The following is a 144,179-nucleotide window of genomic DNA, read 5'->3' on the forward strand; positions in this document are numbered from 1 at the left end:
TAAAATATAGTAGCCCTCTTTCTTGGTCGCAACAAAAACATTGACGTCACCGCACGTTAACGTGACGTCATTGTAGCGTAAGAGTGTTTTAACAGAAAAGCATATTAGAATTGGAAATGTAGCCCTGCAAGATTCACCAAAATTGCATTAGGAATCATCAGCAGCTATGGCCTTAGTACTTATGTTTACTGAATAGGGTATTTGTATGCAATTTTAATGGCAGTTTAGGGTCCAAGCTTAGTACATATACAGCTTTCTTAGAAACTGATGTACGGTATGCTTTTTGGTCACATGGATCGAGGTCAAGGTTTATGCTACAAAAAAATGGAAATAATTTTCTACTCCATAACTTCAGTAAGGAGTAAGGTATTGTGATCAAACTTGGAATTTAGGAAGCTTGCAAGGAGGCCATGGTTTTAGATGTATTTTTGTTGCTTGGATCAAGGTCAGGATCATTGTTACTAAAAACAGAAAAATGGTGTTCTCTTTAGTAACTTCATAAAATTTAGGAATGAAGTAAGCAGACCAAACCTTGTAAATAGCTAGTTTAAGCATTCTTCGCCATCTACTGATCAGGGAGTATTTTAATTATGTCACCCCCCCCCCCCCACCTCCACTGGGGGAGATATATTGTTTTTGCCCTGTCCATCTGTCAGGCAGTCCATCCTTCAGTTACACTTCATTTCCAGTCAATAACTGGAGAACCATTTGACCTAGAACCTTCACTTGATATTGTGGTAGGGCTAATGGAGTAGACGACACCTATTGTTTTTGGGGTCAATCCATCAAAGGTCAAGGTCACTGGGGCCTGAAGACCCCTATTGATTTTGGGGTCCCTCTGTTAAAGGTCAAAGTCACAGGGGCCAATCCATCAAAGGTCAAGCTCACAGGGGCCTGAACATGTAGAGTAGATGACCCCTATTGATTTTGGGGTCCCTCTATTAAAGGTCAAAGTCGCAGGGGCCAGAACACGGAAAACCATTTCCGATCAGTAACTTGAGAACCATTTGACCCTGAACCTTCAAATTTAATAGGGTGATAGGACTTGCAGAGGAGATGACCTCTATTGTTTTTGGGGTCACTCCATCAAAGGTCAAGGTCACAGGGGCCATCTGCCTGTCACACTTCATTTTCGATCAATAACTGGAGAACCATTAGACCTAGAACCTTCAAACTTAGTTGGTTGACAGGGCTTTTCATTATTTTTGGGGTTACTCTATCAAAGGTCAAGGTCACTGGGGCCTGAACATGGAAAGCCATTTCTGATCAGTTACTTGTGAACCACTTGACCCAGAATGTTGAAACTTCATAGGATGGTTGGAAATGTAAAGTAGATGACCCATATTGATTTTTGGGTAACTTGATCAAAGTTCAAGGTTACAGGGGCCAGAAATTGGAAAACCTTTTCTGATCCATAACTTTAGAACCACTAAAACTTCTTGGGAAGATTGGACATGCCAGGTAGATGATCCCTATTGCAGCCAACCATCAGTGTCTCTTGGACTTTTGCTCCCGTCCCCTATTGACATCTTGCCTATTACTACCATGCATTGGGGGAGACATGCGCTTTTCTACAAAAGCATCTTCTAGGTATAAAGGTCAATGTGATATTGACCTTTGCTGCACCAACCCGAAGTCAATATGGGTCATCTACTAACAAGGACAAATGCCTTATAATGTTTGATAGCTGTAAACCAAATCTCTTATGACTGATGCGAAACCTTTACCTACTGAACTCCAAGTCAATAGTCCACCAAATAAACATAGGTAATCACCTTATGAAGTTCAACAACTGAAGGCCAAAGCATTCTCCTGTTAAACCATTCTCAGTCTAGAGGTCACTGGGATATTTGACCTACGGACCTCAAAGTGGTAAGATAGTCATCATGGAAATTTGGTGGCCGTAACGGTAAGAAGCAGTTGTCAACAGTTATTGTTTGGAAACAGTTTTCAGTCTAAATGACACTGTGACCTCAACTTTTGATTTTGTAACCCATAACAAAAAGGGGGTCATCAAGGCCCTAGCAACCTTCAGATATTGATCAGAAATTACTTTAGGTCTGCATGTTGATGTGACCTAGAATTTTGACCAACAGACCCCCAAAACAATGACCACGGGCAAATCTCACATAAATGCTTGACATCCGTAGGTCGGGGATGCACCAGTTTTTCATAGGTATGTTTTCAGTCCCAAGGTCACTGACTTTGACCTTTGACCTACTAACCTGAAACAACAGGGTTTACCTTTAGAATTCACGCAACCTTCCTGAAGGTTGGCAGGTTGGTGGCAAAAGTATTCTACAGTTTATAATATCTGTCACAGATCAAATCAGACAGACCTGCATGCAAAAAAATGTACCTGTACAAAAAATCTGCACCTCTCGAGGTGTTAAGGGAGACAATTCTTGCTTGTGATGTCTCCAAGATTTAAAAAACAAGAGGACCATGATGGTCCTGAATCGCTCACCTGTTCCCACATGACCCAGTTTTGAGTATGACGTCGTTTTTTCTATTATTTGACTTTATTATTATGGATCTTCATGAAAATTGGTCAGAATGTTCATCTTGATGATATCTAGGTCAAGTTCGAAACTGGGTCACGTGCGGTCAAAAACTAGGTCAGTAGGTCTAAAAATAGAAAAACCTTGTGACCTCTCTAGAGGCCATATATTTTATAAGATCTTCATGAAAGTTGGTCAGAACGTTCACCTTGATGATATCTAGGTCAAGTTTGAAACTGGATCACGTGCCTTCAAAAACTAGGTCAGTAGGTCTAAAAATAGAGAAACCTTGTGACCTCTCTAGAGGCCATATTTTTCAATGGATCTTCATGAAAAATGGTCAGAATTTTTATCTTGATAATATCTAGGTAAAGTTCAAAACTGGGTCACATGAGCTCAAAAACTAGGTCACTATGTCAAATAATAGAAAAACCTTGTGACCTCTCTAAAGGCCATATTTTTCATGGGATCTGTGTGAAAGTTGAACATTCTGATCAATTTTCATGAAGATCCATTCAAGGGTATGGCCTCTAGAGAGGTCACAAGGTTTTTCTATTTTTAGACCTACTGACCTAGTTTTTGACGGCACTTGACCCAGTTTCGAACTTGACCTAGATATCATCAAGATAAACATTCAGACCAACTTTCATACAGATCCCATGAAAAATATGGCCTTTAGAGAGGTCACAAGGTTTTTCTATTATTTGACCTACTGACCTAGTTTTTGAAGGCACATGACCCAGTTTCGAACTTGACCTAGATATCATCAAGATGAACATTCAGACCAACTTTCATACAGATCCCATGAAAAATATGGCCTTTAGAGAGGTCACAAGGTTTTTCTATTATTTGACCTACTGACCTAGTTTTTGAAGGCACGTGATCCAGTTTCGATCTTGACCTAGATATCATCAAGGTGAACGTTCTGACCAATTTTCATGAAGATCTTGTGAAATATATGGCCTCTAGAGAGGTCACAAGGTTTTTCTATTTTTAGACCTACTGACCTAGTTTTTGATGGCACGTGACCCAGTTTCGAACTTGACCTAGATATCATCAAGGTGAACGTTCTGACCAATTTTCATGAAGATCTTGTGAAATATATGGCCTCTAGAGAGGTCACAAGGTTTTTCTATTTTTAGACCTACTGACCTAGTTTTTGATGGCACGTGACCCAGTTTCGAACTTGACCTAGATATCATCAAGATGAACATTCTGACCAACTTTCATAAAGATCCCATGAAAAATGTGACCTCTAGAGTGGTCACAAGCAAAAGTTTACGGACGCACTGACGCACGGACGACGGACACCGCGCGATCACAAAAGCTCACCTTGTCACTTTGTGACAGGTGAGCTAAAAATGTTAGTTTCTCTAGATGTTTTAGACGAGTGGATCCAATTAGATGGTCTGGATGAGTGGATCCAATCAGTAATTCAAGGGCCATAAATCAAAAGTGCCTGGGCGGATTTGGCAAGTTATCGAACTTGGGTAAGGTCTTATGGCCAAACACATTTTGTTCAAGTTTGGTTAAGATCGGATGAGAAATGTTCGACTTAAGAGAGCGGACAAGAGTAAACAGACGGATTTTTCGGTAATTCAAGGGCCGTAACTCTAAAATGCCTGGACCGATTCAGCTAGTTATCGAACTTGGCCGAGGTCTCATGGGCAAACACATTTTGTTCAAGTTTGGTGAAGATCGGATGAGAAATGTTTGATAAGAGTGCGGACAAGAGTAAAAAGGCCGATTTTTCAATAATTCAAGGGCCGTAACTCCAAAATGCCTGGACCAATTTGGTTAGTTATCGAACTTGGCCGAGGTCTCATGGTCAAACACATTTTGTTTAAGTTTGGTGAAGATCGGATGAGAAATGTTTGATTAAGAGTGCGGACATGAGTAAAAAGGCCAATTTTTCGATAATTCAAGGGCCGTAACTCCAAAATGCCTGGACCGATTTGGCTAGTTATCGAACTTGGCCGAGGTCTCATGGTCAAACACATTTTGTTCAAGTTTGGTGAAGATTGGATGAGAAATATTCGAATTAGAGTGCGGACAAGAGTAAAAAGACCGATTTTTGGTAATTCAAGGGCCATAACTCCAAGATGCCTGGACCGATTTGGCTAGTTATAGAACTATCAAACATATTTTGTTCAAGTTTGGTGAAAATCGGATGAGAAATGTTCGACTTAGAGTACGGACAAGCTTTGTGACAGACACACAGACAGACTCACACACACACACACAGACTGGAGTAAATCAATATGTCTCCCACACCACTGTGTGGTGGGAGACATAATTAAGCACTTAAGTAGTTGACTTCAGATCTCTGTTTGTTGGTCAATAACAGGGTTGTATTTTGCAGCCGACTTGCAGAAGGTTAGCAGTTCTACCAAGGAACATGCCCACACTTAAATATAATTCCATGAGAACCTTCTATGTACATCATTACTGCTGGGCTGGAAAATCATAGTATGAGCTCTGCTTTTCTGGCAAAATCAAAACAGACAAAAATGTCTATCTGGCTCTTTCATTCTTATATGAATTCCTCAGGTTCTAGTCTGCCTGCCTTTAAATGTATTTATCTAAAAGTATCCAAGCAAAAGATCACACAGATTTCAAGCTGTTCCTGGCATTTTCTTGTGAAAAAAAAAACACACACTTGCCAACTGTGCTAGAAACAATGCCCAGTGGTCCTTTGGAGCTGTCTTGTCATTAAAATCCAGAAAACATGACCACCTTAGCTGTGTCAGTCTGGCTTACAACCAGACAATTAACATAACCAAATATAACAAGAAAGTTACCAACATTTTTCACAAAACATATTGCATGCCAATACAACATATTCTAAGTAATAGGGCAACATACTAACAATGTACATATTAAGTCATAACTATATATCATATAATTCATGAATTTGAAAATGTCTGGAAATCTATAATTGGTGAATGCTTCCAAATGCTAATATCTGTATTTTAAAGATTTAATGCAATTCTATTTTTAAATTGGTAAGGAAAAATAAACAAGAGTGCCAGAATGTCACAATATACTCCTGTCATAGCAAATTTCTTTACACTAGCACCTGTATTTGCATAATATGGATTTTTTTGGCCAATTATAAAAAAAAGTTATAAGTTATTTAAAGTGACAACAAAGGGCAGTTAATCCTAAAAAAAAATCTGTATACAGTAAAACCTGCTTTAGCGGTCACCTCTATTAAGCAGCCAACCTGTCTTAAACAGCCAGTGTCTCATTTCCCAAAATGGTCATTCATTCTATAAATGACCTGCATAGAGCAGCCACCTGCAGTAAGCAGCCACTTTTTCCCACTCCTTTGGCTGGCTGCTTAAGACAGGTTGTATAAGTCAACACAAAACTCCTTACCAGGTAGAGATAGGTTATTCTTGCATACCAGACGGGCATTTCCGGTATTTTTACCTTTGCTGGAAAAATCCATCTTACACCCCAGGGTGTAAGATGACTCTCGTGCTGTCAATGACGTATTAAGAACTACATATATGTAGAAGATTTATGTAGTAATTTATAACGGAATAAAATCAAATACCTTGACAGGTCCTCAGTTGTTCCTCGATTCAAAAAACGTTATTTTATCAAAAAATCACAACGTTACGCTGCATAGGATAAAACAAAACTGGACCTAAGCTTTGTCATTTGTATTTGAAACGTCATGACGTCTTTCCTGTTTCGGACATTGGTTTCCCGCCCTTTGTTCAAATACGTGGCTATTAGAAATAGTTCTAAAAAGTAAGTCGTATGATTGATTTTATTTTTACAATAATTTCTTGAATATGGTATGCAAGAAAAAGATTTGATCACTGGCTGTAGGTGCAGACGGGAATATCTGGCTCTCGGAAAAACTGTTTACGTGGTAACTCGGCAGAGCCTCGTTACCGCCTAAACAGTGACTCTCAAGCAAGATATTCCCATCTACACCTACAACTAGTGAAAGAATCTTATAAAATACACCTAAAAATTGGATGTAAAATGCATGTTGTACCACAGAAAAGTGGTCTTGATTTTACCCAAAGGCCAGAAATAAAAAAGTTACAATATAAGCTATTTATAGTAAAACAAAGGGAAGTAATTCTAAAAACAAGGGTGACTCGTGGTGGTGCATATTTGTGCCAAGTTACATCAAAATCCCTCCATGCATGAAAAAGAAATGCTCCAGACAGTCATTCTTGAATTTGACCTTTGACCTCTGTGATTCTTAGACCTAGGGACCTGGTTCTTGCACATGACAAATCAACTCATTATAGGGAACATTTGTGCCAAGTAATTTTAAAATCCCTTGATGAATGGCAGAGTTATTGACCGGACACGAAATATACCATCTTAACCTTTAACCTCTAAGTGTGACCTTGACCTTAGAGCAAGGGGTCTGAGTCTTGCACATGACACATCCTCTCATTATGGGAAACATTTGTGCCAAGTAATTTCAAAATCCCTTGATGAATGGCAGAGTTATGGACCGGACACGAAGTGTGACGGACGTACGGAAGGAAGGACGCAGCCAATTTTTATATCCCCCTTTTTTTCTTCGAAAAAGGCGGGGGACAATTATCATATCATGTAACAAGACATGTATGTTTTACACATTTTTATTTTGTACATTTTTAGGCATTTTTAATATAGGCAACATGGTAAACAGATAAAAATGTAAGTATAAAAGTCTATAAAGTGTACTTTAAAAGTTAAAACACATTATATCAATAACGTAAAGCAGCAGGAAACAACAAACCACTAATAAATCATATCCAAGTATAAATGAGCCGTGCCATGAGAAAACCAACATAGTGGGTATGCGACCAGCATGGATCCAGACCAGCCTGCGCATCCGCGCAGTCTGGTCAGGATCCATGCTGTTCGCTAACAGTTTCTCCAATTCCAATAGGCTTTAAAAGCGAACAGCATGGAGCCTGACCAGACTGCGCGGATGCGCAGGCTGGTCTGGATCCATGCTGGTCGCATACCCACTATGTTGGTTTTCTCATGGCACGGCTCAAATATTTCCCATAAGTAATCTATGTACAAGTGTTTTCAAATGTTTTGTGTTTGTGTATTCAAATAAAAATATGGCATCACTTTGACAAAATAGACCATATGAAATCATGATTAATTTGGAACCCCCCCAAAAAAAGGTGTAATTACTAAGAACCCTTCTGTTTAAAGTTCAGTTGAAATTCCCTATATAATATTCCAAGAGATCGAGCGTTTTACTCGAGATAACCGAAATTTGATGTAAAATGACATTTTGCGCATATTTTTGGGACGAGACTTGAAAATGTCTTCAATATAGCCGAAATTTTGAGATAAGCGAGTTTGAGATATCGAGTTTCAACTGTACTTGTTCTGGGCAGAAACTTTTCTGAAACTTATGGAAAATGTTCAAGTGTTAAAGTACACTTTAATTTAGAGAAATGGTCAGTGAAAAGCAATGAAAAGGAAATACAGAAAAGATTTCAGGTAATGTGGGAAAGTATTTAGGAAATACATGTATAGGAAAGTTTTTTGAAAATTTTGCAAAATGTTTAGACAGTATACAAAGGTGATACATTTACTTGCCAATAACATACAAAAAAAATATGACATTGTCTCAGTTGTGTAAAAAAATCAATTTTACAAGTTTAAAGGTACGCACCTCAAGATTTAATATCTTGACCATGAAAACATATGAAAAGACCAATGGAGGATCAAGAATCCTAGAAATGTATTTAAAAAGTATGATATAGAGTAAAGCTGAATTCCTGATATTTTATATTAATATTTTACTGCGTCACTAACACGGTAGATAGATTTTCTACATATTTTAAACACAACACAGGTAGTTATCAAATAAATACTGATATAACTCGATGAATCACCTTCATTGTACTTTTTATTTACAATAACTAAGAAAAGTTTGCACAATTTTTTTAGAAAAAAGACCTCGGGCAACAGCTTTCACTATTGACATGTAAGCCACTCAATAAGTGTATACTAACTGGTCAAGTTATTTATTATCTACTGTAGCAACCCCAAAATTTTTGGGGAAAGGTCTTTTAACTGCAAAACACTGTGAAAAATACCTGGACCTCACTAACTGAATTTATAAGTCTAGTTCATATGCAAATTAGTTTTGGTTTGTTTTCGATGTCAGGAAGAGAACAAGAGCAACTAAACCTAAATGAAAAACATAAACATTTTTCATCAGTGTTACATATCATATTGATAAATACCCGATACATTTACTACATAAAGTTCACATACACTATCATATCATTCCATTTGGTATGGTTACCTGGCATGGGTAAACTCTCGACTCTCGGTTTTTCCACTTTTGGTTTGGACGCAATGAAAATAGCAAAGCAATCCCATATCGAGTTTAGTCAATATTTTACAGGTTTTTGGCTGGGTTTTCGAAGAAAAATCTTGCTTGTAGATTAGGGCTGTCCGGGCGGATGGATGGAATAACGAGTCTTGTGTTAACCTTTTTGTTCATTCATTTTTCTCAACATCTACTTATCCAAACTTCAAGAAACTTGGTCAGAATTATCCAATATTACCCTAGTTGGCCCAAAGTGAGAATGGGGTCACTGGGTCAAAGGTCAAGGTCATAGGGACCTGAACATTGAAAATGGTTTCCGCTCAATATCTGGATAAGTATTTCACCTAGGATCTTGAAACTTCATAGCTATGTTGGTCTTGATGTGTACATGACCCCTACTGATTTCTGGGTCACTGGGTCAAAGGTCAAGGTCATAATGAGTCATGTTAACCTTTTTGTTCATTCATTTTTCTCAACATCTACTTATCCAAACTTCAAGAAACTTGGTCAGAATGATTCCCTATTACCTTAGTTGGTCCAAAGTGAGAATGGGGTCACTGGGTCAAAGGTCAAGGTCACAGGGACCTGAACATTGAAAATGGTTTCCGCTCAATATCTGGACAAGTATTTCACCTAGGACCTTGAAACTTCAAAGGTATGTTGGTCTTGATGTGTACATGACCCCTATTAATTTCGGGGTCACTGGGTCACAGATCAAGGTCATCTGCTCAATATTTGGACAAGTATTTCACCTAGGACCTTGAAACTTCATACGTATGTTGGTCTTGATGTGTACATGTCCCATTTTGATTTCGAGGTCAAAGGTCAAGCTCACAGGGATATAAACACTGAAAATGGTGTTTTTCTTACTGTGATTTTTTTACACCAATTTATTTCTTTAATTTCATTTTCTACCGATCCATTTCTTCCCTTTTTCCTTCAATAGGGAGTGCTTATTAATTTGGGTGTTATTTATTGTATGCCTTTATTTATTTTAAAAAAATTTTTTTTTGGGGGGGGGTTTAACGTCGCACCGACACAATTTTAGGTCATATGGCGACTTTCCAGCTTTTATGGTGGAGGAAGACCCCAGGTGCCCCTCCGGGCATTATTTCATCATGAGCGGGCACCTGAGTAGAACCACCGACCTTCCGTAAGCCAACTGGATGGCTTCCTCACATGAAGAATTCAACGCCTCGAGTGAGGCGCGAACCCACATCGGTGAGGGGCAAGTGATTTGAAGTCAGCGACCTTAACCACTCGGCCACGGAGGCCCCTTTATTAGAACTTTAACTCATTATCACCTAATTCGGAAAACCCGGCCAAAACGCCGTCAGGCGTTAGCTGCTTGTTATTAAAATAAAATGCTTCAACAATATTTCAAGCAAGTGCTTGTATCATAAATTATATGATGGATTGTCACTTTTAAGATAATTATTTCAACAATGTAGTGTTGCTTTACACTTTGCTAGATATATTAAGTAGATGTGTATGCAAAGTGCTATCTCTATCACATGTTTATATCATCTTTGTAATAACTGTTCATATTCTGAGATACCAAATTTGGGAATAATATAGGGCCGCCTTTGCCGAGTGGTTATGGTTACTGACTTTGAATCACTTGCCATTCACCAATGTGGGTTCAAGCCTCACTCTGGACCTTGAATTCTTCATGTGAGGAAGCCATCCAACTGGTTTACGGAAGGTTGGTGGTTGTACCCAGGTGCCCATCCGTGACGAAATAATGCATGGAGGGGCACCCAGGGTCTTCCTACACCACCAAAGCATGACCTGTAATTGTGTCGGTGCAACTTTTAAACTAACAGAAAAAATAAAAAAAATTGGGAATAATACATCTTTAAGTGAAAAGTAACAATACTGTAAACCAGGAATATAGAGGTCATGGATGGTCCAATCTTGTGTAAGTTACATTGGAAAAACAGAAATCAACACACCTGATGTACGATAGCATACCAAATTAATTATAGCATGCATCAATGTTGGGCGGTTAAAACCGCCCCCGGTTTTAACCAGTGGTTTTAACCGGTTAAAACCGCCCCGGTCAATACTCCCTGAAGTGGTCAATACCGGTCAATACTGGTCGATTGGTCAATAGTGGTCAATTAGTAAATACTGACTGTTAAGATATTTTGCAGACTTTATGAACAATTTAAATAATGACTGTTAAGAGCATTTGGAGTTTGATGAAGGTATTTGCATGCATTATATCTAGTTCAAGCAACCAAATTAATACTCCCAAATTAGTCAGAAGTGGTCAGTTTGTCAGCACTGGTTGATACTGGTCATTAGTCTGCTAACTTAACTGAACTTCATTTGTAGAAAGTATTTCATCAACTGTCTGATTCACATGTGATAAATCTAATTATTTTTACTGGTATTTAATTCAATGAAAAATTGCTGCCTACAACTGGACCCTTTCATTGAAGTGGTTTAATTGTGTTTTGATAGCAAGTGTCATATTGCCTAATTGACACCTGGTCTTACAATATACAACAGATTATATGTTGCAGGCCTATCTATCTAGTCACTAATTAGCTGTCATGATCAATAATCCCACTGTATTAATGAACATAGTAACTTTATCTGAAAAAAATCATTTATGCAATCAAAGTATTCAAATGACTAGTATTGACCAATATATGTATTGATCAGGGATACTGTGTAGGACCAAAATTTGAATTGACCAGTACTATCCATTTCAATGAGTGTAATTTATAAATAGTAATATTTTTTTTAATTAATTCAAAATAAAGGCTATACTTTAAGGTGATAAAAGCATTTAACAAACTAGTATTGACCACTGAGCAGTCTAAGTATATTGTCCAGAACTGAGCCTGACCAGGACACATTGCCAAGGACCAAAACTGAATCGACCAGTATTGACCACTAATCCACTATACTTTTTAACAAACAAAATTTTATATTATTCAGACTGCTTTATAATTTTTACATTACTGTTACAGCTTGTTCTAATCTGTGAATGTGCATTATGTAAAAGTGTTGAATAAACCAGTATTGACCACCCAAGAGTGACCAAAGTATTGAATCGACCAGTATTGACCGGTATTGACCAGTATTGACCGGTTTTAACCAGTATTGACCGCCGGCCCGGTCAATACTCATATTGACCGGCTTTTTGCCAACATTGGCATGCATTAATAAAAAATAATCATGATTGTTACTATTTTTAGAAATGAGCATTTAAACACTGATTATAATACCTTATTCCTATTAACCAGATCTTAAAATATACAAGACTATACACATAACAAAAGTAAATGACATGGGTAAGATCTGACAATGGACTGACATTAGACATGTATATAAACATTACAGTAATATAGAATCTTACATAGGTGTCTAATAATATTCACCAAATTTAATGAATTGAATGTGGAAAGACACACATGTAAAATTCTTTTTATCACATGGGCTTATTTCCAACCAACAATGTCAAATATGTGATAAATGTATAAATAAGATTGGTAATTTATGATGTTATACAAGTATATAAACATGACATATGTATAATAAGCATATCTGTAAATGACCTGTGATTAAAAACAACTTCTTTTAATGATAAAAACATGAATGACGACCTTGAGCATTGTACAAGGTATCGGAAAGTTATCAAAAACAAAAATGCCACAATAAGGAATAGCACATCAAATTAAAATCTAATTAATATCACTATCAGCAAAATACTGTATAAGTAGATAAGTAGATATTTTCGCGGGTCAAGTTCACAAACTGCCGATTCCAGACGTTTCACGAGTGGAAGTATTTGCGTATCACTAAAAACTGAAGTGCCAAAACCAAACTTGTTTATCTTGACTATGGTGACGTGTCTTCGTGAAAGTAGAAATTTAGGTTGGCTGATATTTTCACCAATTCTTGAATTTATGAATATTTTTACTTCGCGAACTTATCCATTTATACAGTAGTAATTATGTTTATTCCAGAACATGTCACTTCTAAGTACACTCACATAAGAACACAATACAATTTCAGTTTTAAGTTGGCATGATTGGTAGGAAAACAAGAGATGTCACTATAAAGTGACGAGTGTCCATTAGGTGGTCTTGCCTGTGACCTTGACCAAACCTATCTTTCTGTCTGTAGAACATCTTAAGATGCAACATTAATTTCACATCAAAGGATATACTTAAAAGATTTTAATACCCGTACACATGAACCAAGTTTTGTGTTTTTTTTTCTTTTTGTCAAAGACTTACACTCAACTAAATTTTGCAATATCACAATAATCTGGACTACTGGCAAGAAACAGTCAACAGTAATAAACCATTCAAGGCCTTAAATATGTTCTAAAACTTTTGCCATTTTTGCCTAAGATCTGTTTAATTTGGCACTAATGGAGAATGAGTGTGGGTTTAGATCACATGCAATAGATTTATAAAACTATAATTTGCATTTTTCTCAAGTAAATTTTGAGCAGAAAAGAAAGTTTAAAAAATATCTTATGTTGTTATTATGTAATTCCTGATCACAAATAGGATATAAAACACATGAAAATGAAGAATTAAATTTAACTGTCATGGGTTTTGTAACAGAACTTCGTGAAAATGATACTGTATAAAACTGACTACACTTCACATTTGTTTCTTTCTTCTGTCATCTGTCTAGCCGAGATAATAAAAATCAAGCCCAATAGGTCATGTACACATTTCAGCTAAAGCTGTACCTGAATTATTTCTAACAAACTCCATTCACTTCACACAGTTTAAATGTTTTAAAACTGTTTAATACATTACCACTCCTGTGGCTCACATAAAGAGGGCTGAACAAAAACTGGTCACTACTCACTTCATTTAAAGAAGCTTTGATAAAAAGAGGTAAAAATATTGCCATTTATCCTCTACTAATTTTTGGAAGCAGTTCACTGTACCCAACAATTCCACACTCAATTTTCACAGTCACATTTGATCGTACCTTACACAAAAAGGCATGTTTAATTGCAAAAATTCAGAATTTCCGTTCTCTGATCTTTTATTGTTCTGATGCAGGCAGTGAATGCACTGATGATATTGTCAGTTGTCTTTGCATCGGAGGTTTAGGTTTGATGCCTCGGGACTTCATGTACGACAAAAACTGGTCGGGTATCTCCTCAAGTACTTCCTTTGCCAGTCTGGCCTGAACAGCTGCTGGGTTTTCTCCTTGTCTACCCTGGAACTCCTTGTATGGGACAAACTGTAAAACGAATAATAATAAAATGTACTGTGCTATATGATCTTTTCATATTTTGTATGGAATAATTCAGAGAGTTAGGTCATATGGCAATTTTTCTGGTGCAAGAAGATCCAAATATCACTCTTGGCATTACTTTGTATCAGCAGTCACCTGTGTAGAACCACTGACCAACCTCAAATTAATTACATAGCTTCTTCAACTTGAAAATGCAGTAGTGAGGGACAAGTTATTTGAGTTGTCTATACAAATCACTGGGATACACAATCCTCACTGTTTAGTAATTGCTATGGCTTTTGTATTCGCTTATATTTGTGAATAACGCCACTCATGAATTCTAAATATTAATGAATATATAGCTGCATCATGTCGTAAAACACAAACACTTGTGTGTTGCAAATTCTTAAAACCATTAATGAGGCTGCTAACCATGAGAACACTAAGTAAAGCCTACAGCATCACATCTTACAGCAGACCCAGGTTTTATTTTGGGTTAACTGGATAAACCAAGTTGAGCCATCTAGTGTAACACATGTGCAGAACCACCTTAAAATGGGTATGACTGTACTTACCTGAACAATATCTCTCTCAGCGTATCTACCTCTAGATGATAGCCTTACATCATCACCATCTAACACTTCCATTGCTGAAATCATATTAGAAGATTAAATAGAACATCTAAAGTAGCTACCAATACAATACAATATTCATAGTTTCGACTGTTTACATCCAATAAATGGAAACATTTTTATTACATGTTACTGCTCTAATTCTGTTACTCAGCTAAAAGCCTCGTTAGCCTATTAGTAGAGTGTCTGCTTCAAGTGCGGGAGGTCATGGGTTCGATCTCTGGCCGCGTCATACCAAAGACGTAAACAAGAGCACCGCCTTGCTGGTGCTGACGTTCATCTGATTTTTTTGTATTATAATAGAAATATTGTCCTACCCATGATTTTATAAGTCCAAAAAGGCGCCATATAACCTATATTGTGTTGGTGCGCCGTAAAACCCAAATAAAATAAAAATAAGTCCAAAAAGGGCCATAATTCTTGCAAAAAGCAGGATGGAGTTATGTTGCTTGATGTACAGCAACAGCTTATGATGGTGAACAAGTGTTGCAAGTTTTAAAGCAATAGCTTTGATAGTTTATGAGAAAAGCTGACCTAAACACAAAACTTAACCAAGAAATCTGATTTTCTAAGTCCAAAAGGGGCCATACTTCTTGCAAAAAGCATGATGGAGTTATGTTTCTTGCTGTACAGGGTCAGCTTATGATGGTGAACAAGTGTTGCAAGTTTCAAAGCAATAGCTTTGGCAGTTTAGGAGAAAAGTTTACCTAAACATAAAACTTAACCAAGAAATCTGATATTTTATAAGTCCAAAAGGGGCCATAATTCTTGCAAAAAGCAGAATGGAGTTATATTTCTTGCTGTACAGGGTCAGCTAATGATGGTGAACAAGTGTTGCAAACATAAAACTTAACCAGGCAACGCCAACTCCGACGCCAATCAAGTGATGACAATAACTCTTCATTTTTTCCCCCAAAAATCAGATGAGCTAAAAATGGTACTAGTAGCTTTCTTGCTTGGCGCTCAGCATTAAGAGGGTAGTGCTAGGACTGGTCAGCCCGGTGTCAGTATAATTTGACTGGGTGGGGTATCATGTCAAGTGTCTATGGTGTGATATTCCAGTGAGGCAGCACTATAAAGTTGGGCATTGTGCTCACTGCTACAAATAGACACTGTCATTTATATGACTGAAAAATTGTTGAAAAAGACGTTAAACCTGAACAAACAAACACATACTCAGCCAAAATACTATAAAACATTTTTAAAAAGAAAGGTGCATCAGTAAGCATGGAAAACCTTTTTTTACCTTCAAAATCAGCATCCCCCACTCCAATGATGATAATTGATACTGGCAGTGATGCTGCCTGAAAAACAGAAGACAATATTTATCAATTAAACTCTTGCATACAAAAAACTGGATTATCAAAAACCAAATCTTTTATACCAATCATTATAATATACATGCATAATTTCTGTTCCTATTAAAAATGAAACTGTTCAGAAGACCAACACATTTTACCCATGTCAAGTCCACATTTCTGTCTTCGGTTTCAAGTCACATCAAAACAGCTCAGATAATCTGGCAACTTTCCACCTGCTTAACTGAGGAAGAAGACCCAAGATGCCCCTCAGATATTCTTTTTGGCACAGGCAGATTTATCAGTGGAACCACTGAACTTATGCAGCAGGATATCTTCCTAGAGCGGATTTTGCATCCAAAGCAGAAAGAGGCAAGATATTCATATTTAACCACCTTGATCACTCTATGACAGAGGCCCTCGGCCAAGTCCCCAGATACGGAAGCATGGATATTGTTTAATACACATGATGTTGTCTTATACTGTTTAAGCCCTTCTTGACCTTGATCAAGAGGTAATGTGGTGTCTATAAATTGAATAAAAAATGTAAAACACACACCAACATTGCTGCAAAAATGCACTAAACATGATATAGATTAAAACATACTTACATTTACAATTGCTTCACAAGTTTGGGGCATATCTGTTATAATACCATCTGTAATTATCAGCAGAATAAAATATTCATCTCCATTCTTCTTTGCTTCAGCAAATCTGGGAAAAAAAATTAAACCAAAATCAAAAACTGAACCCATTTGGGAAACAATCTAATATTCAATACAATTTCATGGGTCTGGATTTACGACATTAAATATTCTTTATACATAAAAACAGAAACACGTATGTCCCTCGTGATAGCCTCTTGGAGGCAAGATGGTATGAATTCTAAATGCTGTGACCTTGGCCTTTGAGCAAATGTCACCAAAAACAAGACAGCTCATATACTGAGTACAGGCAGCCAATCTATGAAGTTTGACATTTGTACGCCAAAGCGTTCTTTGAATATTGAGTGGAAACTGATTTCAGTCTAGAGATGACTTTGACCTTTACCTTTGACCTAGTGAACCCCGAAACATTTGGGAGTCAAATACTGACTACAGGCATTCATCCTAGAAAGTTTGATGATTGTAGGCCAAAAATAACCTTAGTTATTGAGCAGAAACTCTTTTTAGTCATAAGGACACTGGCCTTGACCATTGGCCTAATAGCCCCCAACACAACACAGTTACTTACTAAAGTCAAGCATTCTCCAGCTACTGATTGGATTTTTTTTATCATATCAATGACCTTTGACCTACTGGCCTTCAAACAAACAGGGGTAATGTACTGACCACAGGCATGCACCCTATGAAAACTGACTAATGTAAGCCTAAGTGTTCTCTAGTTATTAAACAGAAACAAAATGAGCCTCGCCATGGGAAAACCAACATAGTGGCTTTGCGACCAGCATGGATCCAGACCAGCCTGCGCATCCGCGCAGTCTGGTCAGGATTCATGCTGTTCGCTTATAAGCCTACTGCAATTAGAGAAACCTTTAGTGAACAGCATGGTTCGCTTATAAGCCTACTGCAATTAGAGAAACCTTTAGTGAACAGCATGGATCCTGATCAGACTGCGTGGATGCGCAGGCTGGTCTGGATCCATGCTGGTCACAAAAGCCACTATGTTGGTTTTCTCATGGCACGGCTCAAATGGTCTACTGCAGGGTTGGCGACTACCCGCTCAGGGTGGGTAAACCCGCCCGGGAAAACCCGGGTTTTCCAATACTCCTAAAAATGAATGAAATGGGCAATACTGGGCAATAAGAAGTTTTTCTAATTTTTTTTAACAAAAACAATTGAGTTTCTATGTTATAAAATGTGAACTAATTCTTACATTAAGTTTTACTACTTTGAAAAATTGGTGAAGTGATTACTAAGGTAGCTGACAGAACAGCTTCATTCACAAAATTATGGCTTACTTACACAACAAAATATTTTTTATGGGAATGTAAACACCTTTCAACATTATAGTTAGATCTCTCTAGGTCCCAACTAGATTTTGCTTAACATAGGAATAGTCTACCAGTCTAGTTCTTCTTTATAAAGAAGCATTCTGTAACTGAACGCAAGTTTTGCAGTTTTTTCGATCGCAAGTCTGTTTCTGAGTTTCTTCTGAATAATATCAAAATTTGAAACACCCTTTCAGTTGACTAACACAGTGCAAATAGCTATAAAAATAAATTTATAGTTCTTTGTACAGTGTAACATTTCAAGCTATGACCTTTCAGACTCCAAATTTTGGCACTAACCAAAGTGCCACAGTCTTTACATTCTGCAATCTTTTTAATCATTCACAGTTAAATTAAAACAATTCCACATGGGGTCCTTAGGTTTTATGGTTATATGATAGAAATGACAATGTGATCCAAACTGATTTTCATGAGTAAAATGGCCAGATTTAAGTTGTTCACACTCTAACTTTAATCCCCTAATCTTGCTCAATAATTGCTCAATCATCATCATAATAATGTCTGTTCAACAGATTTTTATAGATATTATAGCACTAGGCATGCAGGTGTCACTGCTATCACTAGATTGGTTGTTAGTCAACTAAAGGGTTAAACTATGTATTGAAGTTTGAATTGAAATATTATATTGCCCAGAGTTGACCACTATTGCCCAGTAAAACCCTGGTTTTCCCAGTATTACCCGCTGGGCTGGGCAATATGCTTAAAACCTGGGTTTTTGCCAACCCTAGTCTACTGATCCACTGACAGAGCAAAACAAAATACCACCAGTTGTTCAGAGGGGCATATCAAAAGCTGTCAGATGAGACAACACACGCAACTATTTTGATGCTAAATAGTAAAACTCGGCACATCTGAGGAAACTTAGAGTTATCACAGGGGCTATTAATACCCTCCCCCTACAAGTAAAAAGGGGACATAATTCCCAAAATACTGGTAAAAGATAATAGCTCTTGTGTCATATGAAAAGGGTGATAAGGAACAACAACTTAAAAGTTTAAAAGTAAATCTGTCATGTAATAACAGAGATAAAGTGAAAAGTGCATCAAAACTTTAACCAAGCTGTGGACACAGACACAGATGCTGACAAAAAGTCATTGAGTAGAATAGCTCTCCATATATTTCATACAGTCAAGCAAAAATTGTAATGTCTATTGCTATATATTAAAGTTCTGGGGTAAATATCAAATTTTCAAAACCCTGAAAAAAAACAACATTTTCTGAGAAGACTTTAGAAAAAACTAAGTAAGCTTACCTTGCAACATGGTTAATACAAGGTGCAAAGTTTGTAGGCCCATACAGCTGTACTGACTGTATAGCTTTGTGATAGGACTCAACAACACCTTCAATACCCTCACAGTATGGGTTCTGGGGGTTGCCATTCTGAAAAAATATACATAATTATAAAAAAATCCAGATCTTTACCATTTACTTCTCACATTATTTACAAAAATAAATCTATTAGTATAATTTATTAGTAAGCTCATGAAATATTGTGCTTCTTATCTTTGACTACTTGTAGAAAGTCCTACAACAGTTAAACAAGGCTTTTTGTTGAGCTGAAAGTCATGTAGACACGAAATAGGTCAGTCTTTTAATGATGGACGACTAGCTCAGGCATGAGCCAGCACCTTGACAGAACCAACAACCTTCTTCCAAGGTCCATTTTTAACACTGTTTAAAAGAAATTTAATATGAAGGTGGCCATCCTGGCTGAGTTATTAATGTATCTGACTCCTAATCACTTGCCCCAGGCCTCATCTCCGTGGGTTCAAACCCTGCTGGGGTTGTCATGTAAAGTCATCCAGCTGGCTTGCAAGACCTTGTTAGTTCTATATCAGTATCTGCCCGTGCCCTGAAAAAAATGCTCAGAGAGGTTCCTACGACCTTCCTCCATCATAAATGCTGAAAGGTCCCCAACATAACCTGTTCTGTGCCAGCATGACATGTAAAACCAAACTTACATGTACATTAAACCTTACCCTGCTAAATTTCTATAACGAGCTTGTCCATCTTTCAATCTGGACAGTAACATTAACTGTTAAAAGGGGTGCTTACCAAAAAGAAGACTTAATGGCAAACAGTGCAGATCATGATCAGACTGCAATTATCTTTGTCCGCACTGTTCGCAAAGCCAGAACCACTTGCCGCCAGCAGACTAAGGGTTAAAGAACGTTATACTCACCAAGGCAAATTCATGTGACACAACACCATTAGGAGGTAGTCTAGCACCAAAACCCAGAGCTGGAAACAGCTGATCTCTGTAGTAAAACATGAAAACATCAATTAAATTTCACATAAAGACTGACTTCTGTCTCAAGCCATTTCAAGCTATTCTAATTTTCTTGTAAGGATGTACTTTTACTGACAAAAACAAATTTTCACTTATATAACATTTTTTATCTACCATGTTGTGAGAAAATGGGTGCTGGACAAACAAAATGCCTCCCATAATTTTAACAGAATAATCAAAATTTAGCAAAGAATTTATAAACAAGAGGGCCATGAAGGCCCTGTATCGCTCACCTGACCTAAAGATCATCAAGATCAACATTCTGACCAAGTTTCATTAAGATATGGTCATAAATGTAGCCTGTAGAGTGTTTACTAGCTTTTCCTTTGATCTGACCCAGTGGCCTAGTTTTTGACCCCAAATTACCCAGATTCAAATTTGACCTAAAGATCATCAAGATTAACATTCTAATTAGGTTTCATGAAGATAGAGTCATAAATGTGGCCTCTAGAGTGTTAACAAGCTTTTCCTTTGATTTGACCTAGTGCCCTAGTTTCTGACCCCACCTGACCTAGATCTGAACTTGACTTATAGATCATCAAGATTAACATTCTGACCAAGTTTCATTAAGATATGGTCATAAATGTGGCCACTACAGTGTTAACAAACTTTTCCTTTGATTTGACCTGGTGACCTAGTTTTTGACCTCAGATGACCCAATATCGTCCTCGTCCAAGATTTTATTGAGGGTAACATTCTAACCAAGTTTCATTAAGATTGGGCAAAATTGTGACCTCTAGAGTGTTAACAAGCTTTTCCTCTGATTTGACCTGGTGACCTAGTTTTTGAAACCAGATGACCTAATATCGAATTCGTCCAAGATTTTATTGAGGGTAACATTCTGACCAAGTTTCATTAAGATTGGGTCAAAATTGTGGCCTCTAGAGTGTTAACAGTCAAATTGTTGACGACGGACACACGGATGGACGACGGACACGGGGCGATCACAAAAGCTCACCTCGAGCACTTCGTGCTCAGGTGAGCTAAAAACAATTTCATTTTCTGGGTTTTGTCAGCTTTTTCAAAAATTAGTTGGCAGGGTTTTATACAAGAGCGGTTATGTCCTACACTCTAAAAATAACACATGAGCCTTTCAAAGTTAAATAAAATCTACTCATTTTTTTCATTTACAGTAAATCTGTCCCTTTGTACACGTTTTTGAAACAGGTTTTTTACTAACAGTCCCATGACTGTTTGGTTAACTTTAGTGCCTTCTCTATATTCCAAACCAGTATTAATCTGTTCTCCACAAGTAAATGTTGATAACTTCTTCAAGTGAATCAGAGGACATATGACCTCTTGAATATGTCTTTCATGAGATTCAGACACAAAACTTCTCAATTAGAAATATTATAGAAATCCTATTTATTTAACCAGGTTGGCCTTTAGAGTTTGCTCTAAGGTCAAGGTCATGATTCTCTGTGATGATCTCAATAAAGACAATATATCAATCATTCTCTGATATCTGTAGGATATTTGTCACTGGCTGTAAAACAATTTTTATTAAGTAATCTGATCATAAAATATAACTGCAATACTGCTAAAAATTATGTTAGTATACCACACCAATAAACAATACTCAGCCAGAACAAGGCTCCAAGGTTATAAATCTGAATTTTAAGATCCGTCTATGAATGCTGACTTGCCATTGGTCAATTTCTAACATCTGCTTAAAAACAACCAATCAGATATAAGTGTTTTGGGACTGGTCTACAAACTCAGTTTTGTAAGCTTGAGGCCTGGAATTGAGCCTGCACTGACATGGTAATAGCATTTGATACAAGCAATCTGACCTCTCCATCAACAAACCCAAACAAATTTTGTTACAGGTAACTGGTATAAAAAGAACTTACGAGTCATAATCCTTAATAATTTCGCCTACTGCCCTCAAGGCTGTAGCATATGGACTTGGTCTATATGGACTGATGTAATGTAACGATGATGGAGATTTGGGGTCGCCATTCGATGCTGTGAAATCAATTGCAATTGTACAGTTCAACTGTGTTCTGAAAGAAGAAAATAATAAGGTTAAGACTTTATTCCTTGAAAAAATGTTTGAAGCCGAAAGTTCAGAAGTGCACTCGAAAGTTCAGAAGTGCTATGACCTTTTTTCGGGATGTTTTCTCTTTATACACATAGATCAAAATGTAGAGCTAGAAATCCTGGTATTCACAAGGGGCAGAATATAAGATTCTTCCACTGGTTGTAGATGTAGATTGGAATATTTGGCTCTGCTGAGTTACCACGTAATCAGTTACCTGAGAGCCGGATATTCTGATCTGCACCTACAGCCAGTGAGAGAATAATTTTCTTGCATGCTATATTCAACAAATAACAGTAAAATAGATTCAAATAATTGACTTCTATATTTTTCTTTTATTTTTGCACTTTTTTTCTTGCAGTATAAATAAAACACAGGTATTTTACGTCCATAAACAGGAAGTACGTCACATCTAATTTTCTTTTATCATCTGCAGCAAAACACTGAAAATCACATAATGAAAATATTTCCTAATAACTTAAATAACTATAATTCATCATTCCTCTTACACCAACTGCCCAGGAGGAAAACAAAAACATCGCATACTTACCCTCCTCTAACATAGTCGAGGAATGTGTAAACTTTCTCAATCCTAACATTCATTAATTCAACAGTTCCAGAGTTAGTGTACTTTGCTCCTTTCTTCTTCTTTTTCTTCATACTTATACACTGAAATATATGCCACAAAGAATATATACAATCAAATATTACATCTCGGAATTTTTCACACTGAAATATATATATATATATATGTCACAGAGTACTTATATACTGAAATATATGTCATAGAATACTTTACACTAAAAATTACGTCATAGGAAATATATTTTCAAGAAAAAAAAAACAATTACAGACTCTTAACGATCAATACACATGTTATGGGCTAAATAGAAAATTTTCTGACATTCAATCTGTCCAGTATGTTCATTCTACTGCACCAAAATGGTTCCCTGGCTGAACCTCTCTCATATTTTGCTGACATTTTCAGTCTGTTTATATCACCCATTAATTCAGCCAATCAATGGCATTTTCAACCAACCTTCATACAATGTCTTGATGAATCAAAGTCATTTGTGATTAAGTGTGACCATATACACTTCAAAATAGACACTGATCTATGGGTGGTGTTTTCACTTATCTAGATAAATTTCCAAATATCAAATGTATATATACATTAACTTGGCAAGTTCATGTATTGGACAAGTCCATGTATTGGAAGTCACTGATTGGCTGAAAACACTTTCAATAGTAATTATGAGTGTGATGCTCACCAAATAAACAAAAGAAATAAATCAGAGGTCCATCATGGGGACTTTGTCAAGTCTCTGATGCACGAAAATGTGTATGTTAAGATCAAATATGTTTCCACAATTTTAAAGTTTGAATCAACTGCGAAAAAAAAAATGAAAAAGATCCGGAAAAAGATAGGATTTTGTGTGCATAATGATTGAGACTTGAAACAGTGGTGTAAGAAATTGATGCTTTCACAACTTAAGTATTGCATACAGAAAATTCTTCCTTAATTTGAAATACTGACATATACCATATCAATAGCTTCCTTTAAGTTAGTTTAATCCAGTTTGAAAATTTTTCCCCATATATACTGTGATTTTTTCACTAACTTTCAGCCACATAAAATTTGCTGCTTTTAACAAAACAAATACTATTTGGGATTACCAATTTTACGAGGAATTAATGGAAATTTTACTTGTTCAATTATGTGGACTCAACAATCATTAAATCCAGAAAATTAGTCACACCACCATCTCCCACACCAACAAATTTTAATGATTTCACAAAACACAAAAATCTTTTATATGCTGAAAAACTATTACCTCATAAACATTTGTATTACAAGGTCCTCTGGTCAATTCTCTCAAGGTGGTAGTAAAATCTCCAATAAAATCATGCCTGGAAAGATACAAGGAAGAATGTCCATATTATATTATACCAGATTTATATAGCACCCTTTTCATGATAAATACTTTCAAAGGCACTGTACATAGCACAAAGGCACCCACTCATGCTCTACTAGAACAGATACAGAGCAATCTGACCAGAGGGATAGAGCAAGAGAAAGTCCCCAGACCAGAAAGAGAAAGAGAAATCCTTTAGATACAGGCCTGTCTGGCTAACTTTGCCTACCTTTTTGTGAATAGACAGTCTGGTTCTTTAACATGCCCGCTGTATAGCACTGATACAAGTGAAGCAGTCTTTCCTGGGAAGAACCAGTACTGGCCTCTTACTTAGGTGGGAGACACTCAAGGAGTATCTCAGAAATTTCTAGTGCCTGGATCAGGATGTCTAAGTATTATAAACTCTATCTGTACAGTGACTTCTACAAACTTAAATGCTGAATTTACTCTGCAAAGATAACTGAAAATAACGTGAATTCGCTATGGTTTTATTTTTGCTAATATTTGTGAATAATGCCACTCCCTAATTCAAAATGTAAGTGAATTTTAATCTACATCATGTCCAAAAACACAAACATCCGCATTTTACAGATTCTCAACACAACATGAGGCTGCAAACCATGAAATCACTAAATATAGTTGATGCTAAAATTATGAAATTTATAAAAATATTTACTGCAAAATCATAAAAATGTTTTGGCTGTTGAAGTCCATGAAATTAAATCTGAAGGATCAAAGAAAATTCCTATTCATTTTATCTTTGAAAGTTTGAAATCCACATATTTAAGCCCCCTTTGAAATTGCCATTCCAGTCCTATTATAAACTAAACAAGCAAATTCGATGAATTGGAATCCCCTGCCGAAAGGGTCAGAGTTGAGGAACGGCAAAAAAATATATCCAGCAAAAAGTTAAGAATGTTACCAAGAAGCAAAAATTTCATTAGTCAAAATCAAATTAAAAGAAAATGAATGGTTTGTTTGGGTGAGGGGTGGGGGTGGGGTGAGGATACAACAGTTTACATGTTGATTATAAATATTGATAGAAAACGAAAAATGAAAAAAAAAAAAAAAAAAAATGGGGGTGGGGGGGGGGGGGGGGGGGGGGGGAGGGTGACCAAGGTAAGGTGGTGACCAGGTGTAGGTACACAACATCACATGTTTATAATAAATGTTCATGGAAAAGAATGGAAGAAGTTTAATGAAATTCTTCCAATTGGTTGGTTTGTTATGTACAGATCTGTGGATTTTTAAACAATTAAAGGGCAATAACTATACAGAAAATTGACCAATCGAAAAAAAACTTGAAGGGCATCGTCGCAGTATCTTGGTTCATGTCTACTTCAAGTCTGATGAAATTCTACCTGCTAGTTACTGAGAAATGGCTGCAGACGGACATTTTTCATTAAATCAAGGGCAATAACTCTGAGGGAAATTGACCTATAAAAAAAAAAAACTTGACGGGCATCAGCGCAGTATCTTGGTTCATGTGTATTTCAAATTTGATGAAATTCTACCTGTTAGTTACTGAGCAATGGCTGCAGACGGACATTTTTTATTAAATCAAGGGCAATAACTCTGAGGAAAATTGACCAATCAAAAAAAAAACTTGACGGGCATCATCGCAGTATGTTGGTTCATGTTTATTTCAAGTTTCATGAAATTCTACCAAGTAGTTACTGAGAAATGGCTGCGGACGGACGGACTGACTGATGGACAACGCCATTTCAATACCCCCCTCCCGATTTCATCCGCGGGGGATAAAAACATGTTTGTTTTTTTTCTGTTTCAGGTTTACCGCCATTTTCAACAGTATTTCAGTCAATTAATGGCGGTCAGTTATCCTTATCAATGTCCCTGGATTCTGTATCAGTAATAACCTGTTCCCCACAAGTGACTGCCAACTTCTCCACAAGCATGATCAGAGGTGGAACACAAATCATTTGAGGCAAATATCTTTTATCAAATTTATCGTCACAGACAACATACACCTCACTCAGGGATCAACCTCGCCACCTTGCGAACTGCAGATCTGCTCTCTCCTTACTGAGATAAGTGTAAGGCTAAAATGATTTCACAATACATTGAGAGTCAAGCACAATCTGAAGAATTACAATTACTTACCCTCCATCAGCATCCCAGTCATGACATTCTATTCTGATAGATCTGGAATGAAAAATTAAAAAGAATGAAGAAAAAACTCTGGGCTTAAGTATTTACTTTTTAGAGTGTGTTGCTGAACAATATTCTTTTTCAAGCTGTTTGCACAAAGTATTAATCCTCTTAAGCTGTCTTTGAGGAATATAGAAGAAAAAATGTACATGCAAAACAAGACCAGTCACTTTGATTTAACCTTTAGCATGCTAGATAAATTGTTGTCTGCTGGAAATGTTGTCTGCTAAAATTGTAAAGTTCATTCAATTTGCTCCAAAATTGGAAGAAATATTGTCAGAGTAGCAAACAGCTTGGAACCTGATCAGACGCCGATTTAATCGGCGTCTGATCTGGTTCCAAGCTGTTTGCAAAGGCTGTTAAATTCGCCTGCAGCAGGCTAAGGGTTAACATGTGTTGCTTAAAGGAAAGCATGCTCCACCATTCAGAAATGTTTGCCAATTGAGAAGTGAAATTGCAGACATTAATTAACATATTTATACAGATTCTTTCACCTTCAGATAGGTAATGTGTTATGTAATATAATGTAATGTTACTTAGAAACACAATGGAGAAACACATGAAACTGAAATATGGACAAACAAGAAAAAGTAAAAAATATTAAAAGTAATTTTTTTTAAAAGTTTACAAATTGCTAGTTTTCTTTTGAGCGAGTGAGAGTTTACATTCAGTTAAAAGGGAGGAGGGAAACTGAGAAACAAAATGGAGTTAAATAAGAAAGCAGTCCCATAAAAGAAATGACAAAAGAAACATTTTTAGGGTTGGGCTGGGAAGCTATCCACTGTGACTTTAAACTTTGGGATCCTTGAACTAAAAGCTGTCTACCCTCTGATTAAGACCAGTCCTCATGTTATGTTAAATGATAGTAAAGGCTGTAGTTAAAAAGGCACTTTGAAAACGAGAACCTTATTTTTTTCTTGGGTTAAACGTCACACTGACACAAGTATAAGTCATATGGCAATTTTCCAGCTTTGATGGTAGAGGAACACTCCAGGACTCCCTCTGTACATTATTTCATCAAAGACTGGCACGTTGGAAGAACCAATGACCTTCCGTAAGCCAGCTGGATGGCTCACATCCAGGGAGAGGCTCGAACCCACATCGGTGAGGGACAAGTGATTTAAGGTAGTTCTGCACGTTTGGATTGAACTTTTTTCTACAATGTAGAATTTGATAAAACTCTGATTTTTCATAACTTCAGAATATACATAGAAAATTCTGCAAATAAAAAAGATAGGGTCGTGTGCTTGATTTTTTGCTAGACTGATTTGAAAAATTTGGAACCCACGCAATATTTCATAATGGGAGTCTATGGGAAAAGCATAGCTGTCATAACATTTTCGCGAATAGAATTTTTTCTAAAATGTAGATTTTGATGAAACTTCTCACAGTTGTAAATAAACACATGGCCTATAATTTGGAGAAATAAAATGTATAGGTCCGTGTGCTTATTTTTGAGATATTTAGCCATGATTAAAGTGAACCGGACATTTCACGCTACTTTTAGGACATTATTTTGATTTTTTTTAATGTGCCATATGTTTTAATATAATATTTTGACTTTAGAAATAGAGCATCAGTGCCATTGTAATAAATTTACTCACAGGTTTCGGTTAATTTATAAAATGATTTTCATTTCCGTACGCCGAATCCAGGCTTTATTCTACGTTTTCCGGACAAATGACGTTACGCCATCACTTCCGGTTTTTCAAACGTGCAGAACTACCTTAAAGTCAGTGACCTTAACCACTCGGCTACCACTCGGCCCAAGATCCTTATGATTAAACGCTGACCTCACTAACCTTGACATTAGGAATACCTACCCTAAACCACGTCTGCCACTTAACCAATACCAATCTTGAAGCCAAGTTTGATCATTAAAGGGAAGCTGGTTAAGACAAAATAGTTTGTTTGTTTGTTCTGGGTTTAACGCCGTTTTTCAACAGTATTTCAGTCATGTAACGGCGGGCAGTTAACCTAGTCAGTGTTTCTGGATTCTGTACCAGTACAAAACTGTTCTCCGCAAGTAACTGCCAACTTCCCCACATGAATCAGAGGTGGAGGACGAATGATTTCAGACACAATGTCTTTTATCAAATCGTCACAGAGAACATGTGCCCCACGGAGGTATCAAACTCACGACCTCACGATCCGTAGACCAACGCTGTACCTACTGAGCTAAGCGGGCGGGCTAGACAAAATAGTGAAATTGAAAAGCTTGCAATAACACTTTACCTGAAACTATTACATTATCTTGAGACTTTTACCCCAAATTCTCACCTGTCATAGTCTCCATTGCACAATGTCCTTACAGATAATGTCATAGGTTTCCATGTGGGATTTAGTGTTTTCTTTATCACTTCTGTTCTATGTACAACTGTGTAACTGAAATGTAATTTGACACAAGCCTATACATATATGGTCATCAATTAAAAATGCTTATACAGTGAATTCCAAAATATTCATGGGGAACTTATTTTCATGAATTTTATGGTCGTGTCAATCCATGAAATTAAATCGATGACTCTCCTGCTGTAAACAAGTGAATGAAGTATTGCCATGCAATACAAAGTCCCCTACTGGAAGGCACCTAATTTTCTCTACTGCAGTATAACATAATGAACTGATATCTGTCAATGATGTATAAACAATATTGTACTACATATACAATATGTTGTAACAACACACTTGGATTAAAATGTGCATATATAAAAACCCACAGTTGTTTTCATATTGATTTTTTTTGGCTGATTATAAAAATGTTATCATGTAAGTTATTTATAGTAACAACAAAGGGAAATTAATCTTTAAAAAAAAAAAGGAAAAAAAAAAAAAAAAAAAAAAATCTATATAATATAAGTCCACAAGAAACTCTTTACCAGGTAGAGATAGGTCAAAATACACCTAAAAATTGGATGTAACATGCATGCTGTACCACAGAAAAGTGGTCTCGATTTTTCTCTACCACCAGTAATAAAAAAGTTACAATAAAATCTATTTATAGTAACAACAAAGGGACATAATTCTAAAAACAAGGGTGCCTCATGGTGGTGAACATTTGGTCCAAGTTACATCAAAATCCCTCCATGCATGAAGAAGAAATGTTCCGTACAAAGTCATTCCTGAATTTGACCTTTGACCACTAAATATGACCTTGACCTTAGACCTAGGGACCTGGTTCTTGCGCATGACATGTTGTCTCATCCAGGGGAATATTTGTGCCAACTGATATCTAAATCCTGCTTTGCATGACAAAGTTATATACCGGAAAGGAAAAAAATCCTCTTGACCTTTGATCTCAAAGAATGACCTTGACCTTTAAGCTAGGGTACTGGGTGTTACGCATGACACATCGTCTCATCATGGGAAACATTTGTGCCAAGTAATATTAAAATCCCTTCATGGATGGCAGAGTTATGGACGGAACAGGAAAAAAACTCTGTTGACCTTTGACCCCCAATTGTGACCTTGACCTTTGAGCTAGGGGTCCGGGATTTGCGCATGACACGTCGTCTCATCATGGGGAACACTTGTGCTAAGTGATATTAAAATCCCTTAATGAATGTTAGAGTTATGGACCGGACACGAAACAGACCCTGTTCATTCTATGTTAACATTTGACTGCTAAGTGTGACCTTGATCTTTGAGCTAGGAGTCTGAAAGTTGTGCATGACACATCGTCTTATTATGAGGTACATTTGTGCCAAGTAATATTAAAATCCCTTCATAGATGGGAGAGTTATGGACCGGACAGGAAAAAAGCCTTGTTGACCTTTGACCTCCAATTGTGACCTTGACCTTTAAGCTAGGGGTCCAGGTTTTGCGCATGACACGTCTCCTCATGGGAAACATTTGTGCCAAGTAATATTAAAATCTCTTCATGGATGGGAGAGTTATGGACCGGACAGGAAACAAGAGCACCGCCTTGCAAGTGCTGACGCTCATCTGATTTTTTTTTGTATAATAGAAATATTGGCCTACCCATGATTTTCTAAGTCTAAAAAGGGCCATCACTCTTGCAAAAAGCAGGATAGAGTTATGTTTCTTGATGTACAGTGTCCACTTATGATGGTGAAAAACTGTTGCAAGTTTTAAAGCAATAGCTTTGATAGTTTATGAGAAAAGTTGACTTAAACATAATATTCAACCAAGAAAATGATTTTTCTAAGTCCAAAAGGGGCAATTATTATTGCAAAAAGCAGGATGGAGTTATGTTGCTTGCTGTACAGGGTCAGCTTATGATGGTGAACAAGAGTTGCAAGTTTTAAAGCAATAGCTTTGATAGTTTAGGATAAAAGCTGACCTAAACATAAAACTTAACCAAGAAATCTGATATTTTCTAAGTCCAAAAGGGGCCATAAATCTTGCAAAAAGCAGGATGGAGTTATGTTTCTTGCTGTACAGGGTCAGCTTATGATGGTGAACAAGTGTTGCAAGTTTCAAAGCAATAGCTTTGATAGTTTAGGAGAAAAGCTGACCTAAACATAAAACTTAACCAGGCAACGCCGACGCCAACAACCGCTCAAGTGATGACAATAACTCATCTTTTTTTTTCAAAAAATCAGATGAGCTAAAAAGCCCTGTTGACCTTTGACCTCCAATTGTGACCTTGACCTTTGAGCAAGTGGTCCGGGATTTGCGCATGACACATCATCTCATCATGGGGAACATTTGTGCCAAGTAATACTAAAATCCCTTCAAGGATGGGAGAGTTGTGGACCGGACAGGAAAAAAGCCTCTTGACCTTTGACCTCCAATTGTGACCTTGACCTTTGAGCTAGGGGCCCGGGTTTTGCGCATGACACGTCGTCTCATCATGGGGAACATTTGTGCCAAGTAATATTAAAATCCCTTCATGGATGACAGAGTTATGGACCGGACACGAAATTGCGGACGGACGGATGGACGGACAGACGGACGGACGGAATGACGGAGAAGTGCATTCCTATAGTCCCCGAAACTGGTTTTCAACCAGTAGGGGACTAATAATGTCAAAACAAACTACATGTACATTTATAAATGAATGAGAAGCCCCTTCACCATCTTAACAGTTGCCCTGAAGCTAGATATTCAAATCTGCACATTCCGCTAGTAACTCTAATAACTTTATTGCATTTTACTTTAAAAACTTTTTAGAATTTTTCTGTTTTTATGTACAATGCATGACTATATAAAATGAAACAAGAATAAGAGCTTTGCCATTAAAAACTTTTACCAAAAATTCTAAGTTAAAAAGGGGCATAACTCTGTCAAAATTCAAACCAGAGTTATGGGGATTGTTTCTTCTGGTGCAGACTTTGATAGTAAATAACTAGTTTAAGTTTCAAGTCAATAGCTCTGATAGTAACAGAGATATTTGACTTTATCAAAAACTTTAACCAACGGCAACGCCGATGTCAACGCTGGGGCGAGAGCAATAGCTCTACATTTTCTTTGAAAAGTCGAGCTAAAAACTGTTATAAAAGACTGTTGCTACCTTCCATCCTCATTGGCCCTGTAGAACGTAAGGAAAGGATCTGACTTTCCAAAGAAATCTTTCTTGTCCAGCTTGTGTGCACGGAACTGCATTATAACTTGTTCCTATCAATTATAAAAGTATTTGATTATTAGGGTATATTTAGACAACATCTGTAAGTTAACTGAACATGTAGAGCAGAGGACTTTCAATCAGGAGATTGCAATGGTAAAGCAAAGCCCACAGCAGGTGTAAATCATATCTCCCCCTCATCCAGACTAGGCCCATACTGCTCAAAAAGTAGCAATTTAAGAAAATAAACCAACACTGAGCACTAGTCTGGATACCGGCCATGACTTGAGATTGAACTCAGACTGTAGGTGTTGAAATCACAACCTGTTTAGCATTGTGCCACTGACTCCCTTCAAAAAGGTTCAAATCTTGGTCAAGAATTATGATCAGGTTCTCTAATATAATCAACTAAAGTCAAATGTCACTTGTGACGTGTACTCTAAGACTATAGTAATCTGTTCAGAAAGGGTGTAACACCTGAGGCAGGGGGTATTTTATGTCTGATGAAATGTCAAAAACTCACCTTACAGCTACTCAGCTCCTCTGCACTTACTGTAAAGAAAAAACACAGTATTAACAAGCAAATTCGATAAATTGGTATCCCCCGCCGAAAGGGTTTGTGGTGAGGAATGGCAAAAAAATATATCCGGCAAAAAGTTAAGGATGTTAATAAGAAGCAAATAATTTCATTAGTCAAAAATCAATTTAATAGAAAACAAATGTTTAATTAAAGAGTACATAATAAATGTATGATACTTTGATCCTGACTACAGAATTTATTTTGAATGGGATATGCTTACTGTAATAAGCTTAGCTTTTAAAACTAAATGCAGTTAATTGAAATATATGAGCTTGAAGTTTAACTGGAACGAAATATTGTCTTTGAGTGGTTTGGCACAAGGTGTTGCTGTTTAACAAGTACTTAAAAGAACAGATGTCCTTAAGAGAACACAGGTAAGATATCTTGAACATGACTGAGTGAGGGCAAGGTTTGTGCAGTCACAACTTAAGATGTTGAAGGAAACAAAATTTCACATGATGATTATAAATATTGATGGAAAATTAAAAATGAAAAAATAAAAAGGGTAAAAATGTGAAGTTTAGTGGGTGGGGGACAGAGGATGCATGATCAGTGGTGGGCATGACTGGTTGGAGGAGTGAGGTGGGGGAATGGTACAACTTGTATGTTGATAAATAATCAGGAAGGTTTGAAAAAAATCTAAAATAAAAAATGAAAAAAAATTATTTTTTTGTGAGGGGGGGGGGGGGGGGGGGGGGGGGGGGGGGGGGGGGGGGGGGTGTGACCAAGGCAAGTGGGTGACCAGGTGTGGGTGCGCAACTTCACATGTTTATAATAAATGTTCACAGAAAAGAATGAAAGAAATTTAATGAAATTCTGCCAAATGGTAAGTTTGTTATGTACAAATATGTGGATTTTTAGACAATTAAAGAGCAATAACTCTGAAGTTACATAAGAAATCCCAACGAAATTGTGTGTGCACAACCACATTATAGTGCTCTAAATTCTGTTAAAGTTTCATAGTTAAAGGCCAAATATATCAAAAGTTATGATGCAGAAATTGCCATATCTACAGTACCCTATATAGATAACGCTAGAAACTTCTAAGGGCCGTAACTCTGGTGTTACTTGGGCAATCTGTCTGAAACTTGATGGGCCCCTTAACCTCACAGTGGTGAACATGTATATGAAGTTTGTTTAAAAACAATCTAAAATAAGGAATGAATTTTTAAGATTTTGTTTTTGGGGGGTGGGGGGGCGTCGGGGGATTAGGAGGGGGAGGGGTGCGATCAAGGTAAGGGGGTGACCAGTGTGGGTACACAACTTCACATGTTTACAATATATGTTCATGGAAAAGAATGAAAGAAATTTAATGAAATTCTACCAAATGGTAAGTTTGTTATGTACAAATATGTGGATTTTTATACAATTAAAGGGCAATAACTCTTAATTTACAAATAAATCCGAACGAAATTGTGTGTACACAACCACATTATGGTGATCTAAATTCTGTTTAAGTTTCATAGTTCTAGGTCAAATATATCAAAAGTTATGTTGCAGAAATTGCCATATTTATAGTACCCTATATAGTTAACACTAGAAACTTCTAAGGGCCATAACTCTGGTGTTACTTGGGCAATCTGACTGAAAGTTGACAGGCCGCAAGAACTCATAGTGGTGAACATGTATATGAAGTTTTAAATAAATATTCCCAACCATTTCCTAGATATGGCTCCGGATGGACGGACGGACAACGCCAAAACTATATCCCTCCGACTTTCATCGGGGGATAATAATTAGTCAAATACTACATTAAAAAAATCACATTTTATGAATCACTTTTAACATTAAAAAGTTTCGAAACAGAAAGAACAAGTGAATGAAGTATTGCCATGCAATACAAAGTCCTCTACTGGAAGGCACCTAATTTTCTCTACTGCAGTATAACATAATGAACTGATACCTGTCAATAATGTATAAACAATACTGTACTATATATAAAATATGTTATAACTAGACACTTGTATTAAAATTTGCATATATAAAAATCTACAGTTTTTTATATGAATTTTAGACAAATAAAAAAAGTAATAAAAATAAAAAAACAAAGAAAAATTAAACTAAAAAAAAATCTATTAATATAAGTCCACTAAGAAACTCTTTACCAGGCAGAGATAGGTCAAAATACACTTAAAATTGGATGTAACATGCATGTTGTACTGCAGAAAAGTGGTCTCGATTTCACTTTGTTAGGAACCCATTTGACTTTTTTGGGTTTTACATACAATAAATAGCAAACTAGGGATGTGTCCATTTTACTGAATAAGTTGCTTTAACCTTAACTCTCCTAAATTTCTATAATGAACTTGTCAATCTTTCAATTTGGACAGTACTATTAACTGTCAAAAGAGGTGCTTACCAAAAAGATACAGACTGAATGGTGAACAGTGGAGATCTTGATCAGACTGCATGGATGTGCAGGCTGATCATGATCTACACTGGTCGCAAAGGCAGAATCAGTTGTGTCCAGTATGATAAGGGTTAACTGAGTTTCATAACTGAAACCAACGTAAACAGAACAAGCTACATGAATATAGATGGAATCTAATTTAAATTCAATTTTGACATTTTGACCCCAAAAAAAACCACAAAAATTTAAAAGGATTAGATATTACGGGTTATTACCTTTGAAGTATTCATGTAATTTTTTTTCTGTTTTAACAGAAAAAAGTATTGAATACAACAAATGACTAAAACTCAAATTTATGAAATGTGAAATATGATAGCCATTAGTATGAAATTTGTGGTCAATGGCTGGAAAGTATTTTGTACCATTTGATTATACTTCTGTAACATGATATCATAATATAAAACCAAGAGAATATAAAAACCATAAAAAAAGGTTTTAACTTTAACAAATCAAGTACATATAAAGTACAAACATTTTTAGAACCCCTAAATTACCAAAACAGTATCAATTCAATCTTTATAATTAAACTTTACCCTGCTATGAATTTCTAAAATGGACTGGTCCATCATTGAATCTGGGCAGTACCATTTATTATTCGAAGGGGTGATCAATTCAAATTTACAGACTGAATAGCGAACAGCGCAGACCATGATCAGCCTGCACCAAAGGAAAAATCAGTTGCCGCAGCAGGATAACAGTTAAAATCATTGATATTAACCAGGTTTTATTTAAACTCTGAGAAGGCACTGTCGAAATGGTGACCAAATTTTCTATTCCAAATGTATTCCTAACCAACTATTTACCCTGTACCTAACATCAACCTCATAGTTTGATGTAATCAATTTATCAATCTTGCAAGGAAAGGTAATACTTACTTATAATAGACCCTTTGTTAATGTTTGGTCCTCTGAAAATAAAAAAAAAGCCATGTAACTTTTAATTTCTGAAGCAAAATATTATTGATCTACGGCAACATGTTAACATCATATACTCAGAATAAAATGCCACGTTTTTTTTGTTTTATTTCAAATTCAAAGGGGCAATGATTTTAGACTGTCAATTTTTAGAAAGATAGACAATATTAATTAGCTGGAAATAGGACATAAGAAGTAAAAACAATGTGTTTCACATAATTCAAGGTAGCATTTCTATAGAAACAAGAGCTGTCATTATTGGTGAAAAATGCCCCCAAAGCGTGCCCAAAAATGCTACAGTTGTATGCGCAAAAAAAAGGAGGCCTGGGTCATAAGCATGACACACCTTCTCAATATGGTTAACATTCGTGTCAAATTACTTTTAAATCCCTTGATAAATGGCAGAGAACACCTTTGACTTCTAAGTGTGACCTTGACCTTGGAGCTAGAGGTCTGGGTCTTGTGCACGACACCTCATCTCATTATAGGGAACATTTATGCCAAGTTATTTCAAAATCCCTTTATGGATGGAAGTATTACAGCCTGGAAAATCAATTTAATCAATTTCAAAATCCCTTCATCAATGGCAGAGTTATGGACTGGACAAGAAACAGACAATGTTAACCTTTAACCTCTAAGTGTGACCTTGACTTAGAGCTAGTGGTCTGGATCTTGCGCATGACATGTCATCTTATTATGAGGAACATTTATGCCAAGTAATTTTAAAATCCCTTCATCAATGGCAGAGTTATGGACTGGACATGAAACAGACCCTGTTAACTTTTGACTTCTTAGTGTGACCTTGACATTAGAGCTAGGGGTCTGGGTCTTGTGCAAAACACTTTGTCTCATTATGGTAAACATTTATGCAAAGTTATTTCAAAATCACTTCATGGTTGGCAGAGTTATGGACCTGACACGAAACAGACAATGTTTACCTTTGACTTCTAAGTGTGCCCTTGACTTTGGAGCTAGGGGTCTGGGTCTTGCGCATGGCATGTTGTCTCATTATGGTGAACATTTATGCCAAGTAATTTCAAAATTCCTTTATGGATGGAACCATTACAGCCCAGACAAGAATTTACCGGACGCATGGACGGACAAAGCGATTTTAATATGCCCACCTTCGGGGGCATAAAAACACTATTAGTCTACAAAAAATATTATAAAACCAATATTTACTGCTTTATCACTTTATAGATGTTGCTGTTTGCAAATTTTTTATATTAGTGAAGTACTTCTGGAGGCATGTCCCTTTAAGTCTGTAAAACATGTAACCCACTTACGTTAATCTACGTGTAAATCTGGTCCCTGCGGCAACTATTTCACCAAGTGTACACTCCATCCTACCAAGGAAATCCTAAAATTATAATTAACTATGTATCAAAATAGATAGGCCTTCAAATATAAATACCAGTAAGCGACAAAAGCTTCAATCCATCAGGTCTTACTAACCAAAGTGACTAACGCATCATGACAATGTAGGCCTTCAAAATAGTACCATTCACAAAAGTATTTATCATTCAATCAAGCAACATTGGTCAAAATATGAGATTAATTGTACATATCATATTGAACAGACTGAGCCAAAACCAGACTCAACTGAGCAAATCACGACTAGTATGAGAAAATCAGGGCTTACATGAGAAAATCAGGGCCCACATGGGACAAATGGGACCAGTATGAGGAAATCATGGCCTATATATGAAAATAAAGACCAGTATGAAAAAATCTGCACCTGTGAGAAAATATGGGCCAGTATGAAACACAACCATTTTGAATGGTTACAAAACTGAGTCAATATGGTTTTGAATCATAAAAATATCACTAATAAAGTAATTTAATATTGGCCTTGTTACCTATCATCAGGCAGTTATATTTGCTGTTAGCTGCCCATTCTAGAACAAATATCAATTGTTTGATAACAGAATTACTAACATTATAGTATATTATCTAAAATGTTTGTTTTGGGTTTAACGCCGTTTTTCAACAGTATTTCAGTTATATAACGGCGGGCAGTTAACCTAACCAGTGTTCCTGGATTCTGTACCAGTACAAACCTGTTCTCCGCAAGTACAAATGTAACTGCCAACTTCCCCACATGAATTAGAGGTGGAGGACTAATGATTTCAGACACAATGTCGTTTATCAAATAGTCACGGAGAACATACGCCCCACCCGAGGATCAAACTCGCGACCCCTCAATCCGTAGACCAACGCTCTTACCTACTGAGCTAAGCGGGCGGGCTATCTAAAATGTGAGCACTTACATGTTTGCTAAGGTCAGCTGATGGAGAATCAATATCATATCTGGAAAAAAAGCCAACAGCTGCTTATCATAATATTATTATTGTTTTCATTTAAACTACATGTAAATATAAATCAAAACAGCTTCTGACAACCTTTACCAAGGCACTGTGTCTATTTCAAAAACAGATGGTATTTACCTTCATTTGATACAGCTGTTTAACACATCAGGAAAATGGGCTAGTGTCATTATTTTCTTGGAACAAACAAAGCACTACATAACTATCAAATTATTGCAATTATCAATTTTCTTAAAAATGTCTTCTACGCTTTTTAGTCAACAAATGTGCCATAAATGTATTATCAATGCAATCCTATTGTCTGAATCTAAATACTGGTGAAGTCAATGACATATTCCTCAACTAATTTAATTTACAATTTACTTATACAGTTTGCACTGGCACTGGCTAGTCGTACACACATTCATGGACCACTAGTAATACATTAAACTGTTTGATACAAATGGTTAATTGTTTATGATACTCACACTTCCAGTTTCAGCTTCTGACTCTGTTCGAAGTAGTAGTGCATTACAAACTTCTTCACAAAGTCTGGATTCAAGTTATTCCAGATAACCTCTGTCCGACCAAACTGAAACATACAGAATGCTTAAAGCTGCTCGCCCGCAGAAAGGTTTACGGATTCACAGCACTATATGGTTATGTAGGAAAAAGTAAAGCGTTGCAAACGGTTTATTATTTTTCCAATATAGCCATACAGAGCAGTGAATCTGTAAACCTGTTTTCATAAGCCATTTTCTCAGAACATTACGTAGATTTTCGCTTATTTTGTTGATTATGCCTTTTCATTTTACATTCTTGTTATAAAAATGTTGCTTTTGTGAAATTGAATATTTTCGACCAAACTGAGGGCGAGCAGCTTTAACTATGATAAAATATACTTTAAAATTAACAAAAACATAAATAAAATCTAAAAATCATAGACAATAATTATGGACTCTGCATTAATTTACTCTTCTTTCAATATTATGTATCAGAACAAGAAAGTCAAACTGGCTATAAATTGCTCACTCAGAGTTGATCTGTATGTGTAGTGCATGGAGCACTCAGCAGAACCTTTAAGTAAACTTGAGAAAAGTTCATACAAGGATACTAGCTAACAAGTTTTGTGAAGTTCACAAGATGGTGCACAATAAAAAAAAATTCTAAGATTAATGAAGATCTGCCAAACAATTCATGTGAGGTTCATTCAAATTGATCTCCAATTTAAAGTTTTAGCTGCCCCTCTGCACAGCCAAGCAGCATCATTTCATAAAGAAACAAAACTCTTAAAAAACAAATGATGGACCCAGGAGTACCTGTATATACCATAAGCTTACCCAAAGTTTTCAGCTCTGGCTGAGTTGAAGCTGAAAAACAGCTTATTGTTTTAAAAACTTTATGTATATTTCATCACTGAAATTCATTTCCTATATACTGTACATGTCCATATTTTTCTGACTAGCATACTTGTACATCTGATCTTTGATCAGTTAAAACACTAGTTCACAATGCCAGAAATGATTACAAATTAAAAGAAAATGAAAAAGACATTACCTCTCTCCACTGCCGTGTCCCCTGGTCCATTGTGAACATCACAACCACTGAAATATCACAGAAAAATATATTTATTTTCCTTTCAGTAATAATTCCAGATATAATTTTACCTTAGCTACATTTATGAATCGTTTTTATGATATCCTGTGCTGATACAAATGTTTTTGTATATGGTAAAAAGTTCTATAGACAAACTATTTGTTTAACATATTAAATAGCAGTAACTCTTTCTTAAATCATTCAACCTTATACAAATTACTGACATATGCAGAACATAATTTTTTCTGATTCTTCTTACATCTGTTGTATTTTGGCTTAAATAACACTACAGAAAGTTGTATGAAATGACCTTGATTACTCACTTGGATCTGACTTGGAGAAAACATCAGCATCAATCAGATTTCTATAAATAAAACAAAATATCATTGTTATTCATTGTCATACTGATAAAGTCCAATGATTGTTGCATTTTATTAAAATATGCTTAAAATGAATTTATCTAAAAAACACACAACTAAAATTAAGAGGGCCATGAAGGCCCTGTATCACTACCCTGGTCTTGTTTAAAAGATCCTGTATCACTCACATTACCTTGATTTGTGGCCTCTTGCACATTGACGAAGTTTTTATATTAACAACAGCTCGTAGAAAACGAAATGCCCCCCTTTATGCATTCAGTAACTGCAGAAAAAACAGAAATTGTTTGGACATTTGATGTACATGTACTGACCTAAAATCAATAATAATGGGTCATTTACCAGTCATAAATGACCTCCGTATCAAATGTGATCTTAGTCCAAAGCATTCTCTAGTTATTTGGCAAAACAGGTTCTACTGTTCTGGGACAATGTGACCTTGACCTTTGACCTACTGACCTCAAAATCAATAAGGGTCATCTGCTGGTCATGATCAACCTCCCTATGAAATTTCATGATCCTAGGCCCAATCGTTCTAAAGTTATCATCCGGAAATAACTATTCCGGGTCACTGTGACCTTGACTTTTTACCAAGGGTCATCTGCTGGTCATAATCAACCTCCCTATCAACTTTCAAGATCCTAGGCCCAAGAGTTCTTCGAGTTATCATCCGAAAACCAAATAACTGTTCTGGATCACTGTGACCTTGACCTTTGACCTACTGACCTCAAAATCAATAGAGGTCATCTGCTGGTCATGATCAACCTCCCTATCAACTTTCATGATCCTAGGCCCAAACGTTCTTGAGTTATCGTCCAGAAATGGTTTAACTATTCCGGGTCACTGTGACCATGACCTTTGACCTACTGATCTCAAAATAAATAGGGGTCATCTGCTGGTCAAGACCAACCTCCCTATCAAATTTTATGCTCTTAGGCCCAAGCGTTCTTGATCATCATCCGGAAAGTTTAACTGTTCTGGGTCACTGTGACCTTGAACTTTGACCTACTGACTTCAAAATCAATAGAGGTCATCTGCTGGTCATGATCAACCTCCCTATCAACTTTCATGATCCCAGGCCCAAGCGTTCTTGAGTTATCATTCGGAAACCATTTAACTATTCCGGGTCACTGTGACCTTGACCTTTGACCTACTGATCTCAAAATCAATAGGGGTCATCTGCTGGTCATGACCAACCTCCCTATCAACTTTCATGATCCTAGGCCCAAGCGTTCTTGAGTTATCCAGAAACGGATTGGTCTACGGACCGACCGACATCTGCAAAACAATATACCCCTCCTTCTTTGAAGGGGGGCATAATTAACCTAATGACCAAATTTTTCATTACAAGGTGACCTAGCTTAGAAGTTTAGATTCTGACCCAGATGTCATAAAGACATACATTTTGACCAGGTTTTCCATCAGATAGAAGAAGTGGCCTCCTTAGAGTTCGTAAGGTTTTTCTTTAATTCATCCAAGTGACCTTGTTTTTGTAAACCCATATGACCCAGTTTAAAACTTGACTTTGATTAACTCTTATCCTGCTAAATTTCTATAATGAACTTGTCCATCTTTTAATTTGGAGAGTACCATAAACTGTTAAATTTTAAAAGGGGTGCTTACCAAAAAGATACTGACTGAATAGCAAACAGTGCTGACCATGATCAGCCTGAACATGATCAGACTGCACGGATGTGCAGGCTGATCTTGGTCTGCACTGGTCGCAAAGGCAGAATCACTTGCCCCCAACAGGCTAAGGGTTAATTAAAGATTAAAAGAGGTGTTGACATTAATCAAAAGATAGATAGCTTGATAGTAAGACAAACATTGAGACCAAGTTCCATGTATTTTGGTTAGAAAATTTGGTCTCTGGAGTGTTCACAAGGTTCTTCTATGATTTGACCAAGTGTACTAGTTTTGACCCTAAATGACTCAGTATTTAACTAAACGTGAATCTTTCGTCAAAATTGGGCTAAAACTGTGACTGATAACAATAAAATTGTTGAAGAAACACAGCAGATGTGGCAAGACTGCTTATAACAGCTAATCTAAAAAGTTGTATTCTCAAAAATGTTATTTGACCACGACCAGATTCACCTGACTGATTTATTCATTTAATTGATGAAAGCTTACTGTAACATATATTATAAAATGTAAATACAGGTTTCAAACACAATATTATAAACTTGAAACTTATCTTACAGTGAATAGCAAATTATGCTAATATATCACCCAGCAAGCAAATTAAAAATATTTCTGTCTGTTAAATATGTTTAATCATGCATGACAAGATTTTAAAACTGTCGAGATAGTCTTACCAGTCTTAAGATGTTTACATTCACATTTTGTGTATACACATAAATTAAATACTTGTGACCTCTAAATTTATAACACTACTTGTAGCAAAGGCTAGTATCTTGTTACAGTAATAAACTATCAACTAAAGTTTCAACAAAAAATTATCTATCAGAAATGTAAACCAAAAAAAGTTAGACACTTAAAACATATATAAAACCAACAGTTTCTAACTTTCTTTGATGTACCAAAATGTGGGCCATTAATATGTACAACAGATGGTGACACCCCTACATTTTACTTCCAATGTCAACATGCAAAACAACTATTGAAGTTTTAAGCTTCTTTACTGTCCAGTCTAAAATATACTTGATTTTAGCACACTAAATTCTGAAACTGTATAATAAATTTTATGAATACCATCCCTTATCAAATCTGTTAATAAAATGCAAACATATGAATTAAATCACATCACAGGATACAGCATTGCTTTCCTCACAAGTAACGCTTTGGCAAGAATCATAAATAAATTAAACAATTCTACTGGTATACCTGCAGGATAATGAAATTTCAACAACACTACTTGGCTGTACCCCAGAACCTGGGGAAAACCCAGCTATTCCTTCTGAAGCCATTGTTATTCCGTATGTTTAATTGTCTTAGTGAAACACAAAATGCTAGTTTATCAGAAAATTCTGTCAAAGTTTTCAAGTCTAATAAATGACAACTCTTGAGATAACTTTGCTTTACCTTCTCTCTCTACACTGAATATTATAATATTCTATATATTTCAAAATGACATTACAATCTTGTTATTTTTAGACATCCACAAAACATCTATTTGGAAATACTACTATTTTTCGTAAACAGAAAGTATGTAAAGACACATCTATTATGAAATATACTGGTGTATATTGATTATTCTGTCAAGGTGGTGGATTCCTGCCAAAAAAAAAAATGCTTATGCGTAATGTAGTCTAAATAATGATACCTCGGGATTTTATGGGACATTCAAGTTTCATCTGTTTAGATTCATGTTATGTGGGAGGCATATTTAATTTAACAGCCATGTTATAATTTATGGAACTATGTTATATTGTATGTAAGGTTCAGCTTCAGTGATTTCAAAACAAAGCAGTAGCCTCCCTTGATCAGTGTTTACGAAATTGCCTCCCTTAGTTTGACAAGGAAGGATTATTTCGCAAGTTAAAAAGATATTTCAAAATAGTGTGTGCTTGTGTAATGCATTCTGGGAAAATGGACTTAGAACAGTAACAAGCGTGTTAAAACAACCTGCATCCAACTGTCAGTTCTACTAAAGTTGCTGGCGCAACGCCAGTTCCGGGTTGAAAAATTGTCTCCGCCGCCATGTCTATTTTTTTTGGAATGCTGGGATGTAAAATTCCTCATCACGCATGCGCACTTACGGCAAATGTAGCTGAAGGCCGTTTGCTGCGAAGAGCACATGGTGGAAAACGACCGCTAGGTTTCGGCATTAAAATTGAGTGACAAGAACCGAGTTCTTTGCAAAAACATTCAGCCAAGTTTTTAATTGAGATATGCATTAATGTTCTGCTAATTATTTTCTTCTATAACAATGGGGATCAAAGATTTGCAAGCCTATTTGGAAACGCACTGCTCAAGTGCCTGCCTCTCTGTTGACTTGCTAAAAATATCCAAAAGTTTTGTACCAAAGAGGCGTGGCAGAGTGCCTGGTTCGAGTAGATTTTGTTTGATAGTTGATGCAGAAAGCTGCCTGGATAGATTATATGGAGGCTATTTCTCTGACTGGGTCTGTGGAGGGCAGTGGAATAGAATGTTGACCTTCCTGTCCAATTTACTACAAGCCTGCCAAATGGCAAATATGGAATTAGTCGTATTTTTCAATGGTGCGTTAGAGAGTCAGAAAATGGATACATGGTATTCAGCACAGCTCAATCAAAAGAAAAAGGTGAATATGGTCCTGCGACACATTTACAACAGAGGCACGCCTCCTCCAAAAGTCTGGTGGAATCCACCAATATTCCTTAGTGGTGCTTTGCGTTTAGCTCTGCGGCAGCTTGGTATTGGTGTGGCAATGTCGATGGATGATCATGAGCAAGAAGTAATAGCCTTCTGCCGTGAGCATGGATTACAGGGAATTTTGGGACAGAATGCAGTTTATGCAATATTTGATCCGCCACGATACTTCTCCAACCAGAACCTCAAGTTGACATACAAAGGCTCCCTAGAAACCAAGGAGTATGTGATGGATGAAATAGCAAAGTCTTTGGACCTGAATCCAAACCGATTCTGCTTGTGTGCAGCATTATTAGGTCTGTCAACATAAATATTTGAGTTTGTCCTTGAATGCTATGAACAGGTCCCAGAAAAGCCACTAATTGGCTTAATTAATATTGCGAAATCTAGCATACAATGTATATAGCGAGCATTAGTTATAACAAAGAGATATAAAAATAAATAGATCGGCAACTTGAAAGGCATATAGAGCAAATCTGGCCAACATCTAGTGGCAACTGAATGAGATCTTGTTGAAGTAAGTGTCTGTTGATTTGATCACGATTGATCAAGTCGGCAAACGCTTTGAAATAAGGTAACTTTCTATCAGATCGTTTGTTTATAATGATAATGGTGCTTTTTTAATGCTATTAGTATTTTCTACACGGGGAAGGAATGAATTTATGAATTGGAAGTTTGAGAAATAAACATTTGTCGTTTGAAAAATGGGCTTGATTCGGTTTATTACGCGCTGACTGTACCGCCAGTTTTATACTTCAGTAAGCGTCTGTTGATTTGATCACGATTGATCAACATGATCAAGTTGGCAAACGCTTTGAAAAAAGATAATGTGCAAACACGAGATGATGGGAGATTATCTCAAATTATCTACAGTTGCCATTCTGTGTATTTTATAGTTCTTTGGTTATAAAACCAATAGCAATAATGCAAAGTATATCAGAATCAAATGCAGAATGGTCAATATGACATCCCAGTGGTTTTATAAGATGAAAGACAGTAAGTTATTAACAGGTACAAGAGTATGCTCCAGTTGAGCCCAGCACTTTATTGGAAGAAGAACACAAATTGTAACCAAGATTTGCAGTCACATTTTCAGTAAATGCAGTAATTTTTGTAATTTGATTGCGATTTATTGCAGAAATTTGCAAGATGTATTGAAATTGAGAAGTTTACATTATAGATCTCTGTAATCGTCTTTGTTTGAACTTTCGTAAACCATTTGGATGGATAATGACCATTTGATATTGACATACATCATACAGTTGTTACTGCTTTGTTGTTGTTTATAAATTTTTTCTCTACTGTTGTTCGCATGTATTTGCTGCATTTGAACTTTTATCTGATAAACAGAAGATAAATTTCAAAACATACATTTAATAAAATATATTTTTGTAGTGTTCAGCATTTTGTCTACTGATTCTCTTCATCATCTTAATTATTTATTACTTCAGGAAATCATATCCTTACCGAAGAAGATCTGTATGATTTCTACAAGGATCTGCTGTCCCGAGCATCACAGGATGCTGCTAAAACTATTAAGGTAATGACTTCTGAATGGAATAAAATAACTGGTCATCACTTGCCACTCACTTTGGTTGGAACCATTCTCAGTTCTTCTCTTCAGGGATTTGTCCAGCTGGCTTGTAGAAAGGTGGTGTTTCTGCCCGCCTTTTCCTGAAAAGGAGCACCTTAGATCTTACCGTATTTTCCCGAATATACGCCCCCGGGGGCGTTACATTTTCCAAAGAGGGGGCGTTCATTTGAGGTAAAAAAATAAAAATGAAAATTTTTACAAAACTTAAAAACATCGTTCAAACCAACTGTAAAGTGTTTCTGTGTTGTTTAATACCCCCAAAACGTAATTATTTGGCATCCAATTTAATGCAGCGTGTCTTAAAATTATGCAGTAAATACGGTACCTCATGTATTCCGTGACACGCTCGCGACATTACACATTACGTCATCATACCCAAACAGCTGTGTACTCCGATAATATTTTCCTTATTACATGCGGGTAGCAATACACAATGCCATGGTTGCACGTGCTTATTGCCACTTTAATAAAGTTATAAACTGCCGAGAAGTTAACCTTTGCCAAATTTGTTTAAATCGCAGAGCTTGTGCCGGTGGTGCAAAAACAAATCAAAAATGGATTTACATTTAATTTTCTATTTGATAATGGATACCGTTGACTCGTAATTAGTAAATAAACATGTTTACTTTTATTGATATGATTACATACCGGTAACATTATAACTTTTGATTTAAATGAGTATGTTTTTCTTAATATACATTGGATAATACTGTAAATTACTTATTATGTTGACTATAAATTAGGGGTGGTTGTTGAACTTTTTTCCTCCACGGTGAGGCTGATTTACATAGGGGGGCTTAATACGGAAATACTGGTATTAGTTACAACTTGAAAGTTGCCGTACGACCTGATAGATGTTCAAGGTGTTTGTCCAATATAACTGACTTATCTCAGCTTGTTATACTTAATGGAATATTACAATAACAAACAAATATACCATCATGATTTCACAATCTTCCTACTCACTGCACTGCAAATCTGGCGTGCAGTCTGGAATTACGCCACTTCGAAAACGGTCACAGGAACCCGGCGCACGGTGATCATATTTCATCAAGATGCTTTCATTAGGTTTGCATTATTCAATATTTGTAAAATTCTTTTATTAATTTTGATGAACAACACCTAAGTCATAATGAGTTGTTTGGTTAGAGTGCTGAAAAGTGAACACTTGTGCCATGCATCTCAGACAGAGTGCTAAACGTGAGTACTTGGTCTTTATCCAAGGCGTCATACATTGACGTTCACGCGGAATCACGGATTTTTTGTTTTCTCCCTTCACCTCCACTGTCTTTAAGCAAGTATGGGACATTTGCGAATCGTTTTTACCACTTGAAAATCAAGACACAGATGACCAACATTGTTTTGGCGTCTGCTTCATTAGTTTGTAAATTTCAGTTGCTTTTCGCAAAAATTTCACTTTGCACTGACGTATTTTCTGGCAAACAAGTGTTCTATCAGTGCAAATATTATTGATTAAATTCAAATCAAGACGGATGAAAATGCGTAGCTATGGTAATTAAAACGTTCCATGCGCTTCGCCTATCAGTAAAAATGTTACAAAAAATGTATGAACAAATGAGAAAGATTGCGAATTACAATGATATATTTCACATTGCTCTTTACATAAGTCTACGTTATTTTTGAACTGCCCTCGTATTAATTTGACTTAAAATCCAACACACAAGCTGAATCTACAAAAAGAAGTACATGATAGGGATTGAACTGAATGAAGTAAACAAATGGTTAACATGTTGAGTTGTTTTTTGGAAATTAATTAAAATTGATGCCTTTTTGAGATGCACAAAAATTTCAGTTGTGTATTTATCTGGGAATAATTTGAGGATATATTAAAACACCATTTGAAACAACTGGGTTGCCTCAGAAGGCACATTTGGTATCAAGAGATTCTGATTGTACTCGCTGTCTTCCATTCAGTAATAGCATGAAACATGGTTTGATCCAAATTGCTTGTGATAATTTATACATAGTAGTTATTTCCTAACATATATCAACAGTTCAAAAAGTAATTGCCTAGGTTTCTAAGATTTTTTGCAACAATTTACTCCTTAATCATTATCTGGGTACAGTGATGTTTTTTTTTATCTATGTACCGTGATGTTTTTTTTTCATTCTCTAGCCTAATCCAGATAATGTTATCCATGCAGTTGTGGACTATGTTCGCGGTATCCCAGATATTTCTAACATGGACTATGTTGGTGATGCAGTCTTCAGGTAAGCGACTTAAATGAAGAGTTGAGGTGTTTGGGACTGTATTTTCTGTCAGCATGCCCACAGGATTTTTAAAAAGTGGGTACCTGTACCCACTACTTTTGGAAAAAGTGGGTACAGGCTTAAAAAATCTGGGTACACTGAATTTTCCCAAAACATGAACATATGTACTGGTATGAAAACTAAAAGCAACAGATATTAGATAATGTTTACAGTATTTATTCAGTAAACTCAGTCATACTGTATTTATATAGGCCTAGCCTGTTTACTATATGCTGCTAAGGCATAAAGAGCAGTATTTAACTATTACGAATGTCTAAGGCCTAAATGCTTCAGCAGCTTTTTCTCTGGCTTAGGCATTTGCTTACAGTAGTACTCGATGACCATTCTGTTCTGCACATTATCAACAGTACGCCTGCAGGAACTAATGCTGTATGATGCCTATTTTTTAGTGATAACACGTCCTTTCATATGGCACTGAGGTCAATTTAATATTTCCACCCAGAATGAAGTTTTTCATGCTCGTCTGCCATTTTTGTTAGTGACGTATTTGGAGTACTCTAGATCGTGCAGATGTTTGCCGCTGGAAGCTTATTGGTTTTCTGTTCAAAAGCAAGCGTTTCCCGGGTTTTAGGTTAGCGACCACCAATTTTTGAGCCGAATTTGTTTATTTGCCAGCTACAACAAATATGCGTACCTGCACGCACGGCCATCGAAAAATATGCGTGCACATGGTGTTTTCTGCGTGAAAAACGCAGGATTCTGCGTGACTGGGCATGCTGTTTGTTTCTGTGGTACTATACATGTATTGTACAATTTTTAGAAGCTTCTCAGTTGTGTGGGCTAAAATCAGTTCCCTGTTATGTATTTATTCAGTCTAATACTGAAAATCTAGTCCTTAAAAATAAGGTAAAAGCCCTTGAAATGTCCTTAAATTTTTGCATGTTTAGTCTATATGAATCCTGTTGGTTAAAAGTATTAAAAACTTGTTGAGTGAAATTGTTGAAAATTACTTTTAATTATAAATGATTTTAGTGTGAGTGTAGATTTGAGTGTTCAGTAAGTTTGAAAACATCTGTTCTTCCTTTGCAGGGATTCGGCAAAGGGGAATAAATTAGAGTTGATCTCTAAACTGAAACAGAGTGTGCAGTACTACTTCAATGGGACAGAAGAGGGCTTCCTTAGATATAACCCAAGACCTTGTAAGATTTTATCTCACCCGTGAGCCATCGTGATCACCATAATATTATGTTAAGTCACGAGTTGTCCTCAACAGTTTGACTGTTACCACTCTTGAGGTCATAATTTTGGTCTATAAGATAATGAACCTTTGTCGGAATGTTCGCCTCAATAAAATCTTAGCTGAATTTGATATTGGATCATCTTGGCCCAAAACCTAGGTCATTAGGGCAGATGATTAAAAGAAACCTTGTTAACACTTTAAGAGGCCACATTATACCTGATCTTCATCAGAAACTGTCAGAATTTTTGTCTTTATAAAATCTGTATTGTGTTTGAAACTGATTCATCTAGATTCAAAAACTAGGTCACTAGGTCATATTATAGAAGAACTTGGTTTAAACTGCAGAGCACTCATTTTCGACCTAATTTACATAAAATAAGGGGCATCATTTTTAGCTCACCTGTGACAAGGTGAGCTTTTGTGATCGTGCGGTGTCCGTCGTCCGTCCGTGCGTCCGTCCGTAAACTTTTGCTTGTGACCACTCTAGAGGTCACATTTTTCATGGGATCTTTATGAAAGTTGGTCAGAATGTTCATCTTGAGGATATCTAGGTCAAGTTCGAAACTGGGTCACGTGCCATCAAAAACTAGGTCAGTAGGTCTAAAAATAGAAAATCCTTGTGACCTCTCTAGAGGCCATATATTTCACAAGATCTTCATGAAAATTGGTCAGAATGTTCACCTTGATGATATCTAGGTCAAGTTCGAAACTGGGTCACGTTCCATCAAAAACTAGGTCAGTAGGTCTAAAAATAGAAAAACCTTGTGACCTCTCTAGAAGCCATATATTTCACAAGATCTTCATGAAAATTGGTCAGAATGTTCACCTTGATGATATCTAGGTCAAGTTCGAAACTGGGTCATGTGCCGTCAAAAACTAGGTCAGTAGGTCAAATATTAGAAAAACCTTGTGACCTCTCTAAAGGCCATTTTTAGCTCAACTATTCGAAGAATAGTCTAGCTATTCTACTCACCCTGGCGTCGGCGTCGGCGTCGGCGTCACACCTTGGTTAAGTTTTTGCATGCAAGTACATACAGCTATCATTTAAAGGCATATAGCTTTGAAACTTATTTATTCTTTTTCTAGGTCAATTACCAACCTCACTGGGTCAAGTTCCATAACTCTAACATGTATTTTGAGTAAATTATGCCCCCTTTTGGACTTAGAAAATTCTGGTTAAAGTTTTACATGCAAGTTACTATCCCCAAAACTAATGCAGATATTGTATTGAAACTTCACATGTGTCTTCGGGGTTATAAAACTAGTTGATAGCAACAAGTCCCATAACTCTGACCTTCATTTTGGCCAAATTATGCCCCCTTTTGGACTTAGAAAATTCTGGTTAAAGTTTTGCGTGCAGGTACATACAGCTATTACTAAAAGGCATATAAATTTAAAACTTATTTTTTCTTTTTCTAGATCAATTCGATGGGTCAGTGCAACATGGTCGTAACTTGATTTTTTTACCAAATACACTTTTTTACATAATTTGCCTTATTTAACATAAAAACATCACTTGTTAAAATATCTACATCACATTCTTAAAATTAAAGTGAAAAAAGTAAAATTGTCAAAAGGTTGTATCTCAGGAAGACACTTCCAGTCAGTGCAACATGGTCGTAACTCAACATACGTCTTTGTTGCACAGAGTTAGTATGCTATTTCACTTTGAAATTTCTGTGCAACATGGTTGTAACTCACAAAGTGTAACATATTACAATAGTTAAACGATAAATAAGGATAATTTTTGTTTTTAAACAACTTAGAAAATAGTATTAATACTACAAATTAATACTGTTACCTTATTTCATATTTTATCAATGCAAAGTGGTGTTAAGAATTTATTGACCAACATGTTTAGGATTTTACCAAAACACTTACTCTGTTAAAAAATTGTTAACTATTTCTCAGCAAAACTTCTTCCAAATTCAATAATTTTTAGCATCAGAAGCCCTATTCATAATGTCTTGACTTAATTTTAAGAGGAAAAAAGGCACCTTTTTATAATTGTAATTATCAAATAAACTTTCCTTTATGCAAGTTTCATGTAAAACTGTGAAAGGATAACAATGAAAAAACATTTTTCCTTTTTGTATGCACATTTCCATGAATTGTGCAAAATACAAAATGGTATTATTAAAGGGGGAAAATGTTTCTGTGCTATAAGTGAAGCATGACTTCTGCTTGTAAAGCTCGTATTCCGATAAGTTTTATTTGGATATACAGAAGATTTTGTTGGGTATATCGAATATTTGTATAAGTCGTTAAACCACTAAACATAAATATATTGACCAGCATTTACATTTAAATTTAATGAATGATTTACTTGATTTTTATGTTGCAAAACACAAACATAAAGGCCTGGTGATCAAGGCCATGACCAAGAGAGCCCGTGCTCCCCCTATACCCCCCAGTAACTTAAACTCATCGAAGTCGCATGCAAACAAAATAATATTTTCTCAATATATAGACCCAAAACTGAACCAGAGTCCACCATTTCATGCCTGCATTTCAAAATTTCCAGGAGGGGAGATGCTCCCGAGCCCATAACAGGAGGGAAGTATCCCCTCCTATACCTCAAGATATAGACCGAAAAATGCTCTAGAGGCCATTATTATGTCTCCCACACCACTGTGTGGTGGAAGACATATTGATTTACTCCTGTCTGTCCATCCATCCGTCTATCACAAATCTTGTCCACACTCTTTAAGTCTAACAGTTCTCATCCGATCTTCACCAAACTTGAAAAAAATGTGTTTGCCAGTAAGTCCTCAGCCAAGTTTGATAACTTGCCAAATTAGCCCAGGCACTTTGGAAGTATGGCCCTTGAAACATTGGTTTTTGATAAACAAAGCACTGAAAGTCTGATTGGATTGTATTTGATAATCAAAGCACTGGAAGTCTGATTAGGTTGTGTCAAAGCTCTGAAAGTCTGATTGGGTTGTTTTTGATAATTAAAGCACTGGAAGTCTGATTGGGAATTAAGAATATATAGGGTGTAGGGTTTACGCTTGAACATTTCTCGTCCGATCTTATACTACTATTCAGATGATTTGGCAGTTGTGGGAAACATGCGCTTTTCTCAAAAGCAGCTGTAGTTTCATACCTAAATTTCAAAAACTTCCAGAGGAGACCCTTTCCTCCCCCAAATAGGAAGGAGGTATTATACCAAACAGGAAGGAGTTATCCCCTGATTCCCCTCCTTTACTTCAAAATTTAGACCCAGAAATGCACAAGGGGCAACCATTTCATACCTAAATTACAGAAATTTCCAGGGGAGAGCCCCTCCCCACTCTCCTCACTTGAGTCTCACTAACAGGAGGGAGGGTTAACCTCTTGTACCTCAAAATTCAAACCCAAAAATGCACAAGAAGCGTTTTATAATATATGTAGTTTTATAAGAACGTTTAAAATATTTCTAGGGGAAACCCTCTGAACCCCTTCTCTACCTTTGTATCTCCTTCTCTACCTTTACATTTAAACCCAATTGCACCTGAGGCCACCATTTCATACCTGTATTAAAAAAGAAAATCCAGGGAGAGATCCACCTGATCCCCTTAACAGGAGGGAGGTATCCAATCATGTAAGTCAAAGTTGTGACCCAAAAAGGCACTAGAGGCTTCCATTTTATACCTATATTCCAGAGGGAGACTCCCCTGACCAACCTAACAGGAGGTGGGGACCCTCTTAATACCTGAAAATTTAGACAAAAAAACATACATCAGAGGCTGCCATTTCATACATATATTACAAAATTTCCAGGAACAGACCATACTGACATTCAAATTTTACATCAGGACTGGTGTATGGCATCATTTTGGATGTTAGTTTCATGTGACTGTGTTGTTGTGTTTGTCATGTTCTTTAATTATAACATTTTCAGTTTTACTCAAGCTAAAGAGCAAATTTATACCATTGATAATTGTTCAAGTGTAGATTTTTATGTATTATAAATAACAAGAGCTGTCACTAATGGTGACAAATGCCCCCGCAGCGCCTTGACCTTTGTCCTGGTGACCTTGACTTATGACCTGGTGACCCCAAAGTCAGTAGGGGTCGTGTACTCAATAAGTACTATCAGCATGTGAAGTTTGAAGGTCCTGGGTGCAGTGGTTCGCGATTAAAATGTGCCTTCATGCAAAAAGTTAACATTTTGACGAACTAACTTACTAACTAACGAACGAACGAACGAACGGACGACGGACAGTTGAAAACTAATATGCCTCCCTTTGGGGGCATAAAAGACTTTTAGACTTGTATCAAGAAGCATGCATATGTATTTTGCAGAATAGTATTGTGCTCCTGTTGCATGCATTATTTATTCTGCAGAACTAGTGCATATTTCTTGATGAAAATCTAATAACTAAACACAGACATATTCAAATACCTTAGACCTTAAAGGCTCATAATGCCTATATTCTATGAATATGCAAATATCTTGTACTTTAAAGACACTCAGTGTCTACATACTGAAAAATATTCAAGTGCCTTGGACCAGTCAAGCACTTATTGTCCATTTACTGTAAAATACTGAAATAACTTTGACCATAAAAGTTCTCAGAGCCTATATTCAGTAAAATATGTAAATATTTTGAACCAGTCAAGCTTCTGTTGTCCATTTACTGTAAAGTAATGAAATAAGTTTGACCGTAAAGGATCCCAGTGCCTAAATTCAGTAAAATATTCAAGTACCTTTGACCAGTCAAGCTCTTACAATGTCCATTTACTGTAAAATACTGAAACAACATGAATACTAAAATTCTCAGTAATATTCAGTAAAATATGCAAATATCTTAGCCCAGATCAAGCTCTTATTGTCTTTTTACTGTAAAATACTTTTAAATAATTTAAAATGTGTTTTTGTAGTAGTACATTTTTATTTCTACATATTATATGATTTTTCTGACATTTTTGCGAGTAAAACAAGTCAATGAAAGTACAGAAAAAGATAAATGAATATGCTTAAAAATATTGAATTAATAGTCTTTTGAATAAACATCTCTGTTATGAATTATCTCCAATAAATTTTTTGTTAACATTTAGTTACGACCTTGTTGCACTAAGTTTTTGACAAAATTTCCACACATTTCAGCGCAACATGGTCGTAACTGGAAAACTTCCAAATAACTCCTCAGTGAACATTTTTTTTGACATTTTTTCCCATAGTATTGTATTTTGTTTTGTTTTGGGTTTAACGCCGTTTTTCAACATGTAGTTATTATTGTTATTTGATAGAAATAATATAGATTGTATTGTTTTTCATTACATCATTTGAATACAAAAATATTTTTTGCTTCTCCTGTAAAGTTTTCAAAAAATGAGTTACGACCGTGTTGCACTAACCCATCGAATTACCTACCTCACTGGGTCAAGTCCCATAACTCTGACATGTATTTTGGCCAAATTATGCCCCCTTTTGGACTTAGAAAATTCTGGTTAAAGTTTTACATGCAAGTTACTATCTCCAAAACTAATGCAGATATTGAATTGAAACTTCACATGTGTCTTTGGGGTTATAAAACTAGTTGATAGCACCAAGTCCCATAACTCTGACCATTATTTTGGCCAAATTATGCCCCCTTTTTGACTTAGAAAATTCTGGTTAAAGTTTTGCGTGCAAGTACATACAGCTATTACTAAAAGGCATATAGATTTGAAACTTATTTTTGCTTTTTCTAGATCAATTACCTACCTCACTGGGTCAAGTCCCATAACTCTGACATGTATTTTGGGCAAATTATGTCCCCTTTTGGACTTAGAAAATCCTGGTTAAAGTTTTACATGCAAGTAACTATCTCCAAAACTACTACAGATATTAAGCTGAAACTTCACGTGTGTCTTCGGGGTTATAAAACTAGTTGATAGCACCAAGTCCTATAACTCTGACGTGTATTTTGGGCAAATTATGCCCCCTTTTGGACTTAGAAAATCCTGGTTAAAGTTTTGCGTGCAAGTACATACAGCTATTACCAAAAGGCATATAGCTTTGAAACTTATTTATTCTTTTTCTAGGTCAATTACCAACCTCACTGGGTCAAGTTCCATAACTCTTAACATGTATTTTGAGCAAATTATGCCCCCTTTTGGACTTAGAAAATTCTGGTTAAAGTTTTACATGCAAGTTACTATCCCCAAAACTAATGCAGATATTGAATTGAAACTTAATATGTTTCTTCGGGGTTATAAAACTAGTTGATAGCACCAAGTCCCATAACTTTGATATGTATTTTGGTCAAATTATGTCCCCTTTCGAACTTAAAACTCTTTTGATATTTAACATTTTGGGTAATAATTTCCTGCTTCTGTGACAGTATTTCGAATAGTCGAGCTTGGCTGTCTTATGGACAGCTCTTGTTTTCATTGGATCTGTATGAAAGTTGGTCTGAATGTTCATCTTGATGATATCTAGGTCAAGTTCGAAACTGGGTCACCTGCGGTCAAAAACTAGGTCAGTAGGGCTAAAAATAGAAAAACCTTGTGACCTCTCTAGAGGCCATATATTTCATGAGATCTTCATGAAAATTGGTCAGAATGTTCATCTTGATGATATCAAGGTCAAGATCGAAACTGGGTCACGTGCCGTCAAAAACTAGGTCAGTAGGTCAAATAATAGAAAAACCTTGTGACCTCTCAAGAGGCCATATATTTCACAAGATCTTCATGAAAATTGGTCAGAATGTTCATCTTGATGATATCTAGGTCAAGTTCGAAACTGGGTCACGTTCCTTAAAAAACTAGGTCAGTAGGTCTAAAAATAGAAAAACCTTGTGACCTCTCTAGAGGCCAAATATTTCACAAGATCTTCATGAAAATTGGTCAGAATGTTCACCTTGATGATATCTAGGTCAAGTTCGAAACTGGGTCACGTGCCATCAAAAACTAGGTCAGTAGGTCAAATAATAGAAAAACCTTGTGACCTCTCTAAAGGCCATATTTTTCATGGGATCTGTATGAAAGTTGGTCAGAATGTTCATCTTGATGATATCTAGGTCAAGTTCGAAACTGGGTTACCTGCGGTCAAAAACTAGGTCAGTAGGGCTAAAAATAGAAAAACCTTGTGACCACTCTAGAGGCCATATATTTCATGAGATCTTCATGAAAATTGGTCAGAATGTTCATCTTGATGATATCTAGGTCAAGTTCGAAACTGGGTCACGTGCCATCAAAAACTAGGTCAGTAGGTCAAATAATAGAAAAACCTTGTGACCTCTCTAGAGGCCATATTTTTCATGGATCTGTATGAAAGTTGGTCAGAATGTTCACCTTGATGATATCTAGGTCAAGTTCGAAAGTGGGTCATGTGCCGTCAAAAACTAGGTCAGTAGGTCAAATAATAGAAAAACCTTGTGACCTCTCTAAAGGCCATATTTTTCATGGGATCTATATGAAAATTGGTCTGAATGTTCATCTTGATGATATCTAGGTCAAGTTCGAAACAGGATCATGTGCGGTCAAAAACTAGGTCAGTAGGTCTAAAAATAGAAAAACCTTGTGACCTCTATAGAGGCCATACTTGTGAATGGATCTCCCTAAAAATTGGTCAGAATGTTCATCTTGATGATATCTAGGTCAAGTTTGAAACTGGGTCATGTGCCGTAAAAAGCTAGGTCAGTAGGTCAAATAATAGAAAAACCTTGTGACCTCTCTAGAGGCCATACTTTTCATGGGATCTGTATGAAAGTTGGTCTGAATGTTCATCTTTATGATATGTAGGTCAAATTTGAAACTGGGTCAACTGCTATCAAAAACTAGGTCAGTAGGTCTAAAATTATTAAAATCTTTTGACCTCTCTAGAGGCCATATTTTTCAATGGATCTTCATGAAAATTGATCTGAATATTCACCTTGATGATATCTAGGTCAGTTTCAAAACTGGGTCACGTGCGGTCAAAAACTAGGCCAGTAGGTATAAAAATAGAAAAACCTTGTGACCTCTCTAGAGGCCATATTTTTCATGAGATCTTCATGAAAATTAGTGAGAATGTTCACCTTGATAATATCTGTATAAAGTTCAAAACAGGGTCACGTACCTTCGAAAACTAGGTCAATAGGTCAAATAATAGAAAAACCTTGTGACCTCTCTAGAGACCATATTTTTCAATGGATCTTCATGAAAATTGGTCAAGATTTTTTATCTTGATAATATCTAGGTCAAGTTCAAAACTGGGTCACATGAGCTCAAAAACTAGGTCACTATGTCAAATAATAGAAAAAAGGACGTCATACTCAGAACTGGGTCATGTGGGAAGAGGTGAGCGATTCAGGACCATCATGGTCCTCTTGTTATAAAAAGAAATAGGAATAGATGGATACCGGGCAGAGTTTTTTTTCCCCTTCATAATAGGGGCCTTTAACAGGCCCCTTCCCCTCAGAAAATTTCTTTTAAATCATGCAGTTTTCCCCCAAAACTGACTTTACATCAGGATTTTATTCCCCCTTGCCCAAATACCAAGCTATTTTTTCCCTAAATCACAGGCCTGGGCCCCTCTCCCTCCTGGTAAAAAGAAAAACCCTGCCGGGTCATCTAGAATACATGAGAGGCGAAATATGATTTTGACAGGTTGGTTTTTGCCGGAGGCTTTTTTCTTTTTTTTGCTCACCTGAGCAATGCTCAGGTGAGTTTTTCTGATCGCTCGATGTCCGGCGTCTGTCTGTCGTCCGTGAACATTTAGCTTGTGTATGCGATAGAGGCTGTATTTTTCAACTGATCTTCATGAAGTTTGGTCTGAATGATTACCTTGATGAAATCTAGGTCGAGTTTGAAAATGGGTCATCTAGGGTCAAAAACTAGGTCACTAGGTCAAATCAAAGAAAAACCTTGTGTATGCGATAGAGGCTGTATTTTTCAGTTGATCTTCATGAATTTTTGTCAGAATGATTACCTTGATGAAATCTAGGCAGAGTTCGAAAATGGGTCATCTAGGGTCAAAAACTAGGTCACTAGGTCAAATCAAAGAAAAACCTTGTGTATACGATAGAGGCTGTATTTTTCAACTGATCTTCATGAAATTTGGTCAGAATGATTACCTTGATAAAATCTAGGCCAAGATCGAAAATGGGTCATCGGGGGTCAAAAACTAGGTCACTAGGTCAAATCAAAGAAAAACCTTGTGTGTGCGATAGAGGCTGTATTTTTCAATTGATCTTCATGAAATTTTGTCAGAATGATTACCTTGATGAAATCTAGGCCAAGTTGGAAAATGGGTCATCTGGGGTCAAAAACTAGGTCACTAGGTCAAATCAAAGAAAAACCTTGTGTAAGCAATAGATGCTGTATTTTTCAATTGATCTTCATGAAATTTGGTCAGAATGATTGCCTTGATGAAATCTAGGCCAGTTACGAATATGGGTCATCTGGGGTCAAAAACTAGGACACAAGGTCAAATCAAAGAAAAACCTTGTGTATGCAATAGGGGCTGCATTTTACACCGGATCTTCATGAAATGTGATCAGAATGTTTGTCTGGATGAAATCTAGGTAGAATTTGAATATGGGTCATCTAGGTTCAAAAACTAGGTCACCCGGTCAAATTAAAGAAAAACCTTGTGTACGCAATAGGGGCTGCATTTTACACTGGATATACATACAGTTTAGTCAGAATGATTGCCTTAATGAAATCTAGGTCAAGTTAGAATATGGGTCATCTGTGGTTAAAAACTAGGTCACTAGGTCAAATAAAAAAACCTTGTGTATGCGATAGAGACTGTATTTTTCAATTGATCTTCATGAAATTTGGTCAGAATGATAGCCTTGATGAAATTAAGGTCAATTTTGAATACGGGTCATCTGGGATCAAAAACTAGGTCGCTAGGACAAATCAAAGAAAAAGGTTTTGTATGCGATAGAGGCTGTATTTTTCAATTGAGGTTCATGAAATTTAGTCAGAATGATTGCCTTGATCAAATCTAGGCCAAGTTTGAATGTAGGTGACCTTTGCTTAAAAACTAGGTCATTATGTTAAATTGAAGAAAATACTTGTTTACACTTCAGAAGACTACATTTTCGGTCCAATCTTAATGAAAATTGGTCAGAATATTTGTTTCCATGAAATCCCTATGTCAAACATGTTAACACTGTTATGGTATGTTTAGGTGAGCGACCTAGGACCATCTTGGCCCTCTTGTTATGTGTTATAATGGTTATAGTAAAATATGGTTAAAATAATCCTTCTTGTTTATACGAGCACTGGGACAAGCTTGGCAAGTCAGACAAGTGATTTTGCCAGCACTTGGTCACCAGATAAGAATTCAGTCTCCAGAGTAATAGTTAAAGAGTTTGACAGCCATGTATATTTTTGTACTCGGTGTTTTATGGCATAGAGTAAAAATATTTTACTATTTTTGTTGCTTACAATGTGAGCAGGTATTTTTACCTCACCTGAGCAATGCTCATAGTGAGCTATTGTGATCACACTGTGTCCATCGTTAGTCCGTCCGTCCGTCATCAACAATTGTGTTTAAAAGACATCTCCTCCAAAACCGCTGAATGGATTTTGATGAAACTTGGCTTGGATGGTCCTCTACCAAAGTTCTTCAAACGGTTCCGCTTGGTTGCACATAGGGACCACCAGAGCTAAAAATAGAAAAGTCTTTAAACGACATCTCCTCCTAAACCGATGGCCCGATTTTAAAATAATTTCACACAAATGGTCCTTGTGTGACCCTCTACCAAGATTGTTCAAATATATCGATTCTTCAAAAAACATGGCCGCCAGGAGGCGTGGTCACTTTTCTCAATATGTATATAGTGGAAATTAAAAAAATCTTGTGTGAAACTGCTGGCCCAATTTTAGAATAATTCTACACAAATGGTGTTCAGATTATACCCATTTGTCAAAAAACATGGCCGCCAGAAGGTGTGGTCACTTTTCTCTATATGTATATAGTGGAAACTTTAAAAATCTTCTTGTGTGAAACTGCTAGCCTGATATTAAGATAATTTTACACAAATGGTTCTTGTGTGACCTTCTACAAATGTTGTTCAAATTTTTCTGATTCATCAAAAAACATGGCCACCAGAGGGCATGGTCACTTTTCATCAACAATTTCTTTAAATAATATCTCCTCCAAAACCGCTGAATGGATTTCGATGAAACTTTACACAAATGATCTCTGGGTAGCCCTCTTTCAAAGTTGTTCAAATGGTTCTGGTTCATTGAACATAAGGGTCTTTTTGGTTAAAAATAGGTTTTTAGCTATCAGACTTTAAAAATCCTTTTCTCTAGAGCTTTGATATTTGGCATGTGATATAAGGGTTTGACTCTCTACCATACTTCAAATTATTACCCTAAGGTTAAAAAAATGGCCACGCCCCTGTGTCTGACATGTACTTACTATAGGCTTTTATATAAGAAACTTTGAAAATCTTCTCTGAATGAATAATAGCTAGAGCCTTGATATTTGGCGTGTGATATCAGATTTGTAATTTCTACCGTAATTATTCAAATTATTGCCCTAGGTTAAAAATGTGTGTGACATGTATAATATTGGCTACCACAGAAGAAACCTAACTCTGTACTTATATAAACACACTTGAAGCCCTTGTACACGGGTGAGCGCCTTGTTTCATTTTAAATGTGATCTGTATATTTTTTTTGCAGCATTAGGGAACTTCCCTCCACAAATGGCTCCTAACAAACCAACACAGGTATACACTTACTTATGTCTTTGATAACTTATGTTAATGTCAGTTTGATATGTGTGACCCTCTTCAAACACATTGAAGAAGAGAGGGTACAGGTATATTATTGTGCTCAGGTCAGTTGGTAGACACTGGTTTCTGATTAATAACTAAAGAACACTGGCCTACAGTAGTCGAACATTACAGGAACTAAGTTGGGAAAGCTCAGGTGTACATGTGTCATTGAACTTGAAAGGGTGATTTCCTGTTGCCCAATGATGACCCTTAGTGTTGTGGGAGTCAGCAGTCACTGTCCGATATTAAAGATGGTAATTATCAATAGCTTGAGAAAAATTGTACTTGATTTATTTAAACTTCATAGCTTGAATGTCATGAATGGTCAGTAGACAATCTGTATTGTCAGTGCATAGAAGGTCAAGGTCCTAGCTTACTGGAGACTGAAAATTACACGCTCGGATGCCTCGGATAGATTGTCATGTGGGCATATGTATTTTACAAACAATTCTTGTTAATTTCTTTAATTACTACATTTGTCATTTATTTCACATGTTTCTATTGATGTTTTACTCTATAAAGATCTTGTATAGGTCTCTTCAAATACCTTGGTTGTTTTATTTAATATACCTCTTCGTTTTTTCTCAGAGTCATGTCTGGTGGTAACTATGTTATTGCCACAGGAACTTCATGGTTCAGCTTTTAGTAAACACGTATGCCCATAATTTAATTTGCCTGCTCACTTCAATCAGTAGTTGAGTGCAGTACTTTAAATCAAGAGGTCATAGGTTTGAATCTCAGTTGAGCTGTCGATTGACTGAACACAGTTTGTCTTTGGTATGACATGCTTCCTCCTCCTGTTTCATGTGGGGAAATTGTCAGTTACTTGCAGAGAATGACTTAATACTGGTAAGGAATCTAGTATCACACCTGTGCCTGATATGATGCCTGGACGGGGACCAGGGGTGTTCATCCACCATTAAAACCCTGTAATGTTGCCGGATGACTTGAACTGTGTCAGTGTGACTAATGCAACAAAGCAAATCGCAATGTAATAAATTAGCAGCATAATCCTATATTTAAGGACTTTACTGGATATGGAACACCAATGATGAATGGAGCAGGTGCTAATAGAACCAGTCCAGATGGAGATGGAAATATTCCCGTACCAAAACAGGTGAGCTTACTGTTTTGTCTATTGCCATCTTATGGCTAGAGGGAAATGATGGTGTAATCATAGCCTTGTTTGCATCTTTTGTCATGTGACATGACAAAGCTTACAATTTACTCTGACCTTCTGAAATCATAAACACTACTTCTTCATAAAACTAGGCATAGGATAAATTATGACTATAGTTTTCAGAACCTATTCTCTACAAAATTGTTAAGTATTGATAGTAACATATAGTTTATAAACTGATGTCTTTTTTTAAGTTTACTATCAATGTTTTTGGGAAACTTCTACTGCAGGTGAAGACACATGTAGGTGGGCGAGAAGTGGAGCTGCCTCAAGTGAGCCCTGAAATAATGAGAATTGCCAGCGAGAGACACCAGAAGGGTATGATGTCACCATGGGTATATCAAGTATTGTCACAGGTATACATCTTTTTCTCTTCGTCTGAAATTGCAGTGTGCTGCTACATGAAGGTAATGATGTGTGTACCACTTCTGATTTAAAATTCACTATTCATTACAAGTACTGTATTGACAAAGTTGGAAGATCATATTGAAATTGATTGATAATATTATTGGCAGAGCTCCAGATAAGCTGTGTATTTGCGTATTTACGCAATTAAAGTTGCAGAAAACCCAATTGAAAATTAAAATTTCTAATACCCAATTCATTAAAAATCGCTTGCGTATTGCATTTTCCGTATTATAGAACGGGTACACGACTTTAACGCTAGACAACAGACTGGTTATACGTTACGGCAGAACAGATAGCTATTTATCGGAAAAAGCACAGGACCATTCAGTCTAATCGGTACAAAATATTATGCCGATAAAGTGACCACTTCTAGTACTAAAAGAGGTCGCAGAAAAACATTGTTGCAGCACAAACAAATAGGATATTTTGTTGTTCAACAAAGACTTTTAAAAAATTATCTGTTTGTGATAATATAGTGCCACCGATACTGGCCGACATCTTACGGGAGAGCACATATTGCGGTGAATACATCGGAACGAAAGTATCCCAGAAAACATTTACAATTGGAGAAAAAAATATCCTTGGTTAAAGTTACACATAATTAAAACTATGAATTAAAATACACATGTTTACCTTGCTTACAGGCATGTACATGTAGCAAAATAGTCAAACCTAGTTAATGATATATACTGTAACAGTAAGCATGTTTCATCCAGTGCAATTTAGCCAAAAGAAAAAATAAATGTGCAAGAAAAAAAATGTTTGTGCGAGATTGGTGAAATACCCAATTGGTTTTAGCAAATACCCAATTACTTTTGAAAAGCCTTGGTAATAATATAATTTTTACCCAATTCAGATTTCCAATACCAAATTCAGACAAAAAATAATAGGTAAATATCCAAGTGCACCAAAAGCTTATCTGGAGCTCTGATATTGGCATGTGCTACCATCGTAGACATATTGTTTACCTGCAAAAAAAAAGGATGCTGTCCATTTCTAGCCCAATATTCTAGGGCATGCTATTGACCTGTTTGGTTTTCTTGATCAGCAAGATAATATTAGTTTTGTGCTTTCTTAATAGTTAAGTTTTTAAAGTTTAATGTATGGAAAAGAAAAGATTTAGCTCTTTGACTCTTTATATAATTTTTTTTTTTTTTTAAATCTTAATTTTAGGGTGAAATTAAAATGGTGGTGACCCTAGAAGATGAAAGTGTGAGAGAAGTACCTACAAGCATGGATTTGTTCCGCTCCATCAGAAAAACTGTCTACAGTGTCCTACTTAATCTTAACAAACTGAAAATAGTCCACGAGAATCAGGGTAATAAAAGAGGTAGGTTTCTTTTTCATATGAAGATTTTAAATCTAGGATCACATTGTATGATAAATGCCTACCATATTTTCTTAGTAACACTCACAGTTAGCTGATCTGGTATGGTTGCTAGTTTATTATGGGAGAACAGGTTCAATACTAGTTGTACCCCCCGACAACAAAGTTGTAAGGGGGGGTATACTGGTTTCAGGTTGTCTGGCCGTCTGTCCGTAGACGCAATCTTGTGCGCACCATCTCTCCTTATCCCCTTGACAGAATTTTATGAAACTTCACACAAGTGATCAGTACCAACAGTAGTTGTGCATGGGGCATGTTAGGTTCTTTTAGAATTTTTTTTTTTTTGCAGAGTTATGGGACTTTGTTTTTTTGTTACTATACTATATACATAGACACAATCTTGTGCGCACCATCTCTCCTCATCCCCTTGACACAATTTAATGAAACCTCACACAAGTGATCAGTACCAACAGTAGTTGTGCATGGGGCATGTTAGGTTCTTTCAGAAAAAAAATTTGCAGAGTTATGGGACTTTGTTTTTTTTGTTACTATACTACATACATAGACACAATCTTGTGCGCACCATCTCTCCTCATCCCCTTGACACAATTTAATGAAACTTCACACAAGTGATCAGTAACAACAGTAGTTGTGCATGGGACATGTTAGGTTCTTTCAGCGACAAAAATTGCAGAGTTATGGGACTTTGTTTCTTGTTAACATACTATGTACATACAGTCTGCATATGCAATCTTGTGCGAGCCTAATCTACCAAACCCTTACACACAATTTTATGAGACTTCACACAAGTGATCAGTACCAACCCTAGTTGTGCATGGTGCATGTTACATTCTTTTAGATAAATATTCTGCATAGTTATGGGACTTTGTTTTTTGTTACTATACTGTATACATACAGTCTATATACAGTCGAGACTGCCTTAACGACCCCCTGAATTTAGCGACTCCCTGTCATATGCGACCCTATTTTATGCTCCAGATGCAATTTACTATTAAAAGAGTCTGAATTAAGCTACCCCCTGCCTTACGCGACAAGCGACTTTGAAATCAGGCTCCCGAATCGATATTTAGACCGTTTTCAGCGACTTTGAGACGCTCCCTCACAAGATTTTACACGATAGAGTTACCGTTCTTTATCTCGCGTGAAGTTGTTTGAGACGAGAACTTATTTGTTTACAAAAAATGGCTGATGAAAAACAAGAAAAGAACTGTTTTGACATTAGAACAGCGTGTTAAGGCACTTGAATTGCTCGATTAGGGAAAACCAGCGTATAAAGTCGCTGAAGAATTCGGAGTCGGTGCATAAATTAACTTTATTCCTGGTGAAACAAAAATATGGCGGTATTTAACATGAAACGACGAAGTAAACACAGATTAAAGATGCAGTCAATAATCGAATAAATGTCAATGAACAATTAGTACACAAAAATATAAATATCATAAACCTCAGTGTGTAAATAGTTCAAATGGAACATTTATATTTTGCTGCTCCCCTTTATATTATTTTCTTGCCAGATCATGAGCTAAATTTGTTTTATCAACATCATACGAATGATGCAAATTATTTGAAATTTATATTTTATCAATATGCAATTAAAGAAATAGTATTTAATCATTTTCCACTCCTACCTTAAAAGAGGCCAATATATAAGTATCCGATATTCATGTACTTTAATTGGAAAAATATATGAAACCAGCGTCATCCTGTTAAGTGAGACTGTTTTAAGAGACTCCCTGTCATATGTGACCTTTTTCGCTGCTTCCCAAAGTCGGTCTCTTAAAACAGTCTCGACTGTACATACAGTCCACATAATTATGCAATCTTGTGTGCGTCAAATTGCAATGTACTGTGTCAGTGCATGCGGGGGGTACATTCATCACCTTTAGTGATAGCTCTAGTTAGGTTAACTGAATGCCATATATCAATAAATTAAAAGCTTTGCTTGGTGGGCATTTAGTTGTGTGCAACTTGGTCAAGAAGCAATAATATAAATAACAAAACACTTCATTTTGTGAGGGTAGCTCATAAAGACTATTCATCATAAATGAAAAAAATGCAGTTGTAATCTTATTTACAATTTTCTTAAAAACACAGCGAAAAAAACAACAAGTAAACAGCGAGTATAGAATGTTTCCCAAGCAAACAATTTTCAGTCCACAGACTAAAAATCAGTTTAAAAATAACATAGCATTAAGAAATAAATTAAACACATGTTGAATGTTTCGTTTGCTTTTTCTAGTGGATGGAACAGGTGCCGCCCCAATGACATTTGAGGTACCAATCAAGGAATGGGTCGTACGGAGGGTTGGAAGTCAGAAACCCAGCTTCGACCTTGTGATGGCCAAGCCAGTTGAGTGGAAGACGCCAAGTATTGAGAGAATGTGGCTTGGGCAGCAACCTGAGGATAAGACGAGGCGATTAAGAGCTTTCCTGACCGTCATGCATAGCGATACTCCTCTAATGTTAAACACAAATTATGTTCCTCAGCATCTGTTGATTCTCAGCTGTGTATTGAGGTGAGTAACGCAACTCTATTACTTCACTTGATTTCCAAAATATCCCCCCCCCCCCTTTCCCATCCACACACACACAATTGGAGAGGGGTTTGTGGGTACTTGGAATTGTGCACCTATCCAAATAATTTGTGTAGTGCATATCTCAAAAAGTATTTGACCCAGAGTTATCAAACCTCACAGGATTATTATTCAGCATGTGAAGTTGAGAACGAGCTGTTTCAATTGGGATCTCGCACAGGAAAGAGTTATGGCCCTTGACTTACTCAAAAATATTTTTTGAAAAGGGCCTAGGAGTTTGTGTCTCATGTATCTAAAAAGTATTTGACCTAGAATTATGAAACATTACAACATGTGAAGTTGTACACAAGAGATTTCATTCAGCCAAACCAGAGTTATGGTCCTTGACTTAGTCAAAAATATGTATTGAGGAACATAAGTTTGTGTCGCACATATCTTAAAACGTATTTGACCTATGTTGATGAAACATAATAGGCATGATATTCAGCAAGTGAAGTTGTGCACCTGGAGTTTTGTTTAGGATTTCTGTTCATCAGACCAGAGCGGTGCTCTTAATTTAGTCAAAAACATGCATAAATGGCACAAAGTTTGTGTATCATGTATCTAAAAAAAAGTATTTGACTTAGAATCATAAAACCTTAGTAGATTGTTATATAGGATGTTGTGCACCTGGTATTCTGTTTTGGATTTTCCTCAACCAGACCAGAGCGATGGTCCTTGACTTGGTGAAAAATATTTGGTGCTTAAAAGTTTTGTGTTGCATATATTTAAAAATATTTCACCAAGAGTCATGAAATCCTGTACTGTGATAGGAAGGGTGGCACCTATGTCCTATTAGCATGCATCTAGTTACTTTCACGAGTCATTCTTATCTTTTCCAGGTACATGTTGGAGTTTGGAAGAATTTTACAAAGGCAGGAATTGGATGCTTTCCTAGCAATGAGTGTATCTCCTCTACTACATGATGTACAAACCATGCAAGATTTGAAGGTACTTCACATTCTTTGAAAATCATTTATACTTGTAGGGTACTAACTTTGAGGTTGCAATCCACAGAATTAATTCCAAATGAAATACAAAATGTCCATTAAAAAGTTTCAAATCCATGAATAGATGTCAAAACAAAATATCTGTTGTGGCTGAAATAATGGAAAGTCACCATATGACTCAATTTGTGATGGTATGTCTTTCAAACCAACAAAAGTAGTATCTGATCATACACAGGGACATTTTAGCTGTCTATATAGAACTTTGAGCAAACCTTTATAGATGAAAAGTATCTGATAAAATAATTTTGTTTTGCACATAAATACTTCATTTGTGCTGCACATTTGAAAGGCATATTGGGTATTTGACTTCTTTAAAATATAATTTTTTCCCCACGTTTTCTTACAGCTACCATCAGTACAACCAAGAGGTGTTGCACTGGCAGCCTTGTTCATGGCAGGTGTCGAAGTTGCTCAGTTTGCCAATGATGTTTGTGGAGCTCCGGTCCCCTGGAATATGGTGTGCCCGTGGCAGTTCTTTGATGGCAAATTGTTCCATTTCAAACTATTGAAAGCTAACAATAATACTCCGCTCATTGACATGTGTGATGGCCAGGTAGGTTTAAACATGAGCTTGATCAGTGCTTGTTTTAAGATTAAAAGTTTTAAATTCATATCTAGATTAAAGACATGCCATGTATTATATGTGCAGTAAATTTATACCTCTGGAATTTTGCTCAGCTTTCTAGTTTCGTATTTTGTTCTAATTTAAAAGTGAAAAGTTTGCATATTTAAATTTTAGATTAGGTAGATTAGTGGAAATATTAGGCCTTTTTGATTCTGACTGAACTTTTTCTTAAATGACTAAAATATTATGATGATAGTAAGTTCTGAGGATTTTGGGTATATATGTAAGTTTCGTGATTGCAATTGTGACTGGTTCTCCGGTGAAGTAAGACATAACAGTTAGTCAAAAAAATTGTGCTGCGTTTTTAAGAGAAAATGATTTCCACCCATATTATTATGGAAACATATCATAAACTGACTCTAGGATTGTTAGTATGTCTTGTTCTGTTTAGAGGTTACAGGGAAAGGGCAGTATGTCTGATAAAGGATAGATCTTTTCTCAGGCCAAAGTGAACACATGTTAATCACTTGCTGTGCCAAACAATAAACTGCCATTAGCCTGTAAATGATATACCTCAGTGTTTGTGTTACAGTAAACCCTGTATTTAAAGACCATGGTAGGAATAGTCAGAAAGTGGTGTTTGTATGCAGGTTGTCGTTGTTTCAGAGGTTAAAGTGTATTGAAAATGTATATGAGCCGTGCCATGAGAAAACCAACATAGTGGGTTTGCGACCAGCATGGATCCAGACCAGCCTGCGCAGTCTCGTCAGGATTCATGCTGTTCGCTTTCAAAACCTATAGCAATTAGAGAAACCGTTAGCGAACAGCATGGATCCTGACGAGACTGCGCGGATGTGCAGGCTGGTCTGGATCCATGCTGGTCGCAAACCCACTATGTTGGTTTTCTCATGGCGCGGCTCATGTATTATTTGTAGATTGCACAAGCCAGGTGGTTTTGAATCTTAGTTGATCTTAGACACACATTTAACTGCATTTGTGACTTTTTATAATGCAGAAAAATATAACATTGTGAGAATTAAATGACCAACTTCATCCAGAGCAGTACAGACCCTGTCAGTAGAATAATACAAAGGCAGTCTTGAAAGAGTGTTATAGATCCAATGTACTGTATATTTTGTAATTGTATCTTGTTGTAATATGTCACTTTGTATTACAGGTAGAGCAGGTGTTGAGAGTGGAGAGATTGAGACAGGCAATAATGGAAAACCTTCAGTTTGAATTTGCTAAGCCCTTTCTTCCTTCAGCAGCCATGTATGCAGGCTATCCAATGCCCTATGGACAGGCTCCAGGAGGTCCGTTCCCATACAGACCTGCGGGTATGGGCAGAATGCCTGGTGGGCCTCCACCGCCACAGGGAGGTCGGGGTATGGGCATGGGCTTCATGGGTCCTCCAGAAATGGGTCCGCCAAATCCTGGCCGAGGTAGAGGTATCCTTGGTAAGTACTAAAAAAATCTCTCATTTATGTGTGTTTGTGTTCCTGGGTATTACAGTATCTTAAGTTAGGTGTCATGTTGAATATCAATTATGGCTATGAATATTTAATCAAAGTAGTAGCATTTCTATTCAAATCTTACATCTGTTTCAGTAAGGAAACCATGAGTGCAGCTGGAGAAAATTATTCCAGAGTAAATATTGGCTTGAATTTAAATTGTAATTTTGACTTTTCTGGTAATTTTAAACAAAAAATAATAGAGGAATTTAGTTTATGCCGTACTTAACTTTTACCTATCTAGATATGAATAACTCCGAAGGATATGATAGAAGAGGTGTAGTACTGCTGTTTTCAATATTTTCTTCTTTTTGTTCATAATTTATAGTTGAGTTTTGTTGAGTATTTATCTCATTTTGTTTCTTTTGGGAAAATCTGTTACATGATAGTTCTGATGCACTTCTGTTACACTTCTCTTACACTGTTGGAACAACTGTTGTTACATGTTACACTATGAAAAAGAACAAGGCAAGTGCTTGACAGATGTTAAAAGACTGATACTTCACAGTACAAAATTTCTTACTAGTTTGTTAGTTGTTAAATTAGTTTGAGATTTTACATGAATATGCACTTCATAGCTACATACAGGTTTGTTTTAAAAAAAATGCCATAAGCAATGTTAATGCCCCCTCCCCACCCACTCCCCATTTGAACAAACTTTAGAGACCTTGCTAGGATGTTTTAATTCTTACCAGTATTTTTGGAGGAGGAGATGATTAAGTAAATTGTTGACAACAGACGCAGGACACCATCAGCCTATACCTATAGCTCACCCTGAACCCTTGGTTCAAGTGAACTAAAACAATGATTACACATTTTGCTTTCAAGTTTAAAAAAGAAAACATTGTAAATAAATGTTTGTTGTCTTTATACCAGGTCGGTCGCCTGTAGATGGACGAGGTGGTCAGTTGGAGATAGCTGGGGTTGTTGTTGGAAGCTGGGGTCCAAATCTATCTGCTTCATCGAGGGGTAGAGGAGGGAACCAGATGCAGCCCAGAGTGATGTCAGTGGGTGGGCCCAGGAGGTAAAAGACATAAAATTTAGAAATAGTGCATTAAATTTGCTTAAGTTGCTTAATATGACAAAGGCTTCTGTTTTTCTTTAGCATCATACTATAGTAATACAGGGAATTGAAAGTGTAATCGTAGATCACGAACAATCATTGATTAAATGCTGGTTATTTTGAAATTGATGGGGGAAAAACTTGTCCCAGATAATTTTGTGAATAGCTTCCTGTATAAGAATTGTCGTTTTAAAAGCAAATGACAAAGTACTGAAAGAATACAGGACAAAAAATATTTATTTAACATTTGTTTCAGGGGTGGTGGTCGTGGAATGTTTTACAGAGGTGGAATGGGTCCAAGGGGTATGAGAGGAGGACGAGGCATGATGGGAGGCAGGGGTATGCCAGGTCGGGGAATGATGATGCCTATGTATAGAATGCCAGTAAGTATTGAGAAATGACAGTTGCGTTTTGTACATGTGGATGGTGAAGGGCAGTGAGAGAGGGTGGGGGTATGTGTGTCAAATTTGGTTATGCAGGGTTTTCCCGGACGCAGGTTTTCTGCGTCCCTGACGCGCTTTGACTGCTTTGGACTCGCATTTTGTAGTGCCTCTGCGTCCACTGGACCCGCAAAATCGGTCACGAAACTCCTTTGCACTGAAGCTTCCTTTGCGCAGATACCCATGTAAAATGCGCAGTTTTTTACCACCGGGACCATCCCCGAATCGTGGGTGCTCATTATACACAGGTATAGACGATTTTCCAACTTCAAAACAAGTTTTGTTACCGATGTTCGCCATTTTGGTAAAGGGAAACTACTCTCCGCGCTAACTGACACCGCTAAAATCTAAGATTGCCGTTACGTTCCGTAAAAGATCGAATGGTTTATTTTTCTATTAAACAAAATTAATTTCATATAAATTTAAAGTATTTTGATGAAAAAATATTAATAAATCACAAAAATTATGATGCTAATTAAGGATCGAGTATTATCTTTAACTAAGATCAAACTGTGAACAACATAATTGACACGAGTTGACACTTAATTGCCGGTAATTACTGGCTATTTGATCATAACAAAAAGACTGTCACACCTTTTGTTATCAGTCTGGATTGAGAAGCTCATGCCATTTTGAAAGATACCATTCCGAAATACTGAATCAGCTGCTATCTAAATTAAAAAGATACAAGTTCATTCGGTTTTAGGATAAATTTTTTTTTAGTAATAATGTCCATTTTCAAGATCAATAATTTGTGGACCCCCAAAAATTATTAGGGACCCTTAAATTAGCAGCCATGGGAGTCCATGGACTCCCAAATAAAAAACCCGAGGGAAAACCCTGGTTATGCTTATAACTTGTATAAAATGAAGGTGATCTGTCTGGTGATAAAAAGGACCATGAGCTCAAGGAGTATCACAGCCTGTGACAAGAGACTGGTGGATAGGAACTGCCAGTGAACAGGATACGACATGCAGATTATTCTTTCGTTTAGAAGTATAAGTTAAGATTACTGTATAATGAAAAAACATGCATATGCCTTGTGCATGTATTATATCAGCATTGCAAATAGATGACTTAATTTAATATTTACAAATTTTAATAGATAAAATGACATCTGTGCTTTCCTTAACTCCAGTTAAATGGTATTATTAGTTACACTGCTTGTTGGTGACAGGATACGGGATATTCGCTGTCGAGGAAATCCATATCAGGCGATTTTATCTTGCCGACTACCCTTTACTTGCATGCTATAATCTACTATTTTGTAAAGTAACAAAGCCGCAGCCATTTTTAGCTCATCTGATTTTTTGAAAAAAAATGATGAGTTATTGTCATCACTTGAGCGGTTGTCAGCGTCGGCGTTGCCTGGTTAAGTTTTATGTTTAGGTCAGCTTTTCTCCTGAACTATCAAAGCTATTGCTTTGAAACTTGGAATACTTGTTCACCATCATAAGCTGACCCTGTATAGCAAGAAACATAACTCCATCTTGCTTTTTGCAAGATTTATGCCCCTTTTGTACTTACAAAATATCAGATTTCTTGGTTAAGTTTTATGTTTAGGTCAACTTTTCTCCTAAACTATCAAAACTATTGCTTTGAAACTTGGAATACTTGTTCACCATCATAAGCAGACCCTGTGCATCAAGAAACATAACTCCATCTTGCTTTTTGCAAGATTTATTGCCTCTTTTGGACTTAGAAAATCAGTTTTCTTGGTTAAGTTTTATGTTTAGGTCAGCTTTTATCCTAAACTATCAAAGCTATTGCTTTAAAACTTGCAACACTTGTTCACCATCATAAGTTGACCCTGTACAGCAAGAAACATAACTCCATCCTGCTTTTTGCAAGATTTATGGCCCCTTTTGGACTTAGAAAATATCAGATTTCTTGGTTAAGTTTTATGTTTAGGTCAACTTTTTCTCTTAAACTATCAAAGCTATTGCTTTGAAACTTGCAACACCTGTTGACCATCATAAGCTGACCCTGTACAGCAAGCAACATAACTCCATCCTGCTTTTTGCAATAATTATTGCCCCTTTTGGACTTAGAGAATCATTTTCTTGGTTGAGTATTATGTTTAAGTCAACTTTTCTCATAAACTATCAAAGCTATTGCTTTAAAACTTGCAACAGTTTTTCACCATCATAAGTGGACACTGAACATCAAGAAACATAACTCTATCCTGCTTTTTGCAAGAATGATGGCCCTTTTTAGACTTAGAAAATCATGGGTAGGACAATATTTCTATTACACAAAAAAAATCAGATGAGCGTCAGCACCCGCAAGGCGGTGCTCTTGTTTAAAATCAAAATTCATATCTGAAATGTACTAGCAGGATATGGAATATATCCTGTCTCCATGTGACGTCTATTGACCAATAGAGCTGCAAGAAACTTTTAGGAGGCAAGATAAAATAAAATATATCGCTGATCAATTACTATATCTTTCTTTTAATAAGACAGTGTTTTACAGGAGAGACCATTCTATGGGCGTATGGGGCGAGGATCAGTTAGAGGAATAAGAAGACCAGCGGTAAAAGCGAGGCCCAAGCCAGGTGGCAAGAAGAAAGCCCCTAAAGGGCGTGGTATGACTGTAGAAGGCGTGACTAGGTAAGTGGTTCATAAAAGTAGTAAAGGTGTTAAAAGTTGTCTGTATTATTTCTTATGGCAAGAAAATGGTGTTGAAAATTAAACACAAAAGGGTTACCTGTTTTGCTTTGTCTTAATGACAGTTTAGCTCTTACAGAGACTTTTTTAACTTTCTTGGTGGATGAATGCCCTAGGTGTTACTCACGGTGTTGTTTTGGTGTTTGCCGGTGGATCTTTCCAGGTGCTTACCCATGCCTGAAATATTGTCCATAAGGATTCCTTGCGCCTTCCTACACAAAGGTTGGAAGTAGCCATATGACTTAAAGTTGTGTTTGTATACGACATTAAATCCAACAAAATGTGAATAAAGCAAGCTGTTTCTGAACATATATATCGTAAAAATAATTTTTACTTTGTATCATGGCTAGATTGGTTTTCAAGCCTGCTTAGCTCAATAGGGAGAGGAGAGCACAGATCTACGGATCCAGGGTCATGAGTTCGATCCCCAGGTAGGGCATATGTTCTCCGTAACGATTTGATAAAACTTAAAAGACAGTGTGTCTGAAATCATTTATCCTCCACCTCTGATTCATGTGGGGAAGTTGGCAGTTATTTGCGGAGAACAGGTTTGTACTGGTAATCCAGGAACACTGGTTAGGTTAACTGCCGCAATTATATAACTGAAATACTGTTGAAAAACGGCGTTAAACTCAAAACAAACAAACAAACATTTGTTTGATCTTTCAGTGATAGTTCAGAACAAGTCAAGGCTGATAAAAGCGGGGATGACGAAGACGATGAAAACTTTGAAGATGCTGAAGACGATGAGGAGGACGCAAATACCGGTGCAATAGGAAAACAACTGATGCAGAACGGCCTCCAGAGCCCTGATAGTGGTATCCATGGAGACAAGTCTGCAACAGATCTTACACTCAGTGCTTAATTGTAGCACACCATCCGGCCAATTTTTCGGCCCTAGTCCAATACCAGAGCAATTTTGATTAACATGAATAGCGGGCATTTTTGGGGGATTGGGTCGTGGGAATGGGGGAGGGATACTTGCTTTTATATATCATGACCTTGGTTTTTACGATCGAGTAAAAGAAGTGTGTCTTGTTTCATGGTACAATGTGTGCAACCAATAAATACTGAAAAAGTATATGCCATGGAACTTGTTCTAAATGTTGGAAAAACGTTATTATAACATTTAAGGAACTATCGCACAGAGTAGGAGGATAAAAGATGCAGATAGAAGGTGGTTTAAATGTTACTAAAAAATGTAACCTTGTCGTGATATACTGAAGTGATAACTTTTTGTATTTTAAGGGCTTAACGAAAACTGTCTTAAGTTGTGCTTAAAGTTTAGAGGCTCATGAATGACAGTTTTGTGTTCAGCCCTTTCAATATGCATCCCATGTTGATCATCACTGCCCTGGATATGTGTTCAAAACGGGGAAACAAGCAGCTGTATGTGATGCCAGTATTACCATAGCAACCAAATTGTGTTTTTGTTTGGTAACTGTGGTAACGGTTACAGGCCAGAACTGCAGAAATAGGATGAAAAGTGCTAAAACTTTACAAAATAATCATTTACAGTTTCTGCAGTCCTGGGTTGTAAATATGCATGGCTGATGTTGATTTATTTTTGATCATATTTTATACAAATCTATTATTTTTATACATTGATATTTGTTCATTATTTTCTATGAAGCGGTTTGTTGTTATCGGGAGATTTGTGACTTTACACACGCAAGTTGTTTTAACGATTGTTCACCGATGGAGTATTTTTGTCCTAGGGTTTCTGATTTTCAATATCCAAAATTATTTCAGATTATTTGAAATGTGATATGAATGTCTGAAAAGTAATGAAAGTTTATTGAAGTTCACAGCTATTTTGAAATGGATTTAACTTCGTAAAGAAGAAAAATCTATAGAAGCTGTACTGTTAAGTTATTGCAGAAAAAAACACTGATTTTTTTTTTTTATCAGGAAGCAGCACCAGTAAATAGGAAAGAGACATGTCTGCTTTAAATGAAGTGAAATAAGAGCTGTCAGAAATTTTTCTGACTATTGGTCAAATTTAGATTGCACTTGTGACTAATTCAGACTTTTCTGGCTGTAGACTGCATGCTAATTAATACAAGATAACATTATTATAACATGAAAGGAAACACCATGTAGCGTCTTCTGAGAACATTAGTCAGCTGCTGTGCTGTTTTTATAGTGAGGATTTACATTGATAATCAGATTCCCAGGAGGTATGTGGGGCAAGTGTTAAGTTTAGGTAAATGTTAGAAAGTTTATGTAGAGTACTGAATGTTTTCATATTTTGGGGTATTATTTTTGAACAAAATACATTTTAGGGGTAGGGGGGAGTGTGAATATATACAGCAGTCTTTGTTGACCTGTCAAGATTTGACTTGAATATTTGATGTCACATGGAACTTGGAACCATGTTAACTACAGGGCACTAGTATGCCGACGGATAAATTTGACTTCGGATCGTACCTTAAGGTGCGTGTTAGAAATAACATTTGAGAGACCAGTTCCAGAGGTTATAGAACGGAATTTGGAGACCTGTTTAAAAGTTGTAGCATCTGATTGGTCAGTTTAGAGCTTCATCTTAAAATTGACCAATGGTAGTGCTGCAGTCCCCGAGACTGGCACCCAAACTCTTTGTTTTATAAAGCTGGAGTGTGGTCTAATGAGAGAATAGAGAAGCCATAAAGGCTTATTGATGTATAGAGATGTCTTTTGCAATTAAGGATGTCAGAATTTCATCCATCTTAATGGATTTATCATTAAATGAGTGATTCTAATGTAGGAGGTGATGATATTGCACTGTTTTTTTATCTTCAAATTAGGCAAGATTTTTGTCATGCTCTTAAACATGGTATGGAGCTGTGTCTGCTCTTCAGTGGAGAAAACAAATACTTTAGACACACAAGAAATGTGTCGTAAGATCTTTCATAAAAAGGAAAGTAGAAGCAATTTTAAATAGGACAAGTGGATTTTCTGGATATGCATGTTTACTGATGTTTTAATTATTTTCATTGTTCCCATTATTGACTTACCAGTTGTAGCTCCTATTTCAAAGGAATAAAGATATATATATATATGTATTTATACATAGAAAGTGCAACCACACTTTTTGCTATTTGTGATGTAACTGCACCCTTGTGTGCAAAATCAGTGGACAAACAAAAGAAGGGTAAAGGTAAATTTAAAAGATTTTTATTGACTGACCCAAATAAAATGGTTAAGTTACTGTATTCTTGATAAAAGTGCAAGTTCTGCACCATTACCAAAGGTGAATACATGAAAGTACTTTTTTAATACATGTTGCAGGAAATATTGCAGTAGGGTATTACCCCAGTGTCGGTAATTTTATGCCATATTATCTTGGCCCAGTCAGTAATAAAATTTTTTTGTCCATTGATTAAATCGACAAATTATTTTAGTGGGAAGACGCATATTTCGTACCTTTACCCAAGTTTATGTTGTATAAACTGTAAAATAGAAATTGTTTCGTATAAATATGTTTTAATTTGTTTATTTTTCCAGTGTTAGGACCCTGTTCTTTTTATCTAATTAAAAGAAGTACTTCCTTGAATATTTTTAAGATTAATTGAAATTGTTCATTAAATTTTTTTTTATTACAGTCCAATGGTTAAATATATTCATGAACAGTTGTGAAAAATTTATTATTTTGTAATTTCATGAAAGTTTGAACATAAAAGACATTAATAAATAAGTTCTTTAAAATAATGTATTAGAAATAAATTGGACAGTTATATATAGCACAGGTATATTTCTGTAAACATTACTATTATATTGATTGTATAGTTATTATCAGCATTGTTTCTTAAAACATAGCATTGCACTAAGTGTCTCATTGAATAAAGATTTTTTTTTTAAGAATATGGTATCCTTGTTAAGTAAATTTTTTCTCTCTAATATTCTTACAATATTGCACAAAATTTAATAAAGGGCACGCAATGCTATGTTTAAATCATTGGAAATATTTTGTATTTTAATCATACATATAGAAAAAATACAAAAAAAAATTGTTTTATGTCATTTCGATAAAGTGACATGTTTTAGTTTGGTTATTAAAATTAAGGAATGTTTAGATACAAAATAAATACCATATTTATTACAGAACAAATTTAGTCCGATAACATAGCATCTGTCGAAGGTCTGAAAATCTTGTTTGTCAAAATTGAAATGCGTATTGAGGCTCTGCTAGAATTTGGTATAAATTTGGAGAGTCCAGTATATGTGACAGAAGAGTTTAAAATGTTCTGACATAGAATAAGACTGATATGAAATAAACAATAATATACAATATTTTGGACGTAATTTATCAGTTTCCAGTTTAAATGCTCAGTAATAGATAAAATTGAATGTTCTGTTGAAAATGATCAATTAAAGTTTTAATTTTCAAACGTGATTTGCATATTGATTTGGTTAAAGATGGTATTTATTTTGATGTCATTTTTGGCACAAACTGTGTATTTTGGTGTTTTTCAATTTGGGAGAAGAATAATTCATGACTTTTCTATCATTAGTGTTTTAGTGTATCCAAGTTAAAATGGAAAAAAAAAAATATCTTAAAATTTTCTGGTAAATCTTTTGAACTTGTAACTTTTACAAACTGTCTATGCTGCTTAATTGTCTAGTTATTTTGTGGTTGCACAGTGTTTTTTGCTTTTCTTAGTATCCAGTGAATATAAACCCAGTCATTAATCATTGTTATGGAGTGGTGTTAAATAATAAACAATTAGGTCACTTGTTGCTATGTCTGCACTTGAAAAATAACAAAGGTCAAACATGTTTCCATGGTAATACGAAGTAGAGGACCAACATCTGTCATGATAACATGAAGCAGATGTCAAACATGTTTTCACAGTAATCTGAAGCTGAGGTCTAGCATGTTTCCATGGTAATATGAAGCAGATGTCTGACATGTTTCGTGGTATTATGAAGCAGATGTCCGACATGTTTCCATGGTAATATGAAGCAATGTCAGACATGTTTCCGTAGTAATATGAATGCAAGGTCGAACGTTTTCCCCATGGTAATATGAATTGGAGGTCAAACAGGTTTCAATCTTGAAGCAGAGGTTTACATAGTACCAGTAATATGAAGCAGAGATAAGATGTCTTTCTGCAGTAATATGTAGCCGAGGTCAAGTGTGTTTCCATGGTTGTATAAAGCAGAAATAAAAAATGGTAATATGATGAGGCTTTAAGAAACTTAGTGAATCATAGTTTGACTTTAGTGATTAAAGGTAGTGCTTGCTGTTGCAACCTAAGGATGTTCTTTAAATATCTGCGTCTTAAGAGTTTATTTTTTCTCATACAGAAAAAGGTTCTTCAAATAGTAAGGTGTTTACAATACTAAAATTATCCTTGTACAGAAAAAGATGCAATTATTGAAGCCTACTGTTCAAGTGCAGGCAAGCAGACATGTAATTTGAGTATATAAGATGTAACCTTTCTCCTTTTTAATCTTTCCCTATGCTTTGTTTAGTTAGTATTAAGATACATTTTGTATTTTTCTTCAGCCTTTCATACACTTTAAATAGTGATATGTACACAAAAGTACAAAGAAAGTAGGCATTTTTCTACGAAAAAAATGGATAGGAAAGAAATGTGCATCATAAGGCATGTGTATTAAGTTTATATGTATACTTACTGGTATATATTAAAAGAAATAATAGTGTTGAGAGATAACTGAATGCATAATGATAAAATTAAAATGATCAGTTGTCTCTGGTCTTTAAATATAAAATACAATGTCAATTGAAACAAGTGGTAAGAAATTGTTCAAAAAAAAGAAAGAAAAAATATATATATAAGAATGGAATTTCTTGAGGTTAGAGCTAGATTTTGAAGGCCCTATGGATAGAGGTATTGTATGGAACGGCTGTTATTTTTTGATTAAATGTTGTTTTTGTCAATCAGTAGTTTTTTGTATTTTAGGAATCCATGACATAAGTTATGGCTTCTGGTAAAGGTATATTGAGTCTTGCCCACTTGTACCAGTTACAGTTGCCCCCCTTTGCAAGCTTTACTTGGCACAGTCATGTCCTGTTGTGTACTCATCACAGTCTATGTCTCGTTGTATAGACCGCCTTGGTAGCGCACTTGTAGAGCGCCAACTTCGAGTGAGGGAGGTCGCAGGTTTGCTCTCCGGCCACGACATACCAATGATATGAAAAATTGTACTAGCAGCTTCCTCACTTGGCACTCTGCATTTAGAGGATAGTATTAGGAGTGGTCAGCCTGGTGTGAGTATATTGTAACTCTGGGTATTAGGTGTGGTGTCTGCAATGTATTATTCCATTGCGGCAGCATTATAAAAATGGGTACTACACTCACTGGTACAGAGAGATGCTGTTATATGACTGAACAAGAGCTACTTTTAAAAAAGAGCATGTATACCCATGCTGCTGCATTTGAATTGATGTTATGCTGAAGTAAATGTTTGGTCAAATCTTTTATATCTTGCATGTTGTGGACTGGACAGGGAAACCCCTACTGACCTTAGCCCTCAGTGTGACCTTGATCTTTGAGCTAGGGGTCTGGGTTTTGCACATGACAAGTCTCATTCTGGGAAACTTGTGTGCAAAAAAATTAAAATCCCTTTACGGATGGCAAGAGTTGTGGACTACACAGGGAAAAAAACCTAAGTTCGGTATCTGGGTGTTACATATGACACATCGACCTATAGGGCACATTTGTGTCCAGTAATATTAAAATCCTTTGATGGATGGCAGTTCTGGCCGGACAGGTAAAAAGTCTTTTGACATCCAAGTTTCCTTGAACTTAGGCTAGGGGTCTGTGTGTTGTGCATGACGCATCATCTTTTGGGATACATTAGTGCTATGTAATATAACAAAGATGACAGAGTTATGGACCTGACAGGAAAAAAAGTTCCAATGTTTGACCACTGTGTGACCTTGATCTTTGAGCTATAGTTGTGGGTGTTGTACATGACATATCTCATTATACATTGGTGCCAAGTAAAGTTAAAATCGCTTTAAAGATGACGGGGCTATTGACTGGACTGGAAAATATTTTCTTTGACCTTGACATTTGGGCTAAGGTTCTGGGTGTTGTGCATGTACACGTTATCTCATATGATATTGTACTATTTATTTGAACTGTCAAAACATGTTCCCGGCTTTCATTATATTCTATTCACACCTATATAAGATTAACATGAAAGCCAGAAACTTGTTTTCTCAGTTCAAATAAATAGTGTACAATACATTTGTGCCATGTAATATTAAATCCCTTCAAGGATGATGAAGTTTCGGACAGGACAGGAAAAAACACTACATTGTACTAACTTGTCCTCCAAGTGTGACCTTGACTTTTGAGCTAGGGTTCAGGGTGACTTTGATTATGGGGAATATTTGTGCCATGTAATATAAAAATCCCTTGATGGATGGTTGAGATACAGACCGTACAAGAAAAAAACCTGGGAGTGGGGTGGGGAAGAAAAATTGTTAAAATAAAGATGCTCATCAGTGGAACACACACATCTTGTGGCTGGCAGTTTTGTCATCCTTCAAAGTGGTAATTCAGCAGCCTACACTGTCTTAAAGATCCACCTCAAAATAACTGCCATAATGGTGATTCTACATACTTTACATCAGAAAATTGAGAAATACAAGTGTCTTCTTGCAAATTGACGTTGACATTCAGGAGGCCAAGACAAGGTGTTTACTATCAAAATTTTCTATTGATTTAATGTAGCAGTATGCGCAGTACTTTGTGTATTTCGTAAAAATTTCAGTCACACTTTGTTTCAGCATAGTAAGATATTTAATTTTAAAATTCACATGTACTGAAAAAGACTTGCTGAATAAACAAGTGCTGTTGGACGACAGGAATGGAACCTGTACCATGCATGTCAGATAATAACAGTAAACAAGTGTGTGAATTTCAATCCATTTCCATCTGTGGGTACTGAGATACCGGCTTACATAATATGAATACTAAACCAAAAACTGCTAAGCAGAAAAAGGGGCATAATTTTGTAAACAAGCAAAATAGTGTTATGGAATCTGTGCAATATAAGTCAGCTTATCACAGTGAATAAGTGTGAACTTTTCACAAGTGGTTACTGAGATTCCTGCTTACGTACAAGGGTGAGTCCAATAGCTCTACCTGTTCTTCAAACAGTCCAGCTAAAAATCAGGTACTGTCTTTTTATCAAACGTGAATTACAATTTAATGTGGGCTGATCTTTTTGGCTGTTCTATTTAGATGTTGGAAAGATTGACATCCTGACATTCAGTTTGATTTTCTGATACTTATGTAAAGCAAACCACTTACAGATTCAACATAATGTAACTAGATGCCCATGGGCAATATGTTGAGCCCGCCAGCTGTCAAAATGACTAATATTTATGATACTATTTGGCGGTGACAAAACTGACTGCTGCAAACATTTCTGTCCATCTCCACCCATGGCTAAGTTACAGCCCAGAAAAGAGAAACTGCATCAAGTTTTGACCTTTGGCCTCTAAGTGTGACCTTGACCTTTCATCTTATGCCTGACAGTCTCATTTAGGCAAACAAATGTGCCAAGTTATTTAAGAAACCCTCAATCCATGGCTGAGTATAGTCTGGACAAGGAAAACTGCACCAAGTTTTGACCTTTGACCTCCAAGTATGACCTTGACCTTTAAGCTACCAATCTGGTTAATGCACATGACACATCTTATCGAGGCAAACATTTCTGCCAAAGTATTAAAGAAGCCGAGTTAAGCCCTGACAAGCAAAACAGCACCGACCTCAAAGTATGACCTTGACCTTTAAGCTACCAATCTGGTTTTTGCACGTGACATACCGTGTCATTGAGGCAAACATGCCAAGTTATTTAAGAATCCCTTGATCCATGGAAAAGTACAGCCCGGACAAACTTGCATGGATGCACTCACGCACATACACCGAACCGCCATTGTGACAAGTATGTCAAGCTCACCGCCAGCAGGCTCAACAAAAATGTAAATATAAGAATGGAATGCTATTTTTGTGCATTTAGACAGGTCGCTGGATTTGAAAGAAGTTCCAATGTAGTTATTATATACCCATCTAAACACAAAACAGCATTTAATGAGGCAATACTGGGGAGATATGCCCTTTTATCATAAAGTTTTCTCTAATTACTGCTAAAACAAATGGATTTTAGTTTTCAATTTGAAAACTGGACTGGTTTCCTGCCTATCCAGTAAAATATAATTGCATGTTACTATTTGTATTACACAGTCATATCAACAACTGATGGAACATTATCCTAGAAGAAATTTCATAACCAGAAAATTGATGATTTCATTTATTTCTAACTTACAAATAATATCAGGATTTCAATTTGAACAATAGACTGGTTACAGTACTTCCTGTCTGTCCACCAAACTGGAATGTTCGGAATGGAATCTGTGCCTCAAGCTTGAAATCTGTAACAAAATATGATATTGCAATAACTGGTAATAACTAGAAATTTATCTCTTTTTGGTAATTTGTTATAATTGAAATTCTCAATAGACGAGTGTTGAAATTACAGTATTAAATTAAAGTTGTAAAAGTAACCTTCAGTGACAGACTGTTAATATATATCACAAATATAAAAAAAATTAGGAACAGGTATACTATAGATCAATACAAGAAGTAAATGAGCGGACACAAAATGTGGTACAGTGATTCAAACATAATTCATACAGAAATTAAACCAGTGTGAATGTGAAATCTACAGTGGTGTATTGTTCTCAGAGTGGGCAAAACCTTTTAATAAAGATGTCCTTGTTTCATTCTAGGTGTGAAACACTATTTTGGTCCCAAAATATGATATAACAAACGAGCAACTTGTAAACAAAGACAGTGTTGCAATACACAATATTTTCATAATGGACCTTTTAAATAAGAAATGCATTCATTTACCTTCTTTGAAGAAATCTAAAAGTTGTTCTTTTGTCCAGTTGCATGAAGTTATAGAAAACAAACTTTCTGCTCCCATGATCTCCTTTACTGTCTGCAAATATTGCTTTCTAGCGGCAACAGAATCTCCAGGCATCAAGCTTACTGCATCATAGGTTCCTTTGTCCAAAACAACTTTATATTTCCTCGTCAAGCAGGTGCATGGGTTAGGTCTTTGTTCTGTGATTAAATCTCCTGTCTAAAACAAAGAAGCGAGACAAATTTATACTGCCCTGATAAACGTATTAACCTTCAACCTGCTAAATTTCTAAAATGGACTGGTCCATCATTCTATTTGTGTAATAACATTTATTATTTGAAGGGGTGTTCACTGAAAATTTACCAACTGAACAGCGAACAGTGCAGACCATCCTCATCTCGGTATTCACTGGTCGCAAAGGCAGAATCATTTGCTGCCAGCAAGCTAAAGTGAAACTGTAAAATCATTGTTGGCATAAAATTTTGTAGTAATACAAACTTATTGACATAAGATTTTTGCAAGATATTCTTACGAATAACCAAAAATATTGTGCAGAAAGTAGTAAACCGTTGCAGTGCTTTTGAAATAAAGTAGAAAAATCACATTCTTTTTGCATTTTTACCAATATCTAACTTTAATTTTCACCCACTTTGTCATTTTTCAGTGTAATGTTTACCTTCTATGCCACACTTGGTGGAAATGAACAGGTTAAAAAAATTCACCTAAACAGTGGTCAAGTAGCTTTAATAGTTATAGTGATCTTTCAACAAATAATTGTATGATCAAAAGGCAAGACTAGTTTTAATTAGAATGTGCCTGTAGGACACATGGTGTGCCCCCCACTGGTACAGTTGTCACAAATAAGGGAAAATAATTCAAATGTTTGCAGTCTTAATGGGGTATAGCCTCAACAAACATTTTATGAAAAGGATTCATTATTCTAGGCCATATACTTTTTGAGCTATGAGCATCACAAACAAAAAATCCACTATTTTGGCTATTTCAAGGGCCATAACTTTGTAATAAATGCCAAGATTCTCAGGAAGAGTGCCAAGTGTGCAAGGACACGTCATGATAAAGACCCAAGCAAGGTTTCATAAATTTACATCAAATACTTTTTGAGCTAGACACATAATTAGGTGAAAATGTGCACTTTTTACTATTTCAGGGGCCATAACTTTAGAAATAGGATGTGCGCAAGTTCATATCATGATAAAGACTCATGCAAGGTGTCATCAATTTATATCAAATACTTTTTGAGCTAGGCGCGTCAAAAAACTGCAGACGGACAAGACCAAATCTATATGCCCCCACCACTCATGGGGGGGGGTGCAAAAAAATGTTCGTACCTTAACAATTAGTTTATTTCAAACATCTCTTGGCTTTTAACCAAGTTAAACAAAAAAGGGAGGAAATAATAACTCTCCTAATTTGCATGTCTAATAAGTTTCAGCAAATGAAATTTTATAAATGTTCATGCAAAATCTTTCACAAATGCAATATATTTGGTTTCATTTTCCTATCTAACCTCATGCAAGTTATGTTTATGTTTATTAAATTTCTACCTTAATGCTAAAAAATATTTATCTTTGCTGTGCAAACTGGATAGAACAATCAAATTTTAAAAATACCTCAATCTAAATTCCAAGATAAACTTAGTGCTCAGTGAATATAGATGTAAATTATAACATAACAACAAATTCATTACATGACAAAAACAAGAGCTGTCTGATGACAGCGCGCTCGACTATTCGAAGAATTGATTGAAGAATGGGGTCAAAATATTTCCACGGATATTCAGACTAAAGAAACAAGCGCCATGTTACACATGGCTAATCCCCCCGCCAGGCTTATTATAATTGAAGGCTAATGTTCCTGGCAAGTTAGTGTCTGAAAGTATTAATTTTGGGGAAAGCTTTGAAGAACCGTTTAGTTGTGGTCCGCATCAGGGTTTTTTAAGATGTGGAAGAAAGAATAAGTCAGTAGTGAGGTGGTTTACTGCTAAGTTTTAATACTTTTCATGAACAGTTTTTCTATATGGCTACTGTAAAAAGAAGGAATGGAAAGCTAACAGGGAACAAGGGTGCCAGAATGTCACAATATATGCTCGTCAAAGCAAATTTCTTTACTCTAGCAGCTGTATTTGCAGATGGAATGTTAATTTTGTGGTTGTTTAATAATCATTGTAAGTCTTTTGTTTTTTAAAGTCCACAAAAAAACTCCTTACCAGGTAGAGATACCTTATATATAATAAAATACACCTAAAACTGGAGAGTAACATCTATGTTGTACCACAGAAAAGTGGTCTTGTTTTTTCCCTAGGGTCAATTATAAAAATGTTACAATATAAGTTATTTATAGTAACAACTAAGGGAAGTTAATCTTTAAAAAAAAAAAATCAAAAAAGTCCACACAAAAATCTTAACCAGGTAGAGATTGGTCAAAATACACCTCAAAATTGGATTTAGCATGCTTGTTGTACTACAGAAAAGTGGTCTCGATTTTTCCCTACGACTAGTAATGAAAAAGTTGCAATAAAAGCTATTTAAAGTAACAACAAAGGGAAGTAATTCTAAAGAAGGGAACTGCGCATGACACTTTGTCTCATGATGGTGTATAATTGTGCCAAGTCACATCAAAATCCCTCCATGCATGAAGAAGAAATGCTTCAGACAAAGTCATTCTTGTATCTGACCTTTGGCCTCTAAGTGTGACCTTGACCTTAGGTCTAGTGACCTGGATCTTGCGCACGACACTCCATCTCGTGGTGGTGAACATTTGTGCCAAGTTATATCAAAATCCCTCTATGTATGAAGAAGAAATGCTACGGACAAGGTTTTTATTCTTGTATCCTTTGACCTCTAAGTGTGACCTTGACCTTAGACCTAGGGACCTGGTTCTTGCGCATGACACTCCGCCTTGTGGTAAACATTTGTGCCAAGATATATCAAAATCCCTCCATGCATGAAGAAGATATGCTCCGGACAAATTTTTTTAAGAAAATATGATAAAGGGGAATAACTCAAAAAATAGGCATGGTAGAGTTATTGTTCTTGCACACTGCACGTCCTCCGAATGTGTTCTATCAGTGTATGAAGTTTGAAGAAAATCCCTCCAGTACTTTTGGGGTTATGCTCCGGACAAAATGTTTTAAGAAAATATGATAAAGGGGAATAACTCAAAAAACAAGAGGACCATGATGGTCCTGAATCGCTCACCTCTTCCCACATGACCCAGTTTTGAGTATGACGTCGTTTTTTCTATTATCTGACATAGTGACCTAGTTTTTGAGCTCGTGTGACCCAGTTTTGAACTTTACCTAGATATTATCAAGATAAAAATTCTGACCAATTTTCATGAAGATCCACTGAAAAATATGGTCTCTAGAGAGGTCACAAGGTTTTTCTATTATTTGACCTATTGATCTAGTTTTCGAAGGTACGTGACCCTGTTTTGAACTTCAAGGTGAACATTCTCACTAATTTTCATGAAAATCTCGTGAAAAATATGGCCTCTAGAGAGGTCACAAGGTTTTTCTATTTTTATACCTACTGGCCTAGCTTTTGATCGCACGTGACCCAGTTTCGAAATTGACCTAGATATCATCAAGGTGAACATTCAGATCAATTTTCATGAAGATCCATTGAAAAATATGGCCTCTAGAGAGGTCAAAAGATTTTAATAATTTTAGACCTACTGACCTAGTTTTTGACCGCAGTTGACCCAGTTTCAAATCTGACCTAGATATCATCAAGATGAACATTTAGACCAATTTTCATACAGATCCCATGAAAAGTATGGCCTCTAGAGAGGTCACAAGGTTTTTTTATTATTTGACCTACTGACCTAGTTTTTTACGGCATGTGACCCAGTTTCAAATTTGACCTAGATATCATCAAGGTGAACATTCTGACCAATTTTTATGGAGATCCATTCAAAAGTATGGCCTCTAGAGAGGTCACAAGGTTTTTCTATTTTTAGACCTACTGACCTAGTTTTTGACCGCACATGACCCTGTTTCAAACTTGACCTAGATATCATCAAGATGAACATTCAGACCAACTTTCATACAGATCCCATGAAAAATATGGCCTTTAGAGAGGTCACAAGGTTTTTCTATTATTTGACCTACTGACCTAGTTTTTGATGGCACGTGACCCACTTTCGAACTTGACCTAGATATCATCAAGATGAACATTCAGACCAACTTTCATACAGATCCCATGAAAAATATGGCCTCTAGAGAGGTCACAAGGTTTTTCTGTTATTTGACCTACTGACCTAGTTTTTGAAGGCATGTGACCCACTTTCGAACTTGACCTCGATATCATCAAGGTGAACATTCTGACCAATTTTCATGAAGATCTCTTGAAATATATGGCCTCTAGAGAGGTCACAAGGTTTTTCTATTTTTAGACCTACTGACCTAGTTTTTGACCGCACGTGACCCAGTTTCGAACTTGACCTAGATATCATCAAGATGAACATTCAGACCAACTTTCATACAGATCCCATGAAAAACATGGCCTTTAGAGAGGTCACAAGGTTTTTCTATTATTTGACCTACTGACCTAGTTTTTTAAGGCACGTGACCCAGTTTCGAACTTGACCTAAATATCATCAAGGTGAACGTTCTGACCAATTTTCATGAAGATCTTGTGAAATATATGGCCTCTAGAGAGGTCACAAGGTTTTTCTATTTTTAGACCTACTGACCTAGTTTTTGAAGGCACGTGATCCACTTTCGAACTTGACCTAGATATCATCAAGGTGAACGTTCTGACCAATTTTCATGAAGATCTTGTGAAATATATGGCCTCTAGAGAGGTCACAAGGTTTTTCTATTTTTAGACCTACTGACCTAGTTTTTGATTGCACGTGACCCAGTTTCGAACTTGACCTAGATATCATCAAGGTGAACATTCTGACCAATTTTCATGAAGATCTTGTGAAATATATGACCTCTAGAGAGGTCAAAAGGTTTTTCTATTTTTAGACCTACTGACCTAGTTTTTGATGGCACGTGACCCAGTTTCGAATCTGACCTAGATATCATCAAGGTGAACGTTCTGACCAATTTTCATGAAGATCTTGTGAAATATATGGCCTCTAGAGAGGTCACAAGGTTTTTCTATTTTTAGACCTACTGACCTAGTTTTTGATTGCACGTGACCCAGTTTCGAACTTGACCTAGATATCATCAAGATGAACATTCTGACCAACTTTCATAAAGATCCCATGAAAAATGTGACCTCTAGAGTGGTCACAAGCAAAAGTTTACGGACGCACGGACGCACTGACGCACGGACGACGGACGACGGACACCGCGCGATCACAAAAGCTCACCTTGTCACTTTGTGACAGGTGAGCTAAAAAGCAAGGTAGAGTTATTGTTCCCGCACACTGCACTTCCTCCCAATGTGTTCTATCAGTGTATGAAGTTTGAAGAAAATCCCTCCAGTACTTTTGGAGTTATGCTCCGGACAAAAATATTTAAGAAAATATGATAAAGGGGAATAACTCAAAAAATAGGCAAGGTAGAGTTATTGTTCTTGCACACTGCACTTCCTCCCAATGTGTTCTATCAGTATATGAAGTTTGAAGAAAATCCCTCCAGTACTTTTGGAGATATGCTCCGGACAAAGATTGTTGCGGACGGACGGAGAGCATTTCTAATATCCCCTTCGCCTTTGGCGGGGGGATAAAAAAAACATAATAAGCCTCGCAATTTTGCGTTTCCAGTAAAAAGAACCCTGAACCCCGTTCATTCAACCCTCAATGGTTTCAGCGTATTTCCATGGATTCACTATAATGAGTCTTCTGCTCGATCCCTTACTTAGACTGTACTGGTTCTACCATGTCAAAACATTGTCTGTATCTAACATAGTACCGCCATTATAGTGTTTGAACACAGTAAACTGTAAATAGGAGTGAAAACTCGAAAAGAAAACGGGTATGTTCAACAGCTACTGAGCAGTCCAAGAAGCCGCCAAATTGCACTATTTATTCTAGTAATATGCAAAATTTTCACGGGACCACCCTGGACCCAGCTCATGGGAGGGAGATGGGTGGGGGTATCCCACCTCCACCGTCCCAATGCTCAAATCGTCCCTAAGCCCGTTTTTGTATCGTCCTTTTAAATTATGAAAACTTTAAAGTCCTTTAATGTATGGGCATTGAAGCATACATTTACCTTATTGTCTAATTTCTCTATGCATTATTGAACAGTCATGGTCAAACCACCTGTTCTTTCCTTTAGCTGTACACACATTCTTTGAATAATGTTTGAAATTGACACTCTTGTTTACTACCATTATTATATCATTATTAAGATTTAAAGATAATCATACACACATTTAAAGATAATTCAAAATCATATACATGTACACAACAAACAAGACTTGGTAACATCATTTAGCAAATTTCACTGTAGTAACAAGAGCCATGTTAGACATGGCCAATCCCCCCGACGGGCATATTATAATTGAAGGCTAAAGTTCCTGGCAAGTTAGTGTCTGAAAGTATGTTTTGGGGAAAGCTTTGAAGAACCATTTAGTTGTGGTCCGCATCAGGGTTTTTAAAGATGTGAAAGAAAGAATAAGTCAGTGGTGAGGTGGTTTACTGCTAAATTTTATTAATTTTCATGAACAGTATAACTATGATGTTTTTCTATATGGCTACTGTAAAAAGAAGGAATGGAAAGCCTACAGGGAACACGAGTGCCAGAATGTCACAATATATGCCCGTCACAGCAAATTTCTTTACTCTAGCAGCTGTATTTGCAAATGGAATTTTAATTTTGTGGTTGTTTAGTAATCACTGTAAGTCTTTTGTTTTTCTAAGTCCACAAAAAACTCCTTACCAGGTAGAGATATCTTAAAATACATGTAAAATTGGAAAGTAACATCCATGTTGTACCACAGAAAAGTGGTCTTGTTTTTTCCCTACGGTCAATTATAAAAAAATTACAATATAAGTTATTTATAGTAACAACTAAGGGGAGTTAATCTTAAAAAAAAAAAAATTGCAAGTCCACAAAAAAATCTTAACCAGGTAGAGATTGGTCAAAATACACCTCAAAATTGGATGTAGCATGCATGTTGTACTACAGAAAAGTTGTCTCGATTTTTCCCTACAACTAGTAATGAAAAAGTTACAATAAAAGCTATTTAAAGTAACAACAAAGGGAGGTAATTCTAAAGAAGGGAACTGCGCATGACACTTTGTCTCATGATGGTGTATAATTGTGCCAAGTTACATCAAAATTCCTCCATGCATGAAGAAGAAATGCTTCGGACAATGTCATTCTTGTATCTGACCTTTGGCCTCTCAGTGTGACCTTGACCTTAGACCTAGGGACCTGGATCTTGCGCATGACATTCTGTCTCATGGTGGTGAACATTTGTGCCAAGTTATATCAAAATCCCTCTATGCATGAAGAAGAAATGCTCCGGACAATTTTTTTTAAGAAAATATGATAAAGGGGAATAACTAAAAAAATAGGCAAGGTAGAGTTATTGTTCTTGCACACTGCACTTCCTCCCAATGTGTTCTATCAGTGTATGAAGTTTGAAGAAAATCCCTCCAGTACTTTTGGAGTTATGCTCCGGACAAAATTTTTTAAGAAAATAAGATAAAGGGGAATAACTCAAAAAATAGGCAAGGTAGAGTTATTGTTCTTGCACAGTGCACTTCCTCCCTATGTGTTCTATCAGTGTATGAAGTCTGAAGAAAATCCCTCCAGTACTTTTGGAGTTATGCTCCGGACAAAATTTTTTAAGAAAATAAGATAAAGGGGAATAACTCAAAAAATAGGCAAGGTAGAGTTATTGTTCTTGTACACTGCACTTCCTCCCAATGTGTTCTATCAGTGTATGAAGTTTGAAGAAAATCCCTCCAGTACTTTTGGAGTTATGCTCCAGACAAAGATCGTTGCGGACAGACGCACTCACGCACACACGCACGGACGGAGAGCATTTCTAATATCCCCTTCGCCTTTGGCGGGGGGATAAATAAATAGATTAGACAAACAATGTTCCTGTATTACTTTGATTTCGATAAGTCTTGCACTAAATGGCAATATATGAGGCAATTTCAAAGTCCAAAAAGGGCCATAATTCAGACAAAACAGACGACAGAGTTATTTCCTACAGACAGAGACTATTATACTAAACAAGTGATAAAAGTTTCAAAGCCATATCATATGTCAAACACTTTACAAAAAATATGAACTGGTACGAAAAACTTAACCAAGATTTTTAAGTCAAAAGAGGCCATAATTCAGCCAAAATCCTTGATGGAGTTATGTACTCTTGCCTATAACTGGACATGGTGATGGTAAACAGGTGTTAAAAGTTTCAAAGCTTTATCTGAAAAGACTTTGTCAAAATATGAACTGGTACGAAATATTAACCAAGATTTCTAAGTCAAAAGGGGCCATAATTCAGCCAAAATCCCTGATGGAGTTATGTACTCTTGCCTATAACTGGCCATGGTGATGGTAAACAAGTGTTGAAAGTTTCAAAGCTTTACCTTAAAAGACTTTGTCAAAATATGAACTGGTACGAAAAACTAAACCATGAATTCTAAGTCAAAAGGGGCCATAATTTAGCCAAAATCATTGATGGAGTTATGTGCTCTTGCCTATAACTGGCCATGATGATGGTAAACAAGTGTTGAAAGTTTCAAAGCTTTATCTTAAAAGACTTTGTCAAAATATGAACTGGTACGAAAAACTTAACCATGATTTCTAAGTCAAAAGGGGCCATAATTCAGCCAAAATCCCTGATGGAGTTATGTACTCTTGCCTATAACTGGCCATGATGATGGTAAACAAGTGTTGAAAGTTTCAAAGCTTTATCTTAAAAGACTTTGTCAAAATATGAACTGGTACGAAAAACTTAACCATGATTTCTAGGTCAAAAGGGGCCAAAATTCAGCCAAAATCATTGATGGAGTTATGTGCTCTTGCCTATAACTGGCCATGATGATGGTAAACAAGTGTTGAAAGTTTCAAAGCTTTATCTCAAAAGACTTTGTCAAAATGTGGACTGGTACGAAAAACTTAACCAAGGTGTGACGCCGACGCCGTGGTGAGTAGGATAGCTCTACTTATTCTTCGAATAGTCGAACTAATAAGATTCAACCACACTTAATTAATGTATTTTCTATAGTGGATACAGATAAATATATAATTTAAAATAGCAATTACTGTGAATTTAATGTCTTCAAAGCCTTCCGACTTGGCCACCGACTTTGACAATGTTATAGCCAGATCTGAGTAGTCAACTCCGGTGAGCTGCAAGAAACCTCTCTTTCTCTGAAGAAAATGAAAACAGAAACTGACCTTTATGATTAATGGAATATTTTGAGGTTCAGTGTTTCAAACATATGTTTGTTCCATAAAAATTCAACTTATAATCAAGCTGTCAGATAAATATATATGTTTCAAAGTTTAAAATTACTGATCTTTTATTGAGAAAGAATTATTTTGGGCAGAACAATGCTTCAAATCTGAAGAGTAGTGGCTCAGCGAGTGCATGTTGATATTAAACAACACGGAGTACAAAATACTTTTACTGTATTACAGGGACTTCCATGGCCTAGTAGTGACCCCTAACCTAGAGCTGTTGGGTTCATAACCCATTTAGGACGAGGAATTCCTTCATAATGATATAAAGAAGCCAGATGATCAAGCTGGCTTACTGAAGGGTGGTGGTTCTATCCATCTACCCCATTACACTCTTCCACATGTTTATACTACATATTATTGCTTAGACAGATCAGTGGAACAGACTAGTTCCCCCATCAGTAAATGGGAGGGAACCAGCAGTATTGTTTCTACTCGTATGAAGTTTTCAGAATGCTTAACAATTAAAGATATATAGTAAATACTGGTCAAAATCTACTGAAGTATAATCATTGGTCAAAATCTACCAAATTGTCTTTAAGCATAGCTGACCCTTGTTCAGTGGTCAAGGCATAAATAATGAATTTTTTTATTAAAAAATTAGGTTAAGGTTAATAATGAAATGTTATTGCTTACAAGTTCAATACACATCATTCCATTCCCGGAACCAAGGTCTATGATAGAATCTTCCTTGGAAATATTCTCGTACTCCTCCAACCAATCTGCGATTTTATCCATAGTTTCTTCACCAAACCTGAAAGAATATCAGAATGTGTTGGGCGTTTTTCTTCATAATAAAATTTTTCGATAAGTCCCTCTTTGGAAACTGTTTCATACTGAATCTATATATATAGCTATTTAAATGAATTATGTGCAATGTCGAAAACTCCAGAAATCTTAACACATAATATTGAAATTCAATGTAAAAGCAGAGAAATTTTAAAAGTATTAATTCTTTTATTTTTCAAATTTTTATAGCTTACTTTTAACAAAGGCAGATTTATAATACTTTTAAATTGTTAATTAGTTTTTAACATAATTTGCATTAATTTTCCTTTTTATAACGAAAAATTTCAGACTGATTAAAAACCTTTATACAGGTACAAGAGTCTTTTAACAGTTTGAATACCAGCTATGGTGTTTGGCTGTGCATAGCAAAGATATAATCAGTGAGCTAGGACTTTGAACATTATCAAAAAATCTTACATTGATATTATCTACCTTCTTTTTTATCTTTAGCTGCAGCTGGCGGCAAGTGATTTTGCTTTTGCGACCAGTACAGACCAAGACATGCAGGCTGATGATACAGTGAACACCCTTTTGATAAACAAGTGGTACTGTCCAAATTGAATGATGGACATTTTAGAAATTTAGCAGGGTAAAAGTTTAAAGTCTTTCTTAATTTTTGGTTATCCTGCATGCAAACTATCAAATCAAGTTCAATTATATATCTATTTATCTACTGGCCATGTTCTGCCCAACCCCTTGCAGGGATGTAGACGGTATGTCAAGCCGCTTAGGGTGCTTAAACATGTTAAAGAGAAACAGAAAGAATATAATTTTATTATGTAACAACTACATAATATACATTTAAAAAATGTCAGAAAAAAAGTAAGTTGTTTATCACATATATATATACCAGATTTCTCCAACATCTCCAATGTCTTCAAAGTTCTCTACCTCTTTCTCATATGCTGAATCCCAGCTGCAAATAAATAAACGTCATGTTATAAAGTTATATGATTTACTGACTTAGCACCTTTGGGCACTACTTTCAAATGCAGGGATGAAGGTGGAAAGAGTAGGGATGCGGGTGTGGCTTTACTTAACACCTTATTAGGAAATAAACATATTTAAATATTTAATTATATTTAGATAATTTTCTTCTTAAGGTTTAGCAGTATATCACAAAGCAACAAAAATTATTAGTAAACAAACAACATCTTGATAAACAACTTATCTGTCCAATACATGTTTTACTGTTCTGTCCAATAGAATTGGATACTTAAAATATTTTAAAGGAGTTGTCCCTCTTAAAAAAAAAGAATGTCATTTGTAAAGAAATAAAATTTAATATAAACAATTGTCAAAAATGATGTTTTACCTAGTTATGTTAAGTTTAAACACACAGGTACATTGTTGCAAATGCATCAAAAGGAAAACATGTAACAGCTTTTTAAAAATGATGAGTTTTTAAACTTAAAGGCGCTGAACTGTCCAGAAGTGTGGCCCCTTCATGCAGTCCCTTTCTGGAATTCAATCAAAATGACAATGGTTTTGTAGTATAATATACATGTTTTATATGCTGTTTAATTTCCATGTAAAACAATGCTTTCTTTCTATGATCTGGTGATATTCAAACTATTTTCTCCGAAACCATAGACCTACATGAGTCCAACTTGAATTGGTCAGCTCAGCTAAACACTTAGGCATGGATATCTCAAATGACCTATCATGGGACAATCACATAAACAGGTCAACCAAGAAAGCTAACCAAACCCTAGGGTTCTTACGAAAAAAACATTAAAGTCAAATCCCAACCCATTAAGACCATTGCTTACCAGACTCTAGTCCGACCCCAGCTCAAATATGCCTCCGAGGTATGGTCACCCCACACCCAAACTCAAACTGACCAAACTGAAACTTTCAAAGCATCCAAAGGAGAGCCGCCCATTGGATCAAGACTGGCTATGGCCGTACTTCCAGTGTAACAGATATGCTACACTCCCTAAACCTTTGTCGACTGGATTTAAGGCGTATAGATTCTAGGTTATCACTCTTCTATAAGATTCATCATAATCTGGTTGCTATCCCAATCCTAGATTACCTGACCCCAATGACCCGTTGTGTCCGCTATGGCCATTCTCTAAGTTATATGTTAATTACTGCAACCACTGACTATTACAAGTTTTCTTATTTTCTGAGAACAGTGTACCAACTTCCCCCCAGTGTCACCCACCTCCCTACCCTAGAGCAGTTCAGTGCTGCAGTTTGCAGCCTTGAACATGTCTCACCCTAGTTATATCCTGCAAGCTCAAGTTTTAACTTTTTTATATCACCATGCAAAGTTATTTTTAGTTTCTTTCACTCTAAATTTTTATCACTATATACTTTCTCTTTTTGATTTTGATGCGCAAAAGGTCTACGTTCCAGCAAGGGGTTTGACGTCAACGGCAGATAGGTAGATAGGCTTAAAGACAGTCAATTACCAATCCTAATGGAAAATAATTTTGATCAGGTTGGTCAATAACAAATATATTATTCATTTTCCCATATTTCTAATTTACTCAAATCATCCTGGACGATTTTGATGTCATCAGAAGAGTTACAGTACCTCAGTATGGCGTATGTTACTATTTGGGTCAACACACATCTAACCAAAGCTACATCAGAAAATGCACGACGCCCACGGCACGTGTTAAATCATGCACGAGAAAAAAATAGAAGAAAAATCAAATGTTTGTTACTATTCTTTTGTTCCTAGTTCCGAAGAATCAAAATCCCGATCAATGTCTGTTTTCTCAGCAGACGCCATCTAAGCATTGATATTTTGTGGGATATAAAACTATTCACGTGTCTGAAATAAATGGAATATTTTTGTTTACAAAATTTGTGTATTCCGACGGAGCTGGCCTGGTTCTGTGTAAGTTTAGCGGAAACATTTTGTTAATGTTATCAGCTTGAAAACCAGTCAAAATCGTCATTATGATCACATGATCGAGCGCCATTTTGTTCTGAGGGTGGACCATTTTGTGTGAAACTTTGATCTCTCTTAAAATTATTGTAAGTATAGCGTTACCAAGTAGCATATCAGTTTTCATTTATGTAAGAAATATAAAATACCACTGTATTTATCACCTACATTTGTATCATACATCTTAAATCAATTGATTGAAAGATACTTTAGTTTGAAATGGCAAAATTGTGAACGCAAAAATCACGGTCAGCTGATGTCATAGAAAATTATATTAAAGTGTTGTTTTATCACAGAGACTGCTTGAAGACGTCTCATCTTTATTCATCAAAAGAATATTGGTCAGCTTTAGTTTTATTTCAAAATTTATTTGTTGGTTTTTATCATGAAAGTATAAAAAAAACTTATTTTCTGTCAAAATAATCATTATCACATGATGATCAAGATTCATTTAGCATGTCCTCCTACACAGGACTTGTAAAGTGACTGACTGTCATATTGTAATCATATTCAGATCCATCTTTATATTGGAAAGTGAGTATTCAACATTTTATATATAATTAGTTTTAGATTGATGCCTTGTGATATACTGCTGTAGATATGATATAGAGCTAATTGATAAAGATTAAAAGAAATAATAAATCTGTTCTTTTATTTTGTATTTTTGATTTCTGCTTTTGCCAGATTGACAGACATTGACATGTTTGTTTTGCACTGATTACTGCCTCTTTAAAACTGTAACTATATGCCTTTGTTTTAATTGTTATTAAAAATGCAGTTGTCTGGGAGAAAGCAAAACAACATTTCATAAGAGTTTTATCACTTCAGATATAAAGATCTGTGACAGAGAAGCATGGCTTCGAGGAAGAAGGTTTTGTTGAAAGTGATTATATTAGGAGACAGTGGGTATGTAAACTAAACAATCCCTTTCTTTGGTTTTGTTAGCTTGATAATGTGAAGAGTAACGAGGGCTGTTGTGCTCTCCCTGGTGTTTATGTTGCTGTCAGATTTAAGTTTTAATTGCAAGCTTGACTTTTGCCAGTACTGTCAGTAACCTAAACATAAGAGAAGGTCTTGGGATGGGGCATATATTTGATAGTTAAGGTTACTGGTGTCAAATATCATATTAGTGCTGGTTAAAGTTTTATGCAGACTTGTCAATTTCAGTGGACTTAACAGATGTTTCAACACAGCACTAGATAAATTGCAAATATCCTTACAATGAATGACAACATAATTTTGAAATTTTGTATGCATTTAAAAAAAATATGTTATTGCTGATGGGTCGGAGTTTTCAAAATCAAAACTTGGAAGCATATAATTTCAATCATTTTACGATCTCCACCCATTTTTGAAAAGTCATAAAAGTAGGCATTTATTTAGCACATTTTTTGTGCCCCCAAAGGGAGGCATATATAGTTTTTGAACCGTCTGTCAGTCTGTTGGTCTGTCCGCAATTTTCGTGTCCTGTCCATATCTTTGTCATCCATGGATGGATTTTCAAATATCTTGGCAAGAATGTGTACCACAGTAAGACGACTTGTCGCGCGCAAGACCCAGGTCCGTAGCTCAAAGGTCAAGGTCACACTTAGACGTCAAAGGTCATTTTTCATGATAGTGCATTCGTATCCGGTCCATATCTTTGTCATCCATGGATGGATTTTCAAATAACTTGGCATGAATGTGTACCACAGTAAGACGATGTGTCGTGCGCAAGACCCAGGTCTGTAGCTCAAAGGTCAAGGTCACACTTAGACGTTAAAGGTCATATTTCATGATAGTGCATTCATGTACGGTCCATATCTTTGTCATCCATGGATGGATTTTCAAATAACTTGGCATGAATGTGTACCACAGTAAGACGACGTGTTGCACGCAAGACCCAGGTCCGTAGCTCAAAGGTCAAGGTCACACTTAGACGTTAAAGGTCTTATTTCATGATAGTGCATTGATGGGCGTGTCCGGTCCATATCTTTGTCATTCATGCATGGATTTTAAAATTATTAGGCATGAATGTGTACCACAGTAAGACGATGTGTCGTGCGCAAGACCCAGGTCCGTAGCTCAAAATTCAAGGTCACACTTAGACGTTAAAGGTCATATTTCATGATAGTGCAATGATGGGCATGTCCGGTCCATATCTTTGTCATTCCTGCATGGATTTTAAAATAACTACGCATGAATGTGTGGCACAGTAAGACGACGTGTCGCGCGCAAGACCCAGGTTCGTAGGTCAAAGGTCCTAAACTCTAACATCGGCCATAACTATTCATTCAAAGTGCCATCGGGGGAATGTGTCATCCTATGGAGACAGCTCTTGTTAAACAAGCAAATTGCATAGCAAGCTCGCAAAATCATAACAGAAACAGGAAAGCATTGTTATTGAAAATTCTTCCAAATGCAAAAATATTTATAATTTTTAGCTCACCTGAGCCAAAGGCTCATGGTGAGCTTTTGTGACCTCTCAATGTCCGTCGTGCGGCGTGTGTCCGTCAGCAATTCCTAAAAAAATCTTCTTCTTGAAAACCAATGGGCAGAATTACACCAAACTTCAAAGGAATGATCCTTGGGTGGCCCCCTTTCAAAATTGTTCAAAGAATTTAATTCCAAGCAGAACTTGTCCATAACCACTTGGCCTTGGGCTTTGATATTTGGTATGTAGCATTATATAGTGGTTCTCTACCAAGATTTTTCAAATTATTCCCCTAGGGTCAAATATGGCCCTGTCCAAGGGGTCACATGGTTTATATAGACTTATATAGGAAAAAACTTAAAAAATCTTCTTGTCTGGAACCACAAGACCTAGACCTTTCATATTTGGTATGTAGCATTGCCTTATGGTTGTCTACTAAAATTGTTCAAATTATGCCCCTAGGGTGAAAAGAGGCCCTGCCCCAGAGGTACCAATCTTTAGCTCACCTGTCACATAGTGACAAGGTGAGCTTTTGTGATCATGCAGCGTCCGTCATCCGTCCGTGCGTGCGTCCGTGCGTAAACTTTTGCTTGTGACCACTCTAGAGGTCACATTTTTTGTGGGATCTTTATGAAAGTTGGTCAGAATGTTCATCTTGATGATATCTAGGTCAAGTTCGAAACTGGGTCACGTGCCCTCAAAAACTAGGTCAGTAGGTCTAAAAATAGAAAAACCTTGTGACCTCTCTAGAGGCCATATATTTCACAAGATCTTCATGAAAATTGGTCAGAATGTTCACCTTGATGAAATCTAGGTCAAGTTCGAAACTGGGTCACGTGCCTTCAAAAACTAGGTCAGTAGGTATAAAAATAGAAAAACCTTGTGACCTCTCTAGGGGCCATATATTTCAAAAGATCTTCAAGAAAATTGGTCAGAACGTTCACCTTGATGATATCTAGGTCAAGTTCGAAACTGGGTCACGTGCCATCAAAAACTAGGTCAGTAGGTCAGATAATAGAAAAACCTTGTGACCTCTTTAAAGGCCATATTTTTCATGAGATCTGTATGAAAGTTGGTCTGAATATTCATCTTGATGATATCTAGGTCAAGTTCGAAACTGGGTCACGTGCGGTCAAAAACTAGGTCAGTAGGTCTGAAAATAGAAAAACCTTGTGACCTCTCTAGAGGCCATATATTTCATGAGATCTTCATGGAAATTGGTCAGAATGTTCACCTTGATGATATCTAGGTCAAGTTCGAAACTGGGTCACGTGCCTTCAAAAACTAGGTCAGTAGGTCAAATAATAGAAAAACCTTGTGACCTCTCTAGAGGCCATATTTTTCATGGGATCTGTATGAAAGTTTGTCTGAATGTTCATCTTGATGATATATAGGTCAAGTTCGAAAGTGGGTCACGTGCCATCAAAAACTAGGTCAGTAGGTCAAATAATAGAAAAACCTTGTGACCTCTCTAAAGGCCATATTTTTCATGGGATCTGTATGAAAGTTGGTCTGAATGTTCATCTTGATGATATCTAGGTCAATTTCGAAACAGGGTCATGTGTGGTCAAAAACTAGGTCAGTTGGTCTAAAAATAGAGAAACCTTGTGACCTCTCTAGAGGCCATACTTATGAATGGATCTCCATAAAAATTGGTCAGAATGTTCATCTTGATGATATCTAGGTCAAGTTCGAAAGTGGGTCACGTGCCTTCAAAAAGTAGGTCAGTAGGTCAAATGATGAAAAAACATTGTTACCTCTCTAGAGGCCATATTTTTCATGGGATCTGTATGAAAATTGATCTGAATGTTCACCTTGATGATATCTAGGTCAGTTTCGAAACTGGGTCACGTGCGGTCAAAAACTAGGCCAGTAGATATAAAAATAGAAAAACCTTGTGACCTCTCTAGAGGCCATATTTTTCATGAGATCTTCATAAAAATTAGCGAGAATGTTCACCTTGATGATATCTAGATAAAGGTCAAAACAGGGTCACGTACCTTTGAAAACTAGGTCAATAGGTCAAATAATAGAAAACCCTTGTGACCTCTAGAGACCATATTTTTCAGTGGATCTTCATGAAAATTCATCAGAATTTTTATCTTGATAATATCTAGGTCAAGTTCAAAACTGGGTCACATAACCTCAAGAACTAGGTCACTATGTCAAATAATAAAAAAAAAACGACGTCATACTCAAAACTGGGTCATGTGGGAAGAGGTGAGCGATTCAGGACCATCATGGTCCTCTTGTTACATAGACTTATATAGGAAAAACTTTAAAAATATTTTTGTTTGAAACTGCAAGGCCTAGGCTTTTGATATTTGATATGTAGCATTGCCTAGTGGTCCTTCTCCAAGATTATTCAAATTATGCCCCTTAGGTGAATAGAGGCCCCACCCAGGGGATCCCAATTTTTACATAGACTTATATAGGAAAAAAACTTTAAAAATCTTCTTGCCTGAAACTGAAAGGCCAAGGCATTTGATATTTGGTATGTTGCATTGCCTAATGGTCTTCTACCATAATTGTTCAAATTATGCCCCTGGGGTGAAAAGAGGCCCCGCCCCGGATTTCACTTGTGTATGAGTTATATAGGAAAATATACTTAAACAATTATCTGATCATATTTCCTAGACTGTTTAATTATAATTACCTGATGACCCCATGTAATTAGGGGTCAATTGACTGCGACCTTGACCTTCTGACCTACATTTTTGTTTTTTGAGATACAGCCTTGAAATTTGGATGACATAATTATACAGTTTTGCACACCGATCTTAACAGCGCATAAATTTGGACCATGTCAAAAACTTTAGATAAAGATTTCAATACTAATCTTTAATGTTCTTAGCCCTGACCTACTGACCTACTTTCTTGTTTTTGAAGCTACAGCAAAAAGATTTGGACCACATGTATTATGTTTGATACAGATTTCAATACTCATGATCTTAAATAGTCTTAATCAGGTGAGCGATATAGGGCCATCATGGCCCTCTTGTTTATGGTACACATGTATTTGATCACAGGATTTGTTACAAAATAGCTATCTAGTATGGTATGCCTGACCTGAGCTGAGGGAATTGGGCTTGGCAGGGATTCTGCATAGACTAATTTCCAATGACATTTTGTGACATGATGACCCATACAGAATTGCTGATTGCAGTCTCTTTGCCCAAAAGCCCTCACTTACTACAATGAAACATCCTTCAAATGTTCAGTCAGATCTGGCAAGTGGGAAGGCCAGTCAATCATAAATGAACGTAAAGCAAATTAGTAATTACTCGTTAAGCAGTTCAGCATTCTTCAGACATTAATCTAGCTCAACAAGTACATGGCTTTTCTATGAAAAAAAGACATAGAAAGACAAAATGGCAATTGGAGAATGCCTTTAATGATTGAGCTTTTACTTCAAAGAAAAAAATCACGAAAAACAAAACAACAATATTGGTCATTCTGAAACAAAATAATAAGGTCTGGTTATATCTAAAGTGTATTTTAGTGCTCCATACAATCAAGACCAGTCATTGTCCGGCGTCCGTTGGCGTGCGTCGTCAGTCGTCCGTAAACATTTGCCTTGTGAATGCTCTAGAGGCCACATTTGTGACCCAATCTTTATGAAACTTGGTCAGAATTTAAGTCTTGATGATCTCTAGCTCAAGTTCGAAACTGGGTCATGTGGGGTCAAAAACTAGGTCAGTATGTCAGATCAAAGGAAAAGCTTGTGAACACTCTAGAGACCACATTTATGACCCAATCTTTCTGAAACTTGGTCAGAATGTTAGTCTTGATGATCTCTAGGTCAGGTTCGAAAGTGGGTCATATTGGATTAAAAACTAGGTCACCTGGTCCAATGTTGGCAAAAAGCAGGTCAGTATGAGTATTGACCGGGCCGGCGGTCAATACTGGTTAAAACCAGTCAGTACTGGTCAATACCGGTCAATACTGGTCGATTCAATATTTTAGTCACTCTTGGGTGGTCAATACTGGTTAATTCAACAATTTAACATAATGCACATTCACAGATTAGAACAAGCTGTAACAGTACTGTAAAAATAATAAAGCAATCTGAATAATATATAATTTTGTTTGTTAAAAAATAAAGTGAATGAGTGGTCAATACTGGTCGATTCAGTTTTGGTCCTTGGCAACAACAATGTGCCCTGGTCAGGCTCAGTTCTGGACAATATACTTAGACTAGTCAGTGGTCAATACTAGTTTATTAAATGCTTTTATCACCTAAAAGTATAGCCTTTATTTTAAATTAATTAAAAAAAATATATTACTATAAGTTACACTCATTGAAATGGACAGTACTGGTCAATTCAAATTTTGGTCCTACACAGTATCCTTGATCAACACATATAGTGGTCAATACTGGTCATTTAAATACTTTGATTGCATAACTAATTTTTTAGATAAAGTTACCATGTTCAAGCATCTCATTAATACAATGGGATTATTGATCATGACAGCTAATTAGTAACTAGATGGACAGGCCTGCAACATATAATCTATTGTATATTGTAAGACATGGTGTCAATTAGGCTATGTGACACTTGCTATCAAAACACAATTAAACCACTTCAGTGAAAGGGTCCAGTTGTAGGCAGCAATTTTTCATTGAATTAAATACCAATAAAAATAATTAGATTTATCACTTGTGAATCAAACACTTTTAATAACTGCTACAGTTTATAAAATACTTTCTACAAATGAAGTTCAGTTAAATTAGCAGTCTAATGATCAGTATCAACCAGTGCTGACAAACTGACCACTTCTGACTAATTTGGGAATTAATTTGGTTGCTTGAACTAAATATAATGCATGCAAACACCTTCATCAAGCCCCAAATGCTCTTAACAGTCATTATTTTAATTGTTCATAAACTCTTCAAAATATCTTAACAGTCAGTATTGACTAATTGACCAGTATTGACCGGTATTGACCACTTCAGGGAGTATTGACCGGGGCGGTTTTAACCGCCCAACATTGACCTGGTCAGATCAAAGAAAAAGCTTGTGAACACTCTAGAGGCCACAATTGTGACCCAATATTTATGAAACTTTGTCAGAAAGTTTGGCTTGATGATTTTTAGGTCAGGTTTGAATCTGGGTCATGTGGGGTCAAAAACTAGGTCACCTGGTCAAATCAAAGGAAAAGCTTGTGAACACTTTAGAGGCCACATTTATGACTCAATCTTTATGAAACTGGGTCAGAATATTTGTCTTAATCATTTCTAGGTCAAGTTCGAATCTGGGTCATTTGGGGTCAAAAACTAGGTCACTAGGCCAGATAAAAGGAAAATCTTTTCAACACTCTTGAGACCACAATTTAAGTTTGAAACTCATGAGAATTAGTCAGAATGTTTGTTTTGATAATCTATAGGTCAAATTCGAATCTGGGTCATGTGGGGTCAAAAACTAGGTCACCGGTCAAATCAAAGGAAAACTTTGTGAACACTCTAGAGGCCACAGTTGTAACCAAATCTTTATGAAATTTAGTCAGAATGTTTGTCTTGATGATCTTTAGGTCAAGTTCAACTCTTGGTCTTGTGGGGTCAAAAACTAGGTCAGTAGGCCAGATCAACTCTGGTGAGCGGTATATAGGGCCATCATGGCCCTCTTGTTTTTAGTACATGTAATTGAGAATGAGCATTGGACGAAACAATAGCCCTTGATCTTATAATTATCTATGGTTTGAACTGCCTGCTTTACAGAATACAGATCTATTCAGTGTTCAATGAATAAAATGCGTACTACCTAGTACCTTTGCTGAAAAGATCATTTCAGACATGACATTTAATACCAGTGTTGTATGTAATGAATTAGAGGTTCAGGGGGAGCTTATAGTGTAGGCGAATGGTCCATTATCCATTTTTCATCGTCCTGCATACACACCGTGTTATAATGGAGGTCTATGGGGGAATACAGTTGATGGTCTCTGACCAATAGCATCTTTGTGTGGACATCTCTTAAGATTGTTCAGTTGATTCTGCCTGACCTCTAAAAGCTAAAACAGAAACCAGAACCAAAGTCAAAGGTCTGGTCAGGTGAGGGACTTAAAGCCTCATGGGCCTCTTGTTTGCATAAGGGGTGGCTGATTGAGAAACAACACACCAAACACCGAGGTGATTAAGACTGCTTTTAATAGATCTGCTGGTTTCGGTCATTTCTAGACCTTCATCAGGATTAAATTCTAACAAATTTTTAAAGCCTAAGGTACTTTAAATGTGCATCATAAATTGTTATTTTGTTACTAAAAATAGTAACGAACGTTACTAAGAATAGAACCATTTTGGAAAATTATTAATTTATTTGGAAATTATCATACGGGTCACCATTGTTTGAAAGGAGAAAAGCTCAGTACAAGTTATGCACTTACACTATGTAGGTAGAACACTTGAAAAGTAACAGTACATTGCAACTGTAACCACATTATTCATACGAGCAGTTCATTATGTTTCCTATAACATGGTGGTGTGAGAGACATACTGATTTACTCCTGTCTGTTATCGTGTGATTGTACTGTCTTCTCTGTCAGTAAGTAGAAACTACATCTATAATACAAAAAAATGTACCTTATTATGTATCTTAACTTGGTAATATACATTGAGGGCAGGTTTACCTACATGTATAGTAGATAGTATTTTATAAAAGTTTTTCACTTGTTGAAGGTACAGATGGGAATATCTGGCTTGAGGGCAAGTGTTAAAACAGTAACGAGCAGAGTGCAGCAAAACAGACTTACAGTTATCCGAGAGACAGATATTTCCATCTGCATTCAGCTAGTGAAATATTCTTTTTCTTGCATACTGTATTCTTCAGTAGGGGAAGAAATTAAGGAGACATCAAAGCTTAATTAAATAATTCTTTTGGTGTACATATTATTTGACTGATTGATTATTGGCTAATAATTGAGCTGTGCCATGAGAAAACCAATATAGTGGCTTTGCTTGTCGCAAAGCCACTATGTCAGTTTTCCCATGGCGCGGCTCAATTGAAGAATAAGCAAGGAAAGTCTTTCCTACCTGAATTGTGACAGTTTTATCTGAACAAATGAACAAAATATTTCGTTCTTTACTATCATTATAAAGGATGCATTTGTACAGTTTATACATAATGATTTCCATGTTGTCATATGCCTTCTTCGTTTCAGTGTCGGGAAGACATCACTTATGAACCAGTATGTGAATAAGAAATTCAGTAACCAGTACAAAGCCACAATAGGTGCGGATTTTCTCACCAAAGAAGTGATGGTAGATGACAGGCTTGTTACCATGCAGGTATACCACCTTATATATCTGGTTATGACATCAGAGTTAATATAATAAGGATATCCATGTTTGCTCACATTGATCACTAAATATTTTGGTTTCTTTGAATTTCTTGTAAATTGTAGCAAGTAGCAATCATTGTCCCATCCATTGAGGATTGTAAAAAAGATTGTATAAAATCCACCTGGAAGTAATATCTATACTTTTAAGATATAATTTCAGTCATAAAATAAAGTAATAAAAGGTTATCAGGTTGAAAGTTTTTTTTGTTTGTTTAGACCAACACTAATTAATGAAATAGAAACAGGAAGTTTATTGTCTTTTTTCCCTGTTTGAAATGGGATCCTTCCTGTTTTAAGATAGCTCACGTTGCTGCCCTTATGTATAGATTATTTGTACAAGGTCAACTTCTGAATACTGTATGTGCAATATATTATTTTATTGTGCATGTTTCTTTCTGAGGTGTAAATCTTTATAGACAGCAATACACAAATGTAGTCACATGCAGGGATTGAAAATAAAGCAGGTTTAGTTTGATGACTGATTTGTGACAATTCTTATTGTAGAAAAAAAGTTATATAAGTTGTAATACATTGAACAACTTGACTTTCTCCACACTTTGTTTTCTTTGGGTTTTTTATGCCCCTAACTGTACTTTTTAGCTCACATGTCACAAAGTGACAAGGTGAGCTTTTGTGATCATGCAGCATCCGTCGTCCATCCATGCATCCGTAAACATTTGCTTGTGACCACTCCAGAGGTCACATTTTTCATGGGATCTTTATGAAAATTGGTCAGACTGTTCAACTTGATGATATCTAGGTCAAATTTGAAACTGGGTCACGTGCGGCCCAAAACTAGGTCAGTAGGTCTAAAAATAGAAAAACCTTGTGACCTCTCTAAAGGCCATACTTTTCAATGGATCTTCATGAAAGTTAGAATGTTCACCTTGATGATATCTAGGTCAGGTTTGAAACTGGGTCACGTGCTTTCAAAAACTTGGTCAGTAGGTCAAATAATAAAAAAACCTTGTGACCTCTTTAGAGGCCATATTTTTCATGGGATCTGTATGAATGTTGGTCTGAATGTTCATCTTGATGATATCTAGGTAAAGTTCAAAACTAAGTCAGCTGCGGTCAAAAACTAGGTCAGTATGTCTAATATTAGAAAAACCTTGTGACCTTTCTAGAAGCCATACTTTTGAAAGGATCTTCATGAAAATTGGTCAGAATGTTCACCTTGATAATATCTAGGTGAAATTTGAAGCTTGGTCACGTGCCTCAATAACTAGGCAAGTAGGTCAAATAATAAAAAAACCTTGTGACCTCTCTAGAGGCCATATTTTTCATGGAATCTGTATGAAAGTTGGTCTGAATGTTCATCTTGATGATATTTAGGTCAAATTCGAAACTGGGTCAACTGTGGTCAAAAACTAGGTCAGTAGGTCTAAAAATAGAAAAACCTTTTAACCTCTCTAGAGGCCATATTTTTCAATGGATCTTCATGAAAATTAGTCTGAATATTCACCTTGATGATACCTAGGTAAAATTTGAAACTGGGTCACCTGTTGTCAAAAACTAGGTCAGTAGATATAAAAATTGAAAAACCTTGTGACCTCACTAGAGGCCATATTTTTCATGAGGTCTTCATGACAATTGGTGAGAGTTTTCACCATGATGATATCTAGGTCAAGTTCAAAACTGGGTCACATGCCTTCAAAAACTAGGTCATTAGGTCAAATAATATAAAAACCTTGTGACCTCCCTAGAGGCCATGTTTTTCAATGGATCTTCATGAAAATTGGTCTGAATTTTTATCTTGATGATATCTAGGTCAAGTTCAAAAACTAGGTCACTATGTCAAAGTAGGATAATAGAAAAAACGGCATCATACTCAGTTCAAAACTGGGTCATGTGGGACAGGTGAGCGATTCAGGACCATCATTGTCCTCTTGTTGAATTATCTCCCGTTATGTAATGTCTGTCCCGATTTCCTATCCTGTGAAAACTTGGCACCCTTGATCAGCATGAAATAATGTTGTGTCTTGTGGAGGTGCCATATCTCTACTCTTTTTTATGCCCCACTTCGAAGGAGGGGTATATTGTTTTGCAGATGTTGGTCGGTCGGTCAGTCGGAATGTAGACCAATCCGTTTCTGGATGATAACTCAAGAACGCTTGGGCTTAGGATCACGAAAGTTGATAGGGAGGTTGGTCATGACCAGCAGATGACCCCTATTGATTTTGAGGTCAGTACGTTAAAGGTCAAGGTCACAGTGACCCTGAACAGTAAAACGGTTTCCGGATGATAACTCAAGAACACTTAGGCCTAGGGTCACGAAAGTTGATAGGGAGGTTGGTCATGACCAGCAGATGACCCCTATTGATTTTGAGGTCTGTATGTCAAAGATCAAGGTCACAGTGGTCCTGAATAGTAAAACAGTTTCCGGATGATAACTCAAGAACACTTGGGCCTAGGATCATGAAAGTTGATAGGGAGGTTGGTAATGACCAGCAGATGACCCCTATTGATTTTGAGGTCAGTACGTTAAAGGTCAAGGTCACAGTGACCCTGAACAGTAAAACGGTTTCCGGATGATAACTCAAGAACGCTTAGGCCTAGGGTCACGAAAGATGATAGGGAAGTTGGTCATGACCAGCAGATGACCCGTATTGATTTTGAGGTCAGTATGTCAAAGGCCAAGGTCACAGTGACCAGGAACAGTAAAATGGTTTCCAGGCAATAACTCTAGAACGCTTGGGCCTAGTGTCAGGAAAATTGAGAGTTAGGTTGGCCATGACCAGCAGATGACCCCTATTGATTTTGAGGTCATGAGGTCAAAGGTCAAGGTCACATTGGCCAGGAACAGTTAAAACAGTTTCTGATCTTCTTGTCCAAAACCATAGGGCCTAGGGCTTTGATATTTGGTATGTAGCAAAATCTAGTGGTCCTCTACCAAGATTATTCAGATTATTTCCCTTGGGTCAAATATGGCCCCACCCCGGGGGTCACATGGTTTATATAGACTTATATAGGAAAAAACTTTGAAAAACCTCTTGTCCAAAACCACAGGGCCTAGGGCTTTGATATTTTGTATATGACATCATCTAGTGGTCCTCTACTAAGATTGTTCAAATTATTCCCTAGGGTCAAATATGGCTCCGCCCTGTGGGTCACATGGTTTACATAGACTTATATTGGGAAAAACTTTGAAAATCTTCTTGTCCAAACCACAAAGACTATGGCTTTGATATTTTGTAATGAAGCATCATTTAGTGGTTCTCAACCAAGTTGTTCAAATTATCCCTCTAGGGTCAAATATGGCCCCGCCCAAGGGGTCATATGGTTCATATAGACTTATATAGGGAAAAACTTAGAACCCTCATGTCCATAACTTACATCATTCAAATTTGGACCACATGTATAGTTTTGAGTGGCAAGATGAACCGTGTCATGAGTTGACCTTCATCTTGACCTAGTGACCTACTTTCACATTTCTGTAGCTACAGCCTTCAAATTTGGACCACATGTATAGGTTTGTGTACTGAAAAAAACTTTGACCTTGTTATTGACCTAGTGACCTACTTTCACATTTTTGAAGGTAAGGCTTCAGATTTGGACCACATGCATAGTTTTTTGTTCCAAAATAAAATTTGACCTTGTTTTTGACCTAGTGACCTACTTTCACATTTCTCAAACTACAGCCTTCAAATTTGAACCACAAGCATGGTTTTGTGTACTGAAATGAACTTTGATCTTGAGATTGACCTAGTGACCTACTTTCACATTTCTGAAGGTACAGGCTTCAAATTTGGACCACTTGCATAGTTTTGTGTTCCGAAATACAATTTGACCTAGTGACCTACTTTCACATTTCTCAAGCTACAGCCTTCAAATTTGAACCACATTTATAGTTTTGTGTACTGAAATGAACTTTGATCTTGAGATTGACAGAGTGACCTACTTTCACATTCCTGAAGCTACAGGCTTCAAATTTGGACCGCATGCATATTTTTGTGTTCTGAATTGAAATTTGACGTTGATTTTTACCTGTTACCTGCTTTCACATTTCTCAAGCTACAGCCTTCAAATTTGAAGCACATGCATAGTTCTGTCTACCGAAATGAACTTTGACCTTGAAATTGATCCAGTGACCTGCTTTCACCTTTCTCAAGCCACAGCTTTCAAATTTGGACCACATACACATTGTTTTGTACTGAAATTAAATTTGACATTGATTTTGACCTTGAGCTAGTCTTGAAATTTCGAACATTCAAAAATGGTTCAGTGGATGGCGCCAAGATCACTCTGTAATCTCTTGTTTGGTTAATAGGTTAAAGGTCAAGGTCAGATTAAACCAGAATGGAGAACTTTTGTTTACAGTGAGCATATAATTTCTGTTCCTTGTGCAATTACTGAATGCATCAAGGGGGGCATTTCGTGTTCGACGAGCTCTTGTCATTTCTGAGTTATGTCCCTTCATTGAAATTTCTTGTACAAGGCATAAATAGATGCACGCAAATGCTCACAATGAGAGGATATTTAGAAGTTTTTTGCTTCCCAAATATTTGAGTTTAGGCAGATTGTATTTTTAGCTCACCTGTCACAAAGTGACAAGGAGGTGAACTTTTGTGATCGCGCGTCATCTGTGCGTGCGTGCGTAAATGTTTGCTTGTGACCACTCTAGAGGTCACATTTTTCATTGGATCTTTATGAAAATTTGTCAGAATGTTTACCTTGATGATATCTAGGTCAGTTTCGAAACTGGGTCACGTGCGGTCAAAAACTAGGTCAGTAGGTCTAAAAATAGAAAAACCTTGTGACCTCTCTAGAGGCCATATTTTCATGAGATCTTCATGAAAATTGGTGAGAATATTCACCTTGATGATATGTAGGTCAAGTTCAAAACTGGGTCAACTGCGGTCAAAAGGTCAGGTTCGAAACTGGGTCACTCGCGGTCCGAAACTAGCTCAGTAGGTCTAAAACTAGAAAATCCTTTTGACCTCCCTAGAGGCCATATCTTTCAATGAATCTTCGTGAAAATTGGTCATAATGTTCACCTTGATGATATCTAGGTAAAGTTCGAAACTGGGTCACATGTGGTCAAAAACTAGGTCAGTAGGTCTAAAAATGGAAAAACCTTGTGACCTCTCTACAGGCCATACTTTTCAATGGGTCTTCATGAAAATTGGTCAGAATGTTCACCTTGATGATATCTATTTCAAATTCGAAAGTGGGTTACGTGCCCTCAAAAACTAGGTCCTTAGGTCAAATAATAGAAAAACCTTGTGACCTCTCTAAAGGCGATATTTATCATGGGATCTGTATGAAAGTTGGTCTGAATATTCATCTTGATGATATCTAGGTCAAGTTTGAAACTGGGTCAACTGCGGTCCATAACTTGGGTCAGTAGGTCTAAAAATAGAAAAACCTTGTGACCTCCCTAGAGGCCATTTTCTCAATGGATCTTCATGAAAATTGGTCAGAATGTTCACCTTGATGATATCTAGTCAAGTTTGAAACTGGGTCACCTGCGGTCCAAATCTAGGTCAGTAGGTCTAAAAATAGAAAAACCTTGTGACCTGCCTGGAGGTCATTTCTTCCAACATGTCCAATGGATCTTCATGAAAATTGGTCAGAATGTTCACCTTAATGATATCTAGGTCAAGTTCGAAACTTGGTCAACTGCGGTGAAAAACTAGGTCAGTAGGTCTAAAAATAGAGAAACCTTGTGACCTCCCTAGAGGCCATATTTTTCAATGGATCTTCATGAAAATTGGTCATAATGTTGATGATATCTAGGTCAAGTTCCAAACTGGGTCACATGCGGTCCTAAACTAGGTCAGTAGGTCTAAAAATAGAAAAACCTTGTGACTTCTCTTAGAGTCCATACTTTTTAATGGATCTTCATGAAAATTGGTCAGAATGTTCACTTTGATGATATCTAGTTCAAGTTCGAAACTGGGTCATGTGCCATCAAAAACTAGGTCAGTAGGTCAAATAATAGAAAAACCTTGTGACCTCTAGAGGCGATATTTTTCATGGGATCTGTATGAAAGTTGGTCTGAATATTCATCTTGATGATATCTAGGTCAAGTACGAAACTGGGTCAACTGCAGCGAAAAACTAGGTCAGTAGGTCTACGTAGTCTGTGTGTCCGTGCGTAAACTTTTGCTTGTGACCACTCTAGTTAAAGATCCAGCCTTGAAATTTGGATGACATGTACAGTTTTGCACACCAATCTTTAATCTGTCTCTCAGGGACCATAAATGTGACCTACTGATCTACTTTCTAATATTTTAGCATCAGTTTGCCATTTGAAACATGTGGTTCAATATACTCAGGTGAGCGATTCAGGGTCATCATGACCCTCTTGTCTTGTATTTCATATTCATATTATCATATTTCATTGCAGATATTGGAAATATCAGGGGTTCCAAAATTTAGGGAGTAGCGTTTAACTGAAGAACAGATTGTTGCATTCTTATGCTTTTGATCTATATATATCCTCTTACTTTTGCAGATATGGGATACTGCTGGTCAGGAAAGATTTCAGAGTTTAGGTGTGGCGTTTTACCGTGGAGCAGATTGTTGTGTTCTTGTGTTTGATGTTACCATGCCAAACACGTTTAAGTCCCTTGACAGCTGGAGAGATGAGTTTTTAATACAGGCCAGCCCCAGAGATCCAGAAAACTTTCCATTTGTTGTAATAGGAAACAAAATTGATTTGGAAAACCGGGCGGTAGGTACATTTAGTGCTGTATATTGAGGAAATTGGTGAACCAAAATTGTTAATTGAGTAGACATTGCAAATATAGATATAGGAGTACCAATTACATATCAAGACACACTGTTCATGACTTGTTTGTTATATGAGCTGCGCCATGAGAAAACCAACATAGTGGCTTAGCCACCAGCATGGATCCAGACCAGCCTGCGCATCCGCGCAGTCTGGTCAGGATTCATGCTGTTCGCTAAAAGTTTCTCTAATCACTGTAGGCTTTAAAAGCAAACAGCATGGATCCTGACCAGACTGAGCGAATGCGCAGGCTGGTCTGGATCCATGATGGTCGCAAACACACTGTTGATTTTCTCATGGTGCAGCTCATATATCTAAATGTCATGAGAAATTTACCAGTATATTGTAGTGGACAGTAATTGGCTAATATGCATATTTCTTGTTACAGGAGTGAGTTACATTGCTTCTGACCTGTACAGTTTTGTTACTATTTTTAGTAACATCTAAAACAGTTATGTTATATATGTAAGGTAGTACTAAGATGAAGATAATATTTCCTTTATTTAAGTCCATAATAAAGCAATAATTCATACCCATTATTTTCAGATTTTTAGCCCACCATCATCAGATGGTGGGCTATTAAAATCACTCTGCGTCCGTGGTCCGTCCGTCCGTCATTCCGTCCGTCCGTTAACAATTTCTCGTTATCGCATCTCCTCAGAAACTACTGGGGGGATTTTGACCAAACTTTGTCAGAATGATGTATTGGTACCCTAGTTTTGTCCCCCTGAAAATCAGACTGGTTCAACAATTTATGAGTGAGTTATGGCCCTTTGTTTATTTCTATAATTTATATAGATTTATATAGGGAAAAACTTTGAAAACCTTCTTGTCCAAAACCACAGAGCCTAGGGCTTTGATATTTGGTATGAAGCATCATCTAGTGGTCCTCTACCAAGATGATTCAAATTATTTCTCTGGGGTCAAATATGGCCCCGCCCTGGTGGTCACATGGTTTATATAGACTTATATAGGGCAAAACTTTGAATAACCTCTTGTCCAAAACCACAGGGCCTAGGGCTTTGATATTTTGTATATGACATCATCTAGTGGTCTTCAACTAAGATTGTTCAAATTATACCCCTAGGATCAAATATGGCCCCGCCCTGGGAGTCGTATGGTTTACATAGACTTATATAGGGAAAAACTTTGAAAATCTTCTTGTCCAAACCACAAAGCCTAGGGCTTTGATACTTGTAATGTAGCATCATCTAGTGGTTCTCTACCAAGTTTGTCAAATTATCCTCCTAGGGTTAAATATGGCCCCGCCCCTGGGGTCACATGGTTCATATAGACTTATATATGGAAAAGCTTTTAAAATGTTCTTGTCAGTAACTACAACATTCAAACTTGGACCACATGTATATTTTTGAGTGGCAAGATGAACCTTGACATGAGTTGACATTGATTCTGACGTAGTGACCTACTTTCACATTTCTGTAGCTACAGCCTTCAAATTTGGACCACATGCATAATTTTGTGCACTGGAAAAAACTTTGACCTTTATTTTGACCTAGTGACCTACTTTCACATTTTTGAAGGTACAGGCATCAAATTTGGACCATATGCATAGTTTCGTGTTTCAAAATGAAATTTGACCTTGATTTTGACCAAGTGACCTACTTTCACATTTCTCAAGCTTCAGCCTTCAAATTTGGACTACATGCATAGTTTGTGTACCGAAAAAAACTTTGACCTTGACATTGACCTAGTGACCTACTTTCACATTTTTGAAGGTACAGGCTTCAAATTTGGACCTAATGCATAGTTTTGTATTCTGAAATAAAATTTGACCTTTATTTTGACCTAGTGACCTACTTCTACATTTCTCAAGCTACAGCCTTCAAATTTGGACCACTGGCATAGTTTTGTGTACTGAAATGACCTTTGACCTTTACATTGACCTAGTGACCTACTTTCACATTTTTAAGGTACATGCTTCAAATTTGGACCACATGCATAGTTTTGTATTCCGAAATAAAAATTGACCTTGATTTTGACCTATTGACCTACTTTTACATTTCTCAAGCTACAGCCTTCAAATTTGGACCTCATGCATAGTTTTGTGTACCGAAACAAACTTTGACCTTTACATTGACCTAGTGACCTACTTTCACATTTTTAAGGTACAGGCTTCAAATTTGGACCACATGCATAGTTTTGTATTCCGAAGTAAAATTTGACCATAATTTTGACCTAGTGACCTACTTTTACATTTCTCAAGCTACAGCCTTCAAATTTGGACCACTTGCATAGTTTTGTGTACCGAAATGAACTTTGACCTTAAGATTGACCTAGTGACCTACTTTCACATTTCTGTAGCTACAGGCTTCAAATTTAGGACCACATGCATAGTTTTGTGTACCGAAACAAACTTTGACCTTGACATTGACCTAGTGACCTACTTTCACATTTTTGAAGGTACAGGCTTCAAATTTGGACCACATGCATAGATTTGTGTTGTGTACGGAAATGAAATTTGACCTTGAGCTAGTCAATAAGTCTTGAAATTTGGAACACTCAAAAATGGCACATTGGTGGGCGCCAAGATCACTCTGTGATCTCTTGTCTTAATTATTCACTATTAAAGAAAGAAGATTTTTTGAAAATGTTAAAACTACTTTCAGGTGTCAGCAAAGAGAGCACAAGGCTGGTGCCATTCAAAGGGAGATATACCATACTTCGAGACCAGTGCAAAAGAGGCGATTAATGTAGAACAAGCTTTCCAAACCGTGGCAAAGAACGCACTTTCCCAAGAAACCGAGGTAGAGCTGTACAACGAGTTTCCAGACCAGATTAAATTGAACAATGATCAAGAAAAGCAGAATCAAGGAGGCTGCGGTTGTTGATAGGGAAAATGAATGACTGTGTTATTTTTTTCTTTCAAACTGATATCATGCTCTATAATATTAAAAAAAATAGTTACGGTGGAACTGAAATTGCCACCGTTTTAAAAATGTAGTTGTGGTGGAAACAAAAAGTTGTCAGCTTTTTAAAAATTTATTTTTGGTTGAAATATTGAGTCATCACCATATAAGAAGTACCGGTTGAAAATGTAAAGTCATCAGTACAGTAAGATTTTAGTTGACAGTTTTCAGAAAGAGGTTATTTTGAATTGTAATTTCTAAGAATTTATGGACTGAGTGTTTAGTGATAGTTCTAAGCATTATCTTTGAATATGTTACTAATATATGATAATACACTCATATTTCACAGTGCAAGGTATGAAAAGTGAAGAAAATTTTTAAAGAAATAAGTTGAACCACTCTTTAGTGATATCATTATATCATCTTCATTTATAGTCATTGGCGGAGTGATATAATTATCCATATGTCTGTATAAAGGACGGAACCAAGACATTGTTCAGTAGAAAATTGAAGTGAATTTCTGTATTTTGATGAAAACTGAAAACGTTTTCTAGTGTCTGCCTGTATTTTGAAAAGGAATAGTTGATGTTAAAATGGTTTCCATTGTGTTTGAAAATGTTACAGGGTGCTTTTGATTAAACTGGATACTAGTTTTAAATGAATATTTCAAAAAGGTCATTATGGGAAAAGACATATTTTTCATTTAGAAAATTTGTAGTAATTTTTTACCCAATAAAGTCTTGAGAAATGCCACGTTATTATTGCTGTGCATTTTGACTGAGATGTAAGCAAAATCAGTATGGTGCAATATGTATATATGTAATATTCAAAATTATTGTTCAAACCATTTATAATGTTGCATATTTGAATTTGTTATATTTAGAATAATTGGTTTTAAAGAGGCAAACGAAAGACTTCTATTAATTTTTATTTGAGGAGAGACTTTGTTGTTACTACTAAACTGCTTCCCTCATATTTCACATTAAAGTAAAAATTTGTTAATATTTAAAGAAACCTTTATAGTTTTAATGCAGCTTTATAAATGGTGTGTTCCATAATTGTATAGAACAGCTGTGACAAACAAGACTTTTCTTGAAAGCATTACACCTAGCTGACATGAAAAATGCTTTTGAACGGAACACAAGTGCTTTACGTCAGGTGGACTATCTTACAAAACGACTTGTTAAATGACCAAAATAATGCAATACTCGTCTTTGTGGGTTTGTTGAGGATAAATGTGAAAATGCTGATTACATATTTAATGAATCTTCTTGTGTGATTGAATTATACCTTAAGCTTTATATGTTAAAGAGTTACGTGTTTGTCTTAAATGGTGTTAATATTTTGTTTTATGAGGTTATATAAATACTTAAGATATTTTCACAGAAGAATGAAAGGTGTGCTTGTAATAAACAAAATTTGTGAATTTAGGTCTAGACACAAGAAACACTTAGGTGTACCATAAGCTATTTGTTTATATGATAAAAGGAATTTTGGGGATAATACTTTTAAAAGTATAGAGAATGTTATATAGTTACAAGGTCATTTACATTCCTAAAACTCTTAACCTGCTAAATTTCTATAATGAACTTGTCCATCTTTCAATTTGGACAGTACCATTAACTGTTAAAAGGGGTACTCACCAAAAAGATACTGACTGAATGGTGAACAGTGCAGTTCTTGATCAGACTGCACTGATGTGCAGGCTGATCATGATCTACACTGGCCGCAAAGGCAGAATCGATTGTGTCCAGCATGGTAAGGGTTAATTACATTTATTTAATAGCTTTTAATATCTAAAAGCAGTGTGAACATACATGAAAATGTGAGCAATGTTCATATCCATAAAATTACGTGTAACCTTCTTCCAGGATTTTGATTGTTTTAAAAGGTTTTATCATATTTATCACTGATACTTGCTTATTATGTAAAACTGCCTTTGTAATAGCGGTCGCACTCTAGTTCTACAACAGCTTATGAATTACCGTATTAACCAACTTCATCCCTGATTAACTTGCACTATAGTTTGAACGTAACTCTCTAAAAAAAATCAAGTAGTCGTAACATCATTAGTGTGACAGTTTTGTTGAAAATTGACAGACTCTTGTAAGTATAAGAGTTATCAAACTTTCCTGAAAATCTGGAGTTGTTTGAGAAGGAAAAAACAGCAATTACTAATTTAGCATTTTAAGGTTAAAATATTTAAAGGTATTGATGGATAAATGCCCAATACTACAGTCATTTTCTTAAGTGAAAATATAAGTTACGTTTTTAATGTAATGATGATTGTATTTAAAATTTATTACATTCTGATACGGTCATGTAAATGTTATAACATTGCGCACTGCGAGAGAATGTTGATTGTGAAAGCATTCTACAAAGATAAGATTACATGTAATTTGAAATCAAAATGAGCTGACGAAGGAACAAATGTATTTGTTAAACTAATTTTTACATCAGTGCGATTAGTTTTTTGTTGTTTTTTTTTCAGTTATTTTGCCTTTCAGTCAAAGGATATAGTAGAAAATATTTTTACTAAAAAACAAAACAAAAACAAAGTCTTTCAGTAATTACACTAGTTGTCAGAAAACTAAAAAAGAGAAAAATAAAAGTTTTAAGATTTTGAACAATAAAATTTTGAAGGGTTCTATTGAATTTCATTGAGTTGTTGTTATTGGTATGAGAGTTTGCACATATTGTTACATTTATTACGGGCAAACATTTTTCACTATATTTACATCATATTTTTCATGTTTTATAAGAAAAAAAATCATTTTATTCAGAAGTTGCTCATTCACGGGTCTTCAGAACAGCACTAGACTAATACATGTAATGCTGTGAATTTGTGATTGTTTTTTGTTGCTAAAAGTTTTTCCTGTTTTAATACTAGTACATTCTACCCTAGGCTCTTACACTGTAATTTTAAACAAATGAAATAGTTCTTCGAAAGCCTTTGACAGGCTGCAAAATTGATTTATGTACATTTTGTTGAAAATGTTCATGATAATTTGATATACATGTAAAAAATGTAAAATAAAGATTATAACTTATCTGAAGACTTCCAGGTTTAGTATTTCATTCATCTGTCCAAAGAATACATGTAGGTAAAGGTATTGAGCTTAACAATTTATCTGCGACTGAACTGTAGTCCAGGTTGTCATTCCGACTGGTTAACCTTTTAGCTCAGCTATGGAGAATAAGTAGTGCTATTGTACACTCCCCAGCATTGCCTTTGCTTTCAGCTTTATCTTCCCAAATTCATTGTATCTTCTAAACTAATGCCCCTATTCTCCTCAAACCACTTAAAAAGTAGTTTTGGTAAAGAACAGACATGAAGTAGTTTGCAGTCAGTGGTCCCAAAGTATAAGGTCACTGGGATCAAATATTGTTTTTGGTCTGGTTAAAGTTATATGGTTTGTTCAGTGTATCTTCCAGTGTACTACCCATTTAACCTTGACCCCGCTAAATTTCTAAAATGGACTGGTTTATCATTCAATTTGGGTTGTACCATTTATTCAAAGGGGTGTTCACTGAAAATTTATCGACTGAAAAGCGATCAGTGCAGGCACAGATGGTCTGCACTGGTCACCAAGACAGAATTACTTGCCGCCAGCAGGCTAATGGTTAATCATTAATCGTCGCATAATGATTGATCCTAGTAAGGGGCAGATATTTTGTAGTTAAAGGTTAGGTACCTCATATGTCAAGGTTACATGGGTCTTCAGACTTTGTTTGTGCTGATTAATGTTTAATGGCATGCTTCTATTGGATAATGTGTCTAAACTTCCCTAGAGTATACCCATATTACATTACAACCACTCCCGCCTACCCATGCCCCTACTGTTGTAGAAGAGAGGTATATTGTTTTTGTTTATTGTTGCTCTGTAGACGATTTGGTTTCGCAAAAATAACTAGAAAATGCTTGGTCTCATAATTGTCAAACTTCATAGCATGATTGACTGTGGTAAGGATATGGCCATGTTGGTTTGGGAGCCTGTTTGTCAAGTTTACAGTGATGATGAGACAAAATGTTTCTGCTCAATCACAGTAGAGGTCTTCTGTCATCAAACGTCATAGGATGATTGTTTGTCCTCAGTAGATGACCCCTATCATTTAATATATCAGTAGGTCAAAGGCCAAGGTCACAGTGACCTCAAGACTGAAAACAGTTCCCACATAGAAAGTAAAGAATCCTGTGGCCAACAGTTTCATACTTAAAATGATGATTTGCCTGTAGTCAATAGGTGACCTGTACAGTTCTTTTAGCTCACCTGAGCACAAAATGCTCATGGTGAGCTATTGTGATCACGCTGTGTCCGTCTGTCGTCAACATTTGTGTTTAAACGACATCTCCAAAACCAATGAATGGATTTTAATGAAACTTGGCCTTGATGTTCCTTGGGTGGTCCTCTACCAAATTTGTTCAAACAGTTCCGCTTGGTTGCACATTGGGGTTGATACAGCTAAAAATAGAAAAAAACCTCAAACAACATCTCCTCCCAAACCGATGGTCCGATTTTGAAATCATTTCACATCATGTCACCCTCTACCAAGATTTTGCAAATTATACCGATTCGTCAAAAAACATGGCCGCCAGAGGGCATGGTCACTTTTCCCTATATGTATATAGTGGAAACTTTAAAAATCTTCTTGTGTGAAACTGCTAGCCCGATTTAAGAATAATTTTACACAAATAGTCCTTATGTCACCCTCTACCAAGATTGTTCAAATTATTTTGATTCGTCAAAAACATGGCTGCTAGAGGGCGTGGTCACTTTTCCCTATATGTATATAGTGGAAACTTTAAAAATCTTCTTGTGTGAAACTTCTAGCCCGATTTTAGAATAATTTTACACAAATAGCCCTTGTGTGACCCTCTACCAAGATTGTTCAAATTATTTTGATTTGCCAAAAAGCATGGCTGCCAGAGGGCGTGGTCACTTTTCCCTATACATGTATGTATATAGTGGAAACTTTAAAAATCTTCTTGTGTGAAACTGCTAGCCCGATTTCAAAATAATTTTACACAAATGCATCTTGTGTGACCCTCTACCAAGATTGTTCAAATTATTCCGATTTGTCAAAAAACATAGCTGCCAGGGGGCCTGGTCACTTTTCCCTTTATGTATACCATACCTGTCCAAATTATTGCCCTAAGGTCAAAAGATGGCCACACCCCTGTGTCTGACATGTACTTACTCTATAGGCTTTTATATTAGAAACTTTGAAAATCTTCTTCTCTGAATCAATAATAGCTAGAGCCATGATATTTAGCATGTGATATCAGACTTGTAATGTCTATTGTAATTTTTCAAATTACTGCCCTAGGTTCAAAAGTTATGTGACATGTTTGTACTAAAGGTTAACAAAGGAGAAACTGAACTCTGTACAGATACAAGCACACTTGAAGCCTTGTACACAGGTGAGCGCCTTAGAGTCAATGACCCTCTTGTTTTTTAACTTACTAGAATTACTTCCTTTGGTCAACAGATGACCCCTAATGTTTTGAGAGTCAATCGGTTAATGGTCAAGGTCAGTAACCTTGGAAATGAAAAAGAAACTTTTTTATCAATATCTGAAGCTCTTTTTGGCTTTCAATTTTCACAGAATGATTGCCTGTTATAAGGAGAAAACTCCTATTGCTTTGGTGTCAGTACCTCAAATGTTGAGTGTTCAGTAACTGAACTGATCAATTATTGGCTTGTGTCCATGCCTGCCAAACCTCAATGGATGATTGTCTGTAGCCAGTAGATGGATGCAGACGTTTTTGAGGTCATTTAGTCAAAAGTGATTGTCCGTTGTCCGCCGTGCGTCGTCTGTCAACATTTTCTAGAGATAGGCCCTAAAATTTTCAATGATAGAATTACATTAAATAAAGTCTAGAAATTAATTTCCAAGTCCTTGAAATAACCAAAAATGATTTCACAAATGTGAAGTTCATGATACTTTTGTTAATATCAATAACAGAAGTTTTAATTTTTAATTTAAAGTTGTGATCCACAAAGAATGACAACTCTTGCCTTGGGCTAGTACTTATAAGTAGAGATCTATTAGTTTACTTCCCTTGCAATTACACAATTGAGTGGAAAATGAAAACTGTTTAAGACACAATATCATACTTTTTTGCACAACAAAATCATTTAGGATTTATTCATTTGTGTTTGATTTACCCCTCAAGACATGGTTCCTATGATTCTGTCAACTTACATATGGTAAAAAATTAACTTTTAACAAGCCAATGATAAAACGAAGTACCAGTAGGTAAATAATAGTGCAGATAATACAGTTTTGCTTGTATCAAAATGTCACAATAGATCCACTTTTGTAATACAGAACACCTGGTAGGATTAGTAAAGGTGCAATTATATTGATCTCTATTTCCTATGCCTACATTTTCCTTTAAACAACATCTCCTAAACCACCAGGCCAATTTTGATGAAACTTCACAGGGATGTTCTTTGGATGGTCTTCTTTAAAAATTATTCAAAGAATTGAATGCCATACAGAACTCTGGTTACCATGGCAACCGAAAGGCAAAACTTCAAAAACCTTGTCCAAACCCATAGGTCCTAGGGCTTTGACATTTGAATGTAGCATCATTTAGTGATCCTCTACATTGTTCAAATTATCCCCCAAGGGTCAAATATGGCCCTGCCCTGGGGGTCACATGGTTTATATAGACTTATATAGGGAAAAGTATTGAAAAGCTTCTTGTCCATAACCACATGGCCTAGGGCTTTGATATTTGGAATGTAGCATCATGTAGTGGTCTTCTACCGAGATTGTTCAAATTATGTCCCTAGGGTCAAATATGGCCCTTCAATTGTTATCTTGAATAATCGTTACCATGAGCTACTCATTTGTTTATTTTTTTACGCTTTAGCAAAGAAATTTGTGCAAACATGCAACTAAACTCAGGTGAGCGATATAGGGCCATCATGACCCCCCTCTTTTTTGTCATAATGGCCTGCTGAACTGTCTAACATGACTGCAGCTGGGTGATCAACCCACGTGACATTTCGGTATCGTATGCAATTGTAAATCTCTCGATTCATGTAACATTTTTGATCATAATTTCCTATTACTTGACTGATTTTAATATTATAAAAAGCGTCGAAGACAGGAAAAAACGAGTGTTTTCCTCGAAACGAAACGACTGCCATACATTTTCATACTTTTCTCAAACACTCGTCCAAATGTATTTTTTCCACATACATAGTATCTAGGTAACGTGTACAGTGGGATTTGGGTGAAATGTTGAGAATTTTTGCTATACGCTTTATGCCAAGGAAAACACACTTTTTTTTATATTATTAACATCCTTTAATTAAGTCATAAAACCATATAAGCAAAAATGTTACATAAATCGAATTATTTTTCACGTGTGTATGATACCGAAAAGTCACGTGAGTTGGCCACCCTGTTTAGGTACAACGTACGTGACTACAATAAACTTACTTACACGATATTGAATATCAATAACTTTGTTGTTTTGTTTTTCGTTGTTGTTAACCACTGGCCAAGAAATATATCCCTCGTTAGCAGAACAACAGTTTCTTACCTTAATTTTATCCCTCTATCATTTTCTTTTCATCTGAATTAGTATTTGCGTGTGTTCATGTTCAAATTGCAAGATGCCGCCAAATCACATGATGGTACGGCCCTCAGGGGCATACACTTATTTGTGGAATGGAATGAGATACTTATTCCATTCCATTCCATTATCTCATTCCATTCCATTCCATTCCAAACTTCCATTCATTTTGGAATGAAATGGAATGGAATTATAACATATGTGAAACATGCTGGTATCATTTATCACATTTTGTGATTTGAAGTGTTAATAGTCTTTGATATAGTCTGTGAAATGTTAAAAATTCAACACACTCATTCACTGTAAACATTAGTAATAATTACAGTAACAAATTTGAACTAATTTATCATAAATATATATATAACAAAAGTAGCATGATACATATATACTTTTATAACATATGTGAAACATGCTGGTAATGCCCCAGAATATTTAAATGTAATCCTATACAAATATTATCTGAATAATACATATCAAGGGCAAACCAGCGTACTTCGAGTATGATGCATTGTCTTTACAAGTAGTCTGAAGCTGTGGGATCTAATCTTGTCATGCCGTTTTTCATGATGATGTGTCCTCACCTACACAGTACTCTGTATCAGATCAAATGGAATAAAAATGTCTGGCTTTGGATCCAAATGAGTGTATTGTGGTTTGTGTTTTGGAGTTTAACGCCCTGATTCAACTTTTTTCAGTCATATCAACTTATATTATCAAGGCAGTTAGTTTAGTGACATACCGTTTCTGGGTAAGCTACCGCAGTTTACCAGTACTTGGTACACAATTTCCCATACGAAGTAACAATTTCCCTTATTGGAACAGAGGTAGGGGGTGATAGCCATAGAAGAAACTCCCTGACTAAACGCCGTGGGAAATGCTCCGACTCGGATTCGGGATCGAACCCAGGTCCCCCGCATGAGGGACCAGCGCTCCAAATGAATATCAGAATAAATAACCTGTCCCTATGTTTCAATGTTTCAAAGCAAAACAAATAATCCATTCTGATATCTCTCCCTATCCCCCACCAACCTCCCCACTCCTCGCCTTCTTCCTCCTTAATCAAATAAAATCAGACCCAAAAGGAATCTAATGACCTTGTTATTCCTGGCAAAACAACAGTAACATATCCATGTGAATAATTTCAAATATAACAATAACATAACTGTGAGATAAATTTCTGCAAGTCATATCCCCGGAGATTGTCGAACAGTTCAATGAACCAATTCAGTCTACCTGAAGTTGAACTTTGGTTTGGCAATCTGTTACAAAGGGCAATGAGATATGACCTAAAGATGTAAACAAATCAGTAAGTTTTGGAATGGAATGGAATGGAATGAGATACTTGAATGGAATGGAATGGAATGGAATAAGTATCTCATTCCATTCCACAAATAAGTGTATGCCGCCCTCAGTTCATCGTGCCCTTCTTCTGGCAGTTAACCAATAATCGCTCAGAGTATCAGGTATCAACGTGTGATTAATGGAGGACACAAATAGGTTTTAGAACTTATATAGCAACCATCATTCATTTAGAGAGAAATGTAAAGAATTTATCCTGCATTTAAATCCATAAATTTATTTACAATACATAAGGAGAAACTGCGCGAGAGAAGTCGTGATTCGTAAATAATAAAGGCAAACTATGGTGGCTAATTTGTGTCGTTTTCATGTTCTGTCTTAGCGATACAACGATAGCCGTCGTTATGGCGCCCCGCCGACCCTCGCCCCACAGAACTCGCCCCCCGCCGAATGTTGTTGTGACGGGGCGACATTTGGGAGGGATGGGGGGGGGGGGAGGGGGATGTTCGGTGGGGCGACGTTTGGGGGTGCCATAACGATGTCGGCGGGGCGACGTTCGACGAGGCGCCGTTACGACGTTTGTCACCGTGGCCCTAGGACAGAACGAAATGACGAAATGGTACAAATCAGCCACCATAACAAACGGACCGCACAGTAAACCTATTTCATGCATGCTTAAATATAAACTCCGTTAAGTTACGGTTAATAATGATTTTATTATACTGGCGTTCAAATTTCGAAACCAATGCATGGCTTCATTTGTAACATCAGTTTCATATTAAAGTTCTTTAAGGACGATTAATTTTACTCAGGCTAAAGAACAAAATTTATGTTATTTATATTTGATAATTATAAATGTAGATACGTGTGTAATAAAAGATTATTACTTTGGCATTGAGAAATATACACTCGGAGAATAATATTGCTCTCCTAAAATCGCGCAATATTTCCGCTGCAGAACTTAACATATTATTCTATACAAATCTAATAGCATACATATAAAGACCAAGCCTTAATTGGCGTCTGTTCTTCATTTCCATTTGTTTTTTAGCACTTTATTAGCATTTGATCTTTATCAGCACTTTGTTTTTATTGGCGTTTGTTCTTCATTTTCATTTGTTTATAGCACTTTCTTTATTAGCATTTGGTCTTTATTAGCACTTCGTCTTTATTGGCGTTTGTTCTTCATTTCCTTTTATTTTTTAGCACTTTCTTTATTAGCATTTGGTCTTTCTTAGCACTTTATCTTTATTGGCGTTTGTTATTTATTTGCGTTTGTTTTTAGAACGTTTCTTTTTTCTTAGCCTTTAGTGTTTATTAGCTCTTGCTCTTTATTCACGAGCACATGTTTAAATAAGAAATGATACTTGTGGTCCTTAGAACCAAATTGTCTCTGTCCCTAAACAGGTTTGTGTGTATGTTAGTATAATAAATCAGATACAGTTGAAATTCGGTATCTAGAATTCCAAAGGACCGAGCGTTTTACTTCGTGATAACCGAAATTCGACGTAAAATCATACTTTTTACTTCGTGATAACCGAAATTCGACGTAAAATGATACTTTTTCACTTCGTGATAACCGAAATTGTGTGCATGTGGTATCGGGGCGGGATTTTGAAATGTCTTCGAGAAAGCCGGAAATATGCGAGTTCGAGATATCGAGTTTAAGCTGTATATTTTCCTGCTCCATTAGCTATCATCAATTAATCAAAAATAGTTTTAGGGTAAAACAGAGAAACGTGAAACGTGCATCATTAAGCATACACTTCTAAAAGTAGTGAAATAATCTAAGCTTAAATAAGAACTTTTATTACATGCTTACAACATATTATTGTACAAGTGTGCACATTATTTGTCATGCCTGTATGTTTTGCTTGTTTATTTAAGTTTATATAAGTTTATATATAGAGTCCGTCTGAAACCAATTTGGGCGACATCTCCATTAGAATGTTATCTTAGTTGACGGATATTTATACAGAAGATATGAGCCGCGCCATGAGAAAATCAACATAGTGCGTTTGCGACCAGCATGGATCCAGACCAGCCTGCGCATCCGCGCAGTCTGGTCAGGATCCATGCTGTTCGCTAACGGTTTCTCTAATTGCAATAGGCTTTGAAAGCGAACAGCATGGATCCTGACCAGACTGCGCGGATATGCAGGCTGGTCTGGATCCTTGCTGGTCGCAAAGCCACTATGTTGGTTTTCTCATGGCGCGGCTCATATCAATTCCAGAAACTTCCCTGTTTCTTTAGTTAAAAGCGGCCATACACGGGACTCTCTTATACAGATGTTAGTAACTTTAATTCGGAAGAGCGGGGGATCGATCTCGCGACTCCTGGATTCGTAGCCCAGAGCATTACTGCTGAGCCACTGAGGCAATTTTACTGAAATAACAGCTTATTTTCTCGAATTATCTGGTCTGGGTATGGGTGGGTGGTGCAACGCCCCCAGCCCCATCTTCCTAAACACTAACGAGCATAAGATGAACAACATACCCGCTGTCTGATAATATACATGTCTTATTTATAAAAAGACTTAAAACGGCTAAAGTAATAAAACTGTATAAATTCTACTGAAATATCTTTCTCTACCCATCATCTCTCACATTTTACTTATCTCATAAAAGACATTGCATTTGGTCTAGAAAGAGTTATGCAGTTTATGATGTTTGTTTTACCTAAATGCAATTATTATTGAAAAATGTAGGTGAACTTATATTAAAACATTCGGCTTGAATTTACATCTGATTAGCCATTCACGTGAGTATAGCATGGCTGGTCTGGGCCTGTTTTTGTTTTGATTTTGTTGGACTAAACGTCGCACCGACACAACTATAGGTCTTATGGCGTCTTTCCAGCTTTGATGGTGGAGGACGACCTCAGGTGCCCCTCCGTGCTCTATTTCATCACGGGCGAGTACTTTTGTAGAACAACTGACCTTCCGTAAGCCAGCTGGATGGCTTCCACACATGAAGAATTCAACGCCCCGAGTGAGGTTCGAACCAACACCGATGAGGGGCAAGTGATTTGAGGTCAGCGAACTCAACCACTCAGCCACGGAGGCCCCTGACCTGAGCGTGTGATTAACTTTCAAAAACATAATTTATCGTATTGATAATTTCATGAGAGGGCAGATTATATCCCCTACATACGTCAAGGGGAGCATGCCCCAGAACCACCGCCCCACCCCACTCCAACCCCTCCATTTTGTCCCTGAGCATCCATGCTCCTTTGGTAGATCATTTATGTTTTCAGTATCAATTATATAATTTCTATTTATCCATGAATAGCATATTCCTAACCTTTTTGCTTATTGCATATGACGGTGATCAAAATTAATTCTCTGATTTGGGTCAAACTATTTTATATACGACAATTTATTCTAAGAAGTATGAATTGTGCATGTTAAAGACAAGCAGTTTTGCTTTAGTAATTTCATGTATTTAAGCAGACTGCTTGTTCTTTATCGTGTTTATTTGTTACTCTATAACAAAAATATATAAAAAAAAAACTTCGAAAAAAATGTAAATGTCTTCTGTTTACTTAGAAATAATATTCTAGCGTTCAAGTTATGAAAAACAAATATTATGATTCCATACAAAGCAAAAAAAAAAAGTAAAATAAATTTAAAAAATTCTTGCTCCAGGAAAAATCCCTCATTATCCTATACAAAGTGGTAAAATGTTCTAACAAAATAACCACACCATTAGAACAACGTTTTTAATCATGGTTATTTATTTGAAAGTGGTTGCTGTAAAAGGATTTATGTTGTACTTTTTATGAAAATAGGTTTCAAGTTTGTTAATCAAGGAAATGGTGGCTTCGTATCTGCAAATAAAAACATTCAGTTGATTCATATTTACACATATTACCACAAGATGATTTAAAAGATCAGCTACAGAAAAACAACAACGTGAAACTTTTAAAATAGTTTGCCATTTATAAAACACAGAATATCGTTTTACGTCGCTGCACGACTGATCAAATGTATCTTGATAATATGTAATACCCACTTTCACGCCATGTACCCTGATAATCCAAACTCTGTTCAGCGACCCTAACTCAGTGCCAACATGGCTGACAGAAAGACGATGTATGTAGTTAATTTCTTTGTCTTTTTTCGGGTTTTTATGTGAGTATGCAATGCTAGCGTAAAACATTTGATAGTCATAATATCCTGTATTGATAACATGTTTTGTGTACTAAATATTTCAATCGAAATGTCACATTATGTGGCTGGAATTCATTAAAATGTACTCAAAAAAGTCTTCAAAATGAACATGTTTTATGTTTCTAACTGTTTTAAAGTACCAGAAATTGCAGTAAGACCTTACTTATTAAATGTATTAGTTCCATAAATATCTCTTTGACAATGTTCAACAGTATCAAAGTTTGAAATCGATTTTTATAGCTTGAAAACTGTATTGATTATGAGGTGGGTTTAAATTTGCGGATAATTCCTAACTGGTATAGGAAACAGTGCTGGATAAATACCTAACCAAACGAAAACTGCTGTTCGTCTGTGCTTTTTTTATGGACTGCTGATGCTCGAAGTTCTTTGATCCACCCACCCCTGCAGGGTTGTGGGATTCCTATGTCCAACTTATCCGACTCGTGTTTTTTTTTTGCCGGCGGACAAGTGCATTTTTCATTCTGTGTGTCCGCGGAAAAGCATACTTTTTCAGGTATAAAATGAGAAAACATAAAATATCATTTAGATTGTGTGTTGCTTCAGGGGTATGGAGATGATAAAGATAATGGGTTCTTTGACTAGGTCTCGCGCACACTGTAACTCGGTGACTATGATAAAATATCAGAGAAGGTTTAGATACAAGAAGATTTATTTAACGTCGGAAAAGTATAAACATATAACACTAGCTTAAAGCTATTTTCCGACAAACACATGTAAATAAGCTCAACATAAGTAAAACAGCTGTAATAAAATGCAAATATGTTAAAGCACATTAAAGCAAATAAAGCATCTGGCTCTAAGTAGATAAGAAACCAATCACAAATTATCACATACATGTTACAGCGCATTAAAACAAAATAGCACATATGTACTAGCAAATAAAACGAAAAAGTAATTTACCACATACAGATTTAGCACATTTAAAGCAACATAAAAAAAAATAGCTGACAATACACAAAAATAAGAAGAGTCACATTTTACAACATGCATTTAAAAAATAAACATAAAAGAAGAAACCATATACATGCTAAAGGGAACATAAGAACTACTTAAAGTAGCTGAAGAAAAAATATTTGCATCATCAGCATATAGCATTCCTTAACTAAAACTATAAAAAGGAAAACAAGGGTTACACACAGAGAACAAAAAGGACATTTAAAGACATCAGAAACGTAAACAACTTATAAAAAAGTATTATGACAAGTTTGTTAGTAGAATTCCAACTGTTGAGACAATAAGTCACTGTCAAAGGAAATATTTGACCCAGTAGTCAGCCAAATTAAAATCAAAAGCTTACAGAGATCGCAAGTATGACTAAAACAAGTTGGAACGTTTTAAGAGTCTTTCTCTGAATTCATCTGGCTTTGCACCATTGCGTGGGCAGTGTTTCGGGCATGACCTCAAAAGATCCCGAACACTGCTTACGCGATTTCAGACTTTTATAAACGTTAAAAGGCAAATATTTCAACAGCTTATATTTTACCACAGTTACTGTGATATGCTTTTCTTTTCATTGTCCTAAAAAAAGAACTCGATCTCCAGTCTATTTGCGCTTTCATGAAGGTTTGATATTACAAATCAGAGCAAGTGAAATTTGACTATGGACTACAGAACTTCGAACATCGGTGGTATTAGATAATTTCTTATGTAAATATAATAATTTTGACTTTTATACTGAGTTATTTTTAGGGTTTATTCCAAACATTGCTATTTGCATAATATTAAAATTATGAAAAAATATTTGACTGTAGTGGGCATACATATAACATCTTAAAATTAATGACAAAGTTTGAAGACAATACCGCTTATAAAGTAATGTTTACAATAATCAGACCATGTACATGTCAACTCATTCATTTCTATAGAATACTAGTCAGTTAGGTGTTTATCCGCCACACAATTTCGTGTAAGTTAGGTTTTTATCCATTCCTTATGTAAACTGAGTTCGGTTTTTATCAAATCAAAGTTAGGTTTTTATCCCTTTTCTCGCTGTCAGTACATTTGAACATGTATTGTGTCAACATGTAGTTGGTTAACAACATAGTGTAAAGGGGCCTATAAAGCAGTATATCTTTGCTTTCAAACAACAAAATAGTCGAGGCATCAAAAGCATAGAAGTATTTTTAAAGATTTTTTGTAAAAGTTTTCATTGAAAAAGTTGCCTTGTTCGTCGTTTTTCCACCTGAATACACAAAGGTTGATATATTTAACATGATACATTTTGAAATAAATATACACTTGATCAATGGAGATAGATATAACAACAGAAACATTCCTTTATACATCGTAATTACACAGAAAACAAAGTTGTATCGGCTTTACATCCGCCATGTTGGCACTGAGTTAGGGTCGCTGAACAGAGTTAAGATTATCCGGGTACATGGCGTGACTTTGTTACAAGCCATTAACTTTGTATCAATCATGACCGTATACATTGCAAACTGTCATAATTCTGGTCTTGACGTTCATTTCTACATACAGACAAACTACGGACAGACTGACCACATTGGATACTTTTATCATATATATTATTTGCATATTCAATTAAACAGACTGACAGAGTCCATTCAGTTTGGAGGGATGCACACTTTTGAGGGAGTCCGGTTTAGAGGGGTTCCAAAGGACAGACCCAGCATTTTGGGTTGGAGGGGGCAGTGTCTAGTGGATCTAGGAGCATGTCCCTCGCGAAAAAATTAGCAAATATACCTCAAATGGTGCAATATGACGTATACTTTAAATAGCCTTAGTATCTGACGCATTTTAGTTAATAAAAAGTTTTGCGAGCGAAGTAAGGCAAACATTCTGCTCCAACTATTGAAGGATTAATTTTAGTTCATAAAAAATCTGCGCTAGTTGGAGTGTGTGTGCTTTGTGTGAGTGTGCGTGCGTGTGTGTGCGTGTGTATGTGGTTTCTTTTTTTTTTTGGGGGGGGGGGGGGGGGGGGGGGGAGGTGTTGGGGATACGCACACTCTCTAAATCCGCCCTTGGTTTCACTGTATTAGGGAATCACCCAAACCTCGAAAATAAGAATACTCTTCATAGGATTTAGCCCCTTCCCTCTCAAAGGAACGTAAATTATTTAAATGTTTATAGATTAGATGAGCCGCGCCATGAGAAAACCAACATAGTGGGTGTGCGACCAGCATGGATCCAGACCAGCCTGCGCATCCGCGCAGTCTGGTCAGGATCCATGCTGTTCGCTTTTAAAGCCTATTGGAATTGGAGAAACTGTTAGCGAACAGCATGGATCCTGACCAGACTGCGCGGATGCGCAGGCTGGTCTGGATCCATGCTGGTCGCACACCCACTATGTTGGTTTTCTCATGGCACGGCTCAGATACTGTTTTTTTACGGTTTGACGGTGACGCCACATGGTACTAATTAAGATGTTTTCTAAACAGAATATATAAGTTAGTGTATTAAATATCAGTTGTGAAAGCATGAACCGTAGCAGTGCGGTGGTAACTTTCAGTGCCTGTTTCTGACATTCAATTTTTTGGATGTTGGTTAGAATCTCAAATTTGCCATACTTTTATGTTTGTATTTTAATTTTACATTATGGTCGTATGTAAAGCCTGTTTAAGTTTAGAAATTACCGAAACATTGTATGTATTCTGTTGAGACTGTACGCTGAGGTTATAGAAGCAATTCTGCATCTTTTACAAAAGGATTATGGACCAAAGAACAAGAAGAAACAGTGGTATTGTAAAATTGTTCTGGGCGACTTTAACAGAGAAGTACTCAGTGACGGAACAACTCGAGGCTACAAAAGATATTTGATCTTTTGAAAAAAAATCCAATCTATGATTTGAACCTGCAATTACATTTATGTATACCATCACGTGTATAAACCCGACATTCATGTATACCATCACGTGTATAAACCCGACATTCATGTATACCATCACGTGTATAAACCCGACACATGTATACCATCACGTGTATAAACCCGACATTCATGTATACCATCACGTGTATAAACCCGATGGCTCTACCAGTTGCCAAAAAATAAGTCAATATATCAATGAATGGTCTGCACACATTTGGACGGTCACCTATTACACCCGATTTACCTTTGAATATAAGTCATATCTGATGACGGCATCCGGATTTTATACATAAAACCCCACACTACAATGTAATATTTATTTATTAATTTTGTTAGGTTTAGCGTCGCACCGACACAATCATAGGTCATATGGCGACTTTCCAGCTTTGATGGTGGAGGAAGACCCCAGGTGCCCCTCCGTGCATTATTTCATCGCGAACGGGCACATTGGTAGAACCACCGACCTTCCGTAAGTCAGCTGCTCACATAAAGAATTCAACGCCCCGAGTGAGGCTTGAACCCACATCGATGAGGGGCAAATGATTTGAAGTCAGTGACCTTAATACAATGTAACAAGTAAATATTATAATGAACATGCCTATCGATTTATTGAAAACTAAATGACATCGATTTTTGTATTCATGATTTAATCGTTTTTCTAATTCAGTGTATTGGGAAATATCTTGTAATCATTTTTTATTGATCTGTTTAAAATATGTACTATCAGTGGACAGTAAGCGGAAAGCACGGTGTCAAATAACTGACTGTGGAGCTATTTGGATATTCAAGTTAAAGGTTACTGAACGTCGTTATCGTAGGACCTGCAGAGTGATTATAACCCTGAATAGTGATATCGATTTATACATATTATTTTTTGTAAGGTTTCACATCAGATCGACCTAGTTTTAGGACATCTTTTGATGGTGGAGGAAGACCCTAGATGCCCCTCCATGTATTAATACAGGCTCAGGTGGGCACCTGTGTAGAACCAGGTGGTCTAGTGGTAATACGTTTGATTGTCAGTCCCGAGGTCCAGTGTTCGGATCTCTTTCAGGCACTGGAAATTTCAAAGATGTCTTGAGTGTCTCTTACCCAAGTAAGAGGCAAGTCAAGTACTGAAGAGGACTTCTCGAATACTGGCGTTGAAGAACTATACTGTCTATTCATAAAGAACTTAGGCTAAGTTAGCCGGACATGCCGGTATCTAAAATCTTTCTCTCTTTCGCTGTGTCCATGTGAAGATCGTCCTGTATCTGTACTGATAGAAAATGAATTTGGTTCCCCTATGTAAAGCACATTTGAACGATTTTATGAAAATGGTGCTATATAAATCTGGTATAAAATATAACCATCGACCCTCCAAAAGTGAGTCAGATTGCTCTACACTTCAAGCATTTCAAATGGCTTAACATAGTATGATTTTATGCTCCTTTTTTTCCTTTGTTTTCAATTTCGGTTACGCACTTACTGACATAACGTATTACAACACGAGTGTAATAACCGTTTTTATTATATACCTATATCAATTTTGTCAAAAATATGTCATGTATTTCACAAGTAAATATGAACAGGCAGAAAAAAATCCGTATTGTACCTGTTTATATTGTGTTGCCGGACTACTTTCATTTAATATGCATGACCTACGCAGTTCTATAAATAGCACACATAAAAACTTCACTCATCCACAATGAAGATTTCATTCTATAACAAAAAACAACAACACACACGCGCACGCGCACGCACACGCGCACGCACGCACACACACACACGCACGCACGCACGCACACACACACACACACACACACACACAAAAAGTGGAAGGTATACAATAAAAGGGTATTATAACACGGTAAATAGATCTGGGATTTTGTATTCGGGCTCTCGCGGATTTTGCAAGATCGGATCACACTCTCGTGAGATCCAATCTGGCAAAATCCAAGTCTCCCTATTATAATATATAGAGGATATGTGTTTGTTTTATTGTAAGATCGAAATAGCTATCACTATGGAATTGTTCTAGTGCCAAATGTGTAAAAAGGGGGACTAGGACCAGGACTTAATATCTCCTGATTAAAATTTTGTAAGAACTCTTAATTAGGACTTAGTTACTCCTAATTAGGAGATAGCATCTACTTATAAGAACTAAGTATCTCCTATTTAGTACTAACTATTTCTTTGAAACTCCTCATTAGGAGATGTTGCACTTGGACGCTTCCATATACATGTATCACCAATTTACTTTTTTATTTCTTTTTCTTTTTTAAATTGTTTAACCAAGGTCTTTCCGTTTAGTTGCACTGTTGAAATTGTGACATGATCATATATATTTTACTCTAAGTTTCATGCTTTCTGTGTTGAAGTCAAACTGCATGTAGATTTGAGTTTCAAGACTATTAAAAAATCATAAATATTGATAAATATTCAAAAGGTTTGTCAAGGTTAATAGTTTCTTCAGATTACTTCAATTAACAGTGAATGTATTACAATCACCAAAAACCAGTAAACTCCACTGCAATAATTTAACAATGTTGACACTAATTTGTCCAATAGCTCTAATTTGTACTTAGAAGGTATATAAATAATCTTATACAGGTATTTGTTCAACAGAAAAATGCTTTCTTGCCAGACCCGCAAAAGGAGTTTTTGCTGCATTAAAAAAACTCTCTAGTACAAAGTACAATTCCCAAATAGATGAACTTATTGACAATTTCTGTCTTTCTATTAGACTACTATAATCCTTTTCAAGGTACATGTGACACAAACTCTTATGCCCTAAATGCATATTTTTAACTAAGTCAAGGACCATAATCTGGTTTTGCAACGTGAAATTAAAAAAAACATACTCAGTTGCACAATTTCACATGCTGATATTCCTACATGGTTTCATGACTCTAGATCAAATATTTTTAAGATATATTCAACACAATATTTTAACCACGTATTGTATATATTTCACTTAGTCAAGGACCAAAATCTTGACCGGACTGACAAATTTAAATCACCATAAAGCGGACATGTGCATATAATCGGAATTTCATTTATGGCTATTTTTTTCTTGGAGTTCTGGCCCTGTTGTGGATTTTATCAATCATTCTATCAAACATTTTCAGGGGACGTCTGGCATACAATGTTGACACCATTCTCGTTCAATAATGTGCTGAAAACATGTAGTAATCTCTTGTCATTCATGTTCTAGGGTTGGTAAGACATCGCTTATGCTCCAGAATGCTCACAAAAGAAGTTAGAATGCAGAATGGCTCGGGCGTCACTTTTTACAGGTAAAATTTAATGCACTGTCTCCAGATGAATTCATAAACGCAATTTTCGAAACAGACAGAAAATTCATAGTGTGTCATCTTTTATTTGATTAAAGTTATCCAATACTCACCTTTCATTAAAATACCTGTCTTTAGATATTTAGTTCAAACGTAGAAAATCCTTATAAAATGTTTTTAACTTTACTAAATATATAAATTAATTGTGTAATTAGAACTGGATTCAAAATTAAATGTGACTATCGTTATAACTATGATAGTAATCGATAATTAAAAGAACTTCAGTGCTATAACACATTTATACTGAGTTTAGCTATACATGTAATAAGTGTGCATTATTTTAAACTTGATACTTAGTACCGTTGATACATATAAACTTATCAATTTTATGTTTACATAAACAACATGTAGCAATTATTCATATTTTCCAATGTAAAATTTTGGTCTGATATACTTTTAATCAAATGTATTTCACAATTTCACTAGCATTTTACCGGAAACTTCATTGATCTACATAAGCTCAGAGGGAACATGTGCGAATTATGTCATATCACTTTTTTTTCATGCACTTCTTATAAAATCATCGACATATGAATTTTTTTCTCAGTTTTAAAATTTTGACATCACTTTCCTTTCAAGGACACGTGTCGCTTACAAAACAGAAACGCTCAGAATGAGCGGGTTCAAGGTCCTAGGTGAAAGACTTGTCCAGATATTGAGCGGAAACCATTTTCAATATTCAGGTCCCTGTGACCTTGATCTTTGATCCAGTGACTCCAAAATCAAGAAGAGTCATGTACACATCAAGACCCACATACCTATGAAGTTTCAAGGTCCTAGGTGAAATACTTGTCCAGATATTGAGCGGAAACCATTTTCAATGTTCAGGTCCCTGTGACCTTGACCTTTGATCCAGTGACCCTGAAATCAGTAAGAGTCATGTACACCTATCAAGACCAATTTACATCTGAAGTTTCAAGGTCCTAGATGAAATACTTGTCAAGATATTGAGTGAAAAAAAAAAGGTTAACATGAGACTCATTATTCCATCCATCCGCCCGGACAGACCTAATCTACAAGCCGGGTTTTAACTATTTTCTTCAGGCATAAATGGTCAGAATTTGATATAATATAAGCTAAGTCTTTCTAAAACATGGCTGCTACAGTGCGGCGGGAGGGGGGGGGGGGGGGGGGGGGGGGGAGGGCAGCTTTCAACATATACTATAGCTTAATGACTTGGTTTAGAAAAATATATGGTTATACAACATTGTTTACTTGATAAGCTTTTAATTTTTGTCTAGAGATGCTTTTTAGTGTAATCGATCTCGCTGAAAGCCAATAACTGCATACATTATACTATCGACAGTGATATTCAGTCATATTTTTAATTAACGTATTTCTTAAGTTTGTCTTCTGCTAGACGATATTACGCACCGGACTACCTTTTTTCAGGTTAAAGGTATGTAAGTAGAATTCAACCGCATCTTATTTTTCATAAGGCATTTATCGTCTGTTAAAGCATTTATCGTCTGTTAAAGCATTTATCGTCTGTTAAAGCCCCGATCGCACATTCCCGGTGACGGCCCCGGTTCCTCCCGGTAAACATAAGCCGGTATACCTGGATAAACCGTGACATTTTTTTGCAAAAATGTAAGTTGGATCTCATATTCCCGAAGATGTCCCGGTAAGCCCCCGATAATGAAGCAGAATCTACACTTTGACCCCGGTTTAGTCCCGGTCTGACATCGGATATCCACGGTGATTGTCCGGCGTGAACCCGATTGATCCCGGTGTAACCCCGAGTGACCCGGGTCGTAGCCGGTAGTGCCCCGATGACCGCCGGTAGCATCCCGTCACAGTCCGGCTGTGATCCGGTGACACACCGGCGCCTAACGGTACTTACTTGGTTGCATATAAAACAGGACGCACGTCGGATCCCAATCAGTTATCTTGTAGTCACTAGAAGCGAAACATCATGCTGAAGACCAAGAAACCTGCCAGAAAATTGCCACTAGGGGGAAGACAATTTGAAGACGACTCTACTGAGAGGCAAACATAGAGCCAAACGGACGAAGACTCTGCTGGAAGGCAAAAACCTCCCTCCCCAAATCATGGTAAATCGCCTTTGAATCACTCTCCACAATCTCCGAGGCAAAACCAAAAGAAAAAGAAGCCAAGCACCCTTACGTCTTACAGATGAACAAGATGTAACTGATAATACATCCGATTGAGCCTGTATCTGTTCTAGTTATTGATATACTATAGTAATTCATTTTCGTGTGCTCTTAACAAACATTCTAACTACACTGATTCAAACTAGGATTGTTTATGTTTTTATAATTATATTATATCACCATAATTATTACTTCATGTCACCGCCGCTTCATTGTCTGTTACCGTCGTAGATTCGTGACCTCACCTTCTGCCATCGTGTTGTGACCGGAATCACCCGGCACACACGTGGTTAAACCCGGACAGTCCGTTGTGAAACAGAGTTCTACCGGACTTAACCGGAGGTTTGCCGGCATTTTCCGGATATAACCGGGAGTTAATTGGCGAATAAACCTAGGCTTACCGTAACTTTCCCTAACCCCACCGGTACAAGACGGAGCCATACAGTGCTTCGCCTGCGCTATACCGTCCCAGGACCGTAGTTCGCCGCAGCTCTACCGTGTATAAAGTGATTGCCAGTGACCCCGGATTACTACGGAATATCACGGTAGACACACGGTGGATATCCGATGTTACCCCGGAAATTGCCGGCATTGCGCCGATATTGCACGGAATATGCCGGTTTTAGCCGTCGTTCCCGGTGATTCCCGGTTGTATTAAACATTTTAAAACAACCGGGGCCGTTTGTCGGTTTGACAAGGTCCATCAAGGATCTTCCCGGACGTTCACGGAATCGTCAAGGTTGTACGCAGGTTCAACAAGGTTGAACACGGTTTATCCCGGATCACTGAACCGGGATAAACCGGGAGACCAAACCGTGACAGTGAGACCGGGGCTTAAGAAACAAAATGTTTTCTATAACGCAGAATTTAATTCGATTCAGATTTGTCAAATTTTTCAGATATGATAAATAAAACTACAAATATGTAAGTAGTTTGCTCGATTGCTAGATTTTTGGACTGAGTCATATTTATAAGAAAATCCTATGGAAGCGTAGGGCGCATTTCAAGCACTCAGTCTTTTCTAAAGTCCAAGTACTGTCATAGATGTAAATCCATTGTGTTTTCATACGAAGAAAATAACGTTTTTTTGTATAGACACACTTTATTTATGCAACAAAATCAGAGGCGATCGCGAGACTGAACATGGGATCTGACGTCTTTCATAAAAAAACATACGTAAAAAGAAGTCATTACAAATAATTGAAAATCGGTTGATTAGTACGATTGTAGTAATTCGCCGGATATGCCTCCGTGGTCTACCCGAATGTAGTCCATATCAGTATATGGTGCTAATTTCCCCCCAAGTAAAGGCCTTTTTTTGTCTGTTATAAGCTTTTTGATGCTTGACTGTAAAGAGAAATGATCATCGCATAATGTAAAGATAGAGTAGATTCGCAAGAAGTGAAGGCTGGAAATGATTTATACATTGTTAATTTTACATAGAAATGTGTAGCGGAGGCATTTAATAACTTCTAACTAAAACAAACATTCAATGTTAGCAAGAAATCCTTTTTCTTATGGTAAGGATCAAAACTGAATAAACAAGACTATGTGATTTTCCTTTGATTTAAAGATATTTTAAATGAAAATCATGAACTCTATATTTATCGGAAGGGGAATTAAAAGTTAACGTCGGCGGGTTTTTTTCTATCTATTGTAAAGTTCGATAGTCGAAGATTTATTTTATGATTTTCTTATACAAAGGTAAGGTCTTGTTTATTATAGAGTCACCCCTATTGAAAGGGCCAGCCAATTTGGCTTATGAGACACTATTATTGTGCGTACCAATGAGGCTCGAACCTTCGATCTCCCGATCCCGAGGCGGACGCCTTAACCACTGGGCCACGGTGACCTTATACTTATGGAAAAGAACCTCGTATTTTTGTAGTAAGCTAATTTGAAATGTAAGGACTATTATTTCTTGTGCGCGATTCATAGATTTGCCAAAAGTTCCAATGTGCGTTATACCACTTCAAAAAACAAGAAATAACATTTGAATAAAAAACACACTTCAATTCAAGACTTCTGTTGTGAGCGTTAATCCAAGCCATTAGATTATCGCTTGCATGCAGATAATAATACAAATTTTGTTTGGCTGAATTGTCGTTATATGTGTATGTGTATGTGCAATTGATTTACTAAGCAGAAAATCTATTTTCATGATCCGAAATGACCAGAAATAATAACAATATTGGGGACAAAAATGTCCTCTATGTTACGTAGGCATAGTATCATGAGTATTACTTTTTACATTAAATAATAATAATCCACCTCCACTAATCCATATTCTCATATTCTGTGATGTACTGTAACATCTGATCAGTTGTACAATATCGTACTTACAGTGGTAAATACAGAGATATATTGCGCATTTTCATCGGACTCTTGAACACTCTTTTATTATTGTAAATGATCTCACTCCACGGGGCAAACATTAGTCGTGTTGAGATGAGCATAGTTGATTAAAACAAATGTTCTTCTTTCTATCATTCTTTATCTCCCTTTGACCGTAAACTGAAAAATAAATACATTATTGAATTCTGGTAATATAGCGGCTTTTAGGTGTACTGTCTCTATATTAAATATATATACTTTCTTTTCTTTATATTATGTATATATTTTCTTTAAAATAGAGGATAATACATAAGTGTCTTTTCATACTGAATGTATTGAACGAGCTGAATAAAAAATAATATATCAATTTCATTCACCGAGTTGAATGAATTCAACGTGGAAAGACGCAAATGTAATATTCTTTTCAACACATGTTAGTCTTTCCTAATGAAACTTCAAAATTTCTTCTTTCCTTGCCTGTTATAAACCAAGTCGCAGTCTTTTTACACTGGTGTAATACCAGAATTTTGTAATGGCTTTATTTCACACAACGTCAAACATGTGATTAAAATCGTTAAATATTTTTATAAAAAGAACAGAATAATAACAGTTAAGTGCCACACGAGAAAATTACATTTGTATTGTTTAACCTATGTAATTTTTCTGTCCGACACAAATAGTTCAATATAACAGAGGGTACGTTAAAAAGAAACTGGGGTGGAGTCAGGAAAATTGTTCAACATATATGTAAATCTATGTGAACGAAATTTGATGCTAATATAATGTTAATGTATGACAAAAACATAAAATTTTATAGTATTACATATAAACATTTTTACGGATCATTTGTTAAACAAATACTTATTTGTAGACATCGGTCGATCTTTATGTTGCATAGATTTCTAAAAAGGAGAGAAGAAAACACTAAACAAAGCAGCAACATAAAAGTCTGCCTCAGTTTTTTTTTTGCATTTGGTTAAGTGCCAACGGAACGTTGTCCGTCGTGTTTCACCAATCAATGTGCAGAAAGTTTTATTTTCAATGAATTTTCAATTGCCGAATATGTAATACAAGGACTGAGAAACTATTATTGGTACGGCATTTCCTGTTTCTTCGCGCTTCTCTTGCCTGCTTAGCCTGTTCAGTATATTGTACCTGTTCAAATCTGTAGTACTCTCTTCTCTCTCCCGTGAGATGATATAAGCATCACTTTTGGAACATCCTTTATAATTGCGTGCAATTTTTTCTTCTTTTAAAAAAAAGAAAACTATCATTGCTGATAAAAGAAAACAGTTGAAATACGAAGCATTATTCTGTTTAGGGGAATGAAAAGAAAAGTATGGTTAAATGTTTTTGTGGCAATGACCTTTAGTTAAACAGCAATATAAAGGTCCACGCCATATTTTTACATTTTCGTTTGAACACGCATATGTAAAATAAATTAATTTCGCTGTAAATAATACATTTACTAAATTTTTGATACGTTACCCGAAAAGAGAAAAAAATGCAGATATAAGCGGAGTACAAGAAACATGAAGACCTATATAATATTATGTACGAGATTTTAAAAATGAGATATGAAATACTAATATAAAGCTAATGACTACCATACTCTTTATTTTGCCTAAAGACAGCTGCCCCACATTTCGTCGTGTAGGTGTTTTGTACTTAAATATCGAAAGCACTCCCGATAGAACATCGTTACATGGATGTCAGTCTCCGCCGGTGAGGAACTGTTTATTATCAATACTTAAATGTGCAATTTATCAATGTCTAGGCTCCTTATCTTGTACAATGTATACATTCTGTAGCATGCGCAATACTAATCAATAAATTGGTAATTATTAATAAATTACAGTTGAACATTTTCTTTATGGACTCAGTGTTGTCATTGTTCGTGTCCATTGGGACCATGGAGAGGGCGTGAGGAGTGTTACACATTTCTTTATCCCTCATGAACACATTCAATCAAACGGAGTCTGTTGTTATGTTTCTTGGTTGCGTTCTCTATGCTTTCCAAAGGATCCTTTCACAGATTTTATTGACCGAGTAGTTATTTTGTCAACTTCGAACTGTGTTTGCCGAAATCGTTTTGTTGAGTTTAAACGTATCTTATTTCCGAAATTCATGAAACGTTTACAAAACTAGACAGAAAGCTCCGTCAGCTTACGGCTGTCTTGTTATTTCAATTACATGTACATACTTTTAATAAAACAACTATTAACACATAATTGCAGCTTTATATGTAGAAATAAAAGCAATGACATATTTCAACAAGACCAAAAGTGTTTTTTTTTGTAAATTGCCTTTAAAATTCAAAATAGATAAGATATTTTCTTAAGAATCATACAGATATTAGAACAACGTCTTAAAGCAGTAAGTTGAATAGCACAATTTATGAAATAATATATACAAATGTTACTGAGAGATTTCGGATACTGTTCATTTAAACTGGTAGCGGAAAAATTTAATATGATACACTAAATGAACGTTCTAAATGTTTTGATACTAGCCTCATAAATTTTCTATAACAGTTCCAGATCATTAGAAAATATCTGATTTTAACCTGTAAAATTATAACACACATCAGATCACATTTCTATGCTGAACAGAGTAAAAGAGGTAAAAACGTTGTATAGTCGAATACCCTGGCAGATTTGTTACATAATACAACTATGAATAGATTCTACCGGTATTATAGTTTATTTGGTCAGTTTATAACAATATGGAATTATAAGAATTTCTTTGCACTTTTCCCTTTGCCGTTCGGTCTGTTCAGTATAGTTGACTTATTCACTACTACAGTATTCCTTCTCCTTCTGAAGAGATGGAATAAAATTTGCTTTTGGAACATCCATTGTATGTGTAATTTTTTTTCTTAAAAAAAAAGAAGAAGAAAATAACACTAAAAAGGTTGATTAACAGGACAAAATAGTAAACAATAATGCATCATGGTAGTTGGAGGAATAGAATAAAATAATTGATCCGCACCATGAGAAAACCAACATAGTGTATTTGCGACCAGCATGGATCCAGACCAGCCTGCACATCCGCGCAGTATGGTCAGGATCCGTGCTGTTCACTAACGGTTTCTCTAATTGCAATAGGCTTTAAAAGCAAACAGCATGGATCCTGACCAGACTGCGCGGGTGCGCATGCTGGTCTGGATCCATGC

General features: G+C 36.3%; 4 protein-coding genes across 7 annotated transcripts; 2 read left to right on the plus strand and 2 right to left on the minus strand.

Moving 5' to 3' along the window:
* Positions 1 to 7,106: 7,106 nt before the first annotated feature.
* Positions 7,107 to 43,811, minus strand: LOC123528771 (copine-8-like). 3 transcript variants are annotated; one of them, XM_045308754.2, is made up of 20 exons: positions 43,705 to 43,811; positions 40,063 to 40,103; positions 39,701 to 39,747; positions 38,632 to 38,735; positions 38,108 to 38,147; positions 37,124 to 37,197; positions 35,799 to 35,830; positions 32,457 to 32,485; positions 31,883 to 31,986; positions 28,687 to 28,791; positions 26,359 to 26,400; positions 24,157 to 24,232; positions 22,872 to 22,990; positions 22,134 to 22,286; positions 20,173 to 20,248; positions 19,243 to 19,370; positions 16,591 to 16,693; positions 15,928 to 15,985; positions 14,625 to 14,698; positions 7,107 to 14,055 (listed from the first exon to the last, which is right to left on the minus strand). In XM_045308754.2, exons 1-20 carry the CDS (start codon positions 43,779 to 43,781, stop codon positions 13,855 to 13,857), a joined length of 1,683 nt encoding a protein of 560 aa, XP_045164689.1. In that variant the 5' UTR covers positions 43,782 to 43,811; the 3' UTR covers positions 7,107 to 13,854. The 3 variants fall into 3 exon arrangements, with proteins under 3 accessions (XP_045164689.1, XP_045164690.1, XP_045164688.1); XM_045308755.2 differs by lacking the exon at positions 43,705 to 43,811 and adding an exon at positions 43,162 to 43,243; XM_045308753.2 differs by lacking the exon at positions 43,705 to 43,811 and adding an exon at positions 42,964 to 43,155.
* LOC123528770 (constitutive coactivator of PPAR-gamma-like protein 1 homolog) lies at positions 43,427 to 79,843 on the plus strand. 2 transcript variants are annotated; one of them, XM_045308750.2, is made up of 17 exons: positions 43,427 to 44,726; positions 45,882 to 45,970; positions 48,162 to 48,256; positions 49,346 to 49,455; positions 61,095 to 61,141; positions 62,214 to 62,306; positions 62,600 to 62,725; positions 63,951 to 64,107; positions 66,365 to 66,641; positions 67,541 to 67,649; positions 68,055 to 68,261; positions 69,451 to 69,730; positions 70,029 to 70,061; positions 70,661 to 70,808; positions 71,104 to 71,230; positions 73,763 to 73,899; positions 74,626 to 79,843. In XM_045308750.2, the coding sequence occupies exons 1-17, from the start codon at positions 44,009 to 44,011 to the stop codon at positions 74,819 to 74,821; spliced, it is 2,949 nt and encodes a 982-aa protein (XP_045164685.2). In that variant the 5' UTR covers positions 43,427 to 44,008; the 3' UTR covers positions 74,822 to 79,843. The 2 variants fall into 2 exon arrangements, with proteins under 2 accessions (XP_045164685.2, XP_045164687.2); XM_045308752.2 differs by lacking the exon at positions 70,029 to 70,061 and having other exon boundaries at positions 43,432 to 44,726.
* A 3,376-nt stretch (positions 79,844 to 83,219) lies between these two features.
* LOC123528772 (EEF1A lysine methyltransferase 2-like) lies at positions 83,220 to 96,919 on the minus strand. Its single transcript, XM_045308757.2, has 6 exons — positions 96,727 to 96,919; positions 94,899 to 94,964; positions 93,896 to 94,013; positions 93,062 to 93,169; positions 83,835 to 84,069; positions 83,220 to 83,353 (listed from the first exon to the last, which is right to left on the minus strand). Exons 1-6 carry the CDS (start codon positions 96,792 to 96,794, stop codon positions 83,256 to 83,258), a joined length of 693 nt encoding a protein of 230 aa, XP_045164692.2. The 5' UTR covers positions 96,795 to 96,919; the 3' UTR covers positions 83,220 to 83,255.
* A 32-nt stretch (positions 96,920 to 96,951) lies between these two features.
* On the plus strand, positions 96,952 to 119,357 carry LOC123530325 (ras-related protein Rab-7a). The gene is made up of 5 exons (XM_053521847.1): positions 96,952 to 97,042; positions 97,782 to 97,859; positions 106,525 to 106,651; positions 113,165 to 113,383; positions 116,068 to 119,357. Exons 2-5 carry the CDS (start codon positions 97,807 to 97,809, stop codon positions 116,287 to 116,289), a joined length of 621 nt encoding a protein of 206 aa, XP_053377822.1. The 5' UTR covers positions 96,952 to 97,042; positions 97,782 to 97,806; the 3' UTR covers positions 116,290 to 119,357.
* Positions 119,358 to 144,179: the final 24,822 nt, after the last annotated feature.

Source organism: Mercenaria mercenaria, chromosome 13 (genome assembly GCF_021730395.1).
Source record: "Mercenaria mercenaria strain notata chromosome 13, MADL_Memer_1, whole genome shotgun sequence".
NCBI lineage: Eukaryota > Metazoa > Mollusca > Bivalvia > Venerida > Veneridae > Mercenaria > Mercenaria mercenaria.

Coding starts and splice junctions, on each gene's coding strand:
- LOC123528771 (XM_045308753.2), bottom strand. CDS start 43,046: ATGGCTTCAGAAGGAATAGCTGGGTTTTCCCCAGGTTCTGGGGTACAG. Junction 38,736..39,700: donor GGACACGGCAGTGGAGAGAG/GTAATGTCTTTT, acceptor TGTATGTTTCAG/TTTGGTCGGACAGAGGTTAT. Junction 38,148..38,631: donor CAGAAGCTGAAACTGGAAGT/GTGAGTATCATA, acceptor CTTTTTTTCCAG/ATATGATATTGATTCTCCAT.
- LOC123528770 (XM_045308750.2), top strand. CDS start 44,009: ATGGGGATCAAAGATTTGCAAGCCTATTTGGAAACGCACTGCTCAAGT. Junction 62,307..62,599: donor ATATTCCCGTACCAAAACAG/GTGAGCTTACTG, acceptor CTTCTACTGCAG/GTGAAGACACATGTAGGTGG. Junction 67,650..68,054: donor AAACCATGCAAGATTTGAAG/GTACTTCACATT, acceptor GTTTTCTTACAG/CTACCATCAGTACAACCAAG.
- LOC123528772 (XM_045308757.2), bottom strand. CDS start 96,794: ATGGCGTCTGCTGAGAAAACAGACATTGATCGGGATTTTGATTCTTCG. Junction 94,965..96,726: donor GAACTAGGAACAAAAGAATA/GTAACAAACATT, acceptor ATTTATTTGCAG/CTGGGATTCAGCATATGAGA. Junction 93,170..93,895: donor GAATGATGTGTATTGAACTT/GTAAGCAATAAC, acceptor CATTTTCTTCAG/AGAAAGAGAGGTTTCTTGCA.
- LOC123530325 (XM_053521847.1), top strand. CDS start 97,807: ATGGCTTCGAGGAAGAAGGTTTTGTTGAAAGTGATTATATTAGGAGAC. Junction 97,860..106,524: donor ATTATATTAGGAGACAGTGG/GTATGTAAACTA, acceptor TCTTCGTTTCAG/TGTCGGGAAGACATCACTTA. Junction 113,384..116,067: donor TTGATTTGGAAAACCGGGCG/GTAGGTACATTT, acceptor AACTACTTTCAG/GTGTCAGCAAAGAGAGCACA.